Source organism: Phyllostomus discolor, chromosome 5 (genome assembly GCF_004126475.2).
Source record: "Phyllostomus discolor isolate MPI-MPIP mPhyDis1 chromosome 5, mPhyDis1.pri.v3, whole genome shotgun sequence".
In the NCBI taxonomy this organism is placed as follows: domain Eukaryota; kingdom Metazoa; phylum Chordata; class Mammalia; order Chiroptera; family Phyllostomidae; genus Phyllostomus; species Phyllostomus discolor.
This window is the reverse complement of record NC_040907.2, coordinates 38,796,748-38,937,058: the sequence shown is the minus strand read 5'-3', so window position 1 is coordinate 38,937,058 and position 140,311 is coordinate 38,796,748. Positions and strand designations below refer to the sequence as shown.

General features: G+C 52.0%; 5 protein-coding genes across 6 annotated transcripts; 3 read left to right on the top strand and 2 right to left on the bottom strand.

Moving 5' to 3' along the window:
- Nucleotides 1-740: 740 nt before the first annotated feature.
- Nucleotides 741-11,560, bottom strand: TMEM61 (transmembrane protein 61). The gene is given in 3 exon segments (XM_028512640.2): nt 741-1,172; nt 6,403-6,752; nt 11,051-11,560. Coding segments are annotated over 3 exon segments (591 nt in total). The 5' UTR covers nt 11,066-11,560; the 3' UTR covers nt 741-946.
- Nucleotides 11,561-50,944: 39,384 nt separating this feature from the next.
- On the top strand, nt 50,945-75,994 carry DHCR24 (24-dehydrocholesterol reductase). The gene is made up of 9 exons (XM_028512399.2): nt 50,945-51,291; nt 54,576-54,731; nt 58,986-59,091; nt 59,786-59,904; nt 62,371-62,634; nt 67,396-67,539; nt 72,499-72,696; nt 73,069-73,247; nt 74,282-75,994. Exons 1-9 carry the CDS (start codon nt 51,061-51,063, stop codon nt 74,433-74,435), a joined length of 1,551 nt encoding a protein of 516 aa, XP_028368200.1. The 5' UTR covers nt 50,945-51,060; the 3' UTR covers nt 74,436-75,994.
- A 5,241-nt stretch (nt 75,995-81,235) lies between these two features.
- LEXM (lymphocyte expansion molecule) lies at nt 81,236-99,868 on the bottom strand. Of its 2 annotated transcripts, none has more exons than XM_036026153.1 (10): nt 99,445-99,868; nt 94,030-94,117; nt 93,424-93,588; nt 93,137-93,259; nt 87,772-87,909; nt 87,467-87,610; nt 85,687-85,848; nt 84,538-84,654; nt 82,836-82,969; nt 81,236-81,700 (listed from the first exon to the last, which is right to left on the bottom strand). In XM_036026153.1, exons 2-10 carry the CDS (start codon nt 94,078-94,080, stop codon nt 81,628-81,630), a joined length of 1,107 nt encoding a protein of 368 aa, XP_035882046.1. In that variant the 5' UTR covers nt 94,081-94,117; nt 99,445-99,868; the 3' UTR covers nt 81,236-81,627. The 2 variants fall into 2 exon arrangements, with proteins under 2 accessions (XP_035882046.1, XP_028369669.1); XM_028513868.2 differs by lacking the exon at nt 99,445-99,868 and adding an exon at nt 95,557-95,807.
- Nucleotides 99,869-100,096: 228 nt separating this feature from the next.
- Nucleotides 100,097-126,958, top strand: TTC22 (tetratricopeptide repeat domain 22). The gene is made up of 7 exons (XM_028514223.2): nt 100,097-100,798; nt 115,074-115,129; nt 115,329-115,444; nt 116,102-116,220; nt 117,474-117,635; nt 120,864-121,016; nt 121,533-126,958. The coding sequence occupies exons 1-7, from the start codon at nt 100,232-100,234 to the stop codon at nt 122,067-122,069; spliced, it is 1,710 nt and encodes a 569-aa protein (XP_028370024.1). The 5' UTR covers nt 100,097-100,231; the 3' UTR covers nt 122,070-126,958.
- A 6,353-nt stretch (nt 126,959-133,311) lies between these two features.
- PARS2 (prolyl-tRNA synthetase 2, mitochondrial) lies at nt 133,312-138,681 on the top strand. Its single transcript, XM_028512448.2, has 2 exons — nt 133,312-133,426; nt 136,502-138,681. The coding sequence occupies exon 2, from the start codon at nt 136,530-136,532 to the stop codon at nt 137,952-137,954; it is 1,425 nt and encodes a 474-aa protein (XP_028368249.1). The 5' UTR covers nt 133,312-133,426; nt 136,502-136,529; the 3' UTR covers nt 137,955-138,681.
- The last annotated feature ends 1,630 nt before the right edge of the window (nt 138,682-140,311 follow it).

The window sequence follows — 140,311 nt, the reverse complement described above, 5'->3', positions numbered from 1 at the left end:
GTGCATACTTAATAGACGCCTGCCACTGGGCTCAGGAATCTGCATTTATTATGTGATGCTTCAGCACTGAGCCTGCACGGGCAATGTGAGCTTCCAGTGTCAGCTGCTTTCATCTCATTTCATCCTCACAGCTCAGCTCTCTGCGGTAGGGGCTGGTGCCACTGTGATTCCCAATTCCCAGTTTATAGATGAGGACACTGAGGCTGAAAGAGGTAAAATTACTTATCTTGGGTCAATCAGCTGGTGCTCGGTGTAACCCAGGCGCAAGTGGTCTGAATGCAGAGTGCATGTTTTCTGGTTATAAACTGAGTGTGTGACCTTGGCCAGTCCCTGCTCTGCCTCAGGACCCATGTTCTCATCTGCACAATAAAACCTCCCAGCTGACAGCCAGCTCTAACTGCCAGCCACATGGCTGCACCGTCTTGCATGCTCTGGCCCAGCCAGGCCCCTGAGGCTGCAGCCCCACAAACATCATATGGGGCAGAAGAACCACCCAGCCCTGGCTGGTGTGGCTCAGTGGATTGAATGCTGGCCTGCAAACCAAAGGATCACTGGTTCAATTCCCACTCAGGGCACAAGCCTGGGTTTGCAGGCCAGGTCTCCAGTAGGGGACACACAAGAGACAACCACATACTTACATTTCTCTCCCTCTCTCCGTCCCTTCCCCTCTATCTAAAAATAAACAAATCCTTTAAAAAAGAAGAAGAAGAACACCCAGCTGGACCTGGGCAACCCAGAAAGTCAGGAGAGATAATAAAATGGGTTTATTTCAAGCTATTTGTTACACAGCAATAGATAAGTAAAACAGTACTGAGAAACAAACATCCGTTGAGTGCCTACTGTGAACCAGGCGCTGTGTTGGACCTTAGAAGAAGCTCAGGATTTGTCTCTGGATTCAGAGCCTGGTGGGGACCTTTAACTTCCTCCTAACTGCAGCCTGAACTGGCTAGGCAGTGCCAGATACTTTCTCTCCAGGGACGGCTTCCGCAGCAAGGATGGAGCACTCATAGACGGGTGGAGGCGAGACGGACTGTGTCCCAAGCAGGGCAGCCCAGGAGGCACTGTGCATCAGGTCTTCCTCCTCGGGGTATGCAGGAGGTGCCAGGGGCCCCTCAACCAGTGGGCAGTGCACAGCCTCCTCGTAAGTGGGGATGGCAACCAGTTTTGGGGTCCTACAAGAAGAGGGAAGAGATGCAGTTAGCAGGGGCAAGGGCAAAACCAACTGCATGCCAGGGACAGAGTGGTAAGGGCTGGGGCAGGGAAGGCTGCATGCACTGGCCTGTATTCTTGCAGGCCCCTGGGGTCCCATATACACACTTGGAGCTTGGCATGAGCTGCGCCTCCCAACCTCAGCTCTCCCGTCCCGGCACCCACCCCTCCCTGCACGTGTTCACCATGCCTCCTCGTTCTTTCTGCAGGGGGAGTCCTACTCACTCCCTCCCCCTTCCCTGCTGGTCAGTCCCAACTTGACCCTTGAGACCCCTCGGAGAAGCTGTCCTGACTGGACCTCCGCAGGCAAATCTCCCGCTCCCTGCTCCGGGCCCTGCCACCCCACCAACCCCGCCTGGTTGTCCTCTGGGCAGGGACTGATTTGAGTGCCACAGGGCGGCACGCAGATGTTTGCGGGCGTTGTTGAGAGACGGAGTGATGGTCCGTGGGCAGAACGGCTCCCAGCTTGCTGGAATATCTCCTACAAGAGCCACAGTTGTGGACGCTCAGAGCAGGACAGAAGGCCTTGTTTCTGCTGCCCATCTGGGTGCCTGAAGCCCTGATGGGCTGAGTCCGCCAGGTGAGCCCGCTGTGTGTACACCTCCGGAGATAAGGTCAACCACACCTACCGCCGAATGGCCTGGCTCCCTGAGGTTGGCCCCGAACGGCCTTAAACGAACCACCCTGCAGGCACTTGAGACAGAGACCAGGTCCCTGAGGCTCTTCTGACCACGCTCTGCAGCTAGATTCCAAGGACAGGTCCCCCACCCCATGCACACCAGTGATGATGGGAATGATACTGGCACTCCGTCCTTCTCAGGTCCCCAGCGGGTAACCTCTGGGGAGTCCCCTACTCTTCTCCTCTTAGGACCCTGTGGGGATGGGAGTGTCAGTGATCCTAGGTGTGGGCTGCTTCTGCTTTGGGGATGATACTGTCAGAAAGGCGGGGGGGGGGGGGGGGGGGGGGGCAGGGGGGTGATTAGGTCTTGAAGGTCCCCTCCCACCCCAAGTTGCTCGAGGGCTGGTTAGAGTCTGGGCACTCACTGGCTGGTTCAACCCCCTGCTCTGCACATTCCTGGTGGGAGATCAAGGTCAGTAACTCCATTAATCTGGGCCTCAGTTTCCCCCACTGTGGATGGGGATGACGATGGCCCCTGCCCCACAGAACTATGCGCAGATTAAGTGAGATCATGCAGGGGTGCACTTAACCCGTGCTCTGTACACGGCAGCCAGTCACAAAGTCTCAAAGGTCTCCTGGAGGAGGGGGTGTCAGGAGCAAAACTCATCACACAGCTCCCGCATGGCAAGCCCTACAGGGGCTCCGGGAGGCTGTCACCAACCCACAGTCATCAGTTTGGAGCTGGTGGGGAAGCAGTTCAGTCCACACCAGTGGGCCTGCCTGTGCAGACGGGGAGCAGCTGATGGCAGAGGCTGGCCCAGGGGACAGAAGAAGAAGTGGAGAGGACTGTGCTCCAGGGCCTAGTGGGGGCACCATGCTGAGAGCCTACTGGTGCCCCTCATGTGACCCATCACCTGCTGGGGACATGGCCTGTTTCTAGGCAAAGTGTCCTCTCAGGCCAAGCCCACCGCAGCCCTCACAGCAGCCCACCAGGAGGCAGGCTTGCTGCTCCAGCCACAGACAGAGTCATGAAGCAGGTTTGGGGGAGTCTGGGACTGCCTCCGAGCCCATGGGCCACTCTGATGGAGGCCGTCAGCCAGGAGCCAAGTCTGGCACGCCCCACCCAGTGCTCTTGCAGACCTCTCTCAGAGACCCTCCACCTCCTCCGGAAGTGAGCCCAGCAGCCCTCAGCTGAGGATGCTGCCAGGCGACCTCATCCTTCTTTGCACTCCAGCAACCTCTGCAGGTGAGAGCAGGCAAAGGTTACCGCTCCTGGAGGCAGGCCAGCCCGGCTCTATTGCTGTGTGACCTAGACTGTGTTCACGGCCCCCTCTGAGCCTCTTCCTCCTTATCTGTAAAACGGAGGTAATAATTTTCATTGTGTAGATTCAGGGCAGGGAAAAATGGTAAAAGCTTTGATAACACTCAGGAAAATGTAGGTAATAAGGCATCCAGAGCCCCAAATCTCCTGCCCTGCTCACTTCTCAGCCACACCTCTGCCTCTCCCACTTCTCCAAGCCCTGGAGACAGGACACAGGTGTCGGGCATGCTAGGGGCCATGCCAGCTGAGAACAGCTGGCAGGGCAGGACAGAGGTGGGCTGACCCCACAGCAGGACGTTTGCTCAAAGGGCAGATGTGAGTGGCTCACGTGCCACCCGCTGGGCCGGCTGGGCCCGCCCCGCCCCAAGTCTCCACTGTCGTGGTCCAGAAGGTTGGGACTTGGGGACCACCGGGAGGAGGCTCTGTTCATGGTGTGTTCTGGGCGTGTTCTCCTCCACCCTCGGCTGAGGCAGGCAAACATGGTCGGAAGAGGGGAAGGGGCGGGCACGAAACACCACTTGCCCAACATTCAAGCCCCCTAACCTATTTCACATGCGTGACAACGCTGGGGCAGCCTCTCTCAGCCACAGCACATACAGGTGAGTGAAAGCCACCCCTCAACCAAGCAGCAAAGCCCCAGCTCTGTCCGACTACACCCCACCTCACACACTTTCCCCACCCTGCCCCGATCTCTCCACATTGCAGCGGTCTCACCTGTGAAAGCGGGCCTGACCCTACACCCACCTCGCATGCTACCCCACTCGTGCGCAGTGAGGCTCAAACCAGTCAGTGGGCACAACGACGCATGGAGGCCGTGGAGCACGGTGCTCGGACTTTGCAGTGCACGCACCTCCCCACCCGCCACCCCATCTGAGCCCAACTTCGGTCCTGGGGAGGGGTCTGCCACCCCCCGCTGCCCGGTGAGGAATTAGATGCCGCTCAAAGAGCCTGAGTAACATCCTCAAGGACACACAGCCTACCAAAGGAATGGCAGAGACTCGTGTCTGGATAGAACCATGCTTTTCCTGCTGTACCCCCTGATGGAGGAGGCCCCGAGGGCCTGTCTAGCCACCTTATTTAGGGGCTCACACATCAGATGGGGGCCCCCAGAGGGCAGGGTTTTATCTGCTTTTGTCCAGTGCTGTGTTGTCAGTGCCCAGCACAGGCACACAGTAGGTGCTCGGGAAATATGGTTAAATGTGTGAAATGGCAAATAACTGGAGAAAGTGAGGTCCGGCCATCAGCCCAGAAGGACTCTCCAACCTGGGTTTACGCACAGCTGGGGACTGGCGGGGAGTGAGGAGCCTGGGACCGGAGCAGCACAGAGGCCTGCTGTGGGCCAGACGCTGGTCTCATGGGCAGCAGGGCAGAGCTGAGTCAGCCCCAGGGACAGTGAGGAGCCATCAGCAGAAGCAGCCTCCCTGACACCCAGCCCCCAGTTCTGAATCATAGACCTGGGTCTCCAAACTGGGAGCACTCTGCAGCCTCCTGGCCCAGCTGGGGGGTGGGGAGCTGAGTGCCCCCCCCCCCCCATAGCTGCAGCCCGGACCCTGTTGGGTCAACACGGCTGTGTGTACAGACAACACTCCCCCTGTACATTCCGGCCACCCAGGCTGGGGAGGGACAGGCACAGGGCCAGAGTGCCCTAGGCTGGGCCTGGTTCCAGCTGACCACTGACTCACTGTGTGACCAGGCAGGTCACTGGTCCCTCCGAGACCCAGGCTTCTCATCTGAAAAGTGAAGAGTTTGGCCAGAGACTTCCCAAGGCCCTGCCCTTCCCTCTAATCACTGGGTCAAACCAAGGCCCGACCACCGGAGTAAGTGGCCTCTGTTGGATACCTCTCTGTCTCTACGACTTGAAGGATTCACAAGCCAGTAGAGGGAACGTAACCTGTTACATTCCTTAACTCGGAATGCAGGTTCCCCTTTAACTGAAGGGAGAAGGTGCAAGTCCCAGGCCAGCACACAGACATCTGGCTTAGCCCCTCACACAGCCAACCGTACAGAGTGGTGTCGGAGAACGCGAGCTTTGCAGCCAGCAGGCTCTGCCACTGTTCAGTCGTATAACCCCAGCCTCTTCTTCCGTCGAGGGCAACAGGGGCCCCTGCCATGCCGGTGCGCCCAGTGCTTGGCTGAATGAACAAATGCATCATTGTGGGCATGATGCACTTTCTCACGGGGCAAAAAGTGGTTCTTGGAATGTTGGTGACATAAAGCACAGGTACACATGCAGTACATAAACAAATATGTAGTATATCTGTGGTATTTAAATCTCATGGGGGAGATTAAGAAAAAAATGCCTAAGAGCCTCCTTCGAGGGAGTAAAAATTAAAACTAAGGTTGAGAAATGTTGTCCAGTGCAAGACTTTGTCTCCACCCCATCCCACCCCCGAGCCATTGCACATGCTCCTCTGCCCACCTAAACCTCCTCCTGCCTCCTTAGCCCCCTGAGGAAAAGTGGGCCTTTACTGAGCACCTGCCATATGCCAGGCATGAAGCTAAGTTCTACATGCATGTCATCTCCCTGAATGCTCCGTGTCCCATGAGCCAGGGAGTGGATGACAGCATAGACTCTGGGCCCAGACCCTGGCCCTGACATACACCACCTGGGTGTCCTTGGGCAAATTACCTAACATCCTGGTGCCTCAGTTTCCTCATCTGTAGACAGAGTTGATAACCATACCTGCTTCAGAGGGCTGCTGTCAGGATTAAAGGAGTAAATATGAGAAAAGCACTTGAATCAGTGTCTGGACCATGATAAGTCCTATACAAGTATTTGCTGTTATTGTTGCTGTTCTTATTGTTCCTGTTTTATGAGCAAGCTGAGGCTCAGTGGGGTTGCATGATCTACTTGAAGTTCTACTGCTAGTTAGTGATAGAACCAGTAGAGGATCCCAGTCAGTCCAACTCCTGTGCCTGGGCTCTTAACTCCTATGCCCTCGCCTCCATACCATGCTGAGCTCAGCTTCCACCTCTTCCAAGAAGCCTACCTGGATTTCTCCACATCTCCACACAACTTTGTCTAAGCCTCTCTCAAAGCTCTAACTACTCTGGTCTGTCATGAGCAGAGTAGTCATGAGCAGCTTGCTTTAAACTGCTCCAGGACCATGCTGATGAGCTTTCAAGCCCCCAGGGCATAGAAAAAGCCTGGGCCAGAGGAGGAACTCATGAGAGTTGGCTGAGCAAATACGTGATGATGTCATGGTACCCCACCTATGGCCCCAACCTGCCACCCCTACCCTTCCCCGCCAACCTGCAGCTCTCCTTCTCCTCGGGCTCCACAGTGAGGTAGTACAGGTCTCTGGAGAGGTGATACGGGTCCCACCGGGGTCATGCCCAGATGCTGGCCTTGCAGGACCACAGCAGGCCAAGGAGCAGCAGCAAGCCACCTGCCCCGCAACAGGAGAAGCTGATGGACCTCAGCAAGGGCCTGGGGGACTCGGGTGTGGGATGCCCAGTGGGTGGGGCCGGCTGGCTGGCTTGATTGGCAGTGTCCCCTTCATTCCACCAAGCGAAGCAGAGTGTCCCGGCCACCAGAGCCGCCATGCCGCCGACCATCATGCAGTAGCGGAGGGTGGAGGCCACTTGGTTTCTGTCACAGTTCTAGACACGGAAGAAGAAAAGTGGACATGTAAGAGGCCTGCTGAGTACTGGAGACCTGGTCTTAGCTCTCCCCCACCTGAGGTCACCATGCAACCTTGGAGAGGCCATCTGAGTTCTCTGCCTCAGTTTCCTCATCTGAGAAATGGAGATGCTGCTGCTAACTTTGCAGGGCTGTTCTGAAGTTCCGAGCACTACACCAGGGGTTGAGGAGGAGTTCGGCAAGTGTGGCTAGGGTCACCCTGGGCCCCCTCCAGGCCTCAGAGGCCTCATCTGCCTGGTGGGGATAAGCCTCCCCACTGCGTCCACCACAGGCTGGGAGGGTGCCCCAGGCCTGCCAGAATCAGGGCTGGCTGGTCACTCATTGCCTCACCTCACCCAGTCACAATCTTAAGAGGTCTAACCTGTCATCTCCACTGACAGAGGAAGACACCGAAACCCAGGACAGGTGCAGGAGCAAGTGTGAGGGGGGTACGGAGCGGCCCGAAAGTACAGTTCATGACATGGAGCAAAGCTGTGCAAACAAAATGCTCACTCTGGCCTTATGTATGATGACCCTAACTTGGAAAGAGCCAAAATGTACAGCTGCAGGGAAATGATGAGCAAACCGCAGCATAACCCCTACAGGGACTATTAATGTCTTCCTTCAAATATCAAGCCCAGCACAATGTTTAACAAAAGGAGGGAATGTTTTTAATATCTTACTTTTTTCAACCTAGTATACCTAATTACGCATATAGTGTTATCTCAGTCAGGTAAAGAAAAAATGCACAGGAAAAACAACCACACTGGGGCGAAACCTGGCCCTAGACCTCGGGGACAGGAAGCAGCTGAAACACGCGCTGTTCCCGCTGCCTGGCAACTGGCCATTATCACCCCTCGAGGCTCAGCTCGGCCGCCACCCGAGACACTGTAAGCATTCAGTCCCCTCAGCCTTATTGGCCCACAGTACTTGCCTGTCTGTGGTTAACTGCTCCTTTGCTGTCTGTATTGGCCCTGTTCACTGCTCTATCCCCAGTGCCTAGCACATAATAGCTGCTAAATAAACATTTGTTAAAGCAATTCCCTTAAATGAGGGAAAAAGTGTTGCTGGCCAAATGCTTGTTGTGTGAAAAGCCTGCCTCACCACTGGGAGAGGTTGGGGGAGGTGTGGATTCCTCAGGATTCCAGCTGCTTCTGCACCGGCCAGGAAGCAGAGGCCTGGTATTGGGCCCACCCTGCAGCTCACCAGCTGTGTCCTGGGGTAAGGCTCTCAGCTTCTCTGGGCCTGTGGCCTCATCTACATGAAGAGCAGGTGCTCTGTCAGGCTACTAGGAGAATGTAGCACAGCATGATCTCCCCTTCCAAAGCTGAGCCACAGAAGTGGGGAGCTCACAGACCCCAGAGAGACTACAATGACCAGAAACACCTTCCGAATGGGAGCTTGCCCAGCACCAGAACAATGCCTGGCTGTGCAGCCATTCAAAGGCATGCTCCTAGGGGAGCAGGGGGCATGCACAATGTTCAAGATACAGTCGGTAAAGCATGAGATTTCAAAAGGGCGTGTTCCCACCAGAGGGGTGGGGGAAGGGGTGGGAAAGGGGAAGGGAAGCAAGAGTACAAACTTCCAGTTACAACACATGTCACCGGGATGTAAAGTACAGCACAGTGAACAGAGTCAATAGCATCAAATAAACTCTGCACAGTGGCAGAGGGTTACTAGATTTATTGTGTTGATCACTTTATAAGGCATGTAAATGGTGAATAATTATGTACACCTGAAACTAATATAATACTCTATATCAGTTAATCTAAAGTACATTATTTTTTTAAAGGGCCTGTTCCCAAATGTATTTTAAAATGTGTGTGGTTAAGAAATAATTCCACCCATGTTATCAAAAAGAAAATGTGTGTGTGGACACATGATGTGTGTGTGTGCACATGAGAGAGAATCTATGCATGTAACACAGTGCTCTAGGAGTGGGCCCCAATTCTTCTGAGCCCCCAGACCACCAAAAGTATATAGAAACACACCATTTGTAAAGTACCTGCAGTTCTCTTCCCACAAATGTGTCTTTGGGGCAAGTGTCTCCTTCCTGTCGCCAGCTCAAGGCATGTTTATGGGGGGAGACAAAGAACCTGACTACCCCCCACCAAAGTTAGGCAGCTAGGAGAGGCTGTCAAGAGGAAAAGCTGGAGAAAGTGACTTGAAAAAAATATCCAGCAAATCAATCATCGTAAGCCCTGGACTGTATATTAGGGCTCTTAACAGCTGCCCTTCACACCCAGTATCTCATCTGACCCCCCACACCAGGGCAGGGAAAAAACTCCTGCTTTGCAAATAAGGAGACAGGAGCCAGAAAGGTGAGGGACTTTTCCCACACTCAGGTGCAACTGGGTTTCTCAATGCTTGAAGAACTCACTCCTGCATAAGGTAACTTATGATGCTTTTTACTGTCGGAAGAGGAGCAAACCACAGAAGGGTATAAAAGTGCAAAACAGAAATTCTCGTTCAGCCTGCTGCTCAGATGAGCTGATCCCTGAGTGAATGTTCCATCTCTCCCCCGGCCCACATGCACGGTGCTGGTGGCTGCAGCTGAGTGCTGGGCATTGACACGGGCCGGACACCACACCAAGCACTTTACAGGTGTCCCCTCACTTAATCCTCACAGCAGCAATATGTCCCAAGGACATGAGGCTATGAGAGTGAGTGTGTCCGAGGTCAATGCCAAATTTGAACCCAGGTCTAGTGTGACACAAATCCCCGTGTGTGCACAGCTAGATCTCTCTGTATTTGTAGTATGTAAAGTTGAGACCGTGCTGTGAAGAGAGGTGTCTGCAAGTCTTTGGCACCGGCAGTCTGCACTCTCCAGAATGCGGTGTCCTCCTCAGACAGGCGTGGTCACCTCCTTCACAGGCGTGGTCACCTCCCTCTGTGTGGGTGTCCCCCCTGCCACGTGGATCCTACTGCGGGCAGGCAGGCCACATGCTAACCTGCCATCCCAGGGGATGGAGGGCGTCAGTGTCCACCGGATGAGGGACAGCCTGCTCTGTTGCTGTGCGGTGGTTTTCATTATCATTACAGATCAGAGCTCTGATTATCAGCAGCAGGGTGTCCTGGCTCAAGATTCCCCTGACCTGCTTCAGAGAGGGGTCTTCGGGCAGCTTACTCACCTTTCACCTCTCACCTGTATGCCCGGTACCCTGATGGGGAAGAAGCAAGAGCTCCATGCCCTGGAGGGAGAAGGCCCACTCCTGACCCTGGCACTCAGACAGGGCCTGCCCCCCGCCCTCATCCTCACCACCCTCACCACCCTCATCTCCCTCACACTCCCTCCCACACACACTCATCCAAACTCCTGCCACCTGGGGGCCTAAAGTATGTTGCTCTCTCAGCCTGGGGAGCCCTCTGCCCCCATCCAGGGCTTCATGTCACAGCCCCACCCTTTCAAGACCCAGCGCAACACCTCATCCTCCCAGAAGCTTTTCTGCAGCCACCACCCCCACCTCCCACGTCCCACCAGCCAAAGGAGGCCTTTCCCTGCATCTGATCTATTGCCCTTTGGAACCTTGGCCATTCTATTTGTCAGCTCTATGACCTTGATCAGGAGGCTTGATCTCCGACCTCAAATTCCCACCTTCCAGGGAGGAGCAAGTTGTGAAGGTGAGATGCCAAGATGGCAAGCTATAAGTGAAGCACAGTGACACCGGCCAAGCTGGACTGAGGATGGACCTTGGCTCTGACTGACACTGGGCACATTACCTAGCTTCTCTGGGCCTCCCTTCCCTCCTCCGTGAGATCCACCCAACACTGCGTTGTGTTCTACCAGCAAGTGAACTTTAGGTGCCAGTTTTCTTTGTTAAGATTTTATTAATTTTTATGTTAAGATTTTATTTATTTTTAGAGAAAGGGGACGGGAGGGAAAAAGGGAGAGAAACATCAATGTGTAGTTGCCTCTCCTACATCCCCTGGCCTGCAACCCAGGCATGTGCCCTGACTGGGAATAGAGCCAGTGATCCTTTGATCCGCAGGCCTCCAGCGATCCTTTGGTTCGCAGGCCTGCGCTCAATCCACTGAGCCACACCAGCTAATGCAGGTGCCAGTTTTCTGTAAGGAACTGAACCATCTCCTCCGAACAAGAAGTGGTCCAAACTATCTCCACCGGGTAAACTGAGGCCCTGAGCCCCACGGCCCAAGGCCACTCAGAGTTAAAACACAGGAAGAGACGTGAGTGTGCAGACTGCCCACCACGCCTCCGTGGTCAAGGGAAAGGGAAAGGGTTCAGGCGGGTGGTCGTCAGGAGGAGGAAGCTTGTACCCACCTGGGGCGCAGCCATGGCGCGGCAGGCAGTCAGGCGCGGTCCAGGCGCGGGGAGCCTGGCGGGCGGAAAGGCGTGGTGGCTGTGGGACCGCAGAGCGGCGCGAACCTGGGGGCGGCGTCCTTCGGGTCTGCAGAGGACTCCGGCCGTTAGCGGGCGGCCCTGGCTTTGGTCTCCTAGCGCCACTCTCCTCGCCCCACAAAAAACGCTAAGGTCGGGCTCGAGTCTCGTCCCTGGATCTCGAAGATCTCCTGCCCGCCAGTCGCCGTCCGTCCCGTCCGTCCTGTCCGCTCCCGCCGCCCGGCACCCGGAGCGGAGGCGCGGAGCCCGACTTCACCCGGCGGGCGCGGTCCCGGTGCTGCGCGCCCCGAAACAGCTCTGCCACCCCGCGGGAGCGGGAGCGGGCCCCCGAGGGCGCGCGGAGCCTGGTCTTCGCCCTCGACCCGCGTGGTGACCGACCCCTGCCCAGGCCCCAGCCCCGGCTTGGCCCTCGGGGCTCCGGCTCTGGGATCCGCGTCCTCGCGGGAGGCGGGGTCCGGCAGAGGCTCCGGGGACCAGCTGCGGGCGGCTCCAGGTGCCCCGCCACCGCCCCGCCGGCCCCGCCCGACCTTAAAGTGACAGCACGAGCGGGGCCGGCGGGGCTTAGGATTTCCCAACCCCGGAGCGGCGGGACCGCGGTCCTGGAACTGTCGGGAATCGCCTGGGGCGGGCTTGGGAAGGGAGACCAGCTCCTCCGAGAGCCGTCGACGCTCAGTCAGAGAGCGATCTGGGGTTCCGGAGCCCGGGCCGCCTCACTCCCGTTTCTCAGCACGAAATCTGGGGCCCAACGCGGGAAAGTCGCAGGCCTTTGTTTTCCTTCACATTCCGTTTACGTAACTGGCTTTTTCTTCTCACCGAGGTCAATCTGAGAGCAAGCCGGTGCAGACCCCCAAGACCTCACCTGCAGAGGAGGAAGGCACACTCAGAAATAGTGGCCCGCATTTAAGTGCTTCCCCAACTCCTACCCCCGGTTCCTACCCGCAGCTGGTGAGAGGCCAGGGAGCAGGGGGCCTGCGAGAGAGCAGGGCCTCCCGCGTGATGAGTGCCCTGACTTCTCTGAATCGAAGGAGGGCTGAAGATCCCAGCTCACAAGTCTGTGAGGACTGAATGAGTTAAGTAGTCCAGGTTAAGTAAGGGCTGGGCCATTTAACGAGTACAGGCTAAGAGCAGTTTTTGTGGTCAGGTGATTTGGGCACCTGGAAGGAGGGTCAGCCGTGCGTGCGCGCTCACACGCGTGCGCACGCGCGTGTGAAGTCTTCTATGGGAGGACACCCGAGTTGTCTTAGACAAGCAGGAATGGGGCAGAGCAGCCAGGCTAGAGGGGTAGCACGTGCAAAGGCTGGACAAAGTCTCAGGCTGGTTAAACCTTCAGTTCGTGTGTGCCAGAGGGAGCCCATTCCCAGACCAGCCCAGGTCTTTTCCTGCTGCTCCCATAAGGCAGGGGACAGGGCCTGAGTCCCCTCAGCCACACCAGGGATGCCCCCACAGAGAAGGTAGGATGTACTCTGGAATTACAATGGCTCTATTTGTGAATCTCCTTAGTCGATGGCAGCGACATCTCTGAAGGCAGGGGCCAGATGTGACTTGGCTCAAGACCCAGCCAAGCCCAGTTCATTTTTCAATTACAGTCGACATACAACATTGTATTTGTTTTTCTTGTTTAATTGTCACTCAGCAAAATCATCAAGGCTGAGACAAATGCCTTGCCTAGAGTCCCACAGCTAATAAGTGAGGGGTAGGGAGTGAAGGTGGGGAGAGGAGATGTCAAAATCCATATCGGTCTGAATTTTCCAGGTCCACGTGCAGAATACCCCCTGCACAGATAAAGAACAGTGGTCGACCTGTAAAGAAAGAAAAACATTGCCCTCAGTGCAGCCTCATCTGCACAGGTCTGCCCACCCTCCAGGGCTGGTGATGCAGGGGTCCACGGCCACATTTGGAGAAGCAATGAGAAATAAGCACTGGAATAAGGCCTTTTACAGTTGTTGTGAGGTTAACTGAGTTATAGAATGCGCTTAGCAACAGTGCTTAGGTTATATAAGTGTTTAGTAATACTGGCTCTTACTAGTGTTACTGTTGTATTATGGAAGAGAAGAGAAGCAATGGGAGAGCCCATGATCCTCCAGGCAGAGTGTCCTCCCTCCCTCCCTCCCTCCCTCCTCCAGGTCCTCCCTCCAGGACAGGGGTCCAGCATCCTTCTGCAGGGTCACGACCTACAGACAACCAACTTCTATAACATTTTGATACAACCCTTTCCAAATGTGTACATTTAAAAAACTCTGGTCAACAGTGCATACCATTTTTAATAGTTTTTATTTTCATTTCACACACTTCTCCATGAACATCTGCCCATAATTCAGTGCACTCTAGTTATTTGCTTCCATATCTGGCTCCCCTACAGACAGCACCTTGAAGGTAGATGTGACATCTCATTCCTCTCCCCACCCCACCCTCCTCGTGCCATCTCCAAGCTGGCACATAGTAGGCCCACCATGATTATAAGTGGTGAACAGCATGGGATGTACCATAGTGGTGGGTCGTTCTGTCCCCTGCCTCGGTGCACGCTCATTTCTGTAGCGAGGGAAGAAGGCTCATGGGGTGGGGACATCTCAAGGTCTGACAGCAATGCAGCCGAGGCTGGTCAAAGTCTAGGGTGGAACTATCATTAAAGAAAGACCTCAGCCCTGGCTGGTGTGGCTCAGTGGGTTGAGCTCCAGCCTGCGAACCAAAGGGTCGCTGGTTCAATTCCCAGTCAGGGTACATGCCTGGGTTGCCAGTCAGGTTCCCGGTGGGGCCATGCAAGAGGCAACCACATATTGATGTTTCTCCCCCTCTCTTCTCCCGCCCTTCCCTTCTGTCTAAAAATAAATAAAATCTTTTAAAATATAAAAAGGAAAGATCTCCAGCACATTCATTAATGCCAAACAGTAACAGGATTCTAAGGTTTGGCTTCTTGAAGGAGGGGTTCAGACCAGTGTTCTCAACCCAGGGCAACATGGTCCACCCCCAACCCCCAGAGAACACCGGGCAGTGTGCGGAGACATTCTGGGTTGTCACAACCGTGGTAACTGTGGTGGGCAGATGCTACTGGCGTCTAAACAGCCCACAGTGCACAGCACAGCTCCCTTAAAGAATTACCCATCCCAGGTGTCAAGTACCGAGGCTGAGAAGCCCTGGTTTAAATATCGCAGTTGGGTTTTGGAGACCAACTGGTTCAAAGAATATCAGCCCATGTTCCGCAGAGAGAAGGGAATTTCTTTTTTTTTTTAAGATTTTATTTATTTATTTTGAGAGAGAGAAGGGAGGGAGAGAGAGAGAGAGAGAAACATCAATGTGTGGTTGCTGGGGGTTATGGCCTACAACCCAGGCATGTGCCCTGGCTGGGAATTGAACCTGGGACACTTTGGTTCCCAGTCCGCTCAATCCACTGAGCTACGCCAGCCAGGGCAGAAGGGAATTTCTTTATATGATATAAAGAAATGTAAGAGAAGATAAACCTGAGGTCCTAAAAACTGAGCCCTATTTTTCCCATATGCCATAGACAAGTCTCAGGAACTTGAACATGCAGCATCTAAGCCAGACCTCCCAGCATGTCTCTTACACAGAAGGAGCAGAAAGGGTGGAGTGGGCAGGAGCGGGCGGGGACCCTGACCCCTCTCCCGGCCTGTCAGAGAGAACGCGTGCTCTTTTCATCAGCTTTTGATGCTAGAGTTCTGTGTCAGGCTTTTTTGGGGGGGCCAGGGGGCGGGTGGCTGGAATCCTGGAGCTGGGAAATGGGTGGAGAAAAGTTTTAAAAACCATGGGTCTGCTTTGATTTCCGTTTTTATAGGCCTAGGAAAGAAAAGTGAATTGCCTGAAGTGACACAGCAAATCTGAAGTACCGTATTTTGCAGTATATAATGTGCAAAATATATAACGAATTTTTGAGGGAAAAATAAGGATGCACATTATGCATGGGTATAATGAGTTTGTGCCATGGGTAAAATAATCCCGTGTATAATGCACACAAAATGTGGGTGCGCGTTATACACTGCAAAATACGGTACAATAGGGACCCAGACAGAGATTTATGAGGTCCAGAGCCCTTCCCCCAGCCTCTTAGCTGCTGCACAGAAGCAGGATATCTGGACTAGGAGTCAGGCACCTGAGGTTGGGGGGTTGGCAAACCAGGCCCCACAAACCAAACTGGGCTCACGACCTGTTTTCATATGGCCTACTAACTGAGAAGAGTTCTTCACAGTTCTTCTCACGGTGGACAAACATCAAAAGAAGGCTAATAATATTTCATACATGAAAGTTTTACAAAATTCAAATTTTAGTGACCATAAAGTTTCATTGGGACATAGCCAAGTTCTTTCTTTACATACATATTACTTTTGTTCTACAACATTATAATTAAGGAGTTGTTGTGACAGGAACCACATTGCTTCAACAGTTTGCTACCTGGACCTCTGTAGAGGCTGTTTGCTGGCCTCGGCCCCAGCGTCTTCTCAGCTGGGCCGCCAGTGCGCTGCGAGATCCCGGGCGAGCGGCCATCCCCCTGGCCCTCCTCACTCATAAAACGGCAATGAGACAACTGTTCTCTGTGGGCGGTGCCATATCGGTGTTCTATCATGGCATAACACCTTACCGCCAACATAGAAGTTTAAAGTAACACCCACAGTTGATCCTTAAATACAACAGTGGTTGGGGTGCCAGCTCTACCCCCCGAATAGTTGAAAATCCAAGAATAACTTTTGACTCCCCAAAATTTAATTACTGAGAACCTATTGTTGACCAGAAGCCTTACCAATAACATAAACAGCTGATTCACACATATTTTATGTTATATGTACTATATAATGTAATCTTACCATAAAGTAAGCTAGAGAAAAGGAAATGTTATTAAGAAAGCCATAAGGGAGAAAAACTACATTTGTGGCACTGTAAATGTACACTGTCTGCTCACACGATGAACCAATCTGCACGTCAGTGGCCCCACGCGGTTCAAACCATGCTGTCAAGGCTCAGCTATGCTTACTGTATCATAGTTCTGCAGGTTGGAAATCCAGGCGGGTTCATCTGAGTTCTGTGTTTAGGATTTTGCAAGGCCAAGGTCAAGTCAAGGTGTGGGGTGGGCTGAGCTTTTACCTGGAAGCTCTGGGAGGTGTCCTGCTCCCCAGGTCATTGGGGTGTTGGCAGGACTCCACCCCTTGCGGTTGTGGGACTGAGGCCCCGTGTTCCTTCTGGTTGTCAGCCAGGGTCTGCACTCAGCTTCCAGAGGCTGCTCGCAGGTCCTGCCAGGGGAGCCCTCCACCTCAGCATTGGGGAACCCCCTCAAGTCAAATCTGTCCCCCTTTGAATCTCTCTGACCGCCTTTTCTGCTACCAGTGGAAGAAAACTCTGATTTGACACCAACCCATCTCTCAGTCTTAAGGTCAGCTGATTAGTCATCTTAATTGTGTGGAAAAAATTCCTCTTGCCATGTAAGCAGAGGGCAAAGGCCACGAGGGCCATCTGAGAATCCCACCCACCACGGGTGCTATGCCAGGAAAGACAGAGTATGTGTGTCATAGACACTTTAGTTATAGGGTCACGCCCTCTGTGCCAGGTGCCAAGCGGGACACAAAGGGCAGGACTCATGGGGCGACAGTGTTCCCACGGAATGTGAAATGAGCCAGAATGTGACAAGAGCTGGCCTCGGGCTGTCTGTTGTTGGGGATGCTGCAGAGATGGGCAGGACTTTGAGGCAGACTGCTAGGGAGGCTTCGCAGAGGCGGCATCCGAGCTGGGCTGGGCTGGGACACGCACAGGGTTTCAGCAGACAAAGAAGGGGCTGGGACAGGGGGTGAGGGCTGGGCCCCTGCTCAAGCCACAGCACAGGTCACCAAAGGCTGTGCCATCCTCGTCTTGACAAGGGACGTATTTTTAAGCTTTTTATATAAATCAGCCTATTAAGGATTATCAACAGAATAAAAGTTAGCATCCACCGGCTATCTGCCAAATGCCAGACCCTGTGCTAGGTGGGTACCTTGTGTACTCAGGCCACTTAATTCTCAAAGACCCCTACCTGGCAGAAATTTTTTCAGCTTTATTGAGATAGAATTCACATACCATAAAAGTCGCACGTTTAAAATGTACACTTCAGTGACTTTCAGTCTATTCACAGAGATGTGCACCCACCACCACAATAAATTTAAAACACTTCATTGCCCTCAAAAAGAAACCCCACATCCCTCAGCCATCGAATTCTTCGGTTCTTCCACCTTAGGCACCCACTCAGTCCCCTTCTGCTCCTACAGGTTCTCCTGCTCTGGACGCAGCACGTGAACAGAAACGAATAACACGTGGTCTTTCGTGTCTGGCTTTTCTCACTTTGCACAATGTTTCAAGGCGCATCCATGCCTTGGCGTGTGTCTGTAATTCGTCCCTTTTTACTGCCAAATTATATCCCATTGTATGGACATGCTGCATTTATTTACCCATGCGTCACTGATGGACATTTGAGCTGTTTCTAGTTTTTGGCTGCTGTGAATGCTGATGCTGTGAACGTTCACGTGCAAGTTTTTGTGCGGACATGATGTTTTCATTCCCCGTGGGAATACAGCCTTGGTGCAGATTCGCTGTGTGGTGTCTCTACATTTAACCAAGGGGAGAAGGTGGGAATCCTTGTCTCCACAGGAGACTCAGAGAAGGTGAAACGGCCACTCACAGTCAGAGAACAGAGCGGGTGTAAAGTCGGGTCTACCCAACACCTGTGCCTCTTGCCTCCGGGGAATACATAAAATAGTATAGAGGCCTCTTTTAACCATTGTCCTCCCAAAATATTCATTTCTCGAGAGCAGGGATCTTTGTTTTATGGGATACATCCAAAACATGCTAGTGCCTAGAAGAGGCTGGGCACAGAGCAGGTGCTCAGCGGACACTTGTTATGTGAAGAGGAGGATGATCAGTGAGCGCAAATTGAAGGTGGATGGGTAAGGTCTGGGGGCACTCGGAAGTCCCCCCTCCTTTCGGTCCAGAGTTGCACCAGCCTGGGTGCCAGGATGGATTTTTCAGACTCTTGGAGCTGGCTCCAGCCACTCCGTCAGGGACTTGCTCCTCCCCTCAGCCATCCTTGAAAGGCCCATGGCCCTCCCCTCTAGTGGCCCTGAAGGCTCCTGGAATTTGTGCCCGGGTGACAGTCTATTCACAGAGAGGCAAGGAGCTGCCGGTCCTCTGCATTCCCGGTCTAAAAAAGGAAACTGCCCTCCGTGGGTAAGAAAAGGATTAGAACCCCAAGGCGGCTGCTGCTTCCTTGGAAGGCATTTTCTACCGGAATGAGGTAGTGCAGGGCTATCCTGGCGCCTCTGCTCTGGGAGGGGCAGAGTTGCAGGCTGGTCAGAGGAGGAAATCTTGTCTGCCCTCCGAGACAAAGGTCCGGGACCCAGGAGGGTGTGTGGATGGAGGGCTGGTGACAGCCTAGAGTCCAGGGGTGACCTCTGGGAGCTCAGGCAGACACATGAAAGGGCTCAGATTCTGGGAAGGAGCCAGCTGGTCTCTCGGTTTCCAGAGATCCTGAGAAAGATACCACAAGCTGGCTCTTCTCAATGGGCTGAAACGGGGTGGGGAGGGGCTGGCCAGACAGACAGGAGGCCTGGTCTGGGCCTCCTGGCCTTGGCTGAGTCTCTGCTGCCCCTCAGCCTTGGTTTTCCCATCTGCAACAAGGTGGGGTCCTGTCAAGCTGTGAGATGCTGTTCTAGGGCTTCGTGCTCCTTCTTCCTCTTCTTCCTCCTCTTGCGAATTGAAGTCACTCATCAGCAAGTTCCCACCCAAGTCTCATAGAAATCCTGGACTCAGATTGTTCAGAGTCACTGCTTTCTTCACAGGTTACAGGCTCTTCTGGGATCAGCTACCGCTAACCCAGGACTTCTGAACAGCCCCACTTCCCGCCTCAACTCTCGCCTCCTGTGCCGGTCCACTCCCAACGCCAGCCCCACTCACCCAGTGACTGATAGATAGCCCGTGAAAACCTCCCACTCAGCCTGGTCAAACCAAATCACCACTCCCCCCGGGCTGCCTTGTCTCCAGTGGTCAGTGGTTAGCGAATGACAACTCCGCTCACCCAAGTGAGGACACCAGCCACAGCAAAGCCAGGCTCTGGGAGAGATGCCATCACGTGCCCATCCTTCTGGGCCTGTCTTCTCAACCATTAAACAAAGGGTTGCACCTGGCCATCTCTGAAGTTGCTGACAGGCCACGGAATGCTCTGATTTCACTCCCAAATCTGCCATGAGCCTGCAGAGTAACCCTGGCCACGCCGCTCCTCTCTGGGGCCTTGGTGTCTCCAGTCGAGACGGTTGCACTAGATGAGTTTGGGGCTGGGGGAAGTGGAAAAAGTACTGACATTGGAGGCTGGAGATCTTGCTTCACCCCTGAGTCCCTGGAGGGTGGCAAGGTCGCCAGATGCAAGGACCCTGGGTCCTCAAGTGCTTGTGTGGAGTAGACCCCCTCGCCATATCTGACCTGTGTTACACTGTGATGGAATGAGAAATCCTCAGTGTGGTTGAGTGCTGAGGTTTGAGGGCTGTTTGTTGGAGCCTTCAATGCTATTTCCTCTAACACTCCCAGTGGCCTGACTCCCCAGTTGGACAGATTAGAGGGAGAGGGCACTGCGAGGAAGCTGAGGGCCTAGGAGACTGGGACCAAAACATAGGGAGGACAGCAGGGAATGCCCCAGCCTGGGGGCCGAGGACTTGGTCGCTTCTCTGCTGCAGAGATGACCTGGCACTAGCCACCTCCTCACCATGAACCTCTGATTCCCCATGGGTCAAATAAGAATGAGAGTCACTACCTTATATAGCTATCAAGAGTGTCACAAATTACACAGACTGCGAATCAAAGGGTTGCTGGTTCAATTCCCAGTCAGGGCACGTGCCTGAGTTGTGGGCCAGGTCCCCAGTAGGGGGTGCACAAGAGGCAACCATGATGCGTGTGGGTCACCGGCCAGCAGTGACCACGGAACTCTGTGGATGGCTCGCCGAAAAACACGCGAGAAAAGAAACATGCACAGAGACAAACTAGTTTCTGTGGGGAAGTAGGGACGAAATGGCCACCCCCCTAGTGGGGAGCGCCCCAATTTACCATCCATACCTGCTTTTATTGGGCTCATTTTGCATAATAATTCAGGTAAAGTACAGTACTCATTAGGGGGAAGTAAGGAACTATAGAAAACAAGGAACTCTGCTGGTCTATTGAGTAGGGGTCAAAGAGCTGTAAGACTCTGAGGAACAAACTAACTTCCTCCTTGGACCCCTCTCATTCAACTAAGAGCATTCTAAACAAAGAAGGTTTCACAGTAATTTACATGTTCTTTCTTAGGCCTGATCACCTGGGGAATCCGCCCTTTTCAGCACAGAGCTGCACCACCCTGTCATTGTTTCAGGCTTAGCTGGAGCAAGGGAACTAAGGCCACCAAGAGATAAGAAGATTTTCTCCCAGATGATGAGAACTCAGGCTATGTCAAAGCCGAGGAGCAAGGGTCCATCACCCCCTTTTGCTGCAGCCCCCCAAGTCCTTCTTTTGGGGGGCCTCCCAAAGTGATCGTGCCTGGCTTAGGTCGTTCCCCCCGTGAGGAATCTTACCCGTCTTTGGCTAACTGACCAAGCTTTTTGGGGTTCAGTTATGAATAAAGCAGCAGAAGCAGCATTCCTGCCAGGGAGATAAGCTTGTCTCCTTGCTGGCTTACAGTTCCAAGGGCGTTCCCTTAGCCTTAGCCTAGGCGGGGGTTTCAGCTTCTGATACCAGTCAGGGCGGTTCCCAACACATCCCCACACTGATGTTTCTCTCCCTCTTTTCCTCCTTCCCCTCACCTCTCTCTAAAAATAAATAAATACTTTTTTTAAGAATCCTATGAGATAACATAATTTTTTAAAAAATGTTAAAAAGAAAAGAGTGTCACAAATCACATATGCACCATGCCTCAGCTATCAGGCTGCCTTATAAATGTGCACGTCCCTTACTCCCTATAGAATCCCCATCAACACAAGGCAAACCAAGGCAGGTAGAGAAGACACAGAATAGCTCACTTGCATAGTGCTCCAGGGACAGGCATTATTCTAAACACTTTGCACAATGAACCTCTTGAATTCTCACAGCAGCCCACTCCACAGATGGGGAAACAGAACTACAGCGAAGTCAAGTCACCTGTCCAAGCTAGCAAGTAGTAGGGCTGAGACTTGAACCCACACGGTCTGGCTCCAGGGTCGCTGCTCCTAACCAAAATGCTACACTTCTAAGTGAGTACATCCTCTTGAAAAGGGATGGAAAGAGCCACTGATGTCAGGTATATGGAAAGAGCTCTTTACAGCCAAATCTGACTTCCTGTCATTCCCTGATTGAGCAGACATCAAGGAAAAGCCAGCCTCCCTTGGCGTCTCTTTCCTAAGATGAGGAAGCAGACCAAACTGTCTATGCAGAGGGGTACCCTCCCTGGGAACTTTATTCAAGGCAAAGTGTGTCACATGATCCCCCATCCAGGAGGCCCTGAGTTCCCGAGTACACAATGGCTCTTTTGCGGCCTTTGCAAAGGCTCAGACCTACAGGAAACCATGTCATTTCTGGAAGCAAGCCAACGCTGCTTTCTTGTAAACCCCTATGTTGGCATTTGAACTGGAGCCTCGCTCAGCAGGACCATCCAACCTGATGCCAATGTGCAACAGGCACTGGGCAGGTATCAGTGGGAATCTTGCTCTACCTGGGAGAGCCAAAGTCACTGTTCTGAATCCTGTCACCTCAGACTGGCAGTTAGGACACTCAGGACCCATCCCCGGGTGGACCATACACTGGCTGTGAGGCCTCAGGGGCGTCACTCACAATCTTGGGTCCAGAGAGGACCCATCTTCAGGAGGCAGTCCCCCAGGCCGTGGGCATGGAAGGCAGTCACTGCCTCACACTCGTCTGTGCCCCCCGGCAGCCAGCACAGGGCCAGGCACGGAGTGGGGACTCTGTCTGTGATGACTGAGGAATCCAGCTGGGGTGGTGCTGCAAGGCTGGGTTTGAGGGGCTCTGATAAAGAAAATAAGTACTGCTTGCATTTGCTCCTACTTTCCCCCAAAACTATATGAGAGAGGAATGACTATTATCCGCATTTTTTATTTTAGGAAAGTGGAGGTTCCGAGAAGTAAATGACTTGGCCGAGGTCACACAGCAGTCAGAATGCTGCATTGTTGTGCCTTCGGAGGCTGCCTTCCAAACTGGGTTGTTGCTCTGGGTCTGGGAAGGCTGGCCTGTATTTCCCCGGCTGGGGGTAGCTGCAAACACCACAGCTCTGGGAGCCAGCTTCCTAACTGGTAAAGACTAAGTCAGGGTGCTATTCAGCAGCACAAAAAGAATCCCAAATAAGTCCTGGGGGAATGGACATTAAAAATAAAGAAAACCTATGAGCGCCACCTTGTGGTGAGCCCTGCCATCATCCCCTCTGACTGTGGGGCTTGGACAATTGAAGACACATTATATATTGTGGTTCCCAGAACACAGGGGCCACAGGAAAAGTAAGGGTTCCGGTGACCTCCACCCAGCCACGTCCCCAGGGCCAGAAGCCCAATCAGCCAGGCACAATTTACAAATTGTCTTTAATGACCCAGGGCAGAGGCCCCAGATACAGCCCAGCCCCTCTCAGGCACTGTGGGGTCAGTTGCCCACTGGGTGGCCCCTACTGTATCACCTCTCGGGGCCCAGAAGTTCAGTCTCACTCACTCCACATGCACGTGCTGAGGTGCTGTGCCAGGCTCTGCACTGGGTGCTGGCTGCCTAGCTCACCCCAAAGCCTGATCCCTGGGGGTCCATGTCCTGTGCGAGCCACTTGTCCCCTCCCTGCCCCCGTCCCTCCTCCCAGTCCCACATGCCCATCCATGGCACCCAGTTTCATCCTGGGAATCCCCCTGGAGTCTCCCCCCACTTTCCAATCCTAACCCCAGTCACCACATGTAATTACTGTGGGCACCCCTCCATTTTTTTCCCTTTTCCTCCCTGCCCTAGTCATAGCCACCAGCTCCGCCCTGGACAACTTCAAAGCCCCCTCACTGGCGCCCTCATCCCCGCTCAGCCCCTGCCCTTGTTTGCACCGTGGCCACAGTCGACCTCCTGGGAGGGAGGTCTGAGCCATGGACATTTCTCTACAGAAACCCTCCGGGGCAAATTCCCAGCTGTAATAAATGTAAAAAGGAGATGTAAAAGTTAATATGTAAAGAAGAAGTTATTTTTAAAGTGCCCAGTGCTTGGCACCTAGAAGATCTTTAATATATATCCACCAAGTCTTTGAGTTGCTCTTTAAGGTATGGCCAGGACCAGACTCATCGTATCCCTGGGACCTTGTCAGAAACAGAGAATTTCGGCCCCACCCAGACTCCTGGGTCAGGATCTGCATTTTAACGCACTCCCTAAGCTTCATGGGCAGTGGGCTGAGGCCAGCAGTAGCAGAGCCCATATGTCCTAGTTTGAGGTCCCCTGTCAAAGCCAGCTGCCGCCCCCACTGCTCCCTCCTGGGAGAAGGAAAGGAAACTTTGGGTCTCGCTTTGATGTGCTGCCACCTTGTGGCCTCACAGGGAGAGCTTTTATTATTTTTCACCCTAAGTGCCCAATGACTTAGAAGAGTTGTAAAATTGTTACTGGACTATTACCTCCAGGTCCTTGACTCGCCCCCCCAAAAAGTCAAGGACGAATAGGAGTGAGAACAAAGCAAGTTTTATTCAGGCAGAGGAGAAGAAAGAGGCTAGTACGTGGGCACCACTGTAAGAGAAGCAAAAACACACATCCAAGTGGACACCGGCCAACTCAAGAGTGAGTTGCTCCCATGGTCAGTTAGTTATCAGGATTTGTATGTGTTTCCAAGCATGGGGGTGTCTTCGTGGGGGGTGTCTTCAGGCCTTGTGGTGCCGAATTCTGCCTCTGCCTTCTGGTTGGGAGGGGGCCTTGTTGTGGTGGCTTCCCAGACCACCATAGGGGTTTCCTGCTGTCACCTGCTCCCTTCGATCATGCCCAGAGGTGGAGGTGCCAGTTTTGCTGAGGCATGTTGGCTCCTACTTCCTCACTCCACCTGTGGGGATCTTTCCCTGCCTTCTTTCTATCCCACCTCAAAACCAGCCTGAACTGATTTAACCATAGGAAGTGCACCTTCCCGTTCCACTCAAAAGGATATACTCACGTGCTAAACAGCAAGAAACCACCAGCATGCCCACACTGACCTGTAAGTTCAACCAAAGCCACAGTTCACGGTGATTTCAATAGTCTATGAGTCTGTCTGTAACTGTAGGTAGTTAACTAGTGAGTGAAAAGAAAGAGAGCAAAGGGAATTAGACATTGAGCTTAATAAACTGGGAAGCTACAGCCTGTTTGCTTCACCTGGAAGCTACAGCTACATACCCAGGGGGATCATACCATTGCTCCACCAAGGGGGTTAACACTCCTCCCTTCCCCCTTCTGGTACCGGATTGTTGAGGGGCCCCCGGGGAGGTGATGACCATGGAGGCTTATCAGTCTAACTAGGGGGTCAACCTATTAAAAGCCTGGGAAAGCTTCGGAAGTTGATTGGTTATTTTGAAAGAGAACCCGATCTGTCCCAAACCCAAGGTAGTACGAGGTCTGTCCAGAAAAAGTCCAGCCATTGTTAGTATAACAAGATCGGTTTGTGCGACTTTGATGTAACCTGGCAGCCAAGGAGAGTGGACTGGAATGCTCCCATGTGAACAATGACAAGGTCACTGTACTAGTCAGTGGGGGCAGTAGACACCATTGAGTGAAAGTGTGCACTGTGTGGCCTTTGCATTTAAAATGACTGAGTGAGTAGGGCAGCAAATCTGTGTCAATTTTGCATTAAGCTTGAACATTCCTCCATGGAAACTATTCGGATGATTCAGAAGGTTTTTGGGGACAATGCAATGGGTGCAGCTCAAATAAAAGTGTGGCACAAACACTTCAAAGATGGTTGAGAATCTGTTGATAATGATCCACATTCTGGAAGGCCTGCAACTAGCAGAACACTGAGAATGCTGAACATGTTTGGGCTGCAATTAACAAAGATCAGTGACTGACAGTGCGAGAGCCAGAGGTTGATCTGGAGATTCCAAAATCTACTGTCTCTGAGATCTTGATGCAGGATCTTGGCACAAAACATGTCTTAGCAAAATTCATTCCACATCTTCTGTTACCAGAGCAGAAGGAACATCGTGCTGCAAATGCTAATGACTTGATTCAAACCACTACCAGTGAACCAGATTTCCTCAAGAAGGTCATAACCAGAGATAAATGATGGGTCTACAGCTGTGATCCAGAAATGAAGTCCCAGCCGTCCCAATGCAAGTCGCCTGGTTCTCTACACCCAAAGAAGGAGAGGCAAAGTCACAGCAAGATCAAGACCATGTTAACTGTGTTTTGAGACTGGGAGGGAATTGCCCATCACAAGCACGCCCCTCCAGACCAAACAACTAATGAAGAGTGCTACACTTCAATGTTCTCTGTCAGCTGAGCAATGCAATACAACGAAAACGGCCACAGCTACAAGCAACTGGTGATTGGCAGCTTCATCACAATAACATGCCCGCTCATGCATCATGTCTTGTGAGGAGTTTTTTGGAGAAACATCAAGTTACCCAGGTAACTCAGTCCCCCTACAGCCCAGATATGTGCCCTACAACTTCTGGCTTTCCCCAGAACTAAAATCACCTTTGAAAGGAAAGAGATTTCGTACCATTGATGAGATTCAGGAAAATACAATTCATACCATTGATGAGATTCAGGCAGCTGATGGCGATTCCAATAAAGGATTTTGCAGAGTGTTTTGAACAGCAGAAGAGACGCCAGGAGAACTGTGTAAGGCCCCAATGCACCTACTCTGAAGGGGACTGAGACGTCATTGTCCTGTGTACAGTGTTTCTTGTATCTTGTATCTCCATCAATAAATGTCTCTACTTTTCATAGTGCATGGCCAGATAGTGCCATGGACTTTCTGGACAACCTCGTATAATCCCAGGGGAAGAAAGAATCTCTTTTACTCGGTGACCCAAACTCATCCCATTCTTTCGTGCACTCTCTCTTTCACCTGGGAACACACACAGCCACGTGGGTCCAGCAGCCATGTGGCCCGCAGCAGTCCACGTGGGCCCCAAAGGCTAAGCTTTACACGAGACAGAAACTCTGGACACTGGCCTTTGTTTTGGCCTTGCTGAAGACACGATTGCATTTTCCCATGGTGGGATGGACAGAGAAGGGACACTGGAAACCCAGGAGGGGCTCTCTTTTGATTTCGCATCAAGCACCCAAATAAATCTTACCACCAGATCTCCTCCTCCCTTGTGGGTCCCCGAAAATGCTTTTTCTCGTGATGCTGCAAGGACTCCACTTCCACCAAAACACCCCCTGTTTGTGGGTAAGTGTATGACTTATACTGTGTCTCTTGGATCTTTGAGAATCACCCATAATGGGTGGGAGAAGAGGGTACTGTAGTGCAGATTGAATAGTCCAGGCAGCCCAGGCTGTTCTTTCCTTGTTCCAGGTGCTGTCCTTGGATGGGAGAACCATGGAGAACAAAACAGAACAGGTCCTCGTCGTGGGGCTCAGAGCCTGAAGGCAGAGCCTGGTCTTCACCAAATACATAAAAATATCATCTCAAACTGAGATAAATGCACTGAAGAAAACATACATGCAGCCAGAAAAGCAAACAACAGGGGGGTCATTTCTAGTTTGAGGGATTCCTGTGGAGGTGACTTCTGAGCTGAGATCTGAAGAACAGGTGAGAATCAAGAGAACAGCACAGATATGGAATGAATTATGTCCCCGTCCCCCAAATTCAAATCCTCAAGCTCAGTCCCCAGTGTGACTGTATTTGGGGATGGGGTCTTTAAGGAGGGGATGAGAGTTAAACAAGGCCAAAAGGCTGGGGTCCTAATCCAATAGGACTGGTGTCCTTGTAAGGACAGGAAGAGACACCAGAGACCTCTCTTTCATGGGAGCACCAAGGAAAGGCCATGTGAGGACACAGAGAGATGGCCAGCTGCAAGCAGAGGAGAGTGTTCTCACCGGAAACCAATCCTGACGACACCTTGATCTTGGACTTCTAGCCTCCTGAGTTAGGAGAAAATAAATTTCTGTTGGGAAGGCACCCTGCCTGGTCCATTGCGTTAGCCTGAGCAGATGCATACAAGTTCATACAAAGGTCCTGAGGTGGCAGGAGTCTGATTCATTAGAGATATTGAAAGAGGATCACTGTGGAGGGAAGAGGAAAGAGGGGGAAGTCCAGTCTGGGGAAGTTGGAGGGGGCCACTTGGGGATTGGTAGGCCAGGTCTGTCTAGAAGCGATAGCAGACCAGTGAAGAGCTTCAGGCAGCAGGCTGTCATCTGATGATGTTACCATAGATAGTAAGCTAATTATTAGTAAGGAAGGAAGCAAAGGGAACTGGACATTGTTGAGCATAATCAAACAGGAAGCATAGGCCAGTTTGCTTCACCAGCAAGCTATAGCTTCACACATTCCAGAGGATCATAGTATTGCCTTGCCAAGGATTAGCACCCCTGCCTTCCCCCCTCTGGTACCAGATTGTTGGGGGTAGCAGGGGGAAGTAAGCACATGATAATAGAAGTCAAAATGGTACAGGGGGAGTGCTTGACCATAGAGGCCTGTCAGTCTAACTAGCGGGTAGACCCATAAGAAGCCCACAAAAGCTTGGGAAGTTGGTTATTTTGAAAAAGGTCCTGGTTCTTCCTGCGATAATATAATCCCAGGAGAACAAAGAATTTTCTCTTATCTGCACTCTCCCCTGCATTCCACATTCTCTCCCCATGGCCATGCAGCCTTAGCAGCTGCATAGCCAACAGCTGCATGGACTAACCCAGGCTCCAGGTGGGAGCTTAGGTGCAGCATTGCAACCAGACACACAAGCTAAGCTAGCCAGGTGGTGAGAAAGGCTGAACTGGACTAGCCTCGGCATGGCACAGGAACTCTGGACACCTGCCTTTGTTCCGGCCCTGCTGAAGACATGGTTGGACCTCTTCCATGGCGGGACGGATGGCGATGGGACACAGGGGAGGCTTCTGCCCGATAAATCTTGCCGCACCACAGTCTCTCATCCATGGGTTGGTGAAATGCTTTTCTCTCTATCCCATGAAAGAGCCCCATTTCCACTGGCAACAATGTTTTAGTTAAAAAACAAAAGATGGCCCTGACCAGCTTGGCAGAGTTGATTGGAACATGGTCCCATAAACCTAAAGGTTGCAGGTTCAATTCCTCATCAGGGTACATGCCTAGGCTGCAACCGATGGACGTTTCTCTTTCATGTCACTTTTCTCTCTCTCCCTTCCCCTCTCTCCAAAATCAATAAGCATGTCCTTAGGTTAGAATTTTTAAAAATTAAAAAAAAAAAAGCCCTGGTACAATCTGGAAAATGAACTAGAGGAGGCACAGTGACTTCAGGGGGAGACCCTTGAGGAGATTGTTGGAGGACCAGTGGGAGATGGAGGCAGTTTGTACTAGGGAGGGGCAGAGAGAAGACGGCTAACCTCAGACGTACTTAGCCGGCAAAATCAGCAGTGCAGGATAATAGATATGGGGGGGGGGGGGGGGGATAGAGAGGATCACAGTGATAACTCCTAGGCTTCTGGCTTATCCAATCCGAGAGACTGGATGCCACTTCCTGAGATGAGGTCACTGGAGGAGGACTGAGCCTGAGAGGGGAGCACGTGTTAGAGGTTAGACGGGCTGCACTGGAGAGGCCAGGGCACACCCACATGGAGCTGCTTGGAGTGAGGGACTGGCCAGTTTGGCTACTTACTATCTATTTGATTCTGGGTAGATTATGGAATGCTTCTGATCCTCCATTTTCCAAGCTGTCCAACAGAGACTTAAAAAGGAAAAAACTGTCACATTGAGGAGTTGTAAGGATTAAATTTGGCAAAAAGATAAAATGAGCATAATAATATTAAAATGGAATTTTTGAATAGGATACCAAGACATAATTGATCTCAAATACCAGGGACCCCAGGAAAAGGGGACCGGGTAACTGCAAAGGAAGGCACTTGGGGGAAGCAGCTTTTTACTAGTTGGCACCGCAATATTGCACCATTTTAACAAGTAGCAGAGCCACCAGTGAAACATCAGTCCTACACGGAAGGTGGGAATTCTAAAAATGCCCCCATATCTTAATCCCTGGAGCCCATGTGCATGCTGACGCATCACTCCTGTAATCATGTTATATAGCACAGCTGACCTTGAGAATGGGTGGGCCTAGTGTAATCACTGCGAGTGTTCTCCAGCTGGTAGCAGAAGAAAAAGGCAAAGAGATCCACAGCACAGGGGGGATTTGACATATCGTTGCTGAAGATGAGGGAGGGGCCGTGCAAGAAGAACTGTGGGTGCCTTGAGGAGCTGAGAGAGAGGCCCTGGCCAACAGCCAGCGAGAAAACATGGCCTCAGCCCTGCAACCTGAAGGAAATGAATTCTGCCAAAGACAAACTTGGATATGATTCTTCCCCAGAGGCTCAGACCACCAACACCTTGACCCTGACCTTGCAAGACGCTAAGCTAAGAGAACCCAGTTGAGCCATTGTTTTGTTAAAAGTTTGTATATGCAAAGACTACCCCTGCCCCCTGCAAACGCTGAAGAATGAAGTGGACAAGTCCAGCTGGTCAGTTTACTAGTTTAATGGGGAACTTATGTACAGAACATACTCTCGGGTGGCAGCAATGTTGAGGTGAAGTGGAGTTCTTGCAGCGTCCCAGGAGAGCACTCCAGGCGACCCACAAAGGAGGATGAGGCGTGGCAAGATTCGTTTGGGTGGAAACAGAAGGCTGCCTCTGTGTCCCTTCCCTGTCCGTCCTGCCATGGAAAAAGTCCAACCAACCATGTCTCCAGCAAAGCCAAAACAAAGGCCGGTGTCCAGAGTTCCTGTGCCGTTGTTCTGGGGTTAGCAGTCTCGGTTCCTGTCCAGGCAGCTTCTCGCTGTCCCTGACTGTGCTGCTCTACCTAGCCTCCCCGCTGGAGCCTACGTTTGGAGCCTGCACAGCCATTGGCCACGTGGCTGTTAGACCTGCATGGTTATTATGGAGAGAACAGGCGGACAGACAGGGCAGCCATGGGTCACCCGGTGAGAGAGAACTCCTTGTTTACTAGGTTATTTCGGGCTTGGGGAGGGCCAGGCACTTTTTCAAAATAACCAATCAACTTCCCAAGCTTTCGTGAGCTCCTGATGGGACCACCACTGACCAGTCTATTTCCCTTCAGGCTGGACGGACGCCATTTTGGCACGCCTGCCGCGCACACGCTCGGTTCCCCCTTTACTGTTCTATCCCTCCCCCACGGGATCTGTGGGGAGCAGACCAGTGGTTCCCTGGGGAATGTGTGAAGCTGTAACTTCCTGGCAAAGCAAGTAGGCTTGTGCTTCCCAGTTTTATTATGCTTAATAGCGTCTGATTCCCTTTGCGTCCTTCCTTTATGGATATCTAGCTAGCTATGCTAATAGCAAGAAGGTCAGATTTTGACACCGGTCGCCCTCCAGGCCAACTGTTTTTACACCCTAAGCAAACAGGGCTGTGTGCTAGGAAAGAAATGCAGGAGAGACCAAAGGTAACAAAGGGACCAGATACTGGAGGACTCTGGCACCAGAATGAGTTACAGATGACATTGAGGGCTCCTTGCCCCAGAGGAAGGATTAATGGCATTTTCTGTGATTAGCCCAGAAGCTAGGTATACATTCCAGAGTCCACCTGGAGGAAGAAGAGGTCAGTGGTGGGCGTTCACTCAGATGTGAAGATGGTGATCAGCTCCAGGACAGACTCAGTTTTTCAAGGCAGAGTTAGTTCTGTTCACACAGCCATGTTAACTTCTGCCCTGTGACCGGTGGGACAGTACATGTGTCTGGCTTTATGCTGTTAGATGGGTGGTAATTGACTTTAGAGAGAAGAAGGGGGAGGGAGGGAGGGAAAGAGAGAGAGAGAGAGAAACATTGATCGGTTGCCTCCCTTATGTGTCCTGACCAGGGATCAAACCCACAACCTTTTGGTGTATGGGATGATGCTCGAACCAACTGAGTCACCCAGCCAGGGATGGTTAAGTTCTTTACCACCTCTTCTGATGCCACATCCTTTCTCTTGCTCTTTGCTCTTCACCCTCAGCTCAGACAGTAGCAATGAGATAAGCTTCCAGAAGAGGGGTGTCAAACTCATTTTCGCCAGGGGCCACATCAGCCTCACGGTTGATTTCAAAGGGCTGAAGTAATTTTAGGGCTGTATAAACATAACTACTCCTTAACTACATCCTTAACTAGAGGCAGGGAGCTTCGGCTCTGCTGCCAGGTAGAAACAAGGCATCAGGCCAGATAAAACAGGGTGGAGGGCAGGATTCGGCTCGAGGGCCTTGTGCTTGCCACCTGTGTTCTAGAAGGTAGAGGGAGCCAAGCTGAACTGGAAGGATAGAGCAGATTTGGAGATACAATATAAGTGGAGCATTTGGGTAGGAATGGCATGAATGCAACTTCTTAGATGAGAAAACCAACACACAGAATATTTTGGAGCGGTTACATAGTGATGACCAGATCCCAGCCCTAAGGAGGCCCTCCATTTCCCCTGACTGGGCCTGGCCTCATCATTCTCGCATGGACAAGGGCCGCACCTCCTACCAGGCATCCCTGAGAGATTGCGCAGGATGCCACAGAAGAGCAGAGGCCACGGGGTCAGGCTGCCTGGGCTTGAACTTTGGCTCTGCTGGTTACTGTGTAACTGCATTTACCTCATTGTTCTGTGCTTCTGTCTCCTCGCCTGTAAAGTGGGGTGGTGATCATAGCCAGCACCTGCTGTGGTCTCACGCTGTGCAGCCTACAGTGCTCAACACTTCACGTGCACACAGGGCTTCTGTTGGGATTGGATGAGCCTCTTCATGGGAAAGGCTTAGAACAATGCTTGGCACACAGTAAGTGCTCAGCAAACGTGAGTCATTTTGTTGTGGAGGAGTCCAGCTGCAGACCAAAAACCTGTGTGTGACCTTTCAGGCCATGCCGTAGGCTGTTACAAATCTCTACCTGGCAGGCCCCCTGGGAAGGCGGCCCTCCTGCACCAGACCACGCGCACAGCCTGCACACGGCACACTCTGAGTGGAGCTGCAGCCAAGCACCCCGGCTCCCACCCCACAAAGCTCTTCTGCTTCCCTGCTTCTCTGTCCCATGCACCCCCATTTGTAGGCATCACTCTGGGGTCTTTGAGAGGTGCCTCTGCTGAGACCTCCACATCAAGATGGAGCTGGGCACACAGAAGGCATTTATCTCCACTCTGACCCTGTCTTCGGGGCTTCTCCACCTCAGTCCCCCCTCTCTCCCTCTCCCTGGAGGAACCTGTTGCTCCAGGATTCATCTCACCCTCCGGGGTTTTGTTGATCTGTCACTGCAAGGAGGGGAAATGGAACAGAGGTTTAGCCCTTTGCTTGCACTATCACAGTAAGTGATTAAAGGCTTGACAATTTCTTTCATTTAACTTGTATCTTAATTGGCTATCCTGTTCTCTCCAGGCCAATAGCCGTTATCAATAATAACACCCACTGCTTCCCCCATGGTCCCCTCAGACACCAAAATGAAATCCTTAGGGCACAGGACCCACCCTATTACTTTGGAGCTCGGTGCCTCTGTTTCTCTGCCTCTGTTTCTAATGGCCCCGTGTTCGGACCGTTCCTGAGGGCCCTGGGCTGGCCCCTGCGGCCCTCCCAGCATCCACTCTGCACCTCTAGGTTCCCCTCCAGGGCGCTTGCTGGGCCGGCACACAGGAAGGCCCTCTGCCTGGCTGCTGTGTCTGACTCCCCCTTGTCTTCCCAAACCGACATCCCTTTAATAAAAGGTGACGACAATAACTAACATTTACTGAGCACTTAATATGTGCTAGGCACTGGGCTGGGCACTCCCCACACACAATCCCCTTTGACCATCACCACTTCGCTAAGTTCCATATCATCCCATTTCACAGTAAAATCTGCCTTAGACCTGCTCTAAATATTTGCTAATTTGTAAATGAACACATCCTAGAGCACAACAAGAGGAGGAACTAGAATTCGTACCCAGATGTGTCTGCCTCCTGAACTAGAGTTCTCAGCTGCTAAGCTTTTTTTCCAGGACAGAGCTGAGCCTCGGGAATACGCTTGCAGTGCAGTGAGTTAGCTAGCGGAGTGGGTTGCAGAGGGAGAGACAGGAGGCGGCAAGGGCATTTAAATGCCAGGGTGTCCTCCAAACTTTAGGTGCCTGTTATTCTTTCAGTCTCACTTGCCCCTCACTAAATTCTGAATTTCTGAGGGCAGAGCCAGCTTTAATCCACTTTGTGGCCCCAACCCCTGGCCCAGGGCTCAGTGCCCAGTAGTTGCTTGGTGATGGGAGTTGAATGAATTGATTCAACGTACCCTGTGCTTCCACAACAAGCCTGTGCCATTCCTCTTTGCACCCCTAGTGCCCAGCACTGGGTCTGGCAGCTCGTGGAGGGTCCTTGTGTTTGTGAGCTGATGGCCCCTGGGTAGTCACCAGGCTCCTCATGAACTCAAACCCCCTGAGAAGCCATGACACCTGACTTGCTCCCTGTGGGCTTCATCAGAAAGTTACCCCCCATTTATCCCATCGTCACGGACAACTGAGCGCACCCAGTTCACCAGGTGCTTCTCATTCCTCTCTGCTGGAACCTGATTAGACCAGCCGCTTGCCCTGTGAGCACACTGTGCCTGGCAGCGCTCCAAGTGTGCTCTTCACCCACGTTACCCCTCATCCCAGCAGCAGCCCAAAGGTGGTGGGTTTCGTCTCCCACCTTCCGGAGGAGGAGACGGGGTGGAAGTGGGAGTGATTTGCCCACCAAGTGCAGGGGCTCTGATGAGAAGCCCGAGTCCTGCTGATTCCAAAACCTGGACTGTTTTTCATTTCTTACCACCTCACAGAAGCCAAAAACTTATTTTCAGTTGAACCAGCATATATTTTATACGAAGGCCCTTCTGGAGGCTGCGCGTGCAGAGTATGTAACAGCGTCACCCATTCTGTGTGCGTGCGTATCTGCTGCTATGCTCCAGGCTCTCCCTCCCATCGACGCCAGACTCAGTGATGCCATGGCTGCCCTCCAGGAATTCAGAGTCTAGGGGGGATGTTTTGCTAATTTGTAAATTAACACATCATAGAGTATGTTAGTCAAGTTCCAGTTATTTTAAAAATGAGAGAGTTCAGTATACAGAAATGTAGACTGAATTAAAGCTGTTGGCTCAGTCACCCAAAAAAATCAGGAAGAAAACCCTTAGCTGTCAGGGAGGGAGCCCGAGCAAGGAGCTGCCTCCCTCCTGGGGCTGGGGCGAGAGGGGCAAAGGGAAGAGGTTGGAATTGTCACCAGATGGGACCAGGCCCAGAGCAGGTCTGCCTCGGGCCAGCTGCTAGTGTGTGGGTTCTTGACTCTGTGCAGGAAAGATTTTGCAACACGAGTCCAGGTGATTTTGAGAGTCCAGTTATTAAAGCTGGGGATGGTGAACAAGGAAGACTTAAGATAGAAGAAGCAACAGGAGAGAGCCAGGCGGGGCTGCTGTCAGCTCACTGGGAGGTCAGAGAAAAGGGGCCCTAGGGACAGGGTCAGGGGCTAGCCCGGGATGAGCTGCCACTGCCTGCTGCTCTGCTGGTCACAAGTCCCCCCCGGGGGCCCTTCAAGTTTAGGAGAAAGTTCTCATCTGAGAAAGAAGAGGCGTGGGTGTGCCGGCACTGGCACCTTTGGCTTGAGGGCTTTTACGTCTCTTTCATAGCAGGAACACAACAGGGCAAAGGGTTCAGGGGAGGGTTTCAGCAGAATATTCATCACTTTTCCAGGTGTGTTTCATATGCTCATGTACCAAAATGAGTGCATAGAGGACCAGGGTCACTTTCTGCTCAGCTCTGCCTCTATCTTGGATTTGACTCTAATTGGGTTCTTTGGTATTCATTCCCCTGACTTCATTGTCCTTGGGTTTGACTGACACTAATGCACTAATTGTCTCTGTTATCTGTCTCCCTGACCAGAAGGACTCAAGCTATTCTCTAGATAAGGAGAGTTGTAAACTATTTGCTTGCAAGCGTCCTTGGTTAGGAAAAACATGATCTTGTGATTTACTAGCTAGCTGTCAGATGGTTGACTTGCTTGCCCCTACTTGTTGAACCATCTTCCTCAGTTTCCCTTTACCCATTTGTTAAAATTCTCCTACCAGCTAACTACACTGCCTCAGAATTATTAAAAATAAACACTTGGAGGAGGGCCCTGGGGCCCGGGACCCAACTCTTGGGGAAGGGATACTGGTTGCCGGGACTGGTGCCCGTGAGGCCACAGCATGACAAGGATGTTCTACAAGTACTGGGGAAACAGCAAACCGGACCCAGTGTTCCTATGGAAGAAAATGCTACTGAGACAGAAGTATTGCTAGGCGCTGCTCTTGGGAAGAGGAAAACAGATGAGAGGCCTCAGGAAGCAAAAAGGAAGAAGTCTTTCTTCTCCCCAGCCCTACCTCTAGCTGATGGCTGAGTAGTGTCTGTCTGTCTGTCTGTCTGTCTGTCTCTCTCTCTACCCCCCTCCTGCCCTCACACATGTCTCTCTCCTTCCCTTTCTCTCTCCCTCTCCTGTCTCTTCAGCATGTGCACAGATCCTAACAGGGGCCAGTGGGCTAAGAACCGTGGTTTGCACAGTCCCGGCTCCAGCATCCAAAGCCAAGTGTGGAAAGTGGGGCTGGAGCTGAGAGGCAGTTGTCCCACAACTGACACACGATGCAGGAAAGACTGTGCTCTGGAAAGCAGGGCTCCTGAATCCTCATCCTGCCTCCCCCAATAACTTGCTCTGTGGCTTGAAGTAAGTCTGGTTTCTGGAGAGGAGCACTCTAAACTCCTGCTTCTCAAACTGGGGAGCTCAGACCGAAAGCACTGGGATCACTTGGGAGTTGTTAGAAATGCAGACTCTCAGGCCCCACCCAGCCACCCTGATTCTGAATCTGCACCTGTAGCGAGTCCCAGTGCGCGGTCCTGTTTGAGAAGCACTGCTCAAGTGCCCCCGAGCCAGGCACGCAGTGGATGAACATAACAGTGCACCAGAAAGGCCTGCCGGTAAAATCAGATTCAGCTGGAATCCTCATTCTGCCATGGAAGCCTGGGCAAGTTGCTGATCTCTCAACCTCACTTTCCTCATGTGAAAAAAAAAAAAAGAAAAATCTGTGAAATGCATAGGGTCAAGGTAAGGATGAACTGAGCTGAAGTATTCCAATGATCCCAACAGCAGTGGGGACTCGGGATTATTTGTAGAATGTTATACAGTGTGAGTCTGGACGTCAGTCAGGGTGGGCTTCCTGGGAGCAACACAGACATTAGCCCTCAAGGAATTCACGGGATGAACAGACAAACCGCACTCCAAAGAGAGGAACTGTGATGAGACCCGCTAAAAACTTGGAAAGTGTCAAACATTGTTCTTGCTCGAGAACAGACAGTGCAATAGGAAAGGTGTGAACCTTGAATTGCGTTGTTTTGGCCGTGTGGCCTTGAAATTAGGCTGACTCTTCTCCTGGCCTCAGTTTGTACATCTGTAAAATGGGGTCATTTTGTAATTTTTTTTTTCCCAGCTGACTGTTACTTATATAATAAAAAGACATTTGTGCAGTGATTTATTTTTAAAGAACAACTGGACTCCAATGCTTTTGGCCTGGGGGACTGCACTGATCGTGTGTAATCCAAGACGGGACTTTCAGGAGGACGAACCAGCTGTGACAGGAACTCGAGGCGCGCTGACTTTGAGGTTCCCATAGGACTCCAAGTGGAGACGTCCGGGAGCACTGCCTATATAGGATGAGAAAGGGGGTGTGTTTGTACACGTGTCCTACTTCCCCTGATCAGGGTAGAAATAGGGTCATACCTTCGTTTTTCAAATGAACTGCTCAAGCCCCTACCTTAACAGGAATTCCAGCATCTCTCTCTTAAGAGACCTGCCTGCTTCCCAGCAAGCCAATACTATTTCCCTGTCAGCTGTCTCAGTGCATCGCCATGCCTGCTGCAGCCCGTGTGAGGCCAACCAACCCCCTTCTTCACTTCCCAAAACAGAGCAGCACAGCCAGACAGTGCCAGGAAGGCAGCCTCTCACTTCCACCCTGGGTGGATGCTCATCTACCAGACCCCTGCGGCGTGTTGTCTTTTGAGGTTTCTGATGACCTGTCCCCCAGCTCCAGGGTCAGGGACAAGACCATAGATCTACCTGCCAGTGTCTCTACCTTTAGATCCCAAGGAGAAGGGCTTGGGAAGGGTGGTGTCTCAGGCCCTCCTCTCCCCAAGGCTGCTGAATTCCTATCTCATGGGGCACATGGTCCCATCAAACCCTCTACCTATCAAGAGGAGAGGCAGCTTTGCCTAAGGGCCTCTTGTCCCAGAACGACGTGGCTGAGTCCAGACACCCGAAAAGGTCATTGCCAAGGCATCTTGCTTGAAACCGGAGTTTCTGTCGTGCCAGACTTCTGCCTCCCAGAAAGCTATGGGAGCCTCTGCATGTGGTTGATGAGTGAGATCAAACTGCGGGCGGGGTGTGGGGCGGGGGCGGCAGGGGGAGGCGTCAAGCATTAGGACAGCAGTGGGCCCTGAGCCACACAGGGAAGAGCCAGGCACAGGCTGAGCAGAGAGACTGGCGGAGGAGGGTGCTGGGTCACAGGGAGGACGGGGCTTCAAGGAGAAGAGAGAGGACCGAGGGCAGGAAGGGAGACTGAAAGCGGCCCTCAGGGTCTGGCAAATCTAAAGTCTTCCGTGGTCTGGGTTTGAGTGTTTAGGAGAGGGTCACAGGAGCCAGTGAGGTGGCTGAGCTCATTGGAGTGAGGAAAAGGGGCAGAAGTATGAGCGACTTTTACACTTCTTACACACACCCGAGGAGCGTGTCTATAAGGAGAAGTGAAAGTCGGGGTGGTAAAGGAAGCCGCACAAAGCAAAGGCTTTGTTGTGATGGGGGGGCCTTGGAAGACAGGACAGGGCAGGGTAATGGAATGGGCGGGGAGAGAGGGGACTGAGGGCAAAGGGGGAAGGACAATGGGAGGAGTGGGAGATAAGCAGGAAGGGTGGGGTGGCCCCATCTTAGGTCATCTTGTGATGACTGGTTTGAGAAACCTGTGCTTCCACAGACAGCAAGGAGCTCGGGGCTGGTTGAGCAAGGGCTGATGGGATGGAGCTGGGTTTGCAAAAGGTTCATTCAGCTGGGGCAGGTTCATGCGGCCAGGCTGAGGAACTCTGAGGTTGCCCATGTGTTTTAAGCTGATTTATCAAGTGATTATCAGTGATCTAATTAAGGTGTATCTCCACACTCTGATCTGTGAAGCCTGCCGCCTCCACAGTGAGCTGAGCGCATCACTCTGCTGGTGAAGAAAAGTCAGGCTTGACTTGGGCAAAGGCCTGGTCAGAAAAATAAATAGGCTGGTTTGTGGGGCGGGGATCAAAATGTTCAACACCTGAGTAGGGTAATGGTTGCACAACTCTGCAAATATACTAAATAACCATTGACTTGTACACCTTAAACAGGTAAATTCTGTGACATGTAAATTCTATCCTAATAAAGTTGTGTTTAAAAAAAACCTGGTACCCAACTAATATGCAGCCTCCTGCGAAGCACCTAGCCAAGGGAAACAACCGGTGTCCCCACGATGATGACAGAGGGCTTTGTGCCTGGACACATCCTTCCTAATGCCAACATGAGAACAGGGCCATCCCTCGCCCCTGCTCCGGCACCAGTGCCGGGGGAGTTTTCATTTCCACGGAACAGAGTTCTAATTACAGAACTTCTGACCTATTCACCTGCGTCACCTAGCAGACAAGCTAACGCATGATAGATGCTCAACAGATATTTGTTGAATAAATGAAGGTGTGCCTTAGCTAGGGTGAACATGAAGGTTAATTTTAATATCACTAACTTTAAGGCCAAAAAACTGACGCTCAGAGAGGGTAAGTGAACTGAGACTACTTAGCTGGTAAGAGGCAGAAGGTTCATTTCAACGTGTACTTACCGAGCGTCTGGGTATGAAGAATTGTTCTAAGCCCTGCGGGTGATACCACGTGATGAAGATGCAGCCCATGCTCTTCACGGTAGGGGGTGTGAGTCACGGTGCTCTTGCCGGGGAGAAGGGCATGCGTGCTACACTCAGGGCACCTCTGTCTCCTACTCTCCTTTGGTCTTCACGGGTACCATATGAGGGGGTCTTATCCCCAACTCCCACATAAGGAAATTTAATCTCAGGGACACGATACACTAATCAGAGGGAGACTCAGGATTTAAACCCAGGTCTATCTGGTGGAAAAATTTAAGTTCTTTTCCTAATACTAATATAATTCAAAACATAAAGGCCAAATGAGTTCAAAAGGAAGAATTCAGAAAATGAATTCAAAGGGAGAAGTTGCCCACGCTCTTTGGAAGCTGTAGGAAATGTTTCGTGACAGAAATAGCACTGGGTCCTTGGAAACACTTTGACAGAGAGCCATGCGGCAGGCGGAGGGTAAGGTGGGGACGGGGGCCTTCACAGACCGAACAAGTGCAGAGAAACTTCACGTACGGAGAAAGGCCCGTATCTCGGCTCCGCTGAAAGCAGAGGCCATGTAGAGCAACAGTGGGAACAAGGGGGGAGGGGGAATCTAGGGCCATGTCATATACAGACCCTTGAAAGCCTGGAAGAGAAACTTGAACTTAATTTCAAGATGGCGTTTCAGCAGGGAGATGACACCACAATCAGAACTGAACTTTAGGAAGACTGACTTTTTATCAGGCATGTGTAGGCTGGCTTGTGCAAGTCAGACGCCGGAGACAGAGAATCCATTAGAAGGTTGCTGAACTAGGTGCGTGTGCAGTGGAGCTGGAAAAGAAACACTAATTTATGTTGCTGTAATGAACATGTATCTGGATATGATACCCATCTGTATTATAATTATATAATTACTGAGTGCAAGTACTCAGTAATAATAACGGAGATGCTTACCAAGTACCCACTCTGTACCAGGCCCTCTGTTAAGTGCTTTATCAGCAGTAATTCATTACTATTCATAACAGCCCTATGAAGTGGAGGTTATTATTATCCCCATTGTACAGATGAGGAAACTAAGGCTTAGAGAAAATAGAAAACACATCCAAGGTCGTATACTTAGTGACTGCAGACTACAGAACTCCACCCAGAGTTTTCGACGCCAGAGTCTACTCGCTTCCCTACATGTTGCATGCTCAGCCCTCATGGCCATCTCTTCCCGACTCAGCCTCCCCCAAACTAATAAGGTTTTGATGGAAATTCAAGAACAGCCTGGTAGAGTGGAAATAGCACGAGACCTGGAGTGGCACACCCCTGGGTGCGGAATCCTGGCTCGGCTATTTAAAAACTGTTCCTGGTCCTCCCTGAACTTATTTTCTTTCAATAAAATGGAAATAGCAGGCCACCTTCCCAGGGTTGTTGAGAAGATTCAAAGCAGGAAAAATGGAATATCCCTAGGTAGTGCGTGGCAAGTGGTCACAGGTATTCAACCAATGGTAGCTGATGACAATAATTATAGCAGCAGGAGCAGCAGTAGGCACCCGGGTGAGGGCGATCAGGCTGACGAGAGGACTCGAGATCAAGCCGCGAGAGGGCTGTGCTTACCTGCAGAGGGAGCTCTAACGGCCCTCTGCAAATGCAGGCAGTGTTGTCAAGTGAGATTAGACACAGAGGACTCATTCTCTGTGGCTCAGGAGGACAGCACTGGGTCCAGGGAGGCTAGTTTGGGAGTTCCCAACCACCCTAGGTGACTCACAGGGGAACAGACTGCTTTGCGAGGGGGTGGGATCCTGTTACTGGAAGTTTTCCAGAGAAGGCGGATACAGTCGGTCTAGCAGGGGAGCTTTTCCAATAGTGGCTCTCGGACTTGGGTGTGTCAGAATCACGTGAGGGCTTGTTAAAACACAGGTTGTTGGGCCCACATCCAGAGTGCTTGCTTCATCTGGTGGAATGGGGTGGGGGCGGGGAGGTGAGGCCTGAGAGTTTGCATCTCTAAGCAGTTCCCGGGGGATGCTGATACTGCTGGCCTGGGGCCCACACTTGGAGAAGCTCTGCTTTAGAAGGCAGCACTTTCTAAATTCCGGGCCCAGCTGTTTGGCCCATGAACATGTTTCCAGAAGTTACAACAAAGTCAGGAAAGCTGTGAAAGGCATCAGGTGTTTCGCATTGCTAAAGGGTTCAGTTTAAAGGATTGTCTTTTATTTTGAGACTGCAACCCTCTGACTTTTTCTGACATTAAAATCCCTTTCTTTCAAGAAAAGATAATGATGATAAATGGCAGTTCTTCTGTTAGTTTGAACCTTGGTTTCTTTACATGACAAAATAACAAGTGAGCAACCCTGGAATGGTCCTCCATTTTAAAAAATGTTCTTGGTCCATGTACTTCTTAATTGAAGAACACGCTGCTCCTGGACTGTGTGGTTTCTCTGCAGCTCAGGTGTCTTTTAAAAAGGCATTACACACCTCTTCGCCTGGCTGAACAGCTCCCTTGGAACATGTCTGACCATTTATTGATGCTTCGAGGGGTCATTAGGCACATCTATTACTCTAAAGAGCTGTGAAACCCACAAGCATGCCCTCTGGGAGAAAGGACTCTTTGTCCCTCAGTAGAGGATCAAGGCCGCTTTTCCGCTGCTGGTGTGTGTGGAGCCACCCTGCTGCCTCTGCAGCTCCCCCTCGCCCCGCCGGCCGTCCCTTCTCCGCGTGTCAGCGTGCTCCTCTGCCCACCGCCCCAGAATGTCAGGCCCCCAGGCTTATCAAATCAGTGGTTTGATTTTACGCGCGTCAATTTAAGTCAACAGTGTGCGACTTGGAGACCCTTTATCTCTGCCAGAGAATGTGATCAAAGACATTTTACATCATTCTGGTGAGAAACGGTAACGATAGATATTGTTCACTGGAAAACTGCCACAGGCCAGAACTTATCTGGAGCAGTTAGTAACTTGCCCAAGGTTGACTTATGAAAGAGTCGGGTTTCAAACCAGAACTATCTGAACAAAATTGGTACGGCTAAATTTTACTTGATATCACTGGTGTTTCTGAAAATGAGCTGCTGGAAGTCTGATCACTTAACAAATGAACATATATAGGTGTTTTTGTTTGTATGTGATGCCTATTTACCAATAGTTTTTTAAGGGATTTTCTGACTTTATTAGAAGAAACTGAAATTATTCCAACTCAAGGATCAAGCTGGGGGCCAGTTGACTTTGGGACGCCAGCCCTGTGCTGGGCACTGGGCACCCAGATTACAAATATTAAAACAAATAAATAACAGGGGTCACACGTAATGCGTGGGGGCTTCATGATCACTATGTTTAGTAGATACTCAGTGGTTTATTAATTGATGTTTAAATGCACAAGTGTTATAATCAAGAACGTCAACCAGAAAGTTGGTGGCTCACCTGAGCACAAAGGCTGTAACCACAAAGAATTTGCAAGAACTGCCCTTGGAAATGAAGATAAAGTGTGAACACTCCCTGGGCTGCCTGCCACGGAGCCAACAACGGAAATGACAGCACCTCTCATTCCGGCCGACTGTCTCTCTACCAGTCGATCCAGGACTCGTCAGCCTGAAACATTTATTTCAGTCTTTTCTATCTAGAAAGCACTGAGAACAGGACCTCATGGCAGACTGGAAAAGAGTGGTGTCTGGATTCCCTTTGTGGTGGTTTGGTCTTCAGCAAATCATTCACGTGTGCTGCGAGAGGCCACGTGGCACAGCCAGCTCCAGTGTCTGAAATGCCCCCTCCCCCGAGCAAACAGGACAGACCATATTGCTAGTGAGGGTGTAGGGAGACTGCTATTCTTATGTCCTATAATTCTTACATTCTGTGTGTGAGTGATGTTGTTGGAAGGCGATTTGGCAATGGGTTTTAAAATATAAAAAGAAATTTAAGAAAATGTTTTAGGTTCAAAAACATGTATGATAATGAGGGTTTGTCAGAACTTTGCTCATTACAATAAAACTTTGGAAACAACCTAAATGTCCTGCAATAGAGGATGACTGAATAAATGAAGCTACACACATGCACACACACACACACACACCCATATGCACACACACAAACACACACGTTGGGATACAAAGAAACAGCAACAACAAAAGAATCCATTAAAAGTGTCAATAGCCTCTGGGTAACTTTTAAAAAAGTAAATTGAAGAGCTCATGTTGAGTTGATCTTGTTTTGTATAGCCATACATGTACATGTATGTTGGCCTACGGGTATGTCTGGAAGCATGGTCACGAATGTGTGAACTTCAGTTGTCTCTGGATGGTGATATTTCAGGTAATTTCTTACTTTCTTCCCTGTTTTCCTGTATAGTTTGAATTGTTTGTTGGCACAAGCAACAAAGCTATTTTTTACATAAAAATAGGATGACTGTTATTAATCACTTTTTAAAACCATTGCTCCTTCTAAGGCAGCCATGCTTTAGTAAGGGCTAATTTATCGGATTCATTCATTAAATCCTGGAGAGAAGACAGCAGTGCCCTGGAGGGGAAGGGCACAGGAAATGGGCTCTCACTGCTCATCTGCCAGTCACCCCGATGACGTCCAGTTATTATTTCTTTGTCCCAGACCCAACGAGCTCTGACTCACTGCAACAGTCAGTTCAGTGTGCTATAACAGAACACCACAGATGGGGTGGCTTGAACAGCAGGCATTTATTTCTCACAGTCATGGAGGCTGGAAGTCTGAGATCAGGGTGCCAGCACAGCCTGGTTCTTGCTGAGGACGGAGGATGGAGGACGGAGCTGGAGCTGCCACTCCAGAGGAGCCTGCCTCATGGTGCATAGGGGGCTGCCTTCTCCCTGTGTCCTCACATGGTGGAGAGAAAGAGTTCTGGTCCCTTCATCGCCTATAATCTCACTGTGGGGGCTCCACCCTCATGGCTGCATCTAACCCCAGTTACCTCCCAAAGCCCCATCTCCTAATACCATCACACGGGGGATTAGGGTGTCAGAAAACAATATAAATGGAGCCACTTTAAAACGGAGCTGGAGCTGCCATTCCAGAGGAGCTGCCTCACACATCGTGTGTCTCAGAGCTTTGGAATGTTAGCACAGGGCAAAATCACCTTTGGACTGGATCCAAGCAAGCTTGTGCCTTGAAAAAGGACCGTTTGCAAAGATAACGAGAAAGCAGTCACTATAACTACTGGATTGAAAAGCAGAAACATCATTTAGAATTAACATCACTGTTATATTATCTGCAGAGTAGAAATGCCTTCCTTCTATGGATGTTCATCTTCCCCTTCTCATAAATTGCCTTGTCTACAAATCAGAACACTAGTTGAGCTTCTGCCTAAATCAGTGTGTCCTGAATAGCTGTCTTATTGATCTCAAAGAAACACTTGTTGCCTCTCACTTTAGAAGGCCTTTTGATGTTTAAGCTAACAAGAGTCTCAACATATGAATTTGGGGGGATACAAACATTCAGTTCATTGCACTTATCTTTTCTCCTATTCTATCCCTCCACCTTGGTAGATGGTAGATCTGTGTCCTCTACCTTGCTGGTAAATGACCCCTTCTGCCTTTGTCACCCAAGCAAAACACCCAGAAATCATCCTGGACTCTTCCTCAACTTTCCCCCACCTTCTCCCTCTCAAACCTTTCATCTCCTTTCCAGTCTTGCTGGCACCACCTTAGTTTTGTAACCGCCCCCATCGCTTCTCACCTGGTTTGGGGTCATGTCTTCTGATCAATGGCCTCGCTTCTGCTCAGATTCATTTTTCGTTCTGTGACTAGAGCAATCTTTTCAACTCTAGGGGCAAATAAGACATCTCTCTTCTAAAATTTGCTAGTGGTTCCTCATAGCCTATACTGCACAGTGCAAATTCCTTTTGGTTGTCCAAATTCCACATCCCCTCACCCTCTCTGGGCTTTTGCGCCTGGTATTCCTCTCCTGGAATGCTCTTATTCCTTTAAACCCAAACACTTCACGTGGCTCACTCCTGTTCACCTTACGGTGTCTCTGCTTAGTTATCAATTCCTCTCAGAAGTCTTCCTGGACTCTGTGTGTGTGTCGTCATGTGCTTTTATAGTACCCTATAATTCCTTGTCAGAGTACTTAACACATTGATTTATCATTCCCTATTGATTCGTCTAGATCTCCCACGGTGATCTGTCAGGGTAAGGACTGTGTCTAGTTCACTGCTGTATCCCCATTACTTTGCACAATTCCTGCACACCAATAATCACTGAGTGGGTATGCTGCAGATACAGTTCATTTCCATATAAAATGTAAAATGGATTCTCCTTCTTCTGCTGAACGTTGCTGCATCTGATGGAACACCAGAATGGTGGCGACTCCGGCCACCACCAGGGAAACCAACCTGGGAAACAGCGAGTAGGCAGAAGATAGGAAGAGCTGGATCTGTCAAGATGTCACTCAGCTAATGAATTACCAGCTCTGGGTCAGCCGGCATTCAGTTTTCTTGTGACATGAGAAAATAATCACTCTTGCTGTAGCTCTTTAGTTATATGCAGCCAAATCATCACAAATGAGAGACTGAGTGAATAAATCAATCAATGACTCCACCCACTAGCATAACAAAGTCAACTCCCCTAAAATCCAGTTAATGTCTTGTTTTGGAGGCTTCAAAAACCACTTGCTATTCTTAAAAGACTCAAGGTAGTAAGACAATAAAATTCCTTTTTAAAAAGTTTATTGATTTTTTTCTTTAGAGAGAGAGAGAGACATTGATTTGTTGTTCTACTTATTTATGAATTCATTGGCTGACTCTTGTATGTGCCCTGATGGGGTACTGAACCAGCAACCTTGGCTTACTGGGAGGACACTCTAACCAACTGAGCTATCTGGCCAGATAGAAAGACAAATAAAATCTTGATTATCAGGAAGCTTAGCATATTATAGTTTTCTGGATAAATTTGGCTTTTAGGTGAAAGCTGAACTTTGCAAGAGAAAGGAATCTCTTATTAGGGCTTTATTTAAAAAAAAGCAAAGATAATATTTTAGAGAAGTTTCAGAGTCAATACACATTCAGTCCAATCTCCTAAATGTTAGCAGGCATAACCTGGAGGCCTTTTTTAAACCGCCAACTCCTGGGTTCACCTCTGGAGATTTAGGGTCAGTGAGATGTGGTAGAGTCCAGGAGTCCGTATTTTAACCAGTATTCTGGTTAAAATGTGGCCGGTCTGCAGACCACACACACCTCAAGAAACCCTGTTCTTAATCTTCTCCTTTATATCTGTGGAACTGAACCGTGAGAAATGGGGTTTCACAAAAGAATTGAGGGAGCAGGTTGACCTGATGGAAAGATCCAGTAGATGGGAGCCACATCTCGGCTTCTCTGTTCTCCAGAATAAGACAGTAGTCGGGCATGTCACTTAAGTCCTCTACATCTGAATGTCCCATTTATTAAAAACAACACCAATTAATAGTTCCCTGCATTGTCACCCCTCAAACTCATTGTACAGACCAAGTAATTTCGGTAGATGTACTGTACGAAGATAAGAAAATGTTCTTTGTTATAACTCTGGTGTTTGAGATCCATAATAAAAAAATTATTTGTGTTCATCAGATGCTATTCATTAAGAAAAAAATGGGGACTCACAGTTTTGAAAAATGCTACATGGTCAGAATGTAAAGGGGGGGTTTGCCTAACTTCCAGTTAACCTGAGAACTTGTTAACAAGAACATCCTATTTCTAAGCATTCTGAGTTTTCATGTAAATAATGTACATTTATTATTTTTTAAAGATTTTTATTTATTTATTTTTAGAGAAAGGGGAAGGGAAGAAAAAAGAGAGGGAGAGAAGCATCAATGTGTGGTTGCTTGTCACACTCCCGTTGCTGGGGACCTGGCCCAAAACCCAGGCATGTGCCCTGACTGGGAGTCAAACCAGCTACCCTTTGGTTCTCAGGCCCACACTCAATCCACTGAGCTACACCAGCCAGGCTAATAATGTACATTTATTATCAATACATGCATTTGTGAGTAGACTCCCTGTAAAAGGAAGCATCCTTGACTTGGGCAAAAATTAACGGGCTAAGCCCTGGCTGGCGTAGCTCAGTGGATTGAGCGCGGGCTGGGAACCAAAGTGTCCCAGGTTTGATTCCCAGCCAGGGTACATTCCTGGGTTGCAGGCCATAACCCCCAGCAACCGCACATTGATGTTTCTCCCTCTCTCTCTCTCTCTCTCTCTCTCTCCCTTCCTTTCCTACCTACAAATAAATAAATAAAATCTTTAAAAAAAATTAACGGGCTAAACAATCCACAGAATAAAAGATAATATTTACAAATCATATATCTGATATAGGATTAATATCCAGAACACATAGAGAACTTCTAAAACTCAATAACAACAACAAAACCCACCTGGTTTAAAGACGGGCAAAGGATTTCAATTGATATTTCTCCAAAGAAGATATAAGATTGGCCAAGAAGCACATGAAAAGATGTTCAACACCAGTAGTCATTGGGAAAATGCAAATCAAAATCACAATGAAAACGGATGTGTGGACCTGGACAACAGTACGGTGATTGCTGTGGGGATGGGGGTGTAAGGGGACTAAATGGTAATGAAAAGAATATAATAAAATTAAATTTAAAAAATGACAGTGAGTTTCCACCTCACATCCATTAGGATGGCCACTATTAAAAAATGCAGAAAGCAAGTGCTGGCGAAGATGCCGAGAAATGTGAGCCTTGTGCAGTGCTGATGGGAACATAACATGATATTCACTGTGGAAAACGGTACGGAGGCCCCTCAAAAATTAAACATAGAGCTACCATATGGCCCAGCAATTCCACTTCTGGGCACATATCCAAAAGAATTGAAAGCAGGGTCTTGGAAAGATAGTTGAACTTTCATGTTAATAGCAGCAATACTCACAGTCGTTAAAAAATAGAAGCAACCCAAATGTCCATTAATGATGATTGGATAAGCAAAATGTAGTACATACAATGGAATATCATTCAACCTTAAAAAGAAGGAAATTCTTGACAACTGTAATTGAACAACAATGAAGTTTAAAAAATAAATACGTAAATAAATAAGTAAAAAACATGCACATGATAAAAGAAGGAAATTCTGCAGTATGCTATAATAAGGATAAACCTTGAGGACATTATGGTAAGTGAATTAAGACAGTCACAAAAAGTTAAACACTGCGTGATTCCACCTTTACAAGATATTTAGAGTAGTCAAAATCAGAAACAGAGCGTGCAATAGTGGTTGCCAGGGGCTGGGGGAGGGGAGAATGTGGAGTCCCTGTTTAACGAGTAGAGTTTCAATTCACAAGAAAAGAGTTATGGGAATGGACAGTGGTGATGGCTGCACAATAATGCGAATGTATTTAATATCACCGAAATTGTATACTTAAAAATAGCTAAAATAATCATTGTTATCTTAGGTGTCTGTTACCACAATAAAAAAAATCTTTTAAAAAACAATTCACGGGGTCAAGATTACACACTGCATGATTCCATTCATAGGACCTTCTGGAAAAGACAAAGCTATAGTGCTAAGAACAGGGCAGTGGTTGCCAGGGGCTGGGGGAAGGGAATGGGTGTGACTACAGAGGGGTTCAGGAGGGAGTTTGGGGGGAGATGGAAGCATTCTTTATCCTCATTGCATTGCTGATTATAAGAACCCTTACATGTGCTAACATGCACACACTATACACAAAGATAAACACTTTTACTGTATGTTAACTTAAAAATAAAACTAATTTAGGCAACTTGTGGTAACTGTTTTCCTTGCCCAGATAATAGCAACCCGAATCGTTGGAGTGTGTGGAGAGAGAAAAGAATAATCAGGGGCCCAGGAGAGGAGGCAGGAAGGGAGGATGGGAACATGCCTGCTGTGTAAACAGTTGTCTGAGCACTTTTTTATTCCTTTTCTTTTTAGAGAGTTGTCCCTTAAAGATCAGTCTTATGTGTTTCTTGGGGCTTCCTCTTGCTTTTTCCAAATGTAAAACTATTCTAAGTACCGGTAATTTCTCTTGTGTCTCCTACAAAGTGCTACACACTTGGTCCAATGTTCATTTTTAGGTTGAACTTTACTTTTCAGATTACCTCATTCCCCATCAATACTCAGGCTGGCTGAGCCCTCAAAGCAACGTCCTCTGTAACAGTTCCAGATTTTGAATTCGGACAGAACCCAGGGAAAGGCATTTTCCACAGTGCCTCACCTCTTTACTTTCCAATTGCACACTTTTGATCAGAGCTGCTAAAGATATAATGCAAGACAAATCTGTATTTTTTAATTTTCCAGTAGCCACATTAAAAAGTAAATAAGGCAAGTGAAATCAATTTTAATACTACTTTTATTTAACCCAGTATATGAAAATGTTATCATTTCCATATGCAATTCATGTAAAAAATATTGAGATTCTTTGCATTCTCTTTTTCATACTAAGTCTTTGCAATCCACTATGTTTCACGCTGAAATTACATCACAATGGCCCTGGCCGGGTAGTTCATTTGACTAGAGGGTTGTCCCCAAACACCAACGTTGTGGGTTTGGGCCCTCGTCAGGTACATACAAGAATGAACCGGTGAATACATACATAAGTGAAACAACGAATTGATGTTTCTCTCTCAAACCAATAATAATAATCAATATATATCACGGTTTGGACTAGCCGCATGCCGAGCCCAATGCAAAGAGCCCCTTACTATTTGGACTTTGGTTATTACTAAACAGTGAGCCTCTGCCTCCACTCATCGCTCATTCATTGGTCAACAAGCACGGGGGTGTCTACTGCGCACCAAGCATCATGCTGGAAACTGGAAATAGAAATGTGAATCACACATTGATTGCTCTAAAGCTCAGTTTTTGAAGGCTAGAAACACATAAAGAAGCAGTTTAAAATAATGTGAAGCATGCCTGACGTAGATGCACTGTTTTATCAGCACCTGAAAGGGAAAGGAAGTGACAAAAATGTAGTTTTAGAGGTGGCCCTGAGCTGGCTTCAAGAATGTGTAACGTTATTTCTATGAAGGGGATGGGAAAGGGCATTCCGGAGGTGCCAGCTTGAGCAAAGGCCCTGACACAAGGGAGAGTGGAGCCCAGGAAGCCCCTTAAGAGTGCATGTGAAGGCAAAGATGAAAGAGGAAAGCAGAAACGTACGCAATGCCAGTTGAGAGGCCTGGTGAGTTATGTTTAGCTTCTAAAATAAAGTATCTCCGACACTTCCTAAAATTTCAGAAGGGATGAAATGCAAATGACGTCGCATTTAGGCTTTTGCTGGTAACAATCATGGGTCCTCTGGATTGGCTGCTCCATGAGGGCAGGGCCACGGCTTTGCTCACCACCCTACCCCAGGGCTTGCAACACTGCCTGACACAGAGCGGGCGCCAGAGGGTTTCCGGTAGCTGGGGTTCCCCCCATCATTCTTTCCCTTCCAGTTCTCCCCAACCCCCTCAGCAGAGTGGGAAAGGGGGAAGGTTGCTAGTCTGGCCCGCAATTCCCAAACTCCAGGGTGACTAACCCAGGGGGCGCCTCCACCCTCCCCCTCCGGAGGTAACCTGACTCTTGACCGCTTCACCCGCCTCTCACAGAGGCGCCACCTATGGACGTGGGGAGGAGGAAGCAGTCGCGCCCCTAGACTGAGGAGCGGCCCTGGAGTCCCCAGGGTGGGAAGCCCTAGTCGCCCCGCCCGCGCCCCTAGAGACCCCGCGCAGCCGAGCGCAGTCGACCCCGCCAGAGTGTGGGTCCCCGGGCAACCCCTCCCAGCGCGTCGGCGAGGAGAGGAGGGTGGAGCGGCCAGACTCCCACAGCCAATAAAAGCAGCGGGTTCCTGGTCCGATCTCCCGCGCGGCTCGCCATTGGTTGCCACCTGGGTCTCGGCCCACCGAACCTTTGCAACCCGAGCCAATCGTGAGGCAGCAAGGCGACCCCCGGCTCACTAGGAGCCGGCAACTGGAGCTGGCGGGCGCAGGCGGGCGCTGAACGGGTGGCGGTGACAGGCGACGCGAGCCGGCAGCCCCCTCCCCCGCGCGGCGCGCCGCCGGCCCCACCATGGAGCCGGCTGTGTCGTTGGCAGTGTGCGCGCTGCTCTTCCTGCTCTGGATCCGCGTGAAGGGGCTGGAGTTCGTGCTCATTCACCAGCGGTGGGTGTTCGTGTGTCTCTTCCTGTTGCCGCTCTCGCTCATCTTCGACATCTACTACTACGTGCGCGCCTGGGTGGTGTTCAAGCTCAGCAGCGCGCCGCGCCTACATGAGCAGCGCGTGCGGGACATCCAGAAGCAGGTGAGCTCACCCTGGCGGTCGTCGGAGCCTCGGGCCCACGCGATTAGGTAGTCAGCTTGCACAGCGGGGTGCGAGGCGTGGACTGTTGTGCTGTGCCGGGGGAGCCCAGACTGCATGGAGTGGGAGATGTTCGAAGGGGATTTGAACTCAGAAATGTGATTGTGGTAGCTTCCCTGTGAGGGAGTGGGGTAAGCAAAGGCTTGAAGAGAACAAAAAATTGTTCCTATGCTTATGGAGTTCCCACTATGTGCAGATTACGTGAGAATACCAGGAGGAATATAAAGAATCATAAGATAGGGGGTTGGTGGGCAATGAACGAGTAGCTATCACCAGGCCTGAGCGATTTCAGAGGTGGGAGGGCTTCGGGGAGGTGGAGCTGGCTAAAGACTGGGAAGTAGGAGAAATGATTGGGGAGAGATGTATGGGGTGGAGGGTCGAGTGTGAGCTGAAGGTTGAGTTAGGGATGAGGTTGGAAAGTCAGTCTGGAGCTAGGTTATGGAGGGGCCTGGAGTTTAGAGTTTACTCTGTAGCAGCAAGAAGCTTTTGACACACTTAGAATAAAAGACTAAAGTGGCAGCCTCTGGGCCGGGTGCTCACTCCTGGGCAAGGCAGTGAGTGGGCCACCTCTCAGTACCTCTGCACATCCCCGCATGTGTTAGCACCCAGAGAGCCTTGCCTTACTGCTGCTCAGAGCCAAGCCTCCTTCTTGTGTCCAGGGCTGACACGGGCATTGGGCCTGAGCAGGTTCTTGGTTCCTTCTGCCCCTCCTTAGGTTCCTCTCTCACTGGAGTCAGGTTGCAAAGTTCTGTTTCCTGCTACCCCTCTCACCACAGGTGTAGCAGCCTCCATATTCTTTGTGCACTGGGCTGGGTGCTGCAAGCAAGAGTGTGAAGATGGATGCTGAGAGCATTCATTCCCACAAGAGAGAAGAAACCATGGGCCGGGTGGGAGAACACAGGGTCTGCAAGTACTTTACTTGGGCTGCCCTGGGTTTTGCTGGTCACAGTCATTGCTCCAGAGCCCTGCCTACCCGCCCTCCACAGCTGCACCCTCTTTTATCGATCTTTCCTTGCCGTCAGATTCTCCATTCACCTGTTTGTCTCTCCAATCAGAGTACATGCTCTTGGAGAGCAAGGACTGTTATCCAACTCACCTCTAGCCCATGGGACCTGGCCCAGAACAGCCTACTGAGCTCTTATTTATTTAAACTAAACCAAAGTGTTCACTGTGGACAGGAAGACAACAGGCTTGGGACCTGGCCTACTGCCCTGGATCTGTCATGGGCCACATACAGTACTGCTGATGTTTATTATTTCTAGTCCTGATAGCAAGACTAGCAGGTCTTATACCTGTTCTACAGATGGGAAAAATTGAGGTTCAAACTGTAGGTCATCTGATTTTGGAGGCTGAGCTCTGACATTTTTTCTCTCCCATTCCATTCCACCCTGTAGGTCTGGTTCTGTTTCCTCACACCTGGCATGTTGTAATAGCTACCAGACTAGTTGCCCCTGTCCCACCCCCACCCCCCTTTTGCACCCCTACCTTTTTGGCCTGTACATAGTCACAAGGGCCACTCTCCACAGCATTGCCTCTCTGCCCAAAATCTTGGTTGGCTCCAATCCAACCACTGTTTCAGCCTTTATGGCTTCTGCATGCACTTCCTGTTTCATGGCCCACCCTCCAACTTGGCTGCAGCACCCCATCCAATTCCCACACCTCTGAGCTTGGATTACATCCTGGGACTGCAAAGCTGGGCAGGGGCAAGGCCTATGTGGCTACGGAATCTCTCCCTCCGTGCCTTTGCTGCTATTCACAGGGCCCCTTTCTCCATAACTGCCCCCTGCTCAGATACCTCTCCTTCCCGTGGTGCCCTGGGCTCCAGTCACAGGAAAGTTCTTATCCATGCTGAGCTGTTTGTTCGATCAGCTTCAATGCACTATCTTCCTAGACTCTTGGTTGCACGTGATAGAAACTCAGCTTAGACTTTTGAGCCAAAAAAGGGACTTCATTGACCCAGGTTCCGAAAACTCCAGGAGTAAAACTGGCTCAGGCATGACTGGATCTAGGATCCCCCATGTCCAACATTCTATCCATCTGCCATCTCTTGGCTCTGCTTTCCTCTGGGTTGACTTCATTCTCAGAGAGGCTGTCCCCCTGCAGAGGCTCCAGCAGTTTCTGGCTTTCATCCAACCAGCTTAGCGGCCCCAGCACAGCAGGAGTGCCTCTCCTGGAGCCAGTCTTATTGGTTTGACTTGGATGGCGTGTCCCATCCATGAACCGGTCACTACGGCCAGGAGGGTGGACTCAGACCTCGGTCATATGCCCACCTCCTGGGGCAGGGGGAGAAGCAGCATCACCTGGACCAAAGGAAAACGGGCTCATTAGAAGCAGACAAGGAGAAATGGATGGCCACAGGTTACAGCAACAGATAGCCACCCCCCTGCTCTTGCCCTTCTCAGCAGGAAGGGAGCACTTTCTCCCATGTTCGTGATGGCTTGTCATCTTCTAAGCCATTTGTTCCCTGTGTTTTGTGCTCTGGTTACTTACAGCAGAGGGTTTGCAAAAGCTCTTCCTTCCATTGGTTTGGTGGCTCTTCCCTGCCTCTTCTCTCTTCTACAAGTGATACATGAGTTACACATGCAAATGCTTAGAACAAGGCTTGGCACATAGCACGCTTCCATACATGTTAGCTGTTACTCTCTTGACTGTTAACACAAGCCCTTCTGTCCTTCCAGAAGTCTGATAGTCCTGGCTGTGAATTTGGGCTCTGCCCTTCATTGGTTGTATGACCTTGGGCAAGTAACTCTGCCTCAGTTTTCTCATCTGCTAAAGGAGATTATCCCAACCTCCTGGAGTTGTTGAGAATTAAATGAGATGGTGCCCAGCACAGTGCAAGCACCTAATAAATGATCATCACTTGTATGGTTGCTACTATTACCATTACAAAACCTTCCCTGGCCTTCCCAGTTAGAGTTAGTCTTCTGAAAGCACTTTGATCCTGTATCTTGGCTCTTTCTTCGTTCTGCCTTTTGGTGTGACAACACCCCAGCTTTTCTCTCAGCCTTAGTGACCAGAGAGATTCCAGAGGGTGAGGCCAGTGGGCCTTCCAGTTCCTGGAAGATGGCAAGGGCTCAGAAATTAAAAGGCAGGGATTGTCGGATTGTTTTTTTTAATATTTGCTGATAAGCAGAGGTATGCTTCCCAGCTCCCTCTCCTGAAAGCAGGGGTGCCAGCTGCCCTGGGGATCCAGGAGGAGCTAGCTCAGCCTCTGTCCCCGGTTGCAGGTACGAGAATGGAAGGAGCAAGGCAGCAAGACCTTCATGTGCACAGGGCGCCCAGGCTGGCTCACCGTCTCGCTCCGGGTTGGGAAGTACAAGAAGACACACAAAAACATCATGATCAACCTGATGGACATCCTGGAGGTGGACACCAAGAAACAGGTGAGAGCAGCATGGTTCCCTGGCCCTGGCAGTGGGCACGTGCTGCCCCTGGTGCAGTGACTTGCAGGGAGATGATTGCAGCCCAGGGTGTCCCAGAGGGGACAGGTCTGAGAACTCCAGTCAGCACCAGAGGCTCTGCTCACCGTTGCCATCGTCCAAGGCCTCACGGCTTCGAACAAGGAGATTAGTCGTAGCCGCATCGCACGGAATGTTGTTCAGTTTATTGAGATTTACTTGGTGGCCCAGAATGTGGTCTGTCTTGGTAAATGTTTCATGCACAATTTTTCTTTTGTGTCTTCTAAGTTATTTATTCATTTATTTATTTATTTTACTTACATTCAACATTATCTTGTATTCAAGTGTACAGCATAGTGGTTAGACAATCATATACTTCATGCACATTTTTAAAAATGTGTATTCTGCTGTTTTGGGGTGGTGTGTACTGTACATGGCAGTTAGGTCAAGGTGGTCGATAGTGTTGTTCAAGTCTATCCAGCTTTTTTATTTGACTTGTGGTCATATGGTGTATCTTTTCCATCTTTTTAATCTATATTTTTAATATACACATTCAAGATATGCTTCTTGTAGGCAGCATTGAGTTAGGTCCCGCTTTTTTGTCCAACCTGACAGTCTCTGCCTTGTCATCGCCACTCCGTGTCGTGGTCGTGTTGACAAGGTTTAGCACTGGACTCTGTCACCTTGTTCTTTGTTGTTGCTTTTTCCCCACTTGTTCTTTGTTCCTTTTTTCTTTTTGTTTTCCCTAGCTTCCTTTAAATTACTGATTAATTTTTTTGAAAACAGAAGAGTGTTTATTGAATATTCTTTTTGTTGTTATTTTCAACTAATTTGTTTTTAACATTTTTTTCAGTGTTCACAGGTTACATTCAGTGTTATTTTGTATTAGCTTCAGGTAGATTATCAAATAATTTTTATGATTCTATTTTAGATTTTTTGTTGGATTATTAACTATAACTCCCTGTTTTGTTATTTTAGCAGTAGCTTTAGGATTTCTAGTATACATTTTACTTATCACACTCTGCCTTCAAATGATCTCCTATTTTGTGTACAGTGTAGGAATCTCATAGTACATCTATGCTCCCATTTCTCTCCCGACTCCTGTGCTGTTGTTGACATGCTTTTATGTATGTTGTAAAGCACACACTGCATTATTATTTTCTAATAGCTATCCTTTAAGTAAATGTAAATAAGAAAAAATCTTGTATACTTGCCCATAAGCTGCCGTTTCTTCACTCCATTGTGTAGATTCGCATTCCCATCTGTTTTTACTTTCCTTCTGCCCGAAGGGTCTCCTCTAACATCCTTTGCTGGTGATCTTGCTGTGATGAATCTTTCGGCAGTTGTGTATCTGAAAACAGTTACCTTACCTTCATTTCTTTCCCAGGTTTTATGGTGGCAAAATACACACAACATGACATTTACAGTCTTAACCATTTTTGCGTGTACAGTTCAGTGGTATTAAATCTGCGCACAGTCGTAAGTTTACGTAGCCGTCACAGCCATCCAGCCCCATCAGTCTTTTCCTCGTGCGGAACAGGACGAAAGCAGTGACTCCCGTTCTGCCCTCCCCCCAGCCCCTGGCGGCCACTGTTCTACTTCCTGTCTCTGTGAGTTTGACCACTCTGAGCACAGCTGGTTTCGCACAGATTCACCTTTTTGTGACCTTTCGGCTTATTTCACCAGCATAATGTCCTCAAGGGCCATCCCTGTCGTAGCACGCGTCAGGATTTTTTAAGGCAGAATAACATTCTATTGTACGCATATGCCACGTCTTCCTTATCCGTTCATTTGCTGTTGGGCACTTGGTCACTCCCACGTTGCAGCCATTATGAACAGTGGTGCTGTGGGCATGGATATACAGATGTCTTTTCAAGACCCTGGGGTGTACATACAGAAGTGGCATTGCTGGCTCATATGGTAATGCTGTGTTTCATTTTTTGAGTCACTGCCATATTGTTTTCCACAGTAGCTGTACCATTTTACATTCCCACCAAAGGTATGCAAGGGTTTCAGTTTCTCCACATCCTCACCGATGCTTGTTATTTCCTGTTTTTGTTATAGTAGCCATCCTAATGGATGTGCAGCTGCCTTTATTTATTTTTTTTATCCTCACCCAAAAACATGGCTTTTTTTTTTTATTTTGGAGAGAGAGAGAGAAAGAGAAACATCAATTGGTTTCCTCTCCCACGTGGCCCCAGCAGGGACAAAACCCGCAACCCAAGCATGTGCCCTTACCAGAATTGAACCTGTGACCTTCTGGTTAACAGGACGATGCTCCAGCCAACTGAGCCACAGCGTCCAGGGCTGCAGTTGCCTTGATATTTTCACTGGGCATGGAATTCCATGTTGACTTTAAAGATGAGTCACTCTCCCCTGACTTGCATGGTTTCCAACAACAAGTCTCTTATCCTTATCTTTGTTCCTCCGTCACATCTTTATTTCCTCCACCGGTTTTTAAGGCTTTCTCAGTGTCGCTAGTTTTGAGCAGCTTAATTATGATGTGCCCTGGTATAGTTTTCTTTATAATTCTCTTAGTTGGGTTTTGTTATAATTTTCATCAAATTCGGAAATTTGGGGATCTTTATTTCTTCACATATTTTTTGGTCCACTACCCTCTCCCTTTGAGGATGCCGTCACATATACATGAAGGCCACTTAAAGTTATTCCCCTGCCCAGCGCACTCTGATACACTGTTGATTTTAATTTTTTTCCTTGAGTGTTTTTCATTTTGGATCATTGCTCTTCTGTGTATTAAGTTCACTACTCTTTTCTTCCACAATGTCTAATTTGCTGTCGGACATTGTGGTTTTATTTCTAGATGTTCAACAGGGGTCTTTTTGCTATCTTCTTTTGTGTCTCGACTTAACTTTTGAGTGTAAGGAATACAGCAATAATTATTTTCATGCCCTTGTTTGCTAATTTTACTCAACAGATTAACTGAGTTTTCTCCTCATTGTGGGTTGAATTTGTCCCTCTGCATGCCTAATAAACCTCGACTGGATTTTAGACATTGTGAGTTTTACTTCACATTGTGAGTTGGGTGCTGGGTATTCCTGTATTCCTAGAAATCTTCTTGAGCTTTTTCTGGGATATAGCTAAGTTCCTTGGAAACAGTTCGATACTACTGGGTCTCGATTTTTCAGGTGGGGCCAGAGCAGCATTCAGATCCAGGGAGAGCTGTTCCCCCGTGTGAGGCACCACCCTGCTGAGTACTCTACGCAGTGCCCCGAGAAGCTGAGGCTTCCAGGCTGGCTGGTGGGGATGGATGCTGTTCCCTGCACCGTTGCCGGTTATCCTTTCTGCTGGCTCTTTCCCCGGCCCAGCCTCAGGTGTTTCCTCGTGAATGTGCACTGATCTGTATCGGTCAAGTACTCAATGGGCACCCTTTGTAGCTCCTTAGTCTTCTCTCCGGCAGTTTGTTCTCCAGGACTCGTCCTGCAGGTTCTCTTCGCCTCGGTCCCCCGGGGCTCTCAGCTCGGAGGACACCAGGCCCCCTGCGTCCCCTCCCGGCAGTGCCTCACCCCCAGCAGTGAGCTGGGGCATCCCCAGAGCTCCCTGGTGTGGTTTCTTGTCTCTCAGCGGTCATTAACTTCCTTGCCTGCTGTCCACTCTGTTGAAAATTCTTGTTTTATGTGTTTTGTCCGTTTTTTTTTTGTTTTCAGGCAGTAGGGTAAGTCTGATCCCTTTTCTTCCATCTTGGCTGGAAACAGAAGTGTACATGATGGCACATTCATGTGTCCATTAAAAATCACATTTTCCAAGGACAGTAGTTATAGTGTCAGGTTGGATTTTAAAAGCAAGACAAGAAAGTGTGTGTTTGTGTGTGTGTGTGTGTATGCACTGTATTAAAACATACAAAAGAACAGCATAGGCATGCATGGGAAAAGACTGAGAGTAAATACACTCCAGTGTTAACATTGATACAGATGACTTTTCTTCATATATGCTTTCTTCCACATATAGGGTTACTTCTTCTATAACCCAGAAGAAAAATAAACTAAGTATTAATTGTAAAGATATTAGCAAGGACAAGATTGAACCATTGCAAAGCCAGGTTCAGAAATCCTGCTTGCTGGAAGGAAAGATACTGGAATATTCTGGAAAGAGACTGAGGGCTGACAGGGACCTCCGCAGTGATTGATTGGGAAGGTCTGAAGGACACCCTCTGTGTGCAGACGCCCGAGTTAGGCCCAGCAGCCTCCTTGTGACTCAGGATTCCTGTTATTGTGTCAACAGATTGTCCGTGTGGAGCCCTTGGTGACCATGGGTCAGGTGACTGCCCTGCTGACCTCCATTGGCTGGACCCTGCCTGTGCTGCCCGAGCTCGATGACCTCACAGTGGGTGAGGGCTCAGTCTTAGGACCTTGGCCCACCTTCCCTCCAGCACAGGGGTCACCTCCATTCCATCTGTGACAGAGGTCCCCCCACTTCCAAAGGCAGGGAGCCCCTGCTGGCCATTGCGTTTCTGAACAGCTCGATGACCAGACAGCGCTCTTTACTCTGGGGCTCGAACCCGCTTCCCTGTGGCACACCCGTGGCTCCAGTCCTGCCCTGGGGCACACGCAGAATAAGTGTAGTCTCTCTTTCCCTCTGGAGGACTCGTGGGCCCCACAGCCTCCTCTTCTCCAGGGGAAGCACCTTCAGTTCCTTTAACTCTTCCCACTGGACACAGCTTCCTGCCACCCGCACAGCTCCCCTTGTCATTAGGGTCCCTCTGAGAAGGAATGCACACAGCTTTGAAGGTTGGGTCTGGCCAGAGATGAGGGTGGGAGAGCCCTGCATGGGGTCTAATATCCGTCCCCTTCCTCCGAGCAAGCCCTCACACTCCCATCTGAGCCCTTCCTGCTCTCCAGATCCACAGAGATAGGAACTGTCCCCAAAGTGGGCAGCCCATTTCTGCCAGCCCTGTCACACCACCCTCGTCCTATGAGCTCCCCAGCTCCAGTGAAGTGCCCTTTACCCAATTCCCCTCCCCCCACTGCCCTACCACACACACACACTGGAGCTCCTCCTCACTAACATGTGTGTCTCTGCAGGGGGCTTGATCATGGGCACAGGCATCGAGTCTTCGTCCCACAAGTATGGCCTGTTCCAGCACATCTGTACCGCCTACGAGCTGGTGCTGGCCGATGGCAGCTTTGTGCGATGCACGCCGGTGAGTTCAGAGAGTGGGGATGGATGTCCCCACCTGCCTGCCTTGGGTGTCAAGGACCCTGTCACTGGGGAAGTGGCACCTTGGGGTTGCTTCACTGCAAACACACCTGTTCAGTCTGGGTCTCAATTCATAACAACAATAAAGATTTATAAGGCCCCTTTATGTGCTCAGTCACTGTTTAAATGCTTTACATATATTAAGGCTTTTAATCCTTCAACAACTTTATGAGGTTGGTACAATTAGCCACGTTTTACAGATGGGAAAGGAAAGCGTAGAGAGGTTAACAAGCTTACCCTAGGTCACGGAGCTCTTAGTGCCACACAGCTGGCATTCAAGTCCAGGTTACCGGGCTCCCAGATCCATGTCCTTAGCCACCCATTACACTACACTACCCTTGTAGGGGGAGTCAGGCCTCGGTGACAAAGCTCTACGCCAGATGGTGTGCAGGGCAACTGAAAGTGGTAAGAGAGGCTGTTTTGGAGAAATAAAAAACCAATTCTATTGCCCAAAGCAAGACACAAACATTTGAGGCGTTTTGAAACCTTGGAGAAACTCAGGTCTCCCCGGGCGTGTCCTCAGGGTCCCTGGGAAGGGGATGACAGTGTGAGCCTTTAGAAGCAGGTGTTTGAGAGCCACTGGAGTCGCTGGCCTCACAGAAGAGTCCCGGGCAGAGCCCCCAGCTTGGGAGCTCAGGTCTTGGACAAGCGCGACCCCTTTCACATCGGTTTCACCCGTTTCCCCAACTGGCAGGGCCTGCCTTCTAACTGTTTATTGCCAGCAAAGAAGGGAGGCAAACATTCATGAATCACTTACCTTCTCTGCGGCCCTGTGCCCTATGTGACAGATGCATTGTCGGGAAGAGCAAGTAGATGCCATGTGGGCAGCTCCTAGCTCAGAGCTGGGCCCGCGGCAGATGCCTGTGTGCTCCTGCTGTGATCTGGCGGTGGGATCAACGGGCTCCCTGCGGGAATCCATTGCCCACCTTGGCTGTTCCAGAGGTTCCCGCCAGCGCGCCGCAGGGCTTCCCTGCTCCAGCCCCTGCCCTGCAACGCTGCAGGCAGCAGAGACCACACCGCTGTCCTCTGGATAAAGCCCAGACAAGGCTGGACTTTTTCAAAAGGTGCTTTATTGGAATCAAAGAATCAGAGTTAGAATGGCCAGATGAAAAGTCGGTTGTCTGTCTCTGAGACAGTTACCGAAATAAGTAAATGGTGATTTTGGAAGAGGAGTTGGGGAAGCGGATGAGGCTTTGCAGGCAGAAGGCTGGATCGGGAGTCAGGGGATCTGGCCTGAGCCCCGGCATCTCGGTGCTCCCAGCGGGGAAACTTGGGTGAGCTATGTACCTCCGGGCACTTGGCTTTCCTCCCCTGTCCGACTAGAAGTGTTAATGCTCTCCCTAGGCTGTGGGGCAGGTTCTGTTAGGTAGGAGAGAGAGTAAACCAAGGCAGGGAGGAGGAGGGAGACATGCCTCACCCACTACTCAGCAGTCCTGAGCTGGGTTGGATAAGGTTGCCAGGCGTTCTGAACATCACAAGCAGGGATAGCCCAGGAGGAGGCGAGTCCTTGAGGCTCTGTGCTGGGAAAGGGAGTCTCTGTAGCAATTTCACTAGGACAAAGAGCCTTTACTAGCTGAGAAAGAAAGCCTTTGTAGCTGTACCTTACCCCCAGGCTTTAAAAGTGGAGTAGGAGGGGAACCTCGAAGCTAAGGTATGTAACCCCTGAACTGCACTGGTCGGCACACTCAGGTCAGCTGAGTGTCTACTTGTAGCCTGGGTCAAGTGTATAGAACAAACTAACTGACAACTTTATTTCCTCTGTACGTGGGGCATTCAGACTAGCCGGGTGCCTGCTTGCAGCTTTGTGCTCATATGCATTTCTTAAACAACCTTGCCATCTCATTTCCACTCTACAGTTTTGTCTCTCACTTGAATTTATCTCTTGCAAGCAAGACAAGAACCAAGGAAGCAGCTCAGGGTGGGAGGGGATCCCCTGACCTGGGTCTTTCCCCAGTGACGATTCCACAGCTAATGGACAGGGAAGGCTTTGTAAATGTGGGTAATGGCCCAGAAGGGAGGTGTTTTAATGTCTCCTGGGGACCATCACCCTCTGTAAGGATTCAGCTCCTTGTTTAGCCTGGCCTGGGCTGGCCCTTAGCCCTCCGCTTTGGGTCTTTGGGCAGTGCCAGTCATAGTCACTTCCTGGGCAGCCTGTGGTCGGGGGCTGTGCCTGGGTGGAGGGGGAGGAGGCAGTCTCCGGAGTGCACATGTAAGGTCCCGTGTCATGCGGAAGCTGCAGCAGGAAGCTGAGGCTGGGGAGCAGTGTGTGAAGTGCCTTGTGGGGTTTACACAGGACGGGACAGAACAGGAATTTAGCTCAGGCCCCGGGCTCTTTGTGCCCCTGCTTGGCAGCGTGTGGCGATGCGGGGCCCAGGGTGTGAGTTCTCAACGTGTGTTGATCTGCCTACAGTCCGAGAACTCAGACCTGTTCTACGCTGTGCCCTGGTCGTGTGGGACCCTGGGCTTCCTGGTGGCTGCTGAGATCCGCATCGTCCCCGCCAAGAAGTACGTGAAGCTGCGGTTTGAGCCAGTGCAGGGCCTGGAGGCGATCTGTGAGAAGTTCAAGCACGAGTCCCAGCAGCAGGAGAACCACTTTGTGGAAGGGCTGCTGTACTCCCTGGACGAGGCCGTCATCATGACAGGGGTCATGACGGACCAGGTGGAGCCCAGCAAGGTAGGCCAGGCAGCAGCTGCTGCAGACTGAGGCAGGGGGCGGGGGGCGGGGGAGGAAGGCCTGGGGGGGCTGGGGTGGAGCCTGTCGCCCCACTCTGGCCCAGACAGCCACCCTCTTCCAAGGCTGCAGCCTGGGTCAGCTCACCTGGGGTGTAGCCAACAGGATCTATAGTCAGAGCTGTTTTAGGCCGTGACAAACGCTTCCATTCCCGCTGCTCCACCACCTGCTAGGTGTGCACGTGTCTGTTGACAGGTGTGATCTCTGATCCTCACAGCAATTCCAGTTTATAGATGAGGAGACCGAGATCCAAGAGGTCGTACAAAGTGCCACCAGATGACAAAGCCAAAATTTGAGTGATTGATTTGATGCCGCACAGTCCAGATGGACACTTCTTCAATTTACTATATAATTTTTAATAGCAGTTTTCATGAGTTTTATTACAAGAGACTTGGAAGTATAAACAAGTAATAGGAAGGAAAAGACTCTATCTATAAACATGACCCAAAGCCAGCTGTTGCTAAGGTGTTTCATATAGTTATTTCCTCTCCTTTTTGGTGCATAGATCTTTTTTTAAGTTTTTAAACTACAAAAATAGTAGTATAACAACGTTGAAAAGATAAAGAAAAAGTTAAAATGTGCCTCTTTACCCCCAGGCATACAAACACTTGTAATAGTTCGGGTGTGTGGGATCTTTAAGGCCTAGTTCTGTGTGTGTGTGTGTGTGTGTGTGTGTACACACCCTCATTTCATTCCATAGAGTCCCATTATTGCATGGAAATACTTGGCCTCACGGACTGCTTACTGATGAGTATTTATATTGCTTAAAATGTTTTGCTCTTAAAGACACAGTTGCAGTGAAGATCCCCTTGCATGTGTCCTTTGCCTCTTGTGGGAGCATTTCTGTAGGATCGAGTCCAAAAGGCGGGCTTCCTGACCTCGGGGTCTGAGTGCGCTCCGTGCAGACGGCCGAGACCAGACAGCTTTGCGGGCAAGCGGTGCTCGGTCTGCTTCCAGCCGCAGAGTGTGACACTGCTTTTCCCCTGCGTTGTTGCCAGCGCTGAGTAGTTTCGGTCTTTCATTTTGCCAATCTGATAGGGTTAAAAATAGTATCTTGCTCTGTTTTGCAGTCCTCAGGTCACTTGGGAGGTTGAACATCTCTTTGCACGGTTTTTTGGGTTGTTTGTCTTTGGCTGTGATCACCTGTTCAAATTTGTTTTTTCTTGTCTAGTGCGATAAGTATTTCCCCAGGTTTTTATAGTGTCTTCAGCAATGTCATACTTAATGTCTACAAAACATTGCCTTTAATGAATGCCCTGTCATTTGCCAAACCCCTGCCCCAGAGCTGCAAACTTAGGTTGCTTCCAGTTTTTCACTATTTAAATTAATGTAGCAATGACCGTCTTTTGTTTGTAATTTAAACGCCATCTTAGAGTAGAATTAGCACAACAGATCGAAGGATAGGCACTCTTAATTAAGGTGCTTCATTGATACCTGCACACTTAAAACATTTTATAATTAGCAGGGACTTGGAGATCATCTGATACAACTCCCTCCTCAAACAGGGAACTGAGGCCCAGGAAGAGGAGCCTCCTGGGCGCCCATGGCTAGCACAGGGCAGACACCCGTCTGGGTCTCTGACTCCGACTTCACTGTCTCTTCTCCTCCGTATCAGCTTCTAGAATGTAGCACCGTCCACAGATACTGACTGAGCACCATCCCCTGTGGGACTCTGGCGAGCACTGGAGGATGGGCCCGGGGACCAAGGGTGGGAGCACCTGACACTGAGCCCAAGTGCCCACGCTCCCTCGGCCCTGGCTCCACTGACCTGGGCCGAGCCCAGCCCGCCTGTGTCCCCCAGCCTCCCAGCAAGGACGTCTCGTTCAGAGCCTCTCCAGCATGTCTGACGCATCCCCGTCAAGGCTGCCAGCGGTGATAAGCTGAGGAAGGGGCCCAGGGGAACCGCCGCCCCCACTGGACCAGCTCCTCTGTCACCTGTTCGATGTGTTAGGTGCCCCCTACGCTTACAGTTGGACAGAGGGGTTTGTACAGCTTTTAAAATAACAGAACGCCCTGACCCTTTTCCCTGAGGAGCAGACCAAGACCTTCCTCAGAGGTGTGTCTGGTGTCGCTGGCAGAGGGGTGGGGCCCCAGCCCCGGCCCCAGCCATCGGCACAGGGTCCTGATAAGCAAGACCCTGACGCCCACCGGGAACAGGGCTGGTGGGGGAGAGCGAGATATGCCCTCAGATGTGTGGACATTTCCTTTGAGGAAGCTGCTCAGGGATTTAGCTCTGTGTGCCAGGCACTGCGATCGGCCCTCTGCAGGCCCTGGGCATCTCACTGCAGCCCTGGGACAAGGCAGCCCACCTCCACTCTCAGGGAGGCCCAGAGGTAGGAGGAGGCTTGCTACCTAAGTGCCAGGGCTGGAACCGGAGCTCAGGCAGCCGCCTGGCGGCCCCGGCTGTGTGCCCTGGGAGAAGGGAACAGTCTGAGTTCTTGATCACACCATGGACTTCTCGGGCACAAAGGTTCCTGATGAGCCAGTCCACAAGCACCAGGAGCACCTGCCTCCAGATATCCCCAAGCCTCGATTTCATTCTGCAGCTGGTGCTACTGGCAGGTGTGTGGCCAGGCCTCATCGGGGGTTAGATCAGGTTGCCGTGCACCTGCGGGGCCCGGTCTCCTATACCTCAGCAGCAGAGGCCAGCGCGCAGTGTCTTTCGTCCCGCCCCACACTGCCCTCTCAGAAACTGACTTGGGCAAACAGGTTCTGTAACCCGAGTTTCCTGGTACACCGTGGCCCCACGCTTCCTCCCTGCAGAGGGCCTACCAGTAGAGTGGCCTGCACAAGAGGGTGACATCCAGATAAGCAACCACCCACAGGGCTGGCTGGCTCCAGGGTGAACAGGGTTGGTGAGGGGATGAGGTGGGGGCAGGGGTAGGAGGCCAACAGGGACCAGGAACTGGATACTGTGCCACCACTGTGGGCAGGCAACTGGCACGGCGCTTTCTACACTACCCTTTCGTCTTTCCACCAGCCCAGGAGGCAGCAGTGTCTCCAGTTTGCCTACACAGAAAATGAGGCTCGGAGAGGAGAGGCTGACCTACCCAGGGCCCCCCTAGTGTGTTATGTTATAAGTGAGAGTATGCACCCGACTGTGCCGTTTTTATAAATCTGTGAGTATGTGCGCACAGGAAATTTTCCATCAGGAAAAATCCCTAATGGACACACATTAGTTTCGGTGGGCTGCAGGGCTGCAGGGCTGAGGGTGAGGCTGCAGAGGCGTCTCTCTCCAAGTTACACATTTTTGCAGTGTTTAAAGCTGTCATAGAGCGTCCGTGGCTTTTAGAACCAGGAGAGAAGTGAATAGCTTTTGTGTTTTGTTATGACAACACCCCCATTTCCAAGCCCACCCTTCAAGGTTCTCTGCCCTCCGGCCCCGACCTTGTGGCGCAACATGGGGTGCGTCCTTGCCCTGCTTCTCGCCAGCCTTGTGGCCTTGGACAATCTGTCCAACCTTGATGATTCTCAGTCTAACCCATGAAACAGGGACAGCCCCCTTGCCCCCCGCCCCCGCCCACCCCACCCCACTCCGTGTAAGGTCGTAGCGGCGGGGAAAAGGGACGGACTTGCCAGGTGCCTGTGAGGCTGCCTAGATCGTGGCACTCAGCACGCATTGTGATCATGCTCCACCAGCTGCTCTGGGCTGCTCACTTCTTGCCTCCTCTCCTGCTTTTCCCTCCCCGATGGCCCCCTGGCCACATCCTCCCTCTCCTAAGTGGCCTCCACTCTCTATTCCCTAACCCTTTACTGAGCCCACCCAGCTGGGTGGGATCTCACCTGCCCATAAAACTCTGTGCCTCTCCTGTCCCCCAGGGAAGCTGGTCTGCGTGGGGCCTGAGCATCTGCGTATGTGTGCATGTTGTATCATCTCCATAGGCCCTGATTAAACTTCCACAGAGCATATATTGTTAATATCATTTTACATGGGAAGAAATAAGCTGAGAGGGTGACTTGCCAAAGGTCACAGAGCTAGTCGGAGACTGGACCAGGCTTTGGCGCCAGCCGCCTGACGTGGAAGCCCACATTCCTTCAGGGCTGCTGCCCCACCTCTCTCCGAAAGCACCTGCCCAGAATTCATCTCACGGGTGAGGAGGCCAGGGTCCAAAGAAGCTAAATCATCCTAGAGCTGAAGAAAACATCAGCTAAAGAAAATTTAGGCCTTAGGGGCCACAGGGCCCAGCGCTAGAGGAGCGCATGGGTTACTCTGGAAGCTTCCTCCACTAGCGGTGGCTGCAGGGGTGAGTGCCATGCTCAGGGCTGTGGGGCTGGTCTCAAGTGGCAGGGAAAGGGCCATGGGTGATAAGTACCATTAGCCATGGGACCTGGCGAGGAGGAGAGGACCCATGCTCAGTGATTGTGCCAACACCGGCCTAGTGGCAGGGAGGGAGACATTTGTACTTCGATTCTCTCAATGAGACAGAGCAGCAGACTAGGTCAGGGTCACTCAGCCCTCTAGACTGTCAGAAACTAGTGGTTGGGCCCTAGGCACACCCTTTGACCTCGCTGAGCTCTCGCTCTGCTAGAGAATACCCGCGGTGCCTAACCTTGCCAGGCTTTCGAGAGTCTCGGAAGTGACAAGAGACATGAAAGAGCTTTGAAAGGGCCAGGAGCACTGAACAGAAGCCGGGTATCACTGTTACACCCTGATGGCATTTGGTGCTTGTCTGCGGGCTGACACAATGCCTTCTGTCATTTCAGCTGAATAGCATTGGCAATTACTACAAGCCGTGGTTCTTCAAGCACGTGGAGAACTACCTAAAGACAAACAGAGAGGGCCTGGAGTACATCCCCTTGAGACACTACTACCACCGCCACACGCGCAGCATCTTCTGGGAGCTCCAGGTGAGGCTCGGGTTTCCCGGTCGGCCTGGCTCCTCCCGGCCTGCTGGGCAGGGAACCAGGGGAGCTAACGCTGTGGCCACACACTCTGTGTTAGGGGAAGAGCGTGGCTTTGTCCTAGGGAACTGGAACACCCCCTTACACAGCAACAAGTCGCTTCTTTCCAAGGGATCGCACCATCTTCACTTAAAACCGCAGGCACCAAAGAATGGGGCACCGGGCATGTACTTGGGGAACACTGACTGTCCAGTCACTGAGGAGCTGTAGCCTAGCCAAGCAGACAGCCTTTGCCCTGTAAAGGGCCAGAGGAAGGGGGAGTGGCTAGTCTACTTCTCTCTAGGGTTGGAGGCAGCCAGCAAGCTTGGACTTGACCCGTGAGCAAGCATTTGCTGTTGTGTGTGGAGGGATGGGCAGCAGTGACATTTCAAATGAGGGCATCAGGGAAGGCCTCTCCGGAGATGGCTTATGAGCAGGGACCTGAACACAGGGAGGACACGCCATGCAGAGCTCTGGGAGAGCGCGCTCCGTGCAGAGAAGGTGTGCGATTCAGTGGCGTTCAGTGCATTCACGATATCGTGCAACTACCGCCTCTGTCTAGTGCCCAAACACTCCATCGCCCTGACGAGAAATCCTGTACCCATTAAGCAGTCATTTCCCATTCTCCCGTTCCCTGGCCTCTGCCACCATCCATCTGTTCTGCCTCTGGATTTCCCTGTTTTAGATTCTCTCACACAAACCGAGTCAGACAGTATTACAGCCTTTCGTGACTGGCTCCTTTCACTTAGCACAACGTTTTCCGGGCTCACCCTGTCGTAGCATGTGTCAGCACTGTCTCCTTTTCGTTGCTGGTGTAGAGACCACAGTGTGTTTGTCTGGCCATCTGTGGTTGGACGTGGGGACTGTTTCCACCCGCTGGCATTGTGAGTGAGGCTGCCTTGAACATTCGTATACAGGGATTTGTTTGGGCACCAGCTTCCACCTCTTTGGGGTATGCCTGTGAGTGGAACTGCTGAGTCACGAGGTAGCTTTGTGTCTAAGTTACTGAGGAGCTGCTGGGCTTTTTCCACAGCGGCTGAGCTGTTTCGCCCTCCCAGCTGCAGTGTTCAGTCCCTGCATTCTCCAACGCTTGTTAGATTCTGGGGTTTGATTATAGCCATCCTAGTGTGTGTGAAGTAGCATCTCACTGTGATTTTGATTTGCATTTTCCTATTGACTAATGTTTCACATTCTTGTTGGCTGTTTGCATATTTTGGGGGGAGAAGTGTCTATTCAGCTCCCTTGCCCATCTTTAGTTGTGTTGTCTTTGCTGTTGAGTTGTAAGAATTCATATATTCTGAATACTAGACCCTTACCAGATATGTGACTTACAAATATTTTCTCTCAGTCTATAGGTTGTCTTTTCACTTTCTCGACACTATCTTTTGATGCACCAGAGTTTTTAGTTGTGATGAAGTCCAGTTTATCTCTTTTTATTGTTGTTCTTTGTGCTTTCAATGTCATAGCTAAGAATCCATTGCTAAGTCCAAGGTCATGATGATTTATCCCTGTGTTTTCTTCTAAAAGCTTATGGTTTTAGCTCTTGTACTTAGGTTGTTAATTTATTTTGAGTTAAGTTTGCTATATGGTAGAAGGTATATAGTTATCCAGTGTCATAGCAGGTCACATTTTTGAAAAACAGCAAAAAGGCCCTGAGCTAGAACCATGGTGGAAGATGAGGTCACACAGCCGCCAGAGCCTGGATCAAATGTGCCCTCACAGGCCAAGGAGGGACTTCATACTGTACTCCAGGTACGACAGGAAACCGGTGGAGGACTTTGCATAGAAAAGTGATGTGACCCGATTTTTGTTTTAAACAAATAACTTCGACAGCTAGGTGGAGAGTGGCTGGGGGGGTGGGGGGCAGCAGGAGTGGAGGAGAAGAAGAAAGAAGATTTCTGTTGTCCAGGGTGGTAGCAGTGGAGGAGGGAGCAATGTCAGATTGGGGGGCTCTGGGAGGGCCACACCATCCACCCGCCCAGACAGACTGGCTGTGGGTGTGAGTCCACACTTAGGGGCCCGAGCAGCCGGGAGATGGGAGGTACCATTGTCCGCTGCGGGCGCCCTGGGGAAAGCTCTGGGAAGGGAAACGGGAAGTTTGGTCTGGGGCATGTCAGTCTGAGATCCTTTCAGACACCCAGGCAGGACGTGGAGTGGGCAGCCGACCCACGTCAGGGCTTCAGGGCGAGGTGAGGTTGCGCGTATCAGTGTGGGCGTGGTCACCGCATTCCTGTCACACCTGGGCCGAGCAGGCTGGTCCCGCCCCTTCCTCTCACCCAGCTTGGTTGATCAGCAATATTGGGGGTCAGGGCCAGCTACGTAATTTTCAGGGCTCAGTGGAAAAAGTTGCCATGAAAAGTATTAAATTACAAAGTTTTTTCCTTTCTCGCATGGTTTCTTTCTTGTCATAAATATTTGCTATTTCATGTTAAGTAAAGAAAAATCAAACATTTAACTTCTCAGCATAAGTTTTACTGTTCATCTTTTAAATACAGTGTAAGAGCATTTAACTCTTCTTGCATATGCGTTTCATTCTTAAAAGACCAGTGGACACACGGCACAAAACTAGCTCAGCTGTGTCTATTTCCCTTGCTGACAACATTCACGCTCTACCAGCACTGCATCTCGGGACTCGCGAGCAGGAAGGGCTGGAAGGAAAAGGGACTCCAAGCGGGCCTGTCTCTCCCTTCCCTCTGATGGCCTCATTCTCAGCAGTGTCGATGGTTGGCCGATACAGGGAAGTGAGGGGTAGCTAGGTCCTTGGTTATTCACGTTTCTTAGAAAGCCATTGTCACAGGGCCTGTGTCTGGGGTTTGGGATCCTGGGCCAGCAGTGGGACCCTGCGGCCCAGGAGAGCGGTGGAGACCAGTAGTGGGCTGGGCCCAGACAGAAGCCAAGGGCAACTGGAGAGCATGAGGCCAAGGAGGGAAGAGGCTGTGATGAGCGGGGCATGCAGACAGCTTTTAAACGTAAGAAAGGTGATCTAGTCTCACTTGGAGTTAAGGCGGGCGAAACCAGACTACAGGAGTCTCGTGTTCCACCTGTCTGAATGAGAGATGTGCAAGTTCGATAACGCACGCGGCTGGGGTGCAGGGAAACGGCAGCCTCCTCCGTCGTCTGGGAGTGTATACCATGGGACTGGCTCTTAAAATCGTGTCCATTAAAATTGCATACACTGTCTGAAGCAGAATTTTCCACTTCCAGGAATTTGCCTTGCAGGTAAACATACGTGTAAGTGGGCAAGGACACATGCACAAAGGGCATTCACTGGACTAGTCAGGAAACAATGTAGATGCCCATCAGCACCGAGCTGATTAAACACATCAGGCTTCTCCATCCAGTAGAGCAGAGGTCAGCAAACAGTCTCCGTAAAGGACCAGGCAGTGGTGTGGGCTTCATGGACCCTGAGGTCTCTCCAGGAGCAACTCTGCTCTTACAGCCTGAAAGGAGCCATAGACAGTCTGGGGATAAGTGGCATGGATGTGTTCCAGTAAAACTTTACTTACAGAACCAGAGGGTGGGCCCGCTTTGTTCCGGAGCCTCGGTCTGTGGGTCTCTGCAGTGCAGTGGGAGGCTCCACGACAAAGAATGGGGTAGCGCGCTGGGCGCTGGTGCTCAGGACTCGGTGATGAGCAGGAGGCTGTTAGATGCCTCCATCTGAGAGCTGTGTTTTTGTAAAGCCCACCTGCTCATGTGCGTCAAATGTCTCTAGAAGGTACACAACAAGCCCTAACAATGGTTGCCTTTGGGGATAGGAAAGAGGGCTCAGGGGCGTGAAAGGAGGCTTAACATTTTGAACTGTTGGATTTCGGCTTTGGGCATGTGGCTTTTCCTAAGACAACCAAGGAAGTGATGTGTTGCTATGTCTCGCACCCTTGTTGTGTGCCAGGCATTGGCGTAGGTGCCGGAATCTAACAGAGAAGGGAGCAGGCAGGTCCCTCCCTCACGGGAGTGGCCTGGCTGTCAGAGCGTGATTCCAGGAGAGTGGAAGGAAGGAGTTGCTCAGCCTACAAGGCTCAGCATGGCTGGCGGCCTCTTTGGGAAGCCGCCCCATCTGTAGTCTGATGGGGACCTTTTCATAAGCTGCCTCTGCATCACTTTGTCCCAGCCCTTTCCATACTGTATCCTACGGCCTGTCTCTTGCACACCTGAGGGCAGGAACCATGTCTCGGTCATCTTGGGCTCCCCAGTGCCCAGCACAGAGGCTGGTACCTGACCTCATGGGCACCTCGTAATTGTCTAATGAACAAAAGAATGTCCTTGGCTTCGAGGGCCCAGGAGCTGTGAGAAGAGAGTACCAGGAAGACACTGGTGCCCCTCAGGAAGGCAGCAGACTGGGCGCAGACCTTTGCCGTTCGCTGGTGGGCAGGACTGCCAGCTGGTGGGGAGCAGAGCGTGTCTCTGGAAGGCAGCGGTGCTGGGTGAGGAGGGGCAGCCCCTGCCCAGGAGGGTTTCCTGGGAGACAGCTGGGGTAGGCAGGGGGGCTGCTGCTGTGAGGGCCACAGGAGCACGAAGAGGAAATGGCTGGCCTTGTCCAGGGATGAAGGTGGCCATTAAGCTTGACTTTGAAAGGCGAGCAGCAACTAAAGCAGCAGCCACAGCTACTTGTTTTGCTCCAGGCACTGGGCTGAATGCCTTGCATTTGGTAGGTGTGTCACTATTCTCAGAAGCCCCGTTTTACAGATAAGGAAACTTGAGTTCAGAGAGGTTAAGTAACCAGCCCAAGGACGTCCGAGCTGGTCAATTCCAGAGCTGAGAATCAAACCCTAATCCAACTGGGCAAATCCCGGGCACCACCACGCCCCTCCAAATGGGAGGGTGGACCCCGTCATACGAGCTGAGCGCTGAACCAGGACCTGGCGCCTGGCACAGAGACACCCAGCCCTTACTGGATCCTCCTCCCCATCTTCTAATGTTGTCTTTCAGGACATCATCCCCTTCGGCAACAACCCCATCTTCCGCTACCTCTTTGGCTGGATGGTGCCCCCCAAGATCTCCCTCCTGAAGCTGACTCAGGGCGAGACCCTGCGCAAGCTGTACGAGCAGCACCACGTGGTGCAGGACATGCTGGTGCCCATGAAGTGCCTGGAGCGGGCGCTGCACACCTTCCACAACGACATCCATGTGAGCGAGCCGTCCCACAGGACCCAAGGCCTTCCCCCCGAACTGTGGGGCTGACCGCGGGCATGCCTGACCTGGGCCTCAGTTTCCCCTGCGTCCAAAATAGACCTGCTCAGCCACGGCCCTGATGAGAGACAAGTTGTAGGGCCCAGTGAAGAGCACTGCCATGAGCTGCTCAGACTGTGCCCTCTCGGTGGAGGAGTTGGGTGCTCCCTACTGGGGCTTGGGGGTGAGAGCGAAGCTGTGAGCAGCCAGGGGAGGGGCCCCTGGAGAGAGCTGCAAAGCCTTCCTTTGAGTAGATGTGCGGTGGGCCACCTGGGGGCCTGCAGCCTGATGGAGAAAAAGCACCAACACCCTCCTCCTGGGTCCACGCAGGTCTACCCCATCTGGCTGTGCCCATTCATCCTGCCCAGCCAGCCGGGCCTGGTGCACCCCAAGGGAGACGAGACTGAGCTCTACGTGGACATTGGCGCTTACGGGGAGCCTCGCGTGAAGCACTTTGAAGCCAGGTCCTGTATGAGGCAGCTGGAGAAGTTCGTCCGGAGCGTGCACGGGTGAGTGGCCCAGAGCGTGGCACAGTCCCTTCGGCCGCCAGCCCCAGGGGACTGCTGCAGAGGGGTGCGGGGCAGGGCCACGGTGGCCAGCTCTGGAGCCAGACCAGCTGGTCGCTTCGGGACTCTGTCCCTGGAGCAGCCTCTGCTTCAGGAAGTGCCTTGTGAAAGGTAAGGAGGCGGGAGTGCCAGGCTTCCGCCCCTCTCCGCTCTGCACCCCCTCCTCCAGCCAGCACGCCTGCATCCCTGCAGCTGCCCGCTCCAGGGCGGATGATGAGGTGGCATGCCGTAAGTGCAGGGCCTGCCACTCCAGGTGGGAAGACCAAGGCTAAGGCAGGAGGGATCCATGACCGTGACGGCTACGGGGAGGCCTGGGACAGAGCAGTGCTCATAAGACGGCCTGGAACAAGCCACTGGGCTACACACACAGGCGGCTCTCAGAACACCTGCTGACTGGCAGAAGCCAGGAAAAAGGAGTAGTGATGTTCCTGTGCATGAAATCCCTGAATCCATGACAGGAAACGGACCGGCCTGGGATGGAAGGGGACGGTAACCTGGGGGCGTAAGGAACATTGGGAGGTCGTTTTTGTCATTATCTCAATGGCGAGGTGACAGTTTCTAGGTTATATACATGTGTCAGACTTAGCAAGTCGTCCATGTTTAATCTGCACGGTTCGTCAACATCAGCAAAAGATACAAGGAGAGCAGTCCGTGGCCCCCTCAGGGAGGCGGTTTTGGGCGCACCGGGCACAGGGGAGGAGCCGGCAGTCTGAGTCTGCCCCTGACTTGGCCTCCACCACCAAGCCACTTCCTACCCTGAGCCTCAGTTTCCCACCTGCCCAGTGGGGGTGAGAATCCCCACACCACTCTCCACGACTAGGTCGTTAGGGGACTGAACAGAGAAACCCTCCAAACGCGCCTTCTGCACTGCAAAGCACACTGCACATAAGGGCGGTTGGGGTTCTGTCTCATCCCCTCCCCCTCCCTGTCCCACTGACATCGCTGCCCCCGTCCTCACCCCCATCTCTGCTCTGCAGGTTCCAGATGCTGTACGCTGACTGCTACATGGACCGCGAGGAGTTCTGGGAGATGTTTGACGGCTCCCTGTACCACAAGCTGCGGGAGCAGCTCGGCTGCCAGGACGCCTTCCCCGAGGTGTATGACAAGATCTGCAAGGCCGCCAGGCACTGAGCCTGCGTCCGCCTGCAAAGAGACTGACGTGTGGGTGACCTCGGTCCCCCACTGGCCAGGAGGCATCTTCTCTTCACTCAAGCTTGGCTGCTCTCCCAGAACACACTTTCAGAAACAAGCCCCTCCAGAAATCCCATGCAGACAGCCCCAGCTTCCAGGGGCCGCCCTCCCGGTGGAGAGGGAAGGACATGGGACTTGTAGTCAGATGAACCTGAGTCCAGTTCCCAGTTCAGCCACTCGTCAGCTGTGTGGCTCTGGGTGAGCCACTGGCCCCTCCGAGGCCGGCTCTTCCTCTGGTGACAGGGGCAGCAATGTCTGCCTACAGGCTGTGGTAGCTATTATTGCTTCCCACTGAGCATCACATCTGACTGAAGTGCTCTGCTTTCGGTGGTTGAATCCTGAAGGCTCCATGTTAGGTCACCTGGGCACAGGCATGGCTGGCATGATGAAAGCATGTCCTGGAGTCGCACTGCCACTGCTTCCATCAGCCAGAATTGCTCCTCATGGAGGGGAGGGAGGGTCCTCTCCATCCCTGGAGTCTCAGGAGGGCAAGAGATGGGCGGGCAGGCCTAAGACGTGCTGTGCCAAAGCCAGGTCCGATCCCAAAGTTTTCTCTGCCATCCTTGGTGATGCTGTCCTGCCCCTCCCTCCTTCACGCTCAGGCTTGCATGCACCACCCCCTGCCCTTGCAGCCATCACTGAGTCTACTCCTAGAGGACCATGTCCCCGGGGAAGACATTTCAGGGTTGAATTCTGTCCCCAGCTTGGGCCTGGGACACCTGCCCAGGTGGAATGAGTGGTTTCTGCTCCGAATCGGATCCAGAGGATCTGGGCTCATCCTTGGCTTCCTAACCCTCCATGCCTCTTGCCCCAAGAATCCACGTGGTTCTGGTGGGGTGCATCCACGCTGCTTCGCAGCGTCAGGGGTGGGGTGGACCACACCTGCAGGACAATGGAGCCTGCTGTTGTTAGGTTCCGTCACCGGGCGGCTGAAAAAAGAGACCGTCAGCGTGACTTCTCCAACCACTCATCCCCTTTTTTCTTTCTCCCCCCACCCCCAGCTGTAGTTAATTTCAGTGCCTTACAAATCCTAAGCTCAGAGAAAAGTTAGCTCCATTTCCGTTCCAGAGGGAAGGGACCCTCTCTGGGTCTTTTCCCTCTTATTAAAGCTTGGTTGTTTATGCAACTCCATCCTAAGAACTGCCCGGCCTCAGCGAAAGACCTGGAATCTGCGGAATTGCATCCCGTAAGGGAAGCTTGAGTTAAGTGAGCTGTGCCAGGCAGTGACCTTCTGAGAGAGGGAGAGAGCACTGTACGAGGAGTCAGGAGACCTGGGTTTCAGCCCCTGACACATTGTCCATGAGCTGTGCACCTGTGGGCATGTCGTCTGTTCCTCTGAAGTGCAGTTCTTCCTCGTCTCACGTCAGTACAGACAAGACCTCCCTGGGGCCATTCTGCTGTCCAAGTGCATGGCTGTCTTAGACCTCGTGGTTGCAAAACCCATGCAGAGCCTCATTTGTGTGGAAACCAGAGGAAAAATAAATGATCAAGTGGATACTTGGGGGTGGTGTGCTCATCTCTTTTTCAGAAGGGCTTGCAGGAAGTGGCAGCGTCACTGCAGGCTGCCAGAACCCTCACCGTCACGCTTCGGTGACGGCTGCTCACCCACCCCGCCCAGGGCTTAGCACGCTGCAAAGTAGCTCAGCTTGGTCCTGTGAGCGCTGGGTGCATTGATGGCACTCAGAAGGCAAAGGAACCCTCTTACCCGTTTGGCCTCTGAAGGAGGCCTGGGGAAAATACGAGAAACCTCACTCCCTGGCTTGTATGCACAGCACATGGATCCCGGCACTAGTTCTCAGAGTGGGCCCCTGTGCTTCCCGCTCGGGGCGAAACCGATGATCCTGCTTGCTGCAGTGTAGAGGAATGGTTAACCCAGCAGATAAGGCTCCATCATCCCACCAGCGGAGTCTACATCCCCAAGCCGCTGGAAGGTGGCCAGAGATGCCAGCAGCCTCTGCTGTCCTTAGCCCAGCAAGCCAGAATCCTGTCCGCAGACCTCACCTGGAACCTGGGGCGTGGAAGGGGAGTTGTTGGCATCGTACCAGCCCCAGCTTGCTGTTTTGCTCCAGTAATCTCTTGCCTGGAAAGGGCAGTCTTCAGTCTTCCCAGCACAGTGAGCTGCCAGCTCTTCCTTGCAGCCAGTCCCTTCCCTGTCCAACTCCGTGGTGGTTTCAGATGGAGGTGACCACCCCCGGGTGGGGAGTGGGGATGGGGGGAGGCAGTGCGTGGAAAGTGAAAGAATAGTCCTCTCCCTCCAGAGCCGTGAGTTTCTTGGCTGCACGAAGGTTTTCTGTGAAGTCAATTATAGCCAGTTTCTTTGGCTGGAAGGATGCATAACTGGGTATTACTAAAAGGGAAGCGGGGGTGGGGGTGTTGTGTGATTTTTTTCCCTCCTTGATCCTGGGTCCAAGGAGAAAGGCGGGAGTCTCCCTTTGCAGACTCTATGCCTACTGTCCAGAATATCTCACTCCCTGCGGCTATGTGGCCGCCACTTCTGTAAAAATAAAAGTGTGACCTGGAAAGCAGCCTTTGTCGTCTCTTGCTCTGGGGACCACAGTGTGGAGTCAGACCTGGCTGAGTGCAGGCGCTGCCGCGCACCAGGTCAGTTTCCCTCCGAACCTGAGCACCATGAACAAGGACCGAGGTGACAGGTTTGTCAGGGCAGTGGGGTCGTGGGTGACTCTGTCATTGGTCACAGTGTGATCCGGTGTAGGTGTTCATAGGCTCTCCCGTCTGCCAGGGGAGAACGCACTGCAGCAGGGAAGGCTAGGAGCCAGGAGACCAGAGAAGAGTTCTGGTGAGGCTGGGGGCTCAGATCCGGGTGGGGGCTGTGCTTTTTAAGGTCCCAGACATGGTTGTCAGGCACTGTGGGACGCAGCCCTGGCTTTATCACCAGGCTGTGACCTAACAGATTTTGGCAGGTTAACCTGTTAAGACTATTCCCCCATGGATTATTCCCTCACGGTGGAGACTGCTAGCTCTCCACTAAAATCCATTCCTCCTTTCCTCGGACACTGCTGGACTACATTTCCCAGCCTCCCTTGCCCTGAAGCGTGTCCTCTAGAAGAACATGGACAGGGTGGTAAAAACCTCTGTGAGGTTCTGGCTCTGACACCGTCTATTAGCTGGATGCAGAAAACAACCAGGCCACAGGCCGTGGCAGAGCCACAAGCTGGAAAGAGCCTGGATCCCTGAGTCACTGGAGATGGCCCATAAACCTGTAGCCTGGCCTGGTTTGCTGTGGGAGCAAGAAATAAAATATTTACTGTAGTTGAGCTACTATATACAGGGGTCTGGCGCAAATAATGCCCCTTTTTGTTACAAAATCTTTTATTACAAAATCATAAGCATGTCATTCTGCAACATAACAGTATCACACTCAAGCACACCATATGACATTTAAGGTGAAATGTTCAAATAAAACAATAAATTATTACACTCATTACCCTACCAACCACACTCAACAGGCGTTACTTCTGCTGGACCCTGTATTTGGGACCACTTGGTAGGGCAGTTTAGCTCCTCCCAACTGTTGGAGGGCTGTTAGAATTAAATGAGCAGAGAGAAAAGAGTTGAGTTCAGTGCAATAAAGTCGTGTGCAAATGCACAGATACACACGGCAGACACTTTCCTAAAATGTCTGTGATGTGGGCGTTCCTTCCTAAAGTCATTTGAGAGGACCCTCTTAGGAAACTCCTTTTCCAGTTGTTCAGTTTCACAAATCTGGGTTTTGTGAATTCTCCATAAACAGGGAGGGAGACATCTATAATGTTTCTTAAAACACATTTTGTAGTTTAAGCCTTCGATCCCACTTTACATCTGAATCGCACACAACACGCAATGTCCCATTTAATCCTCTCCATCCTGTCACGAAAGCAGGTCCATTTCCATGTCCGTTTTACAAATAAGGAAGGTGAAGCTCCAGGATGGGGAAGGCCAGGTGACTTGCTGGAAGGCCGCGTGGAAGAGATTCGGGAGCGAGACAAGGATGCAGGCGCACCCAGTCCTGCAGCACTGTGGTGCTCGGAGAGCCCAAGCCAGGCCGGCAGAGGCAGGCGCGCCAGCTCTGGACACGGTGGGAGGAAGCCTTCCTGGGTGGCCAGAGAACCTTTCACTGCATTCCAGTAGGTGGCTGTCCCTTCTCCGCATACATGGCTTCTGTAGCAGAAGTTTGTTGGTGCCTCGTGGCCAAGTACTTAAAAGAACTGCCTCATTTAAAGCTGTCTCACAGGTGTGTCTTACAAAAGGCAAACACTCCAAATTTGCTGGCTTTATGGTGACAGTAACTGTCGGTAATATGACAGCTAATATATTTGAAAAATGTACTTTTTCTGTGAGGTAAAAGAGGTCTAACGTTTTTATTGTATATTTTTTACCCTTTATTTTGAATTCATTTAGACTCACAGAAAAGTTAGGACGATAGTACTGATTTCCTATCCCCTTACCAGCGTCCCTAATGGTAGCATCTGCTGCAAAACCACAGGGACATGGTCAAACCAAGACATTAACACTGGCCTGGTGTTAATTTAACCACGGCCCTTATTTGAATTTCACCAATTTTAACACTGGTGTTCCTTTTCTTTCTGGAGTCCTTTCTAGGATCCTCCATCACATTTTTCCTTAACATCTTCCAAACTGTAACAATTTATTAAGGTATAATGAACATGTAGTCAACTACACGTATTGTAAGTGTGCCGTTCGCTCAGTGTTGACACACGTATGGATAAACCACGAATACTTCTGCGTTCGCCTGTTGATGGACATTTGGGGCGTTTCCACTTTGGAGCGATTAGGAATAAAGCGGCTGGACCATTGCTATACAGTCTTTGAATGGACAAGCGCCTTCCTTTCTTGGGGAGATACCCAGGAGGGGAGTGGCTGGATCATCTGGTAGGCGTGTGGTTAACTTTGTATCTCGCCAAACTGTTTTCCAAAGGGGTTGTAGCGTCTGGCATTCCCCCCTGCAGAGTGTGAGCAGGCCATCCCAGCAACGGCACCAACGCTGGGCGTGGCCAGGCACTTTGATTTCAGCCATCCTAACAGGTGGGCCGTGGTATCTCATTGTCATTTTAATTTGCATTTTCTTGGTGACTGAATTCTGGATATAAGTCCTTTATCAGCTCTATGACTGGCAAATATTATCTGTTGCTAGTCTTTCCATTCTTTTTTAAGAGTGTTTTTAAAAGAACAAGCATTTCTCTCTTTTTTGTTTTTTTCTATTTTATTTTATTTTAATCATTGTTCAAGTACAGTTTTCTTCCTTTTACTCCCATTCCAGCCCACCCACTCAAGTCTCCCCACTTCCCTCCCATTACCACCCTCCCCCTAGTTTTTGTCCATGTGTCCTTTAAATTTGTTCCTGTAAACCCTACCCATTCTCGCCTGAGTGTTTCATTTTAATGAAATCCAGTTGAACAAATTGTTAACTAGTTAAACATTTGGATAAGTAGTTAAATTGGTATCTAAGAAATATTTGCCTAACCCCAAATTCAAATATTTTCTCTTATGTTTTTTTCCAGAAGTTTCATAGTTTAGATTTTACACTTAGGTCTATGGTCCAGGTTGAGTTAACTTTTGTGCATGATGCAAGTCTCATTGGTCATGGTTCTTTTTATTTTTTGCATGTCGACATCCAATAGTTCTAGCACCGTTTGTAGAAAACGCCACTCTTTTTATACTGGGTTGTCTTTGCATCATTGTTCAGCATCAGTTGTCCGTGTGTGTGTGTGTGTGTGTGTGTGTGTGTGTTTCTGGGCTTTCCAACTTCTATTCCTTTCACCTGTCTACCTAAACACCCATTCCACACTGCGGACTCAGGTAATGTTAATTCTGCAGCTCCGTTCCTCTTTCTAAAATTCGTTTTGGCTATTTCCGGGCCTCCGTTCTTCCCTGTAAGTTTCAGGATACACTGGTCAACTTGAAACTGTGACTGGGATTGCTTCGAACCCGTCTCATCAACACGGGGTCTCTGACCCACGAACACAGCAGGTCTCTCCCTTATTTGGGGTCTTGATTCCTCCCGTCAGTGTTTTGTAGTCTTCAGCATACAGAGCTTGTATAATTTTTGTCAAATTTAAACCTGAGTATTGCACAGTTTTGATGCGATTTTAAAGGGCATTTTCAATTTTTGATTATTTATTGCTAGTATATAGAAATAGTTGATTTTGGTATGTTGAACTTCCCAAAACCTTACTAAATAAGCTGACTTACTAAATCTAATTTGTGTCTAGTTTGGCTTATGGGCTTTTTTTTTTATTTTTTTGAGGTTTTAGTATGATTTTTACACAGATTCATGTTGTCTATGAATAAATACAGTGTTACCTCTTCCAAAACAGTCATTTTTCCATGAGTGAAAAAGAAACTGCTTTTGTAACACACTCAGGCTCTGGAGTACTTTTCAATCATCATGTGGGTTTATGGCTGAGGCTATGGCGTCCTAGTCTCCCTTCTCTAGGGACAGTGACCTCCTATCCTCCCAGCCAACCTCTCGCCGACAGAAAAACAGCTCAAGACACTGTGGTCACTGCCCACAGCCCCACCTTTGCGCTAGACGGGTGTGTTTACAAGGCGTGACTCTGGGGGAGACAGGTACCATTCCAATGGATGCATATTGCTTACAGGCCAGCAGGGGTCCTTATCGCCGGAGGCCCTGCCAAGCTTCCAGAAGCATCCTGGGGTGGAGACGGAATACTCCTGGGGGGGACCTAGAGCTGCCTCATGACAGATTTCACACTCTCTCGCCTCCTTTTGGATTTTAATGAACAAGGAGCCAGGGACTTTGACCTTAGATTGGAAGGGTCCCAAAAGTGTCCACCATGTTTCACCCTTTTGGTCCATCTGCTGTCTGGCTCCCGTGTTCACGTCACTGGCCAACTTGAATTCTCAGAATAACTGCTCTCTCTCGTAGCAAAAGGTATCTGGCTCCAGGTGTTCCAGCAGACACCACGACCTCCAGGTAGATGACTCCAGTAAAAGTGATCCCGGCATATCCCCACACCTCTCTTCCTCCCATGCGTTCCCGTGTGTCCTTTCTCCAAGACCCCTCCATTCCCTCTTCTACTCTCCCGTCCCCAGATTTGTCCGCAGTCCTTTGGGCCCTCTGGCCACCGCTGGCTGTCCTCCATGCGTGGCTTTAAGGAGTAGGATCTGAATTGTAATCCACAGTTGGAGGGCACTTCCCCTTAGTAAAAGGTGTAAGCCTTTCCCTTTAAAAAGACATAAAAAAAAAGAAAAGAAAATGGAACTGGTCCCTTGGAAAAGAGTACGCCCCCCATCCCTGAAGAGCACCCAGAGGGATGAACAGGTAGCTGCTGGTTGTGCTTCCCGGGGGACCCTACACTGGGTGCGAGGCCAAACCGACGACCTCCAGAGCTTTTCCATCAGAACCGCCTGGTTCTAGCCACCACACTTGGAACTCAAAGGCAAGTATCCCAAAATCCTGAATTATCCCAAATGATTATCCCAAAATCCTGAGGGATAATCATTTCCAACCTAAAATTGTATTTCCAAACAAACTATTGACTAGTTGCACAGGTAAGAAAAAAAATTTTCAGGAATGCAGCCTATCAAAAATGTTACCCTCAATTACCTTTTCTATGGAAGCCACCTACTCAGGGAATAGATCAAAGAGGAAGACACAGGACTATTTCGATAAAAATAAACACTTAAAAGCTGGTTTTCCCTGAGCGCTCTGAGCCCCAGAGCCTGGTCCTCGTGCCCTCACCAGGGTATCCAACAAGTGATCAGCACTGAGGTGCACGCTCACTCACGCTTTCCCATTTCTGAAACCGAGAACACACGGCAACTGACGGCCGCTCGGGTCCATGAAACGTGGCAGCTGCTAACATTTGTGACCTGTTTCACAGCTAGCCATGGTATTTCATGCACTTTTCCTTTTGGCTTCACAAAACTTCCTCTAATGGTTTTCACCAGCCCCATTGTGAACACTGAGAAACAGAGATTCATTCCAGGAGGTGAAGCCCTGCAAGGCAGAGCCCAGAACGTGTGGGCGGTGAGAGGAGGAGTTAGTGGTGATGCCATCCCTCTCCTCACCACTGCTTTAGACAGAGCATCTCATTTCACTCTCCACAGTCCTCTGCTCGTGTGACAGTTGAGAGAAATGACGCTCAGAGAGGTTAAGCGACATGCCCCAGCTCACACAGCCAGGAGAGGGCAGAGCCAGGCTCTGAACTCTCTCCACTGCCACAGCTGTTTGCCTGGCACTAGGGGCAGCAGCTATGTTCCCATGGGAACCAAGCACAAGGTGGGGGAGGACCCCGCCCACCCCAGAGTGAGCCCTTCCGCCCCTGGCCCCTCTGCTGAAGCTCCAGTGGCACTCACTGCATGAACTTGTCCCAGTTCAGGTCTGAGAGGTAGCGCTTGGATCCTCCCAAGAACAGGGACCGGTATCGCTGCCTTTGGTCCTTCGTCTCCACCGGCCAGGTGTTGAAGTAGCGGCCCACACCCACAGGGTTCTGCACCGGGGACAGGAGGCAGGAAGGCAGGATGTTAGCCAGCTGGACACCTGCCCCGACACTTGATCTCAGGCCTCCTCCCCTCCCCCAGGTGCATCTCTACTCCACCTGTTATGGGTTGAGCTCTGTCCCCCTCAAAAGATACGTGGAAGTCCTAACCCCCAGTACGCCAGAGTGGGACCTTATTTGGAAATACTGTAGTTGCAGATGCAATTAGTTAAGGTGAAGTTGTACTGGAGTAGTGCGGGCCCTTAATCCAGGGTGACTGGGGTCCTTTGACAAGAAGAGCCAGGAGCAAGATGGCCTCACAACACAGAGGCGGAGACAGGAGGGATGCATTTGCAAGCCAAGGAATTCCAAGGACTGCTGGCCACCACAGCTAGGAAGAGGCCAGGGAGGATTCTCCCCAGCAGGTTTCGGAGGGAGCACAGCCCTGCTGACACCTGGGGTTCAGACTTCCAGCCTCCAAGACTGAGGATAAACTCCTGCTGTTTTAAACCATCTTGCACTTTGTTATGGCAGCCCTAGGAAACTAGCACACCATCGCGCCCAGACACCTGGGTTGGCCTCAGACACAGGAGGCACCAACAGAGGGTCAGAGAGGAGATGCAACCTGCCCAGGGTGACTAGTGAGGGCAGGAGAACAGGGACCCAGCGGTCTGCAGAGAAGCAGTGCCGAGGGTGAGCTGGGAGATGTTAGGAGCCAAACACTAGTCCCCTGTGAAGCTGAACTTGCGGCCAACAAGGGAAAGGCCTGTTTCGTGGGGGAGCAGGCTCCCAGCCAGGTGGGCAGGCAGAGGGCTCCCCGAACTGGGCACAGGCAGAGCTGGGACTCTGGAACCCAGACCTCACTTCAGCCCCTCCCACTTTGGCCAGCCCTGGGACAATGGCACGGTCCTTTGACTCTTTTCTGAACAGGAGATGCAGGCTGGAGGTGAGGGAAGGAAGGATTCAGGGGACTGACCAGCTGGTCCTCATGAGAATCAGGTAGGACGGAGGTGGGGGAGGCTGTGGGCACGCTGGGGGTGAAACCATTGCTCAGGGAGGTGCGGAGGTGGGGAGGGGAGGCGGGAGGCTCGCTGCTCTCTCCTCAAAGGAGTGGGGGTGGGGCTTGGGGGTGGAGGAGCGGAGTGAAATGAGAAAGCAAATAAGCTACAGCCCAGATGTTCCTAGGAGAGTCCTTAAAAAGGTACAGTGTTCAGAGCCAGGCAGGACAGGGAGATTACATCCCACAGGTGGTGGGGCTGGCTGCCTCTGGGGAGGGGCAGAGAGGGGAGAGGAAGGGAACACCAGGGGTCCTTGCCCAACTGGGCATGAGAAATGGGCCAACTCCACGAGCTGCCCCTGAGGCCTCAAGAAATATTCACAGAGAGAATGGAGGGAGGGAAAGATGTTCCAGGGAAAAAGTAAGGGAATGAGTTGGTTCCTGGGTGATGTAGCATAGTAGTTCTCAACATGTGGTCCCTGCAATAGCAGAGAAAAGAGGGGGAATCCACTCATTCAGAGCCTCAGTTCCCAGGGGCAAGAAGGGTTTGGGAATGCTCATCGCCCCATGGAGACCCACTCACCCAGCTTCCCAGGAGCATCTGGTAGACCCGCAAGCCTGTCCGCTTGGAGGACAGCAGGAATGGCGGCTGGTTGGTGTGTATGCACTTCTTCTCCGGAGGCATCCACATACTGGGACCCTAGGGGTAGGGAATGAAGACTGAGAGCCGGGAGGTCTGGCGGTGATCAGCTGGGGTCAGGGCAGGTGAGGGCTCCCTGGGCCTCCGGCCAAGGACCCTGGGAGGTACCCAGCCACCTCCCAACACACCAGGAGCCCACCCTCCAGGACTACAGGGTCCTCTGGTGCCCTCATGAGCCATGATGCCCGAGCGAACCCCTGGCCACTAGTCTGACACCTCTTTCCAGGTTCCCAAGGGCCTCCAGGCCTAGCGGAGTCCAGAGAGATGCCCAGGCCCAGTCTGGGGAGAGAAGCCACTCAGACTCCGGAGCTAGACGAGTGGGGCTCCCACCTGCCCCTTCACGCCATCGCTGGGGGAGCCTGGGCAGATCCCTTCCTATCTCTGGGGGCGTTTCCTTTTGCGAAGTGCAAATGGTAATGGCTCCATGGGGGAAAGCGCCGGAAGGTGCCTGGCCCAGAGCAGGCATGCAGAAAACACTGGTACCCTTTTTCCTTCCCCGGGCCCCACTCCTTCCCAAGCCCTCAGCAGTTCTCTCCAAGGGGGCAGACCCTGTGGGGGCGGGGGGCGGGGGGTGGTGATACTCAGCTAGGGTCAGGGGCCTACTCCGATGACAACAGATCCGGAGCCTGAGACTCCCTCGGCTGGGGCAGGTGTGCAGCCCTCATTCACACTCTGCCCTGGCCCAGGGTCCCCCTTATTTTCTGAGGGACAAGGTAGAGATCAGTGCCAGCCAGGCCCTTTTGGGTACCAGGCTCCTCACTGTGGGCGCCAGTCCTTGACCTCGTTTAAAGCTCACTGCGCGCTGGTCCTGCTCCTGGTTAGATGGAGTGCGAGAACCAAGGCTGGGAGAGCGAGAGGGCTGCAGCCAGCAGGACTGGCTGGCGGGTGCAAGGCTGGGACCTGGTGGGTCCGACACTGACACCGAGCCTGAGCTTCCCCGTGAGACAGCGGCCCACCCCACCCCACCCCAGCCCTGCGGGAGCAGCACCCCGCCAGAGAGGAAGGCAGGCAGGCCCTGGCGAGGACACTGACTAGTCTTCCAGGACACTGGCTGAGGGTGCACCAGTAAATCTTCTCTGTAGGGGTTGTCGGGTAGCGGGAAAGCTTCGAAAACACCCCATGCTTCTTATAGTGAGGGGAGTTAAGTTCTTCCACGAAGCTCTTAAAATCCACCAGTTCCCTGGGCTTTTTTTTCTGTGAAACAGAGCGGGGAAAGGGTATCTGTTATGCCAGGACAATCCACGCTCCCCTCTCTGGATGCTCACCAGCAGTCAGAGGAAAGCAGGTGGCCACACAAGGAGCCCTCACTGCCACCCGCCTGAGGACCTGCTGTGGCCAGCCCCACCCCGGGCAGACGGAGAAGCATCCCCCAGCCCGGGCGGGGCTTAGTCTGGCTGAGCCCCTAGCACCACCCCCTCCCACCGCCACGTGCCCCACCCTACAATCCAGCTGGAGTTTATCCAGTCCTTCTTTCCTTCACTCCTGTGAGGAACACTTACTGAGTTAGGCACAGCTCTACGCAGGCGTGGTAGTCCAGATATTTAAAAGCCAGGGTGATGGGGGATCACAGAGGTCTTTCAGGGCAGTGAAACTACCCTGTGCGACACTACAATGGTGGGTACGTTTGTCCAAACCCACAGAATGAACGAACACCACAGAAAGTGGCGCCTGTGTAAACTGCGGACTTCGGTGAGGGCGCATCAGTGTGGCTGCATGGATTATAACCAGCACTCCACTCTGGGGCGAGGCGCCAGCGGGGGAGGGGATGTGCGTGTAAGGGGGACAGAACGCACATGGGAACTCGGTACTTTCCGCTCACTTTTGCCGTGAACCTAAACTAGAAATAAAGTCTATTGTTTTTTAGATAATAAAAAATTCATTCAGAATTCATTCTGAATGTACTGCATCTAGAATGGACACCGGCTACCAGGCCTGAGGAAGGTCCCGAGGTCCCTGCTGCGCTGGGCGGGTGCACCCCAGTAGCCGGTCAGGGAAAGGCCCGCGGAGCCAACATCAGGTGGAAGGCTCAGTTCACGGCTGTTTACCAATGAGCACTCCTGACGCCCTTCACCACAGCACTCACCACCTGGCAGCATGGTACACGGTGTTTTACTCAGGACTGTGTTTCTATTTCCATGAGAATGTAAACGCCAGAGGGGCAAGTCTCCCCTGCACCCAGACTACTGCCTGGCCTAAATGTACACACTGAGCGAATGCATAGCAGAGACAAAACTAGGTGATCACACAGATGCTTAAGTCCAGCTGCTATGAGCATGAAGAAGACAAAGCATAGGGTGGTACAGGTCACACAACAGGAACTTCCTAGGTGCAGGAAAGGGAGGATGGAGCTAAAATTCCACCTCAGTTTCCCCTCCTGGCCCTGCAGTTCCCTGCCTTGTTAGCAGTGTGCCACTAACCCAGCCAGCTCCGCGGGGTCTGTGATGTCTGGAAGTCTGTCCCAGACGGCAGGACACCCAGACCTGAGCTGGCAAGGTCCCTGCAGGCTGTGTGGCCAGTCTGCCACCCATCCATCCTGGCACTGTGGCTGTCGGCACTGCCCCTGGAATTCACGCCAGTGCAGAGGAGTGAGAACTGGCAATGAAGTCAAATAGACATGCTGGCATTCAAACCCCAGCCCTGGGCCTTAGCTGCGGTGGGCCAGCCTCAGCGTCCCGTCTAACACTGCGAGGGAGAAACGTGCAGGACGTGAGGAGGGCCCTGCACAGTGCCTGGCACGCAGAGCAGTGCTCCCAGTGGAGGTGAGGCCTGTCATCCTGCTGGGGAATGGCCCCCGTCCCACCCGGGCACACACCTGCATGGAGTAGTGTCCATATGGCTGGGGCTTGCTTCGATCACCAGTGAAAATGTCATAGGGGCCTCGGGTGCCCGTGGATCGTTCCAGGCAGGCCTCTATGCCGCTTTTGAGGGTGTAGGTGCATGGTGCCAGACCACTGCCCTGGAACAGAGCACAGATGACAGTCCCTGCGGGAGGGCTGCTGAAGCGGGCGCATCGCCCCCTCGGGGTCTCGCTTTTCCCATCTGCACCCGGAGCCTGTCCCCAGAACTGTGTAGGAAGGCGGCCAGGCCTGGCCAGGCCTGGCCAGGTGAGGGGGATACCTGATGAACCAAGGAGGGTGGCTTGTTGGTCATCCTGAACAGGAGGTCCTCGGAATGAGACCGGTTCCAGGCCTTCTCCTCCAGCTTCGTGTATGGGTTGCCCTTCTCGCCATAATTTCCAGGGCCTGGGTAGTAGTTCTGTGGGGGGAGGGGGGACATGAAGGCCATCAGTCCCACTCTTTGTGCTAAGCGCCCCTGAGGAAGACACGCCCCCAAGAGGGGAACAGGATTTTCAGGGACCCTGGGGGTCAGCCACCTCCCAACACACAGCAGCGCTGTCCCGCGAGCCTCCGCCGCCAATCAGACCTTCAGGCCCACGCTCCGACCCTTCACCAGGGCTCTCTGCCTCATCAGCTCATGTTGCCTACGTGGGTCCTTGCGGGTCCCCAGACACATGCCGCTCTGCCAGCCTCCCTGCCTGTGCTTACTCGTGCTGTTTCACTGCTACCAGAAATGTCCTTCCTGCCTTCTCTCCCATGGGCAATTCTTCTGATCCTGCACCTCTTCTCTCCTGGGAATGAAGCTTTCCTTCACCTGTCACCTCAGACAGTTGCTTGCTTTGATGGCCTCCGAAATTCCATCCATTGCACCCATGTTATAGCCCTGCATTTGCATGAAAGGGTCTCACACTGTGTCATGAACATTGCTGTGACCAGGAAGGATCCGGAGTCCTGGGTTCGAATCCTGACTCTGCTGCTTCCTAGCTGAGTGATGTTGAGCAGACCACTTAATCCTTCTGAGCCTCATGGTCCACCTTTGTCACGTGGGGATAGTAATACTTTCTTCCAGAGTAATGAGGATGAAATTTTTAAAGCATCCAGAAAGCCTCTTACACAGTTCCCAGCCCATGGTGGGGCAGCTGTCTTGGAGGGGGCAGGAAGAGGTGAGAAAGGCTGAGAATTATGACTGGAAGGCTGGAATGACCTTCTGGAACTTTGATTGCCAAGGTCGGAAATATGTTCTTTGTAGGTAGTGCCAGGAGAGGCACGCTGCAATGTAGGTGGGTGGGGGTCCTTGGGCAGAGAACCAGCAGGATGTTCGTTGCTGCTCTGCATCTTTCGGTCACCAGGGGTCGCTCCCGCTCCACGATCGCTCAGCCCTTCCCACCTCGACTCCTCTAGGAGGAAGAGCCCCAAACCAGGCAGGGCGGAGGGGACAGGGACTCTGTTGGAGGAGTCAGGACGCTGCGGGTGTCCGAATTGTTCGCCCTCAGAGGAACACAACTGAACGTTGCCCTCTTCCAGAGCCGGGGGTTTCCAGTGTGTTCCACAGAAAAGCCCCAAGGTAGGAAGCTGGGCCACGGCCTCACATTTTAGCTGTTTCACCAGCTTACTATCTCGGTCCTGAAGACAACCGGATGAGATCAAATCAGCGCCATCCGCAATTAACAGATGGGGAAACTGAGGCTCAGAGAGGCAATCCTTGGCTCCAAGGCCTCACCTCCGGAAAGGGGCAGCTTGAGGGTTCCAGCTCCAAAACCCAGGATCTTTCCGAGCCCCTACGGTTTGCCAGGCACCAAGTAAGCACCGAGGTAGGAGGGCAGTGAGCGCCACAGGGCGGGGGTGGTGGGGAGGAGGCGTTAAAAGTGACGGCTGTAAAAGGGGTGAGAGTAACCTCTGCCCTGCTCCTGGGCCCAGTGCCCGGCACTCTGCTGGCAGAGCCTCACCCTTCCTTCCAGGTCTAGAGGTGTGGCAACACACTTGGGCTGATGGGAAACCCTGTGCTTTTACTTTATTTTTTAACATTTTACATATTTATTTTTAGAGATAGGGGAAGGGAGGGAGGAAGAGAGGGAAAGACACAGTCGCCTCTCGAGCACCCCCAACTGGGGACCTGACCGGCAACCCAGGCATGCGCTCTGACTGGGAATCGAACCAGAAATCTTTTGGTTCACAGGCCGGCACTCAAGCCACTGAGTCGTACCAGCCAGGGAGAAAGCCCATGATTTTAAATAGAATAGTATGCTGTCAGAGCTTTGGGATCCAGGCAGGAGGAGTGCTTAATTCTGGCGGGAGGGGTGCATGGGAATAGAGGAATTGGCACTTCAAGATTTTTTTAGCTGGACCTTGAAGAGTGAGAAGGATCCCAGGAGATGGGTGTGGGGAAGGGGCAGTTCCCCCAGGCATAGGGGCAAAGGCAGGGAGGCTGGAACACCACTGTGAGGTCAGTTGGGAGAGGTATGTGGGGAAGAAGGTGGGAAGGTCCCTAGAGGCCCCACTGAGGCAGGGTAAGACCTGATTCTGAGGTGTGCGGGTGCTTCAGGAGGTGCTGGCCATGTAGCAGACCAGCGAATCCATCCAGAGTCCAACCCTGGGGCGGGGGGGGGGGGGGGGAGGCAGTGGTCTGGGCCAGGGCAGAGGCAGTAGGGATGAGAGAAGGAGGAGGCAGAGGAGGAGGAGAGAGGGAGGAGGCTGAGAACACAGACCCCAGGGACTGCAGGGGAGCGAGGTGTGTGGGGTTCATGGCTCTGGCAGCTGGGTGGAGCCATTCCCTGGAAAAACAGGAGATGCTGGCATGTGATGGGTGGGGGCTGCAGAGTTTGAGGTGCTGAGAGACCCCGGGCGGGGGATCTGGAACCATCTGCATGGAGCCTGGCTGGGAGAAAGAGATCTCCCAGGCGGTGGGTGCTGGGGAAGAGGAGTCATGGAGAGAAGCTGGCAGAGGAACTTCAGGGCTGCAGAGCCCAGGGTCCCCAAAGCCAAGAGAAGGGAGGGTGCATGGGGGTGGGGGGAGGCGCAGCAGCACCCAATGCCAGTGGGGGATGGGTTCAGAAACCAGAGGAGAAGGCATTGCCTTTGCAGGGTTCGACACCCCATCCTCCTGGGGGAAGGAGTCACGGGACCCCAAGGCAGGCACCCACAGCTTTGGGAAGTGATGTTTATAGATCTGCAGTGTGGCGGGGGGTGGGAGGTGGGTCAACAGTAGGGACCAGAGACCAGAAGAGGCCATCAGGGTCCCAGCCCAGGTCTCACAGCAAGACCACCACTGAGAAAAGCAGGTATTGGACCTGAGCTCCCCCCAGGCACTGCCTTCACGCCCCACCCTGCCCCCACCCCCAGCAGTGACACTGCCTTGAACCACTGTCCCAGTCCCGGGCTGAGCCTGTGAGAGTGACTCAGAAAGGACATTGCAGGAGCAGGTAGTGGCACCACCAGGGAAAAGAGAGCTGGAACTGAGGGACCCACCATGGCAGTGTCGCCCTGCTCAGCCAGCACTCCCAGATGCCCCAGAGCTGGGAGCTGGGAACACAGGCAGCAAACACACAGTATCCAATATGTTCCCTCAACTCCTTTGCCCTCAGCTGAGCTGGGCTCTGCCTTTAGGCCCCGCCCTTCCCAGCGAGTTGAGGAACAGTAGCCGAGCCTACCGTACGGTGCATTGTTAGGCATGAACACCTGCATTCAATCCTGCTTCTGTCCCTTAGCAGCTCTGCGACCCTGGGCAGTTCCTGAAACCCTCTGTATTCCAGTTTTCTCATCTAGCGCGTGGAGGTAATGACAGTGCCTAGTTCACAGGGTTATTGTGAGGATTAAGTTAATGAGTGCACTGAAGTCCTTAGAACAGTGTCTGGCTATGGTAAGGGCTGTGTTTGGGGTCAGCTATGACTTCAGACTTGAAGGTGATGATTCATTTTTAAATGCCTGCAGGCAGCCCCTCTCCCTGAGTTGCAGTTACAGTGTCTGAACCTGAAGATGCAGGTGACTGTCCCCTGGAAAAGGGGAGAAGGAATTTCCAGGCCTCAGAGAAGGCTTCCCAGTGGTGAGGTGTGGGGGAGAGGCCCTGGGTGGGGGCTTGCATGTTCCTCGCTCGCAGCTGCGCAGCCTGGGGCCAAGGTGCTCATCCTCTCTGAGCCTCCAGGGCCTCATCTGGAGCAAATGCAAAAAGGGAGAATGTTTTGGAGAGCCTGGTACTCCGCAGGCATGCCTGCAGGTCATCCACAGATAACAGTGTGCCGAGTGGGTGCCAGGCACTGCTAGGACCTGAGAGTTCTGCAGTAACTAGGCAGATGTGGTCCACCCTCAGGGGCTGATGTCCAGTGTGGGGAGGGGGGGACACTAAACACGCGACCACAACAGGGACTCTCAGGAAAGGGAGATGTCACCTAGTGGGGCTCAGGTCAGACCTTGGAGCTGAGAGCTGAGGGCTGAGCGGGAGATCTTCAGGTGAAGGGCTACTCAAGGGAGAAGGGCATTTCTGACAACAGGGAAGAGCAGGCGCAGAGCCCTAGCTGCAAGAGTGTGGCACAGGTGAGGAGCTGGGAGAGGGCCAAGTGTGCCTGGCACAGAGGGTGTGAGGGCCTGGGAGGTGAGGCGCTCAGCGAACCACAGCACTCACCTGGTGTGGTGGGACTCCTGCCTTCTCTCTCATTACCTAACTGAGCTTGAACCCCACTCAGTGCCCCCTACACACACACACACACACACACAAGGTGTTCATGTGGGCCCAGCCTACCCCCACCTCCCACGGCCACTGCCTCCCATCTGGACCACTACAGCCTCCAGCCCTCACCCCCAGAAGCAGGGTGTACCTCTGAGCACATCAGTCAAGCCCTTCCTGTCAAAACCCTGCACTGACTCACACAGCACTTGGAATCGAACCAGAAGCCCCCACATTGCTGCAAGGTCCTCATGGCCGGCCCTCCCTCCTCTGCTCTCTCCCTCCTTGCCCACCCTCTCTGGCCACACTGCCTCCTGCCTGCTGGTCTGACTCAGGCCCTAGTCTTTGCTGTTCCTGCTCGCCCAGCATGCCCTCTCACAGATATTGTGAATCTCAGTTGCTCGTGTCCTGCAGGTTTTGCTTGGATGTCACCTCCTCCCAGAGGCCATCCCTGACCACCCTATAAATTGCTCCTCTGTCACTCTCGGACCCCTTTCCCGTCTCAAGTTTCCTGCTTGATCATACATGACCTGCTTCTTTATTCTGCTGTTTCTAGCACCAGGATGCCAGCTCCAGGAGAGCAGGAACCTTGTCTTCATCACTGCTGGGTCCCCAGGACCAACAACAGTGCATGGCACGCAGTGGGTGCGCCATCATGATTCTCTGGCTGGATGGCTGGATATAAAGATGACTGTGTTTGCTGAGCTCCGAATGTATGCCAGGCTCTCTGCTGGGGACTCAGAGATGAACCAGACCCATCCCTGCCAGTGGGAAACTTCCAGTTTAGTTGGGGGACAGGCGCAGGAATACACAACAGCCAGTGGACTTGAGGCCGTGGCACTGGGAAGCTGAGGGCTGTGGGGACCCCAGGGAGAGCCTGGCCAAGCCTGGGGAGGAAAGGGGACGAGAGGGGCACTTCCAGCCCCACCCAGGCTTCGGGGAGAGCAGAGGGTAGGAAGGCTCCCACTCCATTCAGGAGAGCACCTACCCCAATGGGTCCTCGGAAGCGGACCTCCCCAGAGCTGAGCAGCCCCCGGGTGCTGCACGGTTTCTGCTGCAGCTGTTCTAAGAAGTCTTTGAAGTTGTAGGAGCCAGGCCCCAGCTTTTCCTTCTGTCCCAAGAGAAGAGAGAAGGTGAAAACCTTACACTTGGGGATGTCCACGCAGGAAGGAACCTGGGGATGATGGTGTTCCTTAAAGGGTGAGCTCTACCTGGGCCCTGGAGGACACTGAGGCCTCCCCTGGAGTGGGGAGGGGCACGGCCTAGGGACCTCACCTGCAGCCTCTTCTGTTTCATGATGGTCTGGTACTGGAAGTGAGGCATCTGGGTCAGCCTGGTGGCTTCCTGGGCCTTGGCCCAGCCTGTGCCCATCTCCTTCTTCAGCTTTTTCTTGCTGAAGCAGGTGCTCTTGCAGCCATAGGTCCCAGGTCCTATGTGGGACTGAGTCAGAGCACAGTCAAGGCTAAAGCAGCCACACGCACTCAGTCCACCCACAGGGCAAGCTCTCACGAAGCTGCCACCCTGACCTGGGCGTGACCTGCCTCTGGGCCCAGAGGCAGCACAGAGCCCGGCACCAAGGTGCCACGGTGAATTCCTCCGTCATTGGCTCCTCCCACTTCAGGGAGGAGTAGTAACTCACTCAAGAGCCCACAGCCAGTCACCGCAAGAGATGCAAATGGAACCCAGTCTCTGTGGCCCCAATTCATGCTGTTTTCACTAGAGCCCTGTCCCGGCTCTGAACCAGGCTCAATGCCAAGGACTAGGGGCATAGAGAGGTGTAAGGCACATCCCTTACATGGCTCGGCTCGCCCACCGTGCTGGGGGACTCCGAGGGCTGAGGCCTGACCATCTGGGAGAGCCGGCGCAGCTGGGCACACTCACCATATCCACCGAGTACAGCCTGGAGTAGGGGACCTCCGTGAAGGTGCTCATCTTCTTCTGGTTGGGGTGGATAGCAGAGACATCAAACCTGGGGAAGGACACAGACCCAGTGACAGCCCGGCGCCTGGCACCCAGCCCTGGCACGAGCGGTCCTGGGGTAGGGAAGGCGCCTTTAGAATCAGCCCGTGAAGGGTAAGCAGGGCTGCCCCCACCTCAGGGTCTTCATCCTTCCCTGTTACCTCTCCCTGGACACCGCCCTTGCCCAGTCCCCTCCCCTATGCTGGGAGCCTTTACCCAAAAGCCGTTTTCTCAGTGCAACCCCACTCCGCCCTCCAGCACTGACCAGGTCCTCCTCCCAGCTTTCTTTTCCTCATAGCCCTGATACACTAAATGTATACTAATTGTATACATTTTTCTTTTTGGTTTATTATCCATTCCAAACTCCCTACCCCACACAAATGCAAACCCTCAGTCCAAGGTTTTGCTAATTGCTGTCTCCCCAGATGCTACAACTGTGCCTGATTACATAGTAGGTGACATATGAGGGGGGACCCAAAAAAAATCCCAGAAACATCTTCTGGAAGGTGGTGGCCTCTGGGTAGTACAGGCTCCCCATGCTAAGTGTTGTAGGAACCCATCCGTATCAGCATACCAGCTGGCGTTGCTGTGAGAGGCGGCATTCAACTTAGGTGGAATTTTTTTGAAGACTCAATGTATTTGTCCATTTCATGATGGGTGACTATAAGCACACCTACCCACACCTCGCTGAGTGTTCAGCAGTTTTTGGCCAAGAACGGAATTGACCCCCATGCCCACCCTCCCTATTCACCAGATCTTACCCCAAGCGACTATTGTTGTTTCCCCAATGGAAAATTCCTCAAAGGGAAGCATTTCGCTGATGTGGGTGAGGTAAAACAAAAAACAGCAGAAGCACTCAAAGGCATCAAAATCAGCAAGTTCAAAAACTGTTTTGAGCAGTGGAAAAATGTCTCACGAGGTGTACAGCATCAAACGAAGAGTACTTTGAAAGTGACTGAAGTTTAAATGTGAGAATAAATACACTGTTTTTTACAGATAAGTTCTGGATTTGGGGGGGAGAGATTATATAGATAGATAGATATCCCCAAAATCATATATCACCTGTATCAATTATATCATTCATATATATGAGTGTAAAATAGGTGGTGTGCATATGTATGTGATATGAATATACATATACATACAACTCAGTATCATATGTATGTATGAATAAAGAGACACCTGGGCTGAAACCCTACCCAGCACTTTTAAGCTGAGTGACTTGCAGTGGGCCAGGCTACTCGACCTCTCTGAGCCTGGCACCTTACAGGTGCTTTTGAAGTGGTTTTAAATAACTTAGTGATGGTGATGAACGGACTTCTGGGCCAGGAAGTGCAGTAGATATGAGGCAGAGAAAGTCTGGCCCCCCTCATACAGCTCCCCCCTCCCGCAGGCTCCAGCCCTGCTTGGAGGGCCCTCTCTCCCTCGGGTCCTCTAGCCCAGCCCCACCTGTGGCTCTGCACCCCGAAGGGCGCCCCGCTGAACCGCTTCACGGCCATGCTGCTCGCTGGCCCGCCCCCGGCAGCGAGGCCCTTCCCTCTGCGCGGGACTCCGACGGGATGTCTCCGCACAGCGGGTCCGCGTGGCGCTGCCACAGCAACCGAGCCGTGAGATTTGTGATTCGCCAGACAACCGCGGCCCCTCTCTGCCGACGCGGCTCCCGCGCCGGCCTGCCTGCGCTGGGCCCTGACTTTTTTCTTTTCTTTTTTTCTTTTTCCTTTTTCTTTTTTTGAAGCCTTTATGTATTTATTTTCTAGAGAGAGGAGAAAGGAGGGGGAGAAAGAAAGGAGGAGAAACATCGACGGATGAGAGAAACCTCCATCAGTTGCCTCTGGCATGCCTCCACCCAAGGCATTTGGCTGAGACCCAAGGAAGGCCTGGCGTGGGTAACGATGGCACCTGGTTCCTCCTCCACTTCGGGGAGAGAAGGAGAGCCAGAAGGGGAAGGCACGAATAAGGCTGCAGAGAGGGAAGGAACGGTTGAAAGGGTAGAGTCAGGACTCATCCTCCTTCAGACATCCCTCAAAAACACATTCACCTCGATCTGCAGAGGCTGTACAGGGTGCCTGGGACCCACATGAGGTCCCAGTCCTGAGAATCTAGTGTGAAAAACAATGACCACAAAGTGTAGCCAGGCCTATGAGAGAGGAAGGTCTGTGACCCAGCCTGTGGGTGGGTAGATCAGGGAAGGCTTCCTGGAGGAGGAGCATCCCAAACTCATCACTGAAGTATATGTATGACCTACTAGGTAAAGAAAGCAGTTGAGATTATGTGCTCTCCTCTCTCCTCCTTGTTTATCTGGAACAGCAGAGAGCTACATCTCATTTATGATGACAAGACGTAAGTCAGAAATAGGACTTCCTTTGCATCTAGCCCATGGTGGAACTGGACTGCTGGGGCAGTGGGTCTCCTTTCAGGCCCTACCCAATGCCCTTCTGACATCCAGGGTAGCATTTTTTTTTTAAGATTTTATTTATTTATTTATTTTCAGAGAGAGGGGAAGGCAGGGAGAAAGAGGAGAGAAACATTGATGTGTGAGAGAAACATCAATCAGTTGCCTCTTGCAAGCCCCCAAATGGGGACCTGGCCCTCAACCCAGGCATGTGCCCTGACCAGGAATCAAACCAGTGAACTTTCGGTTTGCAGGCTGGAGCTCAATCCACTGAGCCACACCAACCAGGGCCAGTATAGTATTTAGATAGGAAGTTCAGACCCCCAGCACAGCCATGAAGCTCAGGCACCAGGCTAGGCAGGCCACAGCCACGGCTGCTGAGCCGAACACACACAGAACAGACACCTGGGTCATCCAAGCACAGACTCTGCCCCTTCCCAACTGTGCTACTTTGGGCAAGCACTTCCTTTCTGATTTTCATCTTTCTTACCCATAAAATAAAGCTAATAATCTCTGTCTCTCCAGGGTGCTGTGAGGATTAAATGAGCGAATTTAGGTGTTCTCCTGGCAAGTAGCAGAAGCTCAGTAAGAGGTCATTACCTGCCCTTGGATAGGTACCTTCAGAAGGTCCAGGGCAGAGACTGGGCCTCACTCACTCTGGGGCAGTACCTGGCACATAGTAAATGCTCACTAAATAATTGTCGAATGACAAGTGAACAAGTAAATGAATCTAGTCCAACTTCCCAAGAGTGCATGAATCCTCAAAGGGACTCATATTTGAATCCCGGCCCTGCTGCTTCCTAGCTGCTGACCTTGGGCAAGTTACCCCGGCCGAGGTTCAGTTTCCTCGTCTGTGACATGAACATGGGACCACAGCCTCCTGGAGGAGCTGCGTTCCTGTGTCAGTGAGGTGTGGCTGTGTACACTACCAAGTCCTGTGCATGGGGAGTCCTTGCGACCAGCCCTGAGCCTGCTCAGGTACTCTCAGGGTGGCCCAGACCTGCCTGGGCGGCTTCTATCCCGCCCTGAGCCTCCTGGTTGTAGGACTCATGGAGGAGTGACCACAGGATGTGAGCCAAGGTCCACAGGGCTGGGAGTCCTGGCTGCCAGACAGACCAGAGCAGGCCAGGGCGTGTCAGCTGTGCAGCAAGGCAGCCTTCCCTGGTCAGTCCACAGCCTCCCCACCACAGCAGCTCACTCTCTCTCTGATAGGCGGTGCTGCAGGCCTCCTCCTACCCTCATTACACAGAAGAGGAAACTAAGGCTCAGACAGGGAGAGTAACTTGCCCTGGTCCCATCTAGTGAGGTATAGAATCAGACAGTGGGTAAGGAACCCATAACTGGGGTTGGGAGTTCCCGGGCTGCAAGAGTTTCTAACTCTTCTCTCCCTCTTTTCCCCTCCCTTCTCCTCTCTCTAAAAATAAATAAATATAATCTTTTTAAAAAATTCCTAACTCATCCAGATTCTGGAGCCATCTATATTATCAATCAAGTCAGGTCAAGCCAGGACTCAGGCGTCTGTGACGGGGCTGTGGCCGCTGCTTCAGTCCCCATCCCCTGCGCTCTCCTGTCCACGCGCCGTGAGCTTGGCCCATGTGGGCTGCTCTGTCCTCACGCACACCCTGCACTGCAAACCTCCAGGCTTTTCATGTGCCCTTCCTGCTGTTGAAGTACAACTCCTACTCACCTTCTCCATCATGTCAAAAGCCATGATGTAAAGCACACAACGAAAACTGGAAAAAAATAACAAGGGTTGGCGAAGTTGTAGAGAAATTGGAATATTTGTGCGTGGCTGGTGGGAATGTAAAATGGTGCAGCTCCTGCGGAAAACAGTATGACAGTTCTTCAAAAAATTAAACATAGAAATACCACACAAACAAGCATTTCACGTCTGGGTATAGACCCAAAAGAACGGAGAACAGGGTCTCAAATAGATGTTTGTATATCCGTGTTCGTAGCGGCATCGTTCCCGTGTTCATAGTCAAGAGGTGGAGGCCACCCTCTTGGGGTGAATGGATGAGCAGATAAACAAAAGGTGTAATATACATACAATGAAGTACTCAGCCTTAAAAAGGAAGGACACTCTGACATATGCCACAATGTGGATGAACATTGCCGACGTTAGTCTGAATGAATAAGCCAGACGCCAAAGGGCGAATGTTATATTAACTGTTTATATTCCACTCATTTGACGTAGGTAAAGTAGCAAGTTAGTTGAGACAGCAGTTGAATGAATGGTGGTTCCCAGGGGCTCGGGCAGGAGGGGCTGGGGAGTTGCTGTTCAATGGGGGCGGAGTTTCCATTTGAGAAGGTGAAAAAGTTCTGGAAGTGGATGGTGGTGATGGCTGCACAACAGTGTGAACATACTTAATGCTACTGCACTGTACGATTAAAAATGGCTAAAGTGGTCAATTTTATGTTAAGTGTGTTGCCACAATAAGTACTTTGTAAAAAGCCAAACACTCTGGGATCCTTCCTGGTCCTTCTGAGCAGGTCAGAGTCCACGTTTTGTCTCCTAGTCTCCAGAAATTTATAGTAACAGTTTCTCATTAAATTATTGAATTGTATACTTGAAAATCACAGGGGAAAATAGCACCAGAATGTTGTTTTTGTTTACTTTTTTATTGTTCAAGTCAAATTTTTTTTATAAGTTTACTAGTTGGCTCTATTTCCTCTTTTGAAAATGAGGCTCTGTTTTTCAAAAAGTCAAAGCAGCTGGGTCTCCAGGAGCCGGGCTCAGTGAGAAGAGAGGTGGGAGGGGCTCAGAAGTTCAGACTTACTTCAAAAGCCAAGCACTGCAGGATGAACAGCCTTGTAGCAGGAGGCACAGCCCAGCTGTCTAGAGAGTAGTGAACCTATGCTTTTCAAGGCCTCTGGTGGGGTGCAGGATGGGCTGGGAACCAAGGGTAAGGAGTGGGAGCTGGCAGTTATGCAGTGATACTTACCAGGTTTACCCATGATATCTCCCCTGACCCTGGGTGAGAGGATGTCACCTTCATGTCAGAGATGAGGAAAGTCTGAGATGTGAAATTATTATAAAGGTCACACTTTAGCAGTGGAGAACCAGCATTAGAGCCAGCACATAGAGCCCCTGGGTCTTTCCAATGGGGCCAACTGCAGGGCAGAGAGGAGGCATCGAGATCCCAAGTGCAGAAGCCTGATGAATAAGGCTGAAGGAAGAGCCGGAGGGAGGTGGCAGGCTGTGTTCGGAAGAAGGAGGACACTGGGGCACTATGGTGAGGATGGGACAGCAGCAGGAGTGAGGGGGGCTGACGCCCACAGCTGGAAGGGCCACTCCTGACTCTCCTAGTCCGCGACCTCACTCAGGGCGGGTGGTGCCCACCGAGGAGGGCCTGGCTGAGCACGTCTCAGTGCTGTGACCTCGGCAAGTCCTTTTTCCTCCTGAGCCTCAGTTTCTTCAGCAGAGAATGAAAATACGCCTTTTGCCACGCGCCAGGGTTTGTGCGTCTGCATTTGGCAATGCACCTGTTTGTCAAGCACACCTGGTCGTGCAATGCAGGCGTCTAAGAGCTGCAGAGCAGCGAAAGCGGAAACACCCACAGGGACCCACCCACCGGCGGGAGGCGCCCGGGGACCCGGAGGTGGCCGCGCCCTGGGCCGCCGAGAGCTGACCTTCGCCTCCCGCCCCTGGCTCGCTCGGGTGGGCGCCTCATCCACCGCCCTCCGCAGCCTCCGGGGCAAGGGCCAGGTCCGGGGAGCAGTGGGGCAGACATGGCGGACTCCGAGGCCGTGGCCGACGACCTGGACGCTCTCATCGACGACCTGGACTACCTCCCGGGCCACTTCCACCTAGAGATGCAGCTGAACTTCGAGCCACGCTCGCCGGCCTCGCTCCGCGCCCGAGACCTGAAGCTGCAAAGGGATGGCCTGCAGCAGGAGCTCGAGCTGGCTGCTGCCCCTCAGCGCGCGGCCGTGCGCCACCTCCTGGGCACCTTTGCCTTCTACCTGGAGGAGGTGGACGAAGCCCGAGAGCGCTTCCTCGAGGTGGCCCGTGAGGACCCGGGCAACCTCAATGCCTGGGCCAATCTGGCACACGTGTACGGGCGACTAGGGAAGGAGGAAGAGGAAGAGGCTTGTGCTGGGAAGCTGGCCAGCCTCATGGGCCTGGCGGCTGACCCCAAGGCCGACGGGGACCCCCAGCTCCGAGCCGCGCGCTGCCTGGCGGAGCAGGGCTATGCACACGGCTTCGACGTGGGCTGCGCCAGCCCAGAGGAGCACGCACGGGTGCTGGAGGCGGGCATCGCACTCTACGACAAGGCACTGAGCTACGGGCAGCAGGTGGGTGACCCTACCCTAGGCTGGGAGGGCTGAGGTCGTGGCCCTAACGTCTACAGGGATGCCCCACGCCCCCAAGACCCCCCCCCCCCAAACCCCGGCCCTTTGGCTTCCAGGGGAACTTCCGGATGTGCCTCTTCTATCCAGCATTGCCCTTGGGTCCCAGACCAAGTCTGTAGCTTTTCTCTGCTGGATTAGGGGTGGACCCTCTTCCTAGCAGGGCAGCCTGTGTAGGTGTTTCTTCTGGCAACACCACAAACTCAACTTGGCCAACTTGTACCTCTCACTGTACCCCTCCCAGCAAGTACGTGTCCATGTGGCTGTGCACACCCACCTAAGCAAAGGCTCAGCCAGACATCCCGCCAGAAATTTGGGCTCCTCTCCCCACCCACTCAGACCTCACATCCTATCCAGTCTGCCTCCTCATCTCTGAGGTCTGTCCCTTCCTCTCCAGCCTCTGTCATTCCCTGCCAGGACCAGTGCCATTGCCATCATCCTCCTGGGTTCCTGCCCTCTGGTTTGACCCTTCTGCCTGGTCCTCCACCCTGCTGTCAGTGTCAAGTCTTGCTGGCCATGTCCCTCAGCTGCTTACTACCCCCAGGGACTCCCCACTGCCTGGCAGATGAGTCTGCGGCAAGCACTTGAGGCCCTGCACAGTCTCTGCCCTCCCTCTGCCGTGTCCCCCTCCAGCCAGACTTTTCCCGTGCTCAACTCCCCCTCACTCGCCCTGAGCCAGGTCCCCTTGCCACTCTCTCGGCCTCTTTCTGAGGTGCCCCCTTCTGCTCACCTTTGCCCGGAAGGCTCTCACAGTCCCCGACATCCCTCCACAGACTTCTCCAGGCTGTATCACGTCCCCCCCTGGCCCCCACAGCACTGCTCACACTGTGCATTTACATCTGTCTCCCCAACTCAACCTCAAGGTCTTTGAGAGCGAGGACACCTGTGTGGCTTCCACTCTAAACTCAACCCCTGGAACGGCGCCTGCTGCACCGTGGCACTCACTAAAAATGTATCTTGAATGAACGTGGGTGCAGCATAGTGCCTGGCACTAAATAGACAAATACCAGGTGTATTAATTACCTATTGCTGCATAACAAATACCCTCCAAAACTTAGCAGCTTAAAGCAATAAGCATTTATTATCTCAGGGTTTTTGTGGGTCAAGAATCCAGGTGTGGCTTCTCCAGGTGCCTCTGGGTGGCAGCCTCATCTGAAGGCTCGCTTGCCCTCCTTCCGGGCTCGCTCGCTCGCTCGGCAGGTGACAGGATTCAGTCCTCGTTGACTGTGGCCAGAGGCCTCCCTCAAATCCTTGCCATGAGGACATCCCATCATTTTTGCTGCCCTCTGTTCAGTAGAAGCAAGCCCACAGGTTTAGCCTCACTCAAAGGGAGGGGGCTGCACAGGGCACAGGTGTCAGGAGGTCGGGATCACTGGGGCCGTCTCAAAGGCAGCTTGCGTTGGGTGACAGGTGAATAGAGGGCACTGTCCTCCTCCCTACAAAGGAGGGACCCTCCCTTCAGAGACATACCACGAGTTTTCTGGGAAGGCTCAGCACAGGCAGAGTTGAACTGACAACAATGGCATTTCACAATGGTTTAGATCTGTGATATTCAAATAACAGCGTGCCTTCACACCGGGCTCCCCTCGCAAAGCCTCTGCACACCTCCTTGGAGCCTATTCCACAGAATCTCTTGGCTTCAGAGAGGAAATGTGGGGTCCAGACCCCACAGGGTGCGGGGTCGAGGGCCTTGACTTAGTAGGAGCAATGTGGGGTGCAGGTGAGGATGGTACACTCTGGTCGGGGGTCCAGGTCCAAACCCCACCTCCCCCGTGCTCCCTCACCTCTAGTCGGCCCTTAGCATCACTGAGCTTCTATTTCCCTCTCTGTAAAATGGGGTTACTGATGGTACTCCTGTCCCTGGCTTCCTCACCTGTAAAATGAGGACATTCTCATCTGGTTGGTGTTGTAACTGAGAGTTGACATGTGGAAAGCAACTGGAACAGAGCCTGTACAGAGACCGCAGGACCATAGACACCCCTTCTCTCCCGGCCTGGGAGACTCACCTCCACCCCACACTGGGTGTCACTACGGCCAGGGGGTGGAACCAACAGGTCTCCTGTTTTAAAGCCGGAGCCTGAGGCCCTAAATTCCAGCTGCCCTCGGTGGGAAGGCACAGCCAGCTTTGTTTGCACTGAGTGTGGTCCTGGCAGCAGCATGGGGCCTAAAGAGCCCTGGGCTAGGAGCCAGGAGGAATACTGGGGGGGTCTTCTGCTGTCTGGGCTGTGGTTACCCCAACAATGAAATGGGGGAAGGGAGGGGACTACGTGGTCTCCACAGTCCCTCCCTGCTCTCCCCAAGAGGTCCCCTGGGGGAAGGCTTCCTGGAGGTGAGCAGGGAGGCAGAGGTCGGGCATAGGAATGGACTGGAGGCTGGCTACTCAGTCCCCTGCAGGGGTCACCTACCTAGAGAGGCACCTCCCAGAGGAGAGAGTGTCAAGCAGGCTGCTGCCCAGTGCCCCAGGGAGACAGCTGACTGCGTCAGGTGGGAGGTGGCCCCCAGGCTATGTGCCGAGTCCTCAGGCCTGCCCAGCTGCTGCTGCCCAGGTCTGGACAGAGAGGCTGTAGTCACGCCCCCTGCCCCCAGCAAATCCCAGGAGAAAAGTGGGGGATTGGAGTTCGATTTTGTCATCTGAGGATTAGAAGAGGCAGTGCTTCTAAAGTAGCTGGCGCGGAGTAGGTGCTCAAGAAATAGCAGCATCAGGATGATGATGATGATTTCGTTATGGTTAGAGGAAGGAGGCTGGGTTCGAGCCCTCAAGTCTCATTACTGTGCTGTGTGGCTCTGGACAAGTCACTTTCGTCTCTGGTCTCAGTGTCTGCTGCATGAACGGTAAACACTAGTGATCTCAGTTCACTGATTATCCGACTGAAGTGGGAGGTGAAACCGTGCATAAGCTGGTCAATTCTGGGCATGTCTGTGAGGCATATACTCAGCATCTTAACATTTATTGAGCCCCTGCTGTATGCCAGGCCCTAAGAAGCTCACGGACAAAGGGAGGAGATAACATTTGTTCTTTCATTCACTAGTCTTGCCTGGGCACCCCCTCTGGGAGCAGGAGCCAAAGGGACAAGTCAGAGATGTGTCTACGACAGGCTGAGGTCACAGGCACTCGTTACATGGCCTGTGCCGTGGGACAGTCACGTCTGAGTACGCTACTGAACGACTGTACTTTCTGAACCAAAACAGGCCCCCAGAGGCTGACAAGGGGCGTGGCTTCGAGGACATCAGGGCCCATGTTGGAGTCCGCAGTGACCTGGAGAGTCCAGGTCCTGGGGACAGAGTGGCCGTGACTGAGTTTCAGAGAACACTTCCTTTCTGCTCAAGTGACTGAGGGAGGCTTCTGGGTGAGGCCAGAGCGGACTGGCAGGAAGGGTGAGGGCACTCCCAGCAGGCAGGCCCATGGGGGGCCTACAGAGCCTCAGGGCTTTGGTGCATCTGCCTGGTGCGCAGGGGTGAGGCCTGAAAAAAAGGCAGCCAGAAGCTTCACGGGGAAGAGCGCAGAGTGGCCCTGAAGTGGTTCCCGCCCTCCTCTTTAGCCGCAGTCCTCTCACTCCCCTTGAACCTACTTCCCAGCCACGCTTATCCTTCTCCAAACACCCTGTGCTGTGTCATCCCTCCCTGGGCAGCTACCGTTCCCTCTGCCTAGAAAGCAGGTTCCATCCATAAGAACCCAGCTCAAATGTCACCTCCCCCTTGAAGCCTTCCTTCGTACAACTCACAGCTTAATCAGCAATATTCATGTCCTCTGTGGGTGCCTTCGAGACTTTATCTTTGACAGGCCTCACAAGAACCCTCTGACCCCATCTTACAGATGTGGGAACTGAGGCACAGCCCGGCTGAGTAACTTGCTCAGGGTCACAGTAAGTAGCAGTTAAATCCACTCCACTCCACTTGACTTCAAAGCCTTTGCTCTCTCTGGAGAGGTCAGAGAAGTAGGGGTATGATGACTGTAGTGCAGATGGCTGGCGGGTGGTGAGGGCAGACCCCTCACAAACCACCTCCTGGAAATCTGGGGTGGAAGAAGTGTTGAGAGAGAGGTGGTTTTGATACACAGAGATCTGATCAGACCACTGGGGAGAAGGAGGGAGGGGCCGTAAGGGGAGGCAATGGTAAACAGTCTAGGACAGGATTGGCTGAGAGGCTGAATGCCCCCAGAGCGCATGGAATTATGGGCCAGAAGATTTGCAATAAAAGAGGTGCTCTCAGCCGGGCTGGCGCTAACTCAGGCTCTTCTCCCTGGAGGAAGCCTGGGTGATTGCACGCAGCTGCCTGTGTTCCCGGCTTCGATGGTGTTTGGGATGGGAAGGAACTCTGGGCACAGCCTAGGATCAGGCTGGCCTGGCAGAGGAGGGCAGGGTAATTCTTCTTTGGGGGCTCTAGAGGGGGTGAGCTGTGAGGCAGAAGCCTGCCATTCTTCTAAAATTGTGTAGCTTTTGTATCTTAGGTTGTTTTGGTTAGGAAACTAACCCTATGGAAATAAGGTAATTGAAAACAGGGAGAATGCTAGGAGAACTCAGGTGTTAAAGGGTTTAGCCTTAATTGGCAGGTTTAAGTGACTAATGCCAGTGGAAAGCTGTTATTCCAAAACTGTGAAGCTTTTGAGTAAAGACCCCTTTCCTTTATCACCAAACCTTTGCCTCGGGAACTTTGCCTAGAGGGTGGCCGTGGGCAGTGGGACCCCAGTTGCTGTTTGTAAACAGTTTTTCACGTGTCATAAGGGGTCTGGAGGGATGAGGGCAGAGATGAAGTCAGAGCTGGGGCCAGGGAGGCGGTGGGACCCCCACCAACAGAGAGGGTCACCCCCCACAGGAGCAGAGCTGGGCTGAGCGGCTGGTGGTCTGAGCACCCTGTGCTGCAGCTCCGAGATGTTCCATCCTAAGGGGCTGGGACGGTCCCAGGCAGGGAGGAGCCCCTGGAGTTCAAAGGCTAAAGAGCCTCTAAGGAACCCATGAACAGCTGCTCCTCTGCTAACTAAAATTACAAGAGAAAACATGACAAAAGCTAATAATCTGGCCCATAATCCAAAAGCAAGCAGAGTGTTTGTGTGGAGCAGATGAGTGTTTATGGCTTCCTTTCCCAGCTCTTCACGCTCTCCTTTCCTCTTTCTCGTTGCAAAAATGTGATCAGGCAGGTTGCTTTCACCTGTCACTCTTCCCTCCCTCCGCCCCCTACACACACACACACACACACACACACACACACACGGTCACAGAGGGAAGCTTGTGGCAAATCACAAGCGTGAGTAGGTATTGAGAGCATTTTGGAATTAGACAGACCTGGTTAAAATTCCGCCTCCGTCACCAGGTGGCTACAGGCAAGTCATTTCACTTCACTAAGCCTGGGTTTGCTTATCTGCAAACAGGAATTTTAACAGCTGTCTCACAGGGTCGCTGTGAGGGTGAAGCGAGAGAACACAGGAGGCTCCTGGCAGGGCACAGGTCACCTCAGGGGCCCAGCCCTTCTCCCTGCGCACCCCCGGCCCCACAGCGCTCTGCGGTTGCTTCTCAGCAGAGCCATCCCCAGCCTCTGGCTCCTCTCCGAGGGATTTTGCCCCCCAAGGGTCGGTGCTCTGTCCCGGGCCTCCCCTCTGCCTTCCCCAGCAACTAGTGTCTAGCACAGAGCTGAACACCCAGAAGGAGTTTGCGACTACTGTTGAATTTAGTTGAATAACTGAATTTTAAGCCTTAAAATCCCAAACCTCTCTTATTTTTTTGTAAATAAGGCAACTCAAACTCATGTTTCTTTAAAAAGTTACATCCCTGCCCTGGCCACTGTAGCTCAGTTGTTTGGAGTGTCATCCCATAAACTGAAAGGTCTTGGGTTCAATTCCCGGTCAGGGCACGTGCCTGGATTGCGGGTACAATCCCCAGCCGGGTATGTATGAAAGGCAACCGATTGATGTGTCTCTCTCATATCAATGTGTCTCTCCCTCTCTTTCGCCCTCCCTTCCCCTCTCTCTAAAATCAATAAGCATGTCTTCGGCTGAGGATAAAAAAAGAAAACAGAAAAAGTAACACCCCATCCCAAGCTCACTCGTTATTTGAGTGTCTCCCCCTTTTCCCATGGTTTGACACCTGCCCTGCTGCAGGCAGGTATGCCAGTCCTCCCCCCTGCTCCCAGCTGGGGCGGGCCCTGGGGGGTGAGGAGGACTGGCCGCAGAGGGCGCGCTCCATCCCAGCCTGTGCTCGGAGTTTCACGTTCCTTCGTGCATTCGATTTTTATCCAGACCTCACGGACATGCTGCCAGCTGAGTACTGTGGTCCCCGTTGCACCCAGGACACATCGGGCTCAGAGAGGGAAGTGACCTGCCCGAGGTGACCCAAATTTCACCTGGCAGCAGGGGCAGGTGGGGAAGAAGGCTGTGCTGGCAGGCCAGCCTCACAAACAAAGGTGTGGACATTCCAATCGCCACAGCCACGGGGTGGGGACCAAGCAGAAAGGCCAAGGGCACAGCCAGGAATCCACAGGTCCCCAGCCCAGGCACACCCTTAGCCCGTGGGCCCCCTCTCTCTCCCTCAACCTTCCTTTTCCACTCTCCCCTACTTCCCTCAACACCAGAGCCACCCCAAGACACGGGCAGCTCTGATACTCTGTGCAGGGCAGATGCAGTGTGACCTCAGCCAGAGTGTCAGTGTGGGAGGCTGCAGGGGCATCCCCACACCTCTGGCCCTGCCCTGGGTCGCCCCGGCCAGAGGCTTAACCTCCCTGAGCACCGTGCCTGCCTCTGTGAAATGGGGTCAGTGGTGCCAGCCCAATGGGTATGGCAGGTGTGACTGGGGGTGCAGAGAAAAGGCCCAGCCCCAAGGACAGCAAGCACCAAGGGACACAGGCTTCTTGTCCTCACCCCATGGGGCTGCCAGGACCAAGGACACACAAGAGCCGTAGACTCCTCTTCTCAGTGAGCCCGTCCCCCTCTCTGCTCCCTCCTGCCCGTCCTGTGGCCACCCTCATCCTGACCCAGAACCCACCTCGGGAAAAGAACAGTGACACTGGAGGAGACCCCCACTTGGAGGTCCCTGCCCCAACCACAGGACAGCAAGTCATCTCCCCTCCCCGGGGCCTCTGTGTCCTCCTCTGTCAAATGAGGGCCAGGCTAAGGGGGTGGGCAGGGGGTTTCAGGGACAGGGAGGACTCTGAGAAACAGAGAAGCAGGGGGAGGGATGAGCCTCCTGGCAGAAGAAAATGCATAAACACACCTACCAAGTGGGAACCACAGCTTAGGGAGTGTGGAGGACAGTGTTTTGAGGACTTAAGAGTTAATCTCCAACTTTTGAGATCATGGGCACGGTGCTCCTCCTGCAAACACACACACACACTGCACACACACACTGCACAACCCTGAGTGCTCTGATGTGGTCCCACTAGAAAAGGAGATAGTGACTGCTGGCCCGTGAGCTAGGCACCGTGGACACTCATGTGCTTTTATAGACAAGCGCACTGGATCCCACAGAAATGCCGAGGAAGGAGAATTGGTATTAACGCCACACTACTGGTGAGCAAACTGAGGCTCAGAGAGCTGTAGTGACTTGCCCAAGGGCACGCAGCCCTAAGTGGCTGGCAGGAACTACATCCATGTCTCTGGGGCAGAAAGCCCAGGCTAAGGGGCAGCTGTCCTGAGGCTTTGGCTCTGACGGCATCGGTGCCACTCACATTTGCAAATCAGCACCTTCCGAGTTTGCGGCTGGCTTTTCTCCCTGCTTACCTGGCCAAGTACAGGACCCCCAAGGCCAAAGCCTTTAGTGTCATCTGGCCCAACTGCATCTTTCACAGGAGAAAAGATAAAGTTATACAAAGGGTACAGACCTACGGGAGGAGCGGAGAAAACACCGGCATCACTGATGTACTGTGCAGGGCAGGACGCTTCCTCAGACCCACCCAGCTCCACCGATGCTAGTGCTGGATGTGGGCCCAGGACTAAACGGGACCCCTCTTCTCTAGGGACAGCGGGATAGAGAAGTGGCTGCAGGCAGGCCTGCAAGTGGGGGGAACTAGTGCAGAGCACAGGTGACCCACAGGGCCTGGGTTTGCATAACAGACCAAGACCTGAAAGGGGGTGACAACAGGGAGCTGCAGCTGGCCTGGTCAGCTCTCAAGATGCACACAGAATCCTCCCGGGAGCCCAAGACCGAGACGCATTAAGTGACTTACTTCCATGGCAGAGCACCCATCCTTCAAATCCCCTCCACCCAGTCACACTGGCCACCCCCAGTAATACTCCTGGCACAGGCGGGCCAAGTGGGTCACTTCAGTTTGCAGAGGCAGAAGTTGGGGCCCCAGCTGAGCTGGCAGACTTTCCAGGGTCCCTGGGGGAGGCAAAGGCAGGGGTGGGCCTCCAATCCCATCTGTCTATTTACTCCCCACACCCACTGAGGCAGCAGCTGGGTGGGGGAGGAGAAACCCCTGCCCCTGCCTTCCTGCACACGCCCCCAGGTGGCAGGGAGGACCCAGGTGGGGTGCGGCCAGGGCTTGGTGTGCAGGTCGGGGAGGCTGCTCTGTGTTGTCACAAAGGACATTCCGGTTGTACAGGAAGAACATACTGCTGAGACCTGCCACGTTGTGACTTTTCTTTCTGCAGTGTCAGCCAGAACAGGGTCAGCTTGGTGAGGTGGAAAGAACTGGGGCGTTGGAGGGAGGCAGATCTGAACTGGAATCCTGACACTTCCGCCTGTCCTGGGCTGAGGGGCTGGGCTGGTCGTGGCTTTTCTCTTAGCCTCTGTTTCCTCGCCTGTAAAAGGGGAGGATGTGCTACACCTCAGGCTGCTGTGCAGAGCCAGTGCCACAGTGCACTGAGTGGGTATGCCCGGTGGACAGTCGGTGCTCGAGAAATGTTTATTCTCCTTCCTCCTCCTGCCTCCTGAGGGAAAACCAGTCAGCTCTCAGGAGCTAACTTGCAGAGGTAGGCTACTACAGTCATCAGGAGCAAAGTTCAAACTGCAAGGCAAATATTTTCCTTAAGAACCAACAGGGTCTCTGTGTAGCCTATTTGGATGTACGTAGAATCATAAGCCATTGGTACACTAAAAGATCTTCTATTAAAATCCCCTCAAATAGCCAGGACCCCAGTATTTCCTTTCGAGGGGAGGGGCACCTTTGGAAATAAATAGAATGGCTAAGATCCATCCTCGTGCCCACGAGTTAACACGAACCTGCTCCGTAATAGTGTATCCGAATCCTACCAGTCTGTCTGCAGGTTCTGCCCAGTCGCCCACCTTTGTCGCTCCCCCGTGGAACGGTAGCAGCTTGAGTCTCCAGGCTTCCCTGAGCATCGCCATCTCTGATCCTCTGGCTCATTTTTAAAAAGACCCACCAGCCAGCCTGTTCTCGCATGGCCCCCAGCGGTGTGGTGCAGAGAGAGCCTGTCAGTGGTTCTCAAGCAAGGGCGCAGCCTGGAGGGCCTGTTAAAACCCCGGCAGCTGGGCCACACCCCCGAGTTTCTGACTCAGTGAGTCAAGAACCGGCACTTCTGTGAAATGCCCAGGTGATGCCGATGCAGCCGGTCCCGGGCCCACACTCTGAGAACCGCTGGTCTGGGGGAGTTGGGTGCAGGAACTTGGAGGCTAAGCTGCTGGGTTCCCAGCTCTGTTACCTTCTAGCTGTGCCACTCAGGGCCACAGTGCCTCATCTGTAGGAGCAGGATAATAAACGTCTCTACCTCATGGGTGAGCCTGGAGAGGGCCGAATGTGTTAACACTTGCAAACTGTGTGCCTGGTGCGTAGCAAGTGCTAGATAAAATTTGATGTTATTAGCATAGCAAAAAATAAAAATAAAAAAGCACCACTTCCAGATTTCAGTGCAGACTTTCACACCGGCAGGCATGTGATTTCAAGGACATCACCTTGCCTCAGTTTCCCATCTGTACTAAAAGGGGGATGAGAAGCCACTTTGCACTGCACACAGGGTGTTCTGAGGATCGAGTGGAATCCGCGCGAGTGCACTTTTTAAATGATAAGCCCTGTGCCGACACCGTGGCTAGAGGTTGTGGGACAACGTGAACATGAAGTCGGAGAGACCAGGCCTGAAGTACCAGGGGGAACAGGCAAGCCTCTGCCTCCCTGAGGCTTGTTTCCCCATCTCTAAAATGAGGGAGATAATGGCGAGAGCCCCAGCGTAGCGGGGAGATGTCCTGGGAAGCCCTCGCTGCGCTGCTCCTCACTCTCACCTTCAGTGAGTACCAGGGTCTGAGGGTTTCAGATCAGGCTCAGTGCTGGCACTGGGGCCTTGCCTAGCCCCTGGCCATGGGGCAGCAGCTTAATCTGAGACCCCTCCAGACTGAAGCCTGCGCTGACTCACATACCAGCCAGCCCCTTGAGTAGACCCCAGCAGCCCAGCTCATGGGGTCCTGGTGGGAATGGAACAAGAGAAAGGGGGAGGCATCCTGCCCTGGAGCCCAGGCCAGGCAGGCCCTCAGCAAACACTTCCCTCCCGACAGAGATCCTGTCAGCCCCTCCCAGGCTGCCTCCAAACATCTTGCCTCTGGGAGCCATCAACTCTGGAAGCAAATTCCTTGCAGCGTAAGAGGTTTCACAGCAACTTTATTCTCCAGGAGAGAGGTAGAACAGCCCTTCCCTTCTCCAGGAGGGGAGGGAACAGTCAGAGGCCTGTTTAATTTAATTTAACGCACTGTGGCTTGCCAGGTTGCCCCTGGTAACAGCTTCAGCTGCTGCTTCAGTTACAACCAAAAGGATTTTTAAAGAGACAGCCCATTTTAGAGCCAGAATTGCACAGCAGAGGGAACAGCATCTGCCAGCTTCATCTCAGGGAGAGAAGATTACACCTTAGGACACAGGAAGGCTTCAGACCAGATCCATTTATACGATTAACTCCATTCTGAATCTGCAATCCCATAAGCCCTTCTGCAAATATAACTCTTAAGTGGGAATCTAATAAAGGACTGTGATTGGGATTTGTCATACAGATGTCACTTGGCTAGCTACTCTTCTGAAAATCAGTTTCTACCTTCAAGTTGAAGGGGAAGGCAAATGAACTCTTAATAGCTGTCCCTGCAATTCAGATATACTGCCACCAGGTGGTGGTATTGCTTGCTTAGTTCAAACTCATAACCAGGCTGTTGAATTCCTCAAGAATATGAGTGATGGAGAAACCACTGGATTTTAAGACTTGATACTAACCGCTGTGTGACCATTGGTAAGTTGCTTCATCTCTGTGGTCTCAGTGTCCTCAGAGATATAATAAGAAGATTGATCAAAATAATTGAGGGTTGTGGGCGAGGCTTGAGTCTAGGACTACGGAGGCACGAGTTTAAGTCCCAGCTCTGTCGTGTACTGTGTGGCCAGGCACACAGTTTAGTTCCTCGCAACCTGAATACCAAACAAGAGAGTGGCTGTGAACCAGGGAGAGCCCTGAGGACACCACCTCCGTCACTCTCCAGCACTGGGGACCTGTAGAAGTGAGGAAGGTGCCTGGGGCCCCAGGGGATCGCTCACCCAGGAGCACAGCAGGGTGTGGAGAGCGGGGTGAGGCGGCTGCCTCTGGACTGCAGGGCCTGAGGCCTCGTTGCCCCTTAGGGAACTGAAACAGGTCACAGCACACAACACAGCCTCCTACACACCCCCAACTCCATTCAGCTTTAACTGAAACAGGGAGAGAGGGGGCACACATTAATGGAGCAAGTACTCCAGGCTAGGACTGCTTCACAATGCCCAAGGCCGGTTTTATCATCTGCCTGCCTGAGGGGTAACTCACCGGCCCAGTGCTGGCCACCTGGCCTCTGCTCTTTGTATTACAGCCCCCACATCTACTATACCTGCTCCGATCTGTGGCTACACCTCCTCATTAGGAGTCTGAGAGGGGGAGCGGGTCCTGTCTCTCCCTATCATGACTCAGTTTGGCCAGCCTCAAAGTGAGCATAAGGTCAGAGGTCATGAGATCCCATTGACTAGTAGCCAGGGAGCCTGAGACACACCTGCCTTCAATCTTCCCATGGTCAGGTGCCGATGTTATGTCCAGGTCTTCAGCCAGCTTGGCCCACAGTAGTTGCCCGTGAATCCGAGTTCCCTTCTCACAGCCCAGGTCCTGTGTAGGTGCAGCAGGTAAGGTTACCCAGCAGCCTACCTCAGACTTTCCACCTCGCCAGTGTTCCCCACTGAGCTCTCAAGGGTGCCCTTTAACACTTGGGACCCGCTGCTCTTCCCTCCGGACAGCCCTGTCCTAGCTACAGCCCCATACACATATTCCCTCCTAGGTAACAAGATTACTCTCCAAGTGATGTGAATGTGAAGACACATTGGATTTTGGGACCCCCCCAGCTCTAACCCCTTCTATGGCTCCCTGCCCTGCAGATGAGCTCCAGGTTCTAAGCCTGGCATTTAGGTGCTCCTCCTGGTGTACCCCTGCTGGCTCCCTCCACCCTCACAGCTGGGGTTCCAGCCACTTGGAGCAGCCTATAGTCCCCCACGCCATGCTCACTCACTCATTTCTGAGCTTTTGCACACAAGGTCCCCCCCATCTGGAATGCCTTCTTTAGCCATATCCACTGAGGTGCTCCTACTTGTCCTTGAGAACCTGCTCCAGCTCATCCTCCTCTGGAAGCCCTGGGGGTACCCCTCGGTCGTGTAGGATGCCTCCTCCCCTGCCCTTGGGGTTCCTTTACTCTGTGTCTTTGGTTCTGACTTTCCCACCAGAGCAGGAGCTCCTAAATGCAGGACCTGCCTCTTTCCTCTCCTATCCCCATTACCCAGCCTGGGCCACACAGGAAGGTATTGGGGAACAGTGGCTGAGAAATGCCATTAGTGGGGCCTCCTGTTGGTGGTCTGGCTGGTTCTCTCAGTGGGGTCTGACTCACAGTCCTCCTTCCACTCTTCCTCCCTCCATGCTCACCCATGGCCTCCCCAGAACAGCTGCAGCATAATTTGCAAGCTTGAGCTCCCAGCACACATCTACACACACCATGCTCCCCACTCACAGGCTGCCTACACATCCCCATGCTGAGCCCTCCATCTGGAATGCCCTTCTCCCCACCCACCCTCTGAAGCACCTCTGCTATTCAAGACCCGCATCACAGCCCGTCCTCTGCGGGACTTTCTCAGAATCTTCTGGATGGGGTGGCTTCTCCAGCCTGCCGTATTTGTCTGCACTCCTCCCAGGGCCCGCACCAAACCCTGCCTTGTTCTGCCGTTATTGGCTACCCGGGGTGGTGAGGGCGGCGTGGGCTTTGGAGCCTGACAAAGCGAGTCGGAATCCCAGCTCTGACACCCACACCCTATGTGAACTTGAGCAAGTCACTTTACCTCTCTGAGCCTTAACATGTTTCTCTGTGAAATGGGATAATGCCCACCTCATAGGTGTTGTGAGATTGAGGTGGTTGATATGAGGATCCTGACGTGGGCAGGCTCTCAGTCAAGCCCAGTTATTTAGGCCTGGGTCTGCTTCCCCAGCCAGGTGTGAGCTCCAGCCAGGTGTGGGCCGGGGTTCAGCTCCCACTTGGTTCCATATTTCCAGAGTAGCCAACACGCACCACAGATGCCCAGAGATGCTGACTGGGCTGAATGTATTTGCCCTGCCTGCTGGGAGTGGGGGTGGAGGGATGAGGGGGTCCTGAGCTGAGGACGCCATAGTGGGGTGCGGGGTGAGTGCAGAATGGAGTCCGGAGACCAAGCGCAGGAGATGAATGCAGAGGGAGGGGCCGGAGCCTGAGGCGGAGCTGCTGATATGCACTGGGGGTTTTATTGGTTTTCATTAACATTCCTTCCCGAGGCAGGAACAGCTACTCCCATAAATAACAGCATAAATATTTTATCTGGTGCCCAAGTCAGTCTAAATGCACGGCAAGGTTGGCAAGAATAACAATGGGAGACAGTTCAGGGGGTTCCGGGGCTTCAGCTGAACTCACTTGGCATACCCAAAGGAGCTTTCTCAGGGAGGTGGGAGCTGAGGGGCAGCGGGGGAGAGGAGCTGACCAGTGGAGTGTGGGCCCCAAGGTGGGGGCATGCAGCACACAGGTGGGGACCCAGGGGAGGGGCCCCGGGAGGGAGTGTATCCCACACTGGCTCTGTGATGGGCTCCTCGTGTAGGGCCTTCCCACACGTTACCCGTTACGTCCTCTGTGGTCAGACAAGTGAAGTGACTTGTCCAAGGTCATCTGGCCAGTCAATGGCAGAGCCAGGAGACTTCTCAGGGTTCAGAGAAAGTATGTGACTCTATGAATGATAGTCTGAGTACCTCAATAACAGCAGCACGGGCTATTCTCTGCTTCCCTAGATCCCCATGGAGGAGAAAAGGGGCTGGTACTTCACCATGGCAACGCTTTTCATCAGGTCAGGCTGGGAAGGGGGGCACGGGATGGGGGGAGGTGAGGCCTGGAACCCAGGGGACAGGCAGCTGAGCCCATCTCCATGGCAAGGGCTCCCCGGGTTCCCCTCCCTGCCATTGGCCAGGGAAAGGGAGGGCTCATAGCATGCCGGGGACAGCTGGGGGAGGGGATACTGATCAGCCATGTCCCTTCCTCGGGCACAGGCTAGATGGCATCTTCCTGGAGCTGGGCAGCGAGGAGCAGAAGAGGCTGCCCACCTTCAACCGCACACTGGCCTTGCTGCGGCAAGTCCTCAAGTCCCCGGACCCCCACCACCGAGGTAGGGCCCTGGGGGAGGGGGAGAGCAGCCTCTGCCTGGCTCTCCCCACACCTGCCTCTGTCTCTGGCCCCACTTCCAGTACTGCCTCCCTGTGTGGGACCCTGTTTCTCTCCCTCACCCTCCGTCTCACGTTCACTTGTCCATCTCAAGAGCTCACTCACCTTGCACAGGTGAACACATCAATCACAAATCACTACAACTGCATATTTCCAGGCAGGTGTCTCAAGACCTAGCATGGGAGAGACAGAGCTTCCGTCTCAGCCTCTCACCCCCACCTTCTGGCTGGGAATGAAGGCCCCGCTGGCCAGGGGTTCGGTCCTGTCTCGCAGGGCCCCACAGCTAGAACAGGGACGAGAACCTCAGAGCCAGTGAAGAGCTGGAGCCAGAGAAGCTGTCCAAGAGGTGACCTGAGTGACACAGTAAACACAGATTGAGCGCGGCGGCGGCCTCACCCGCTCACTCACACGCCTCCTCTCCCCTCCTTCGTTTCTCTCAGTTGGTCCTTAAGTGGCCCTCTGTGATTTCACACCACTGACCCACCCTTTGTCTTCCTGGGAGCTGACCCCTTGGTGCGGCTGGCCCCTCCCTCCTCGTGGCTTCTCCTCCCCTTTCCTCCCTGCTGCCGCCTAGAGACCCCCCTCCCACCCTTCCCCCCAGCTCTGGCCTGGTGCTACCTGGGAATGCTGCTGGAGAGGAAGGACTCCTTCTCCACCACGCCCATGGGCATCCACGACTGCGGGTTCTCGGGGACCGACCCCCTGGACTGCTTTGGCAAGGTATGTGCCCACCGCCCCACCCTCGTCTTTGGGAGCCCTCCGCTCCTCTGGGTGTCATCCCCCCTTCCACTCCCACGGCGTGCCCACCCAGGAGGTGCCCTCTGTCCAGACCTTCCTGTGCATCCCAGACGGAATGAAAGTTCTCCCTTGTCGTTGATCCCCTTTGCCCAAGAATCAGGCCCCCCCACACCCAGCGTGGGCCATGCCTGGGTCTCCAGACTGGTCTCCTACTCTGCTCCCCGCGTCCCACGTGTGCCCTCAGGCCTCGGTTCACACGTCCCTCCCCTCCTGCAGTGGCCCCGTGGAAAGGGGAGGGGTTTAGCCAGGGTCTCCAGCCAGCTGTGCCCCAGGCCAGGGGACTCTAAGACAAGTCACTTCCATCCCATCCCTGAGCCTCCTTGCCTGTAAATTATGTGATCCGTCCACCTTCTAGATGATGCAGAGACTCAAAGGAGTTAGTGGACAAGACTGCTCGTTGTAAACTGTAAAGTGCCGTTCAAGTCTTGTGTGTGGCACCGTGTTTATGCGGCACTTCCCACACTCAGCGCAGTTCTGAGTCTCCCCTGGCGGCCAGGACCCTGGGATGTTCATTCACCTGTGCAGTCAGCACAGAGCCCTGCAAGGGCACATTCCCCGTGTTTGCTGGTGGGTGATGAGCAGTTTCCTGATGAGAGACCTTAGAAAAGAGCAGAGCATGAACACTGGTGCACGCGTGTTGTGAGAGCTGTGTCCAACTTAAAAAAAAAACACGCTGCTTTCCCTTCCTTGAGAACCTAGTCTGTGCTGGGGCAAAGAGATGGACAGACAGGGCCCCCGCCCTGTGGGAGTTCACCGTCTCAGGGGCAGCAAAGAACGCAGCCCGGGTAGCCAGCAGTACGGACACAGGGGCAAGTGTGGTGGCCTGGACAGAAACATTGTGCTAGGTACAGGGAGGCAGAGGCTGACTCTGGCCCCTCCTCCCATTCGCCCTGGGGAGGTGGAGGGGGACACACTGGACGTGTCTGAGGAAGAGGATTTGTCCAGGGCCTGGAGGGGTTCACTGGACAGGACCCGTGAACGTGGTGGAAACTGTGGCAGGGGGTCGAGCTGTCGAGACTTGCTTGCCAATGAGCTGCACCCCAAAGTGCTGGCCTCCATGCAGAGATGACTTACTGGAGGGTGGCTCATCCAGCAACGGGGCTCCTGAAGGTCCCTGTTTAGCCAGTTCTGGCAGGCAGACTAATTGTGTGTTGTCACCCTCTGCCCGTACTCAGGCCATCGAGATTGCCAAGGACCAACCCCCAATTCTGAATCGCCTGGCCAAGATCTTCCACTTCCTAGGAAAACAGGACATGGCCATTGGCACCTGCAACATGGCCCTGGATGTCCTGCGGGATCCGGAGCTCAACTGGCAGGCGTATTGCACGAGGGCCAAGGTGAGTCACCCTTTAACTCCATCTCCTCCTGCCATCAGGAAGCAGAGAACAAGGACCACAGGCCAGGACCCTATTGCCAGAACCCAAAGATATTGGAGCCTTTATGGCAGAAAGGAGCTTAGGAGTCATAGAAGTGCACGGGTTCTGTTCTGTACGTTGCTGAGTGAAAGAATAAAGGACCCTCCTATCCACTGCAGTGTCCCTTCTACAATGGCCTACCTGGTCTGGGACCTGCAGCCTCTTCTTGATTAGTACCCAGCGTAGTCAGACTGACCTGGGTTGAAATCTGACCTCTCTGCATATCACTCTGGGGCTGGGAGCAAATCACTTACCCCTCCAAACCTCCAAATCTGGAAGATATGAATAATAACACCTGTCTTAAAAGGCTGTCAGAAGCCCTGGCTGGCGTAGCTCAGTGGATTGAGCATGGGCTGCAAACCAAAGCATCGCAGGTTTGATTCCCAATCAGGGTGCATGCCTGGATTGCAGGCCACGGCCCCCAGCAACCGCACATTGCGCACATTGATACATTGATGTTTCTCTCCCTCTCTCTCCCCCTCTCCCTTCCCTCTCTAAATAAATAAATAAAAATCTTTAAAAAAAAAGGCTGTCAGAAGACAGCTAGTCTAAGAGAAGTAACATCGCATGCATCATGCCTGGAGCATGAGCGGTGCTTGAGAAGGGCAGTAGGGGATGTCAGGGGCAGCCTAAGGCAGCAGTCGGTCAGAGCTCTGGCTCTGGACACACTAGTCTTGGTTCAGGTTCCACAGCAGCACCTAACACACTACAGGACTGTAGACATATAGTCTTGCCCAAATTCTGAGCCTCACACAGATGATCATACCTACCTCAGAGAGCTGTTGTAAGAATTAAATTAGGTTCTCTCTAAAACTCAGCACTGAGCGAGCACATAGGAAGAGCTCATAAGCGAAGGGTTGTTGTTACTAGACGTATTTATAACTGATTTCCTATCTCGTGAAGCACTCCACCATGTAGTCATTCAGCTCTGCAAGTTATAAATTTAGTTGAGAGCTATCTCCCTCTGCCTGCCCCCACCGGTCCCAGATCTGCCCTTTGGACCCCCACGTAGCCCTTCTGCTTGGGGACAGAGGCCTGGAGCTCTGACTTGCTTTGCTCCAGGCTAAAGAGCGCCTCCTATCTTCTCTACTACCTTCCTCAGGACATGATTTCGAATCTGCTCCTTTGTTCTCAATCTCAATGACATAATCATTCTGCCAGCCGGTAGTGGGCAGGATATTCATTCATTGTAGTTGATGTGGTTACTATCAACAGTAATGATATTAATCATGATAGTAAATAATGAAACACCTCTGTAACAATGCATTTCACCCAGCACTTTCACATTCATGGACTGATTTAAAAATATCCTTACCCGTGTATGTCCTGCTCACTGGCTCCTGTACCTCCAGAGGTTGCACACTACTCAGATGACCAAACTAGCACCAGGATGGGGGCCAGGACGGTGAGGTGGAAGGAACAGAGGGAAGGGAACTCATTGCCTGTGTGAAAGCCTCAGTCCCGACCCATGAGGCTGCGACCCATAGGGCCCTACCTGGCTCATAACGTCCCTCTGCCTACGCCTTGCTCAGCAGCCTCTCTTCCAGTCACACTGGTCTCCATGCTGTTCCTGAGGCAGGGTCTTCCCTCAGGACTTCTGCCTAGAATGCTCTTCTTCCAGAGGTCCGATTGGCTTCCAACCTCACCTCCTGGAAGTCTTGATAAAGAGGCAGCTTCTAGCACTGTCTTACTGCAAATGTCAACTTCTCAACATTTAAAACAAATTTTTTTAACCTCACCTGAGGACCATTGATTTTAGAGAGGAGGGGAGGGAGGGAGAGAGACAGCAAGAGAAACACCCAGGTGAGAGAGGAACATTGATCGCTTGCCTCTCGTACAGGCCTGACTGGGACCAAACCCACAACCTAGGCATGCGTCTTAACCAGAATCAGACCCACCACTTTTCTGTTTTACGGGGCCACGCTCCATCCAACTGATCCACACCGGCCAGGGCAACCTCTCAGCGCTTATCACTCCCTAACATACTATTTGCTCATTTATTATATGTTTTATCTCTCCCCACCACTAAAATATAAGCTCTGTGAGGGCAGGGAATTTTGTCATTTTGCTCTCTCGTATACCCTCAGTTCCTGGAACAGTACCTGGCACACAGCAGGCTCTTGATGAATATTTATTGAATGAATGAGTGAACTCAGCACCTACCATATGCTAGGTCCTGGCTGGAACATGTCCTCTCAGTCATCATGGTAACTCCCCAAGGAAGATAACAGGGTTCTAATTTTTCACATGTGGAAAACGAGGCTCACAGAGGTTGAGCAACTTTCCCCAGCTCACAGGCTAATAAGGGGGAGGGGCTGCAATTCAGTCAAGGTCAACTGGCAACAAAACCAGAGCTCCCCAACTCCCCACCCCTTTTCCTCCACCCCCCACCTTGTGATGCTCTCTTAGGACCAGAGCCCTCCCTGTTGGCTATGAGGCTTTAATACTTTCAACAACAATGGACCCCCTTTTCCTTACTTCCTCCTCTTCACCCCTACCTCACCCCTCCTGAATCTCTAGATTTTATAAATGCTCCAAGGGTGGGGGGGAAAGGAAGTAGAGATGAAATCAAGGGCCTGGAATCATTTGTAATTTGATGCCTGTACTTTGGGGCCACCTGCCATTCTTCCCAAATTGCTTGCTTACATGGACTTTCACAAAATCGATGCTGCCATCCTATCTAAAATAACCCTCTCCCCAGGCACCTCAATCCCATCACCCTGCTTATTTTTTCACAGCACTTATCACCACTTGAAATGGTATCGTTTACTTGTCCATGATCTTCTCCCTACTAGAACGTTAAGTTCCGCCAGCACAGGGACCTCACCTGTCTTATCACCACTGCACCCGCAGACCTAGCACAGGACCTGGCAAATGGCAGGCATTCAGAACATATTTGTTGAGTGAATGAAGGGCTCTTACTTCATCCAACCCACTTGTCGTACAGACAGGGAAACTAAGACCCAGAGAAGGGAGCGGCTAGCCCAAGTTGGCACAGGACTAGAACCTAGGACTCCTGGGCCCCAGTCTCAAGGGTTTTCTGCCACACCACAGAACCCCCCTGGACTGCTATTGAGAAAAGATTGGCTTCGTTTAGGGTGGATGCTCCTTGCTTAGAGCATCTTCCCTGAGCTGACTCTCTGCGGACAGATCCACATCAGAGCCTACCTCCATGACCTGGAGCGGGTCAAGATGGGGCTCGGAGGCATGCCTGACAGGAACCACCTGGCCTGCGCCAAGGCGGACCTCGAGGAAGTGGTCAAGGTGTGCCCGGGTCTCAGGACCTACCTGGACATCAGCCAGGTAAGGCAGTCTCCAGGCTTGCATAGCCAATGGCTTACTAAGAACATATTTACTTCCTGTCAGGCCAGGTCTGGGAACTCAGGGCACAGGGAGGAATAGGAGGCATCTTCCTACCTGATAACAGTACTCACCTCCTACAGGTGAGGATTAAATGAGAGAATGCGTGTACATCGTTTAGGACAGGGACTTGCTCTTTCTAAGCACTCAGAAAGTGTGGACCATTATTATTCTTTACCCAGAAGTGCCTTCTGTGCATAGGGAATGATTACCAAAAGGTGATAAGATCATATTTTACGTATGAGAAATCTGAGGCCCAGCGATCGCCTTGCTCATGGTTATGTGGCCAGGAGTGGTAGGGCTGGAACTGGAATCAGAGTGCTCTCTCCTTTTCCGGGGAAGGGGGACCAAACTTTGCAGGGAATAACTGTGGAAAGAGGGAAGGCTGGAATTCCGAGAGCAGCCATGGCGGGGTGGGAGGCTTGAAAAGCTCACTCCTGCCCCCTCCCCCCATTCCAGGTCTACTACTACATGGGCGTGGACGCAATGCAGGAGCTGCTGGCAGTGGATGAGGAGGCACTGAACCAGGCATTGGTCTTCTTGGCCAAGGCCAGTGAGTCAGAGCTGGGCGCCACGCTGCCCGAGCTGCAGCTGCTGCGAGGCAAGTGCCTGCGCATCAAGGGTGAGGAGGCCAACGCGGCAGCGTGCTTCAAACGCGTGGTGGAGCTGGACGACGAGGGCTCCAGCCACACCGAGGGCTTCGGCTGCCTGCTCGAGGCGCTGCTGGCGCAGTGGAGCCAGGCGCAGCTGAGCGATGGCGAGCTGGGCCACGAAGTGGATGTGTGGCTGCGCTGCGCCCAGGACAAGTATCCGGCGGCACGCCTGCGCCAGGAGCTGCAGCGTGTGTGGCGTGGCCACACAGACGAGGTGCTGGGACTGGCCCGGGCCTTGGTGGACCAGGGACGGCTGTCGTTGGTGCGGCTGCTGTTTGAGACCATGGAACAGGAAGGCGAGGGCATGGGGGCACCGCGGGGCCGCCGAGCGTTCTCCTTCTGAGGGTACCCGTCCAGGCCCCGCCCCATTGAGGGCCCGTCAATCAGAGCCAATCAGATTCTCTTTCAGGAATTGGAATGGGGACCTTGAGACAATAGGGCAGTTTGACACACCCGCGGAAGTGGAGATGCCTGGTTGCGGAAACTGCCAATTATAGGACAGAATTGGGCAAATGTACGGAGAAAATAAGATGGCTGCGATTCTCCTAAGAGATACATAAGATAGGCGTCTCAGTTTGGGCGGTTTTCTAGTTTGCAGTGCAGTCCCTGAGGCCTCAGTCTCTGTGGATTCCCATGGGCAACTCTATCCCTGTAACAAAGCCCTTACATAAGTTGACTGCAGTGGGTCTCACAGGCCCTTCAGGCCAGAAAGCCATGGCTAGAGCGGAGGGCAAAGCTGCACAGCGGCAGGTAAGGTGCCAGGCAGTGGTCTACACCCGTGTGCTCAGGCCTCTTTCCTACCTGGCTAGCCGTCTTCCAGCGGGCCTCATCCGTGCTCAGCGTGGTCTGCAAGGCTCCCAGGCAAGGCATGAAGCCCATCAATAGACTTCCCTGTCCTGGGAACCTAGAGACCCCCCCATCAGGGAATGCCACCTGCTCCTAGTCTGGAACCTTCCACAACAGAATGAAGAATATCTTGAAATGTTACTCTCTTGGAATGTTAGACTTAGAGCCTTAACTGTGGAATTTTAATGTCAAAGACTTAGACTCTGACTGCCACCAAATCTGGGAATGGCCAACCTGGATTTTTGTGGCCCTGCCTACAGGAACTACTTAACGTAAAATTCCAGATTAGGTTCTCGCCAGACCCCAGGAAAAGCTAGTTGCACATAACTGCGATGGCAAGACCCCCGTAATGGTTTGTGATCGGTTTTGCATTTGTTCCTTTCTTTAAAGAGTTATACTCACTGCTTTTGTCGTATCTCTGATCCTCAGATAGTGACCAGGGATAGGCTAGCACCCCTGCGTGGCTTCTCACGTCTCCAGCGACAGATGGAGAACAGGCTGAGAGGTGCAGCCCCGAGAGGCTGCGTGTTCCAGAGCTCTCATTGTGCAGATGGGAGGCCTGAACCCTCACAGGGAAATGGCTTGCCCAAGGTCACACTCCACACTTCTTAAGCCTCCCCTCCTTTGTGCCTCAGACTTGCTATCAGCATTTTTCAGGTTTGGAAAATGCTAATACACTGATGAACACCAAAGCATTAAGTGCTTATGTGTCACCTGTCACAGGGGGCACTGATATCCATCAGGGTAAAGCTCTAACACTCATGTTAGTGTCCCAGGTACCTGTGAGATCTGGACCATGAAGCTACCCTAAGGTCCCTAAATTCCGCCTCATGGCTCCTCATGGCTCAGCACTTTGGGCAGTGACACGCTGTCCCACCTTCCTCTCACCTCCGAGGTTGCAGAGTCCAGGAGGTGTCCTGACAGCACACACAGCCCTGTCTACTCCTCCATGCATCCCTTCCCCACCCGCAATGGGAAACCACCTCTTTCTTCTCCTGCTTCCTCAGGCAAACTGAATTCAAGGCGGTTTGCTGGCACAACTAGGGAGCTGGAGAAGTTCGTCTGCTTTTCCAGGCTTCCCAATTTGTTTCCTTTCTTGCTTTACCTCTCCCCAAGGTAATGCATTTCTCCCTCCATTGCTTCCTCCTCCTGGCAAAACTTTTCTGACAATCTCAGGCACATGACTCATATAAATGACTAATAAACACCCACTAGTCTTGGGGTATCTGCATATTGACCAAAAACCAAAAAGAGATAGGAAACCCCATTCCCAGGACATATCCTATGTGCTGGGGGCTTCATACATGTGATTGTCTCAACAGCCTTGGGGAGTAGCATTCTCATCCTCATTTTACAGATGAGGACACTGAGACACTGACCAAGGTCTCAGGTAAGTATGGGAAGAGCCAGGATTTGGACCAGACCAGCCCAGTTCTGTGCTGCCTCCTGGAACACAGTTCTTCCTGGGAGAAGTGTCATCTGTGGTCCGGAGTTTGGTCTGTGATCACCAACTTGAACTGTCCCTTCCTCCAGTGCACTGTCTCCCTGTTCCAAACTGTTTTTCCCCTGTGACTTTGTACATCCTATTCTCCCACTGGCTTTTTCCCTATGATTTCCATCCCAATGGCTAGGCTCAAAAATGCCTCCTCCAGAAAGCCTTACCAAATCCTCCTAGTTCGCATTAATCACTCCCTTTTACGCATGGAGAGCTCTCAGGCCTCGTGTCCCACGGCATGGCATTACTTCCCTCTCCTTGGGTCATAATCGTGTCAACATGTCTGCAGCCCACCCCTGCCCCAGCTGGCTTCTTTACAGCAGGAGCTATACCCGATTCAGCCCCAGGGCCCTGCACTGAGCTCGGCACTGAGACAGGCTCAGTGTGGGTTGTTGAAGTGAGTGCGCTCACAGCAATGAGGCCACTACCTCAGTTGCACACAGGTGACTCTATCACCAGGCCCACCGGCCTGAGGTTGGGGCCAGGTCTCCAGCCCAACGATCCTTGAGGCCCAAAACTCAACCAGAAAACATGGACTTTTTTCCCTCCTCCTCTCCAGCCTTAGGCCACTTCTTTAATTCTCCAGTTGGGAAACTGAGGGCCAGATTGGGAAACTGAGACGAGAGCAGGGAGCAGGGACCTTGGTCAAGCCATGAACCGATGACAGATTCAAACTTGAACCCCACTTCCAGACTTCTGGGCCAGTGTTCTCTGCCCTTTTAGGGCTGCCTCCTTTGCCAAGGTCCAAGAGGACTACAGCCCTTCCATTCCTTCCCTCAGCTCGTACCTACCGAGCACTGGTGAAATTCCAAGCATAGTGCCAAGCCCTGGGGCTCCAGTGGAGAACCAGATAGACCTGCCCTGCCCTTCAGGGAGCCGCAGGCTAGACCTTGCACAGCAGCTTATGCCTGGCCTTGTGGACTGCAGGGGAGACTTGCGGAGACTAATGGGAAGCTGTGGAGGGTTTTAGCTGGCAGAGCCGGCTGCCCGCCCCCTCCACACCAGTCATTCACATCCTGTGTCTGGCCTTTCCTCAGCCCAATGTGGGGGAGAGGACGGCTGTCCCTGGGGCTCCAAACCTGGTCCTTGGCCATCCCTCTCCAGCAAGTCACTACTGAGGCCAGACCTCGTGGTCCCCCAGGACTGTGGCTCAGGCGGGTTCAGGGAGGCTAGTGGATGGCTGATCTTTATTTAATTACAGTTTGGAGCCCTGCAGAACACCCCTGCCCACTGGGCAGCTGGGAGAACAACTGTCTGTCACACGGCTGAAGCAGCTGGAGATCCTTAGGGGAACACTGCAGAGTAAAAGCTTTAATGACCCCATAATCAGAGTAATGAAGACAAATCACGCCTCGTGCTGTCTGCCCACGCCTTCCTCTGCATCTAGAAGCCAACATCAGGCAGCTAGAAACTCCTGCTCAGCCAGTGGGAGCAAGACATGTTAGAGGGAAGCAGGTGAGATTTTTCAGTCACAGTTTTCCAGAATCTCAGAGTTGGAAAGAACCCTGGTCATCACCTCTTCCAGCCTCTCCATCCAGAGCAGGACTCCTCTCAACAGTGATTATTCTGAAAGAAGTGTCTAAACCACTTGCATACCTCTGGCAGACAGGCAGCTTACTACCTATCGAAGGAATCCATCCATTTTCCCACTGGTCTATCTTTTGAGTTTGTCCTTCTATTGAGTTGAAATCCTCTTTTCTGTAGTTTTTATCTTCTGATTCAAGTTCAGCTTCTGGGGCCACACAGAATGTACCCTAATAAGTGTGATAACCTTGAATGAGTTACTTTCCTCTGGACCCCATTCCCTCTTTCTGTCCTGGCACCTATTACAGTGTTTGAGTTGTTCAGAAGGTGGCTGGCTGCTCCGCCAAGGGCCAGACAGGGCTCTGATCTGGCTTCCAGCTGCCAGCGCCCAGTGCAGAGCCTGCACAGAGCGGTGCTAGCAGCTGGAAGCGGAACAGAACAGGGCTCTCCCGTCCCTAATCAGCCCCCTAGGGAGCACCCTGTGTGGATGATGGTGGCTGGATGCCAAATGAAGTGAAATATCTCCTTTCCTCGGGCTGTTAACTTTTTTCTTGTTTAAGGAAAGGGAGGATAATGACATTTAGCACTTTACAACTCAGCAGTAAAATGAGCAGATGGAAACATCCCCAGCATGGTGGGCGTGCTTCCAGCAAGAAACCCTCCCTGGCTTTGTGGGGCTGAAGTCACTGGCAAGGCTTGCAGATGGGTGAGAACACAGACAGCTCCCTCCTTCTACCCAGCCCTGCCCCACAGGCTGTGTAGGCTCTACCTGCCCTCACTCCCTGCTTCCTGCCTGGAGCACCAGTACGAACTCTCTAATTTTGATGGGGGGTGGGGGAGGATGCTTTTGTCAAGCAATGGTGAGCAAAACCTGTGGAGCTGCAGAAAAGCTTCAGCTGGCCTCTAGGTGGCCGCAAAAGAACAATTTGACTGAACAGGGAAGGTTCCTTCCTGCGGGGAAGTCAAAGAAAATCATATTCATCTTGATCACCGCCAGGACGACTTACTGAGACGCTGCCACGGGCCAGTGCCTGCGGCACGAGTTTCACATGCCTTTACTGCTTAACCCTCGTAAGCCCATGAGCCACGTACCAGCACTGCCTCCCTCTTCCAGATGAGGAAACTGACTAACAAATGGCTTTTTAACAATCTGGGGCTTTGATTACTTTCTCCTCTATCATATATGTTGCTGTATAGGCTGAACACAAAAAAAATCAGAATGTATTTTTCATGTTTATGTTTCCAAGCCCGGCAATAGCTCTGTGGTAGGGCTTGTTGAATGTTGGCATGTAAATTGTTTCATTAAACTGCAGCTCCTCTGTGAGTTTTATTTGTCATCTACAAAATAAAAGAAACAAACAAAAGAACCTCTGCATTTATGTTAGATATCAATTGTTTCATCTGCCCAGGGCCCATCCCTGCTGGGAATAGCACACCTCTCCTTCCTGGCCTAGGAATTACCTCTTCCCCCCGCTCTGCAGCGAAGGGGAGAGCTGCCAGTCACAATACCCCCGGCCCAGACCACAAGAGCTAACAACACTTGACTCAAGTTGGGCTAATCAGAGTCCTTCCCAGAGTTTTCCAACCAGGTGCAGGGACAGAAAATGCAAATGATTTGTCTGTCTGCTGAAACAGCTATTAGTGGCAGTCTCAGTTAGGATTAGGATTAGCCTTCATCAAAGACCTGAAAACAGTACCTTAAACTGGATGGCTGTTTACCCTGTGAGGGCAGCTCAGGTATCCCTTTAGTGCCCACCCATCTCCCCTCTCGCTTCACCTACTGGGTACCTGCTGAAGCCATTGACTGCAAGCCCCTGCCACTCTCCACCTGACCTGAGGCACTGGGCAGGTGGTGCCCCCAAGAACAGCCTTCAACTAATGGGGACCAGAAATTAGAGAATAGCCCAGCCTCATGGGGGCAGGGTAGTGGGGAGATCGGATCATTCGGAGACAAATTCCACATTCCCCCTGAGGTCCCACTGGGATTGAAGCTGGTTGCCCTCAGCAGTCACCAGCTTGTTCATTATCACACCCTGTATGTACCCCTGCCCTTCCATCTTTCATTTCTCCACTCCTCTACCTGCGTTTCCTGGGACCAGCTCCCAAATAAAATGCTTGCTCTAGAATCCTTGATTCAGGGTCTGCTTCTGGGGGACCCCGGCTTCAGACCTTCAATCCTTGAAGTCCTCCTTTATCCCAAGAGGAGGACTTTGCCACCTCAATGCTCCTTTCACACTTTATTTGTACCTCTAATACAAGACATCATGGTCAATCTTGTTGCATTCATTAACTATGAGGAAAGAGTGAAGATAGGGAATATATAAAATTGAGTCACTTATCCAAGCTGCTAAAATTGTTAACATTATGAAAGTTAATGCATGAGGGAGTTATCCTACTCTTGTTCTAACTGGCCTGGGAACTTAAACGTTTTGGACTTTCCAGGCCTGTGTTGATTGATGCCTGGGTATAAATCTGGTCATACACCAGACTTCCAGATAAACCTCTGATTACTCCTTGAAGGACTCAGGTACCCAAACCATCTGATATCCATTCTCCAGACCCCTGACATCTGACTGATAGCTATCCTAGACCAACCCAGAGCTGAGAATGCAGGATGGATAATTTTCAAGGATGTACTTTTTACTACAAGAACTCTTAACCTTCATTTCTTCTTCAAGACACTTCTGGGGTTTTGCCTAACTGTGTCCATAGTGTGAAAATTCGAAGACCCTTGAATAAGTCTTTGTCATTTATTTCTAGCAAAGAAAGCTTCAGACTCTTTTGAGGTCTTTTGATGAGTAAAAGACGGAAAGGAATATGCATTTACTGAGTACCAGGTGTCTTGTGCTCATTTGTTTATTTATTTGCTAATTAATTTATTCAACAGATATTTATTGAATATTTACAATGTGGCAGACAATGATGCAGACCAGGGGTTAGTAAACTATGATGCACACACAGGCCAAATTCAGCCTGCCATCTGTTTTTGTGAATAAAGTTTTATGGGAACGCAGTAGTGTTCATTTGTTCACATACTTCTATGACAGCTTTTGGCCTACTGAACAGAGTTGAGTAGTTGTGACAGTGACAGTATGTCCTGCAAGGCATAAGATATTGACTGGCTGGCCCTTTATAGAAAAAGTTTGGTGCCCTAGGTCTGGGCACTGGGGGTGCTGCAGTGAACAAAACAAAAATCCGACCCTCCCGGGCAGAGCTTACATTCTGCTGGGGCTCAGGGAGAGGTGACACAAATAAACCAGACACCAGGTGAGATGTTTCATATGCTGAATCATGGTAAATGCTATGGAGAAAAATAAAGCAGGCAGGGAGTATCAGGATGTTGCGGGAGGCAGGTAGCAATGGGGATTACTGTGAACAAATGGGTGTCAGGAAGCCCTGACCGTGAAGTTGACATTGGAGCACAGACATGAAGTAGGTGAAGGTGGGAGCCGTGTGGACATGGCAGGAAAGAGCCACCGGATAGAGGAACGGCAGATGCAAGAGCCATTCTGGAGTATTGACAAAGTTAATCTTATGCCGAGCACCAGGTACCAGGCACCCTCCAAGTGCTTTACATACATAATCTCATTTAATTACTTAAAAGTCATCTTCTCCAAAAAGCCAGTGAACAGCCAGAGGCAAAACTCATTGTACACTTAAACTTACAAAAGAATGACCTGACTATATTTCCAATATTTATACAAAACTTTCAGTTTACAAAGTTTTGTAATGTTTGCTTGCTCATCAAAGCATTTCGAGGAGGTTACTGACCTCTTTGTATAATGAAAGACTAGAAAGGTCAAGTTCCTTGCTCCAATTCACACAGCCAGGAAGTGCTGGAGTTGGAAAGCAAACCCAGGCCTGTCTGGGTCCAAATGCCTTATCCCTCTCTCTAAGCCACCCACTTTGGAAGACATGAATGCCACCTCGTTAACTCACACCTCACCCACATCCTGCTCCTTAAAGAGAAAAAGCAAGGGCACGTTGAAAGGAACTCAGTGTCCATCGTCCTTCCAGAGGCAGTGCACAGATAAGCTCAAGTCCCACCCGGAACTCACAGGTATTTGACTACTTCCTCAGTCCTGGGGCACCTATGCTCTGCCCCAGACTATGTCTGGCTGTGCCCAGTGCTCTGCAGAGCTAACCCAAAGCAGGTGCTCAGAAAGGAGTTGTTGCTAGCCAGATGAACCACAGCTGATTTTGTTTGGTTGCATTTTTAGCAGTTCGCTCTTAAGAATTGAGGGAATTCAGTAGAAAGCCATTGATTCAGCAAAGAGGTATTGGGATTTATTGTGTGCAAAATATTTTTACATAGTAAGTGGATTTATTATGGCAAGGCTAAAGACGAAGAGGACATGGGTCTCCCCTCTGACAGCTTGTATGTAGTCTGTGGGGGTGAAGAACATTTTGGGTGTCCTGCATGACCTACTGTGTGCCAAGCACTGTGCTAAGCCCTTTGCATGAGCCAACTCCTTGCATCTGCATCACAATTCCAAGGGGAGGAAGTCACTACTGTTTTGCAGGTGAGGTATCTGAGCCTCAGGGAGGCTGAGTATCTTACCACAGGCACGTGGTAAGTGGCGGCAAAGCAAGGATTTCACCCAGTCCCGTTTGCCCCATCAAATGTATACAGTCAGCTGTCACACACCTCAGAGAGTGAATGGCCAGAGGCAAAACTCAGACAAAAATTCTGAGGATATTGGCATCCTTGTACGTGAGGACTTCAAGAAAGGCTTACCAAAGAGGGTGCCTTGAGCTGGGCTCTAAAAATCAGGCCTCCAGACAGAGGGGACCCAACCAGAGAGACTGTGTGGGTGATGGCTCCCACAATTTTGCTTATGGGCCCACACGTTTGATACAAGCAAGTTGCCACTGGAGGCTGTGAGCGCAGAGATCAGGCTGTGCATGAAACAGACTTGGAGGTTAACCTTTTCTTCCCTTTGACTAGTGGTATTGACCACAGACGAGCTAGCCAACCTTTTCCAGCCGTGGTTGCCTCTCCAGGAGGTTATGAACAGCTTGAGGTCAGCAAGTTCACCATTAACTCTGCCTTCACTTATTCGTTCAGCACACACTTGGAGCCCCTCTCTGAGCCAGGCATGGGCTCTCCGTGTAGGAATGACTTGGGATGTCCTCAAAGGAGTCCTACCTGAGGGAGAGACAAGCCACCCATTCATTTGTTGATTGACATATTAAAACAACAAACAAAAAGGAAAAACAAACACCTTTTGCTAATCCCCATCTGGGCCAGGCTCCGTGTTCCACGTACAGAACAGAGCAAAACCCATACCTGCCTCAGGAGCTCCCAGTCTGGCCAGGGGCCAGGAGAAACCATGAAGTGGACAGTGTATCCTCAGAGCGGGGGACACCAAGGCAATAGTAGGGTCCTCTTCTTGTGCTTTGTTTTAAATGACAATAAATAATTTTTTCTGTCTTTTTTTTCCTGGTTTAGGGCACTCGTGGAGACTTCATCATAAATAAACGCTGTAAATCAAGGTACTCAATAAATGAACGATCAACTGATTGACTGACGTGTCACACAGTAAGTTACCAGCAGTGATGGGGGTACATTCTGGGTATCCGCCGCCCTAGATGTCCTCCGTGGGGAGCAAATTTACTAGACCACAGCTGACTTGAGCCGGCTCTGCAGCTCTAGGCTGTAGAGCCTCCTGCAAACTTGAAGGAAAATGCAGCAGTTCTCAGCCTGCCTCCCAAGGGGGTCGTGAGCATTAATTAGTTACCATTGGTAAAGTGCTCTGAAGGTGTGGGGTATATAAACACAGCGAGTCATTAGGCCTCTCCACACCACTATGCTCTACAGCCTGGGAACTGCTAATTGAGAAATAATTAACACCTCGGGGTGCAGAGGACGGATACTGGCTTTTCTAAGGATTGGAAGGGATGTAATAATGTGCATGGGAAGCAGGGAGAACTATAAGGCTACTTTGGATCCCAAAATATGCCAAAGATTATTCATCTCCCGCCTACAAGGGGGGAACGTGGGGAACACTGCCTCAGTAAGACCTCAGGGATTGCACTTCTTGGGAAAGCCTTGGCCACAATGCTGAGAAGCAGAGGCCGAGCCCCACACTCTTAGATCAAAAGAGCTCAGGTCCAGCCCAGCACTGTCTAGACTCCTAGCTTGGTTGGGCAGATAGCAGCTGTGTGGTCCACCCAAGCTGTATTTTCCTCAGCTGTAAAACTGAGATGATAACATGTACCCACCATTCTCCCTCTCCCCCACACCGTTGTCTAGTGCCTTTTCTTGAGGTCAGCAGATCCAAACCTGGCTGCGTACTAGGGTCACCTGAAGGACTATAAAGTACTGATGCCCAGACCCACCCAGATCAATAACCAGCATCTCCAGGCTGAGCCTGGGTGTGTCCAGTGATTCCAATGCAGTCAAGGTTGAGAACCACTGCTTTGGCCTATGTGTCAAGCACTGTGTTAGGAGCGATGGGAAAAGAAGATGTAAACCCTACCACACCCCATGCTTCCCTCAGACCTGATTATCATTTCCTGATTCCATGCCCATGAGTGTCCTGGTCCCACTGCCTGGACATTCCACTCTACTCCCACTGCCATTCTTGTCCTGGTAAACCCCATTCATCCTTCAGACTAGACTCCAAGCTCACCTCCTCAGTAAAGCCCTCCTTCCCGGCACTCCCTCAGGGGGGTTCCCAGCTCCCATTACACCACTGATCACACTGTGTTGCTCCTGGCAGATCCAGGATGAGCTGAGAGGTTCTTGGAGCCACTGTCAGAATCACCAGTGTATTGCATTGGGTCTGGTACATTTTAAGCACTCAATAAATTGTAGCTGTTATTACTTAGGTAGAGTTACATGATATGTAGCTGTTACCTCATTACATTTGCACTTGTTGTGCCAGGGTCTGGAACATTCTTCCCCCAGATATCTGCAAAGCTCTGTCATCTCCTGCAGGTCTTCGCTAAAATGTGACCTTCTCAATGAGGCTTTCTTGATCATCCTATTTTAAATTGCAAGCACACGACCTCCAACCTGTGCCCTTCCCTAATTCATTTTTCTCCATAGTATTTAACAGCACGTGACTGATGGATTCTGTCCTCATATAAAATTTTGATCATTTGTTCACCATGGACTTTTTGCATTAATTTTTTAATTAATTGCATTAAAATAGCACTTCTCTTGATTGGAGAGTTCCTTGGCATCCCCTTAAGTTTCACTGTATTTGTTTATTGACTGGAATGTAAGCTGCATTGAATACAGGGGACTTTGGTTTTATTCACTACCCCCAGCTTATACAACAGTGGCTGCTGGTACATGGTACTGCTCAAAAAATATTTTATGAATGAAAATTTGACTTAATATTTTAAAGGCTGCCTTCTTCCAATTGTTTAAAATTTTTAATTTATTTAAATTGAAAGCCTGTGAAATAACAGGGTAGATCTGAAACAACACCGTCCATTGTTGTCATGGTCACACTACAGCCAGCGGTTCTCCTCGTCAGAGGATGGGGCGGGTCCTGGCGGTGGGAGGAAACAGAATCCAGAATAAAGGCTTTGACCATAGAGTTACACCTCCGTAAATCCTAGAGAGCACTTCCTGGATTTACTCATTGCTGCCCCGGCCAATCTTCGATCTTGGGAAGAGCCGAGTTCTCTCTCTTTGGCTGAGCTTCCGGAGAACCTCTCACAAGTCTACAAGTAGAATGGGGCTAGTCCTCCGAACACGGCTCCTGATTGGCTATAAAGGTGGGAGGTGGAACTTGGAGGGGACGCCCCTCCCACCGCTAGCTGCTGGCGCAGGCGTGCTGGCGCTGCGGTCTTACCGGTGCTGGCTGGGGCTGCAATTGGTGAGCGTGGGTGACAGAGAAGAGTGGGGAGCTGGCGGTGGGTGTTGGAGGGGGGACGGCGGAGTGAAGAGAGGGCGCTGGGCGCGGACACCTAGGATGCCGGTGTCCGTTTTCCCATGTACATCCCGTCTTTGGGTTGGGATGGGGTCACAGTCATATAAACTTTTGGATACTACTTGTCTCCTGGTCTCAGTTTCCTCCGTGGAAAGTTGAGGCTAGGACTTCCTCCTTGTCTACCTTAGGTGATTGAGTGTCACAGTGTTCCTAGAAAAGTCAGCCCTGGAAAGACCCTCGGGGATCCGATCTGCCCATTTACCTATGAGAAAACAGGTCCCCAAAGTGCAGTCATTTGACCGTGTCACCAGCCAGTAGGGTTCTGCAGTGCTTCTCCCAGTGCGGTCCCTGGACCAGCAGCATCAGCATCACCTGGGAACTTGCTAGAAATACAGATTCTCTTCCTACACCCCAGACCTATTAAATCAGAAACTGTGGGCGTGCGGCCCCACTGTCCGCGTTTTAACAAGCCCTCCAGGTGATTCTGATGCTCACTAAGTTTCAGAACCACTGGTCTACTTAACCTAAGGCCGAGGCAGAAAGGGTCAGAAAGGAAGGGGTGGACTTGAGAGAAATCTTGCAGATAGACTCATTTGCTTTAGGAAGAGCCAAGGGTGAAGGCATTTCTGGCCTGGGCCACTGGCCTGAGGTGGAACCTCAAGTGGTGCAGTCAGGTGTGAACCACATGTTCCTTGCCTCCAGTACCCATACTCCATGCAGTCATACTAGGATTCTGTAGCATTGCCTCCCAGCTTTTCTCAGGTCATAGACCACACAGAAAATGATAATCTCTGTACAGTGTGCAGGGGCAAGGGATGGTGCTGCCTGAGGCTGGAGAGGACCAGCTGGAGGACTTGAGACTGAAAGCTGGAGATAACCAGGTGGGAATTCCAGCTTCCCAGTGCTGAGCGGGATCAGTAACCTTGCAGGGGAGCTTTGCTCCATGGGATATGACGAAAGTCAGAGGGGCTAACTCATTTTGACAATATAAATCAAGAACCTTGGAAGTTTAGACCCTTTGACTCGGTAATTTTCATTCCTGACAATCCTCTTCCAAATATAAAACAAAAATGAAGCTTTCTGTTTGTTGTATATTTTGTATAAAAGAGAAAACCAACAACTCTGGTGGTAGGAGAATCATTCTTGATGTAGTCACTCAATGAAATGTACTGTCATTAGAAATGTGTGACTATTTGGTAAAATCATAGAGAAACCTACATGCTTGTCTATCAGATGATGTCTAGGGAGCCCTGCTGCATGCTGAGTGGAGAGCAAGTTAGATGTGGTCTTTGCCTGCACAGAGCAGAGCGCCTGGGGGAAGATAGACAGCTCATTGAACAGTATAGTGATGCCTCAGTACTCATCATCAATTCATCCCGACGAGTGGCGAGCAAGCAGTGATCGATGAAGCATTTTCTCCTGCAGGGTGGCATTGTGACTCATACAAGTTCTAGCAAGTGTAATGAGTGGCAAGCAAGCACCGAGTGCAGAAACATTTTTCCTTGTCAAAATGCAACAAGTATGAGGTTTGACAAGTTCTGAAGCCGACGAGTATTGAGGTACCACTGTAACTCCAAAGAGTGACTGGTGTTTGGTAGGGATCAGTGGGCTGCTGCAGGAGAAGCTGGTCTTTGGAATGCAGGGAGTGGTACAAAGCAGGCGTGCTGGAGGGCAGGATGGTACTCCTGAGGCCTGGAGGATGGGTAGGTGTTGTTGTTCAAGGGGGGCAGTGTATTTAAAGTGAGCATGGTGCAGCGGGAACATGGAGAGGACGATGCTGAGATGCAGCAGAGGAGCAGCAGCCAGCTCACATGGGGCCATGGCACCGTGCAGATCTGAAGCTCAGACCCGATTCTAAGGGTATCCGGAAGCCATTGGAGGACTTTAAGCAAGAAAAACTGTTAGGTGTTTTGGAAGTGTCCCCTATGACTGCAGCATGGGGAGTGGATTAGAGAAGGAGCGGGTGGAAGCTGGGAGCCCAATGAGGAGGCCGTTGCACTAAGGAAGTGAAATGATGGTGGTCTGGATCTAGGTGGAGGCTGCGGAGGTGGAGAGAAGGAGTAGATTGAACAGCAGGTGAAGAAGAAGGAATGGCAGGGCCCAGAGGGTTGGTGTATGTGGGACATGTGGGATGGAGTGGATGGAGCCCAGGTTTCTGGTTTGGGTACAGGGTGGCTTGCAGCGCTCTTCCGAGTGATAGGCAGCACTGGAGGGGGTAGGTTTGGGGAAAAGGTGCTGAGTTTGAAGTGCAGTGTGATCTCCAGGAGGTGTTTAGATGAGTACTTCTGAAGCTTGAGAGACATATATGAGGTAGAAATGTTGACTTGGAGCCATTAGCATGCAGCCTGACCAGGAGGGCATGTGTTTGTGAGGAGGGCAGAGCACAAGCCATTTGACATTTAAGAAGGGTGGGCAAGGGACAGGGCTGACAAAAAAGGTAAGGGATCACCAGCTGCAGTTGTCTTTGAACCCAGAGATTATAGTTGCTTTCCTTTTCTTTTTTATTTGTTTCTTTTCCCCACTAGTTTTCAATAATAATAATAATAATAATAGTAATAGCAAACATTGGTTGAGCTCACAGAATGTGCCAGATACCATTCTAATAACTTTTCATAACTCCTCTAAATTCCCTATGTATAAGGTAGGTCCTACATTATTACCATTTTACAGATGAAGAAACTGAGCACAGAGGGTTGAGTCATGTTCCCGGGCTCCACGGGGCGCTATCGGCAGGAAGGCCCCTGGCTCCCAGACTGCCCGGTGTCAGCGTCTGTGCATTTGCCTCCCGTTCATGTCTCTCCACAGTGTGTGGTTACATTTTTGTAAGTGGGAAAATGGTGATTTTTTTTTACATGGCAGTAAGAAAAGCACTTGGACCTGCAAAGATATTAGAAATGAAAGAATTTGCATCTGCACAATCAGTGGCTGTCTTAGAAGTTTGCTGGAGGCCAGACTGAGCTGGCCATTTCATGGTGTCAGACAGAGTTAACACTTACTTCTGCACAACTCATTTTTCTCCAGGCACAAGTGCTGCCCTGTGCCAGGTGTCATGGAAGGGCTGCTGACGAGATGCAGAGCACTGCCCGCCCTGGCCACCTGTACCCACCAGCTCTCTGGGTACATTCCCCGCAGGTTTCACTTTGCCCCAGGGAGAGGGAAGCGCTTGGCACTGTCCCACATGTTCCAGCCCCAGAACCTTCGGGAAGACCAGGTGCTCTCGCTGGAGGGCAGATCTGGTGACTTGACCTGTAAGAGCCATCGGCTAATGCTGCAGGTGGGCCTGATTCACCCAGCAAGCTCTGGTTGTTACCACCTCCTGCCTTACACTGTTCGTGCCATGGAGAAGCTGGTGCGGGTGATAGACCAGGAGATGCAGGCCATCGGCGGGCAGAAGGTCAACATGCCCAGCCTCAGCCCAGCAGAGCTCTGGCGAGCCACCAACCGATGGGACTTGATGGGCAAGGAGCTGCTAAGACTTAGAGACAGACATGGCAAGGAATACTGCCTAGGACCAACTCACGAGGAAGCCATTACAGCCCTGGTCGCCTCCCACAAGACACTGTCCTACAAGCAGCTCCCAATCCTACTGTACCAGCTGACAAGGAAGTTTCGGGATGAGCCTAGGCCCCGCTTTGGACTTCTCCGTGGCCGAGAGTTTTACATGAAGGACATGTACACCTTTGATGCCTCCCCAGAGGCCGCCCAGCGGACCTATAGCCTAGTATGCGATGCCTACAGCAGCCTGTTTGACAGGCTGGGGCTGCAGTGTGTCAAGGTCCAGGCAGACGTGGGCAGCATCGGGGGCACGATGTCTCACGAATTCCAGCTACCAGTGGATATCGGAGAAGACAGGTTTGTAGTCTGTCCCCGCTGCAGCTTCTCGGCCAACATGGAGACACTGGACTCATCTCAAACGAACTGCCCTGCTTGCCAGGGACCTCTGACCGACACCAAAGGCATTGAGGTGGGGCACACGTTTTATCTAGGCACCAAGTACTCCTCCATTTTCAATGCCCAGTTTATTAACGTCCATGGCAAACCTGCCTTGGCTGAAATGGGGTGTTATGGGTTGGGTGTGACTCGAATCTTGGCTGCTGCCATTGAGGTTCTCTCAACAGAAGACTGCGTTCGCTGGCCTGGCCTCCTGGCTCCTTACCAAGTCTGCCTCCTCCCCCCGAAGAAGGGTAGTAAAGAGGAGGCGGCCACAGAGCTCATGGAGCAGCTGTACGACTACATCACAGAGGTGGTGCCGCAGCTTCGTGGGGAGGTCCTGCTGGATGACAGGACCCATCTGACCATTGGGAACAGACTGAAAGACGCCAACAAGTTTGGCTACCCCTTCGTGATCATCGCTGGCAAAAGGGCCCTGGAGGACCCTGCCCATTTTGAGGTTTGGTGCCAGAACACCAGTGAGGTGGTCTTCCTCACCAAAGAAGCAGTTGTGGCATTACTGAGCCAAGTGCAGGTCGTCTGAATGCCCCCAGCCCCGCCCCACTGCGCAGCGTGGAGTTCATTCAGATACCACCTTTCCTCTGCTCCTTTCTGGGGCCAGTCTCTCCAGAAACAGGGCAGCTCGTGGAAGGTGAGCACATGTCAGGAAACCGATTTTTATATCATCATTTATTCACACTATTTGTATTTAGTCATTCACTTGGTCCCTTCCTCTGGACTGACCATGCTGCCTGCCACTTTATATCTCACTGTGGAAGCCTCTGTTAGGAGACAAGGAGGTAAGAAAGAGCAGACTTCTCATTGTGTCCCTGAGGTGATCACCTGCCTTGTCTCAGCTGCATTTCCCTTGTGTGGGGCGGGAGTGGCTGACGGCCGAGGCCCTCGAGGCTCCATAGTCTGACTGTAGGCCATGCTGCATCGGCCCTCCTCCACTTGAACATGTCCTCTTCCCTACTGGGGCCTCAGTTTCCACATCTGCAACAAAAAACTACGAGCCTGGATCTATGAAGTCCTTAACAACTGTCACTGGCTGGTTCCACAAGAGGTTCATGATAGACAGACCTGGTTCCTCTGATGTTCCGTAGCTGAAGCTACACAGAAAGTTCATATGATGAGCTAAGGGCCCCAACAGATCTGGCTCCGTGGAGGTGGCTGTGCACTGAGGTCATGCTGTGTCGATTGAATAAAGTCCGACTGTTGGGATGAGCCTCGCACACTCATTGAAATAGCGGCAACATCTGCCATCTTAATATTGTAGCGGCAGCTTGTCTTGAAAGTCTTCTTTCTTTTCCTACCGTTTCTACTCTCCATTCCAAAAGGAAAAAAACCGGGTGTCTGGAAAACTGTGTTTAAAACTGTTAATTCCCACACATACCAGGGGTAGCAGGCTTCGAGTGCCATGTTGACAGTGCCACGTTGACCTCAGTGCAGAGTCGGATTCCAGAGCCATGACAGGGGTGAATATTAAGGTCTCTGCCTGAACTGTGTGGAAAACTAGGAGCAGACTTGAGCCACTCCCACAGTGCTGCCTGCTTCTGTTGCTGCCATTCATCATGTTAGGGTCTCATCCAAATCTAACAAGGGTAAGCTCAAAGCCACCATCTCCTAAAAAGGCCTTTGATAGCTCCTGGAAGTGGTTTTCCATCTGGCTGCCCAGCACTCTCCCATTAAGCCCAGATCGCATGCTTTCTTGTTCGGGGCCACACAGCTCCTTGTCTGGTGGGCCAGCCTCTTGTAGTTGATGGTCAGCTCCCCGGGGCCACGGTGCTAGACAGATTCCAAAGGCACCACAGTTCTTGTCCTGGCCAGTTGTTCCACCTGCCATAAGCTTCCCAGCAGCTTGTTATCACTAGAGTAACCCCGCCCCAAACAAACCTCAGGTTCCTAATTACTGCACATGCCAAGCCCTAATGACTCCCAGCCCTACCACAGGGGCTGAGGCCCAGCATTCAGGCCAGGAGATGTGGATTCTGACAGCAAACCTAGAAAGGCCCGACTGTGAGGCACGGGAGCTTACCCTCGGCTGTAGTTGGAACCACCTGGGTCCCACCCAGAGTGAGGTTCTGCTTATGAACTGGGGTGTGGCCAGGTGTCGAACCTCTGGGATGATTCTAATGTGCAGAGTCCACTGAGAGCGCCTTGTGTGCGGGTAGCTGCCTTCTCTGTGCCTACTTGTAGTTGAGTGTTTCTTCTGAGTAATTTAGGTTGCACATTAACAGACTGATGTGAGCTCTCTGCTTTTAGTGGTCTGGTCATTTATTGTTGGGGCTTGCCATGTGCCACTGTGCTGTGAGACCCGTTTATACACTGTTTCAGATCTTGAAGATGTGCAGGGGAGGTGCTCTTACTCTCCATTTACCAATGAGCAAACCTGAAGTTTAAGCAACTTACTCAAGGATGCACAGCTCTTAAGTATCCGAGCTAGAATCCAAGTATTGACCAAAACCTCTGCCCTCCCCACCACACTGCATGGCCTCTGCCTGCACAAAAGTGATTTCAGAAAATAAAACTGGCCCTGGCTGGAGTGGCTCAGTGGACTGAGTGCTGGCCCTCAAACCAAAGGGTCACTGGGTTTGATTCCCAGTCAGGGCACATGCCTGGGTTGCAAGTCAGGCCCCCCAGTAGGGGGCGTGTGAGAGGCAACCACACGTTGTTTCTCTTTCTTTCTCCCTCCTTCTCTCTCTAAAAAAAAACCTTGAAAAAAAAACCCCCAAAACAATGATTTATGTCTGTCTAATCAAATTTGCCTAAAATAGGTGAGAAATTAGAATTCATGCAAATAAGTGCATATATATATTTAAATTGGTGCTCTATAATCATATATATGGAAGGCTAACCCTTTAAAAAAAAACAATCTTTAACTCAAGCGCATGAATTATA

What these genes read in the sequence shown, in the direction of transcription:
- DHCR24 (XM_028512399.2), top strand. Translation starts at nt 51,061, where the DNA reads ATGGAGCCGGCTGTGTCGTTGGCAGTGTGCGCGCTGCTCTTCCTGCTC. An exon ending in GCTCGATGACCTCACAGTGG is followed by an intron (nt 59,092 to 59,785) that starts GTGAGGGCTCAG and finishes GTGTCTCTGCAG; the next exon opens with GGGGCTTGATCATGGGCACA. An exon ending in CCTTCCACAACGACATCCAT is followed by an intron (nt 72,697 to 73,068) that starts GTGAGCGAGCCG and finishes GGGTCCACGCAG; the next exon opens with GTCTACCCCATCTGGCTGTG.
- LEXM (XM_028513868.2), bottom strand. Translation starts at nt 95,606, where the DNA reads ATGGCCGTGAAGCGGTTCAGCGGGGCGCCCTTCGGGGTGCAGAGCCAC. An exon ending in TGAAACAGAAGAGGCTGCAG is followed by an intron (nt 93,260 to 93,423) that starts GTGAGGTCCCTA and finishes CTCTTGGGACAG; the next exon opens with AAGGAAAAGCTGGGGCCTGG. An exon ending in ATGGACACTACTCCATGCAG is followed by an intron (nt 85,849 to 87,466) that starts GTGTGTGCCCGG and finishes TCTGTTTCACAG; the next exon opens with AAAAAAAAGCCCAGGGAACT.
- TTC22 (XM_028514223.2), top strand. Translation starts at nt 100,232, where the DNA reads ATGGCGGACTCCGAGGCCGTGGCCGACGACCTGGACGCTCTCATCGAC. An exon ending in ATGGCAACGCTTTTCATCAG is followed by an intron (nt 115,130 to 115,328) that starts GTCAGGCTGGGA and finishes CCTCGGGCACAG; the next exon opens with GCTAGATGGCATCTTCCTGG. An exon ending in CCCTGGACTGCTTTGGCAAG is followed by an intron (nt 116,221 to 117,473) that starts GTATGTGCCCAC and finishes GCCCGTACTCAG; the next exon opens with GCCATCGAGATTGCCAAGGA.
- PARS2 (XM_028512448.2), top strand. Translation starts at nt 136,530, where the DNA reads ATGGAAGGGCTGCTGACGAGATGCAGAGCACTGCCCGCCCTGGCCACC.